The following is a 143,273-nucleotide window of genomic DNA, read 5'->3' as shown; positions in this document are numbered from 1 at the left end:
CCAGGCTAGCCTTGGGTTCCATGTAGGCAAAAATGACCTTGAACTTCTGATCCTCCTGTCTCTACTTCCCAAGCATTGGGGTTGGGATCACAAGTGTATGTTACTATGCCTGGTTTATGTGGTATTGCAGATCAAACCCAAGGCTTGTATAAGCTAGGCAAACATTCTACCAACTGATCTATGCCTCTAGCCCAACAAAACCTACATGAGTCAACAACATGCCTCCGCCTCACATTGTGTCCATGAAAACTTCCCTTCAAAGATGAGTCGGGGGAGGAACAGGGAAGGATGTTTCTGAATACTGCCCGCCCAAGAAGCAAAGGAAGAGGATGGATGAGTCAGAGCACTTACTGTAGGTGTTGCCATGGGGAATCATGAAAAGCAGGGCCCGTGGAGCTGTCACTGCTGTAAGCCAGAGGTACATTTGGAGGGACAAGAGTGAGGGAAAATGGATGGGATGGAGTCCTGCCTGTCTGAGCTCACAGATGGGAAATCGTTTCCACAGGGTGGACATGGGGAAAGGAGTCAGTTCCCGTGACCAAGCCTTGGGGAAGCGTTTAGCTCCTCAACCCTTGTAATATAGACATCTGTGACATGAAATGTTTACCACAGCCTCTTTCCTCACTGTCACCCTGTGTCTGAGCCCTCCAGAGTGGTTCCCAGCAGGAAGGATTCCCAAAGACACCACTGTAAGACCACCCTGCACTGGATGGCCCTTCCTTAGGTAGAGTCCTCCCTCCCAACAGATCCCTCCAGCTCTGTTTTCTGGGGATCCGTAAGTCTCTTGGATTTCTAACTGTTGTTACCAACCCAAACTCTTTTAAACCTCCCATTTCTTTACTGGGCACTGTGGCCTTGGTCCCTAGGTACATTCTATCCTTGACCTTGGAGGACTCCCCAGTCCAAAGGACCCTAACCATCTTCCCCAAGACCTAATCCTCACTGCAGCTCCATTTCTGTTTCTGAATCATTGGATCTGGACATATACAGACTACTGGGGATGGGATGTGGGAGCTTGGAAATTATGAAAAAACAATGGATAAGGAGGACTTTGTGTTTTGGCTTTGGCTTCAGGGGTGGGGGCTAGAGACACAACAGGAGGGATGCCAGTTCCCCTCCCCTGCGTGGTTGACTCTCCCTTCCTCCCTCCCTCCTTCCCTCCCTCCCTCCCTCCCTTCTATCCTTCCTTCCTCCCTCCCTTCTATCCTTCTTTCCTTCCTCCCTCCCTTCTATCCTTCCTTCTTTCCTCCCTCCCTCCCTCCCTCCCCCCCTTTTTTTAAATATCTTTCTGAGTGACTCCTCTCCTGCTAGGGCCTTTCCCATGTCAGTCCTTGCAGTATGAGAGGGTCCCGTGAAGCATTAGGTTCCTGGGGTTAGTGTAAGATGGCCATCTTTATGATGGAGGGATGCCCACTTCTGACTTAACTTGTGAGGGAGTTCTGTATAGGGAGTGTAGAGTCAACCCTCCTTCCATGGATCCAACCCACCACAGATAGAATAACATATTTGAAAAAGTTTCATCTGCACCAAACATGTACAGGCATTTTTGGTTTATTATAGAAATACCAGAGTAACAACTGAATGCCATTTGTGTTGTTGAGGTATTATAAATCACCAGAAGACTCTTAAAGGACTCTGGAGGATATATGTAGGTTTTAGGCAGATGGATGTCCTTTTATGAGCCCCAAGGACATAAGTATTTTGGTAGCTCTGGGAAGTTTTGGAAAAAGTCTCTTCAGATATTAAGGAAAGACTCCTGGGGACAGGAGCTTTAGCACCAGTTTCGGGCACAGAACTCCCAATCCCGAGTAAGAGTGTCCTTCATTATTCATAATAAGTGCTTAATTTTTTTTATTTATGTGCATGTACACACATAAATACATGTAGAGGTCAGAAGGCAACTTTTGAGAGATGGTTCTCATCCTCTGCCTTCTTCAGGTTAGGTCTCTGTTATTTCTGCTGCTGCTCAGTGTACCCCAGGCTGGCTGGACCATGGGCTTCAGGTGGATTCTCCTGTCTGCCTCCTACCTCACCATAGCAATGCTGGGGTTACTGCATCTGGCTTTTTTTTTTTTTTTTTTTTATAGGACCTCATTATGTAGTCTTTGCTAGCCTGAAACTCAGTATGTAGCCTAGGCTGGCTTGAATTCAAAGATCCATCTGTCTCTACTTTCTGAGTGCCAAGATGAAAGGCGTGTGCCACCATGTCTGGTTTTAACATGGGTTCCAGAGATAACACTCTGGTCATCAGGCTTGAATAGCAAGCACTTGCCCCCACCGAGCTATGTCCCTGGCTTCATAATAAGCTCCTTTGACCATACCTGAGTGCACTGAGGTGGCTTTTGGGGGATCCCTACAGAGCTTCAGGATGAGACGTATCACCAAATGAACCAACCATCTTGTTTGAAGATGGAAACTTTCCTTAGCCCATCTTAGGGAGAGAAAGAGATTGTGTCAGTCACCAATTCATTCAGTCTTACTGTCTCAGCCGGTATTCTGTTGCTGTGAAGAGACACCATGACCACAGCAACTCTTACAACAGAAACCATTTAATTGGGGCTGGCTTACAATTTCAGAGGTTTAGTCCATTGTCATCATGGTGGCATGTGGGCAGACATGATTCTAAAGAAGTGGTTGAGCATTCTACATCCAGATTCGCAGGCAGCAGGAAGAGAGAGACTCTGGACTTGGAATGAAACCCCAAAGGCCACCCCCTAGTGACACACTTCTTCCAACAAGGCCACACCTTCCAATCCTTTCAAATAGTTCCACTCCCTGGATGAGTGTGTGGGGGCCATTCTTATTCTACTGGGCTATTTCCCAGGCTCCAGGTCAGTGTTTTCAATCTGGGGTTTTAGTCACGCTGACCACATGTGTCTCCAGAATTCCTCTGTGTTAGCCTCTTATTACTTGACATAAGAATTAAAGGCAAAGGAATGTATTTCAGTCCTGGTGAGCTTTGCTTCGAGGCTCATGGTGGTAGAAGCTACTCACTTGATGGCAGGCAGGAAGAGGGGGAGAGGGAGCTAGAGAGGACCTAGGACACACCTGGTGACCTAGTTCCTGGGGCTACTCCCATCTCCTAAAGTGTCTAGCATCTCCCCAAGTAGTACTATCAGCTGGGACCTGCCCTTCAGTGTGTGAGCCCCTCTGAGGGATGCTTCATATCAGACTATCATAGGTTTGTTGCAGACTTGGGCAGAAGGTACCGAGATTTCCAGTATACTCCCTGACCCCTGTGTGCACAGTCCCCTCCCATTACCAACATCTCCTGCTAAGAGGGAATATTTGTTACAACTGATAATCCTACACTGACACCTCACTACTGTAGAAGAATTGCTAAATGGTCTTATTAAATAAAAAACATGGAGCCAGATATAGGAATGAAACCTGAGAGATCAGGGAAACAGGAAAAGCCACAAGCTAACCTCACCTCACGGACACCGTAGTCTCCAAAAAGAGCTACTTCCTGTATACCCATACCTATATGCCTTTCTGTTCTGTTCTGTCATTGGCTTTCTCAGCCCAGCTACATCACTTCCTATTCCTGCCCAGCTCTGTCACTTACTGTCTGTCTGTACAGACCTCCAGACCTCTATGGTTAGTGCTGGGATTAAAGGCGTGTATCATCATGCCTGGTTCTGTTCCAGTGTGGCCTTGAACTCACAGAGATCCAGGCAGATCCCTGCCTCCCAAGTGATAGGATTAAAGGTGTGTGCTACTATTGCCTGACTTCTATATTTACTACAGTGGTAGGATTTTTCCTCTGATCCTCAGATAAATTATATTGGTGGACACGATACATCATCACACACTACCACCCAGACTCCAAAGTCTTCATAGGGTACATAGTGATGCTGCATTCGGTGGGTTTGGACTAGTTTATTAGGGCACATAGCTATCTATCCGTATCACAGCGTATTTCACTGCCCTAATGATCTGTGGTTTCCCTATTTGCCCCCCACTTCTCTTCAGTCTCTGACACTTGCTGGTCTTTTTCCTCTTTCCAGGTTTTTGCCTTTTTGAGAATGCTGTGTACTTGGAATCATACAGGTAGCCTTTCAGATCGGCTTCTTTCAGTTAGTAAACCCATCTAAGTTTCCCCCATGCTTGCGCTCTCTCTCTCTCTCTCTCTAGTCCTAGAATTCACTATGTAAACCAGGTTGACTTCAAACCCACAGGGATCTGCCTGCCCTTGCTTCTGATATTAAAGACATGGCCACCATGCCAGCCCAAATCTTAAAAACAAAAACAAAAACTTATTTTCATTCACAAGAGCTAGGGAAATGAGAAGGAAAGTAACCTTCAGGTGAGTGGAAATGTATGCTTGTGATTCTGTCCCCCACAGGTGCCCATTCCCCCAGAGATACACACAAGGATGAGAAAAGTGTGTAAATTCATGACAACTCATGTGGGTCCATTAGCTGATGGGCTTACACTGGAAGGATTAATAATTGTGTGTCCAGTCCACAGGAAGAAAAGGTCAGATCCATTCCCATCGCTAACAAAGCCCCAAAGCTCACAACAGCCAAGGAAAACAGTTTTACTGTTTCTGGCGTCCATTCCAGGACCAATGCACTATCTCAGTGACTGGTCCCAAACCCTGGTTTTAGAAGAGGTGAACCATCATTGGGAACAGATTTCTAGGCTGAATCCAAGATAGAGAGCCCATTGTTTAGCTCAGATGTGACACATGCCAAGATCCCTGTTCTGGCAAACTCAGATGCTCAAATGCCCCATGCTCTGCCAGCCTGTCCCTGCTAGGGCCAGAAGTGAGAGTACCCTTAGTGTTTCAGACATCTATACTGGGGCAAGCGGACACGTGAAAACAACCCCCATTGTCAGTGGGCCCAGGTATAAAAGAAGCCAGGTTCCCTACAGGCCAATTTGTAACCTGAGCACAGTTACTTGAGCGCTTAAGGTTAAACTGTGAGGGTGGAATGTGCAGATGCTCAAGACTATTCAATAAGAATGAGCTTCTGCTGCTTGCATGTACTTCCTGTTTCTATTTTTCATTAGGTAATGTTATTTCCTTCTTGGGTCTCTGAGGGAGTTGAAGATTAGTTAGTTATAGTTGAAGATTAGATAGTTATAGTTTTCTTTGTTAAGAATTTCAGAAAAGAAACTCACTAAAGGGGTGTAAGTGTGTAAATTTGAAAGACGTTATAAGATAGTTCTGTTAGTAATATAAGTTAGGATAGAAAGTGAATCAGGTACATTTTGGACTTACCAAAATAGGATAGATAATGGAATTATTTTCACCGAATTTGTCAAATACAAATGGACTAGACACTGTTTAGGTATTTATTGCTTATATATGTGGTATATAGTTATTGTACTTTTGTATATAGTTTTTTTATATTAGTTTTTTCCTTTTTTCTTTTTATTAAAATAGAAAAGGGGAAAAAAGAATTTGTACTGTATCAAGCTGATAATAGAAAAAATAAATATACAAATAAAAATAAAAATAAACCAAATAAATAAATAAATGAACTAACAAATAATAATAAAAAAAATGAGCTTCTGTAAAAGGGAAAAGGTAAAGTCGGACTTGGGAATACCATGCTTTCTGACCCACGAAAAGACTGCCTCAGGGCTGGAGAGATGCTCAGTGGTTAAGAGCACTGGCTGCTCTTGCAGAGGACCTGGGTTCCAGCACCCACCATTCACAAGGGTTTGTAACTCCACTCCCAGGGAGAGCTGATGCCCTCTTCTGACCTCCACAGGCACCGGCATACATGTGGTATACTTACGTGTATGCAGGCAAAACATGCATACACATATGATAAAACAGATAAATCTAAAAAAATTGTTTGTTTTGATTTTAAGTGAAGACATGAGAGGAAGAGGTAAGTGGAGGAGGAGAGCAGTTTACTTGTGGCCTCTCTGTCCTGTGGCACTCAAGGCACTAGAGGGGACTTTCTTTCCCTCCCTCTCTCCCTCCCTCCCTCCCTTTCTTTCTAAAGTCAGCAGTAAACAGTAGGAAGATGTTCAGATCAGCTGGGAGAGAGCTGGAATGCTGGAAGGGAGGCAGACTCAGAAGAGGGTACAAGAGAGTAGATGAGGTTAAAACGCCTTCCTGGGAAGATTAGGATTGGGACACAATTGCTTTTTATGAGGAGAAGAAAATATCTGCAACAACAACAACAAAATGACAAGATGGCACGCTGCTTGTCCAGCATGTGTGAGACCACGGGTTCAACCCCCTTCACACACACACACACACACACACACACACACACACACACACACACACACGAAGAACGGGAACGAACAGGCAATGCTACCAATACTCGCTACATCACGAGCAAACCTTGGAAGCGTCACACTAAGCCTGAGGTGGCAAGTGTGAAGGACCACGTGTTGTCTGTGTATCAAGCACTCACCCAAGAAAATCCCAAGAGCCAGGAAGTAAATGGATGGGTTCCTCGAGACGGGGTGAGGGGGAAGGAAAACGAGATGATGGAGGGGTTCTAAAGCTGAGTGTGGTGTTGGTTGCTGAACTCTATAAATTAACCAACCATCATTAACTTTACCCCCAGAATGGGTGAATTTTATGCAGAAAGGAGGTGCAGACATCTCCTCACCCCAAGTGTGTCTGGCACTGTTGAGATGACACAGGAGAGGCAGGTGTAGCTCTGGGGGGGGGGGCTGTGTGGTGGCCGGCTGGGTCTGTGCTGGGTCCACTGCCCCCTTGTTGGGCCTTTCAGGAGCCTCTTCGTATTCCGAGCTGGAGATGAGGCCCCATACCAGACCTCACAACACACACAGCCCCCTAGGTGGAGCCCTGCCCAGCTTGGCCTCAGACTGCCCTGGGGCTGCCTGGATCCACAGGAACCAGCTCTAGTGGCCACATCTAGAAAGCAAAGCAAAGCACTTCATCCTAGGACTTTGCTCACCCTGGTGTATTCCCAACTATCACCATTGACACGAAACTACCCAGACAAATCTTTTGTGGCATTCAGGCTCAAAACTGGGGCCTTTTGCATCCTACTCAAATGTTCTACCACCGAGCCACATCCTCGGCCCTTTCAGTGTAACAATTATTTGATCAATCAATTAATGCTTTTACTAGAAAGGGGATGTGTTATGCTGGTTTACACAATCCAGGTGGAATAGCCCGATCATGGCTGTCTGCACACTGGAAAAGCTGTGAACCAGTAGCTGCTGATTCAGAAGGCTGAATCCTTAGCAGCTCAACTTGATGCCGAGGGCTGGGAGGATTTCTGGAGAGTTGCTGGTCTTCGGTCCACATGGGAAGGCTGAAGGGAACGATGGTAGCAACAGTGTCCGCAACAGAGTAGATGCACTCACAGGCAAGGACTGAAAGTGGGCAGGCAAAAGCAGCCTATTTATTTATTGAGACAAGGCCTCACATTGTTGCCCAGGGTGGCCTAGAACTTACTTGTAAGTAACCTGGCTGCTCTAGAACTTGTGATGATACCCTGGGATTACAGGCATGAGTCACCATGTCTGGTTCAATATAATAATAATATTATTACTTGTGTGTATATATTTTTATATGTATATGAGTGCACATGTGTGTGTGTGTGTGAGTGTGTAATAGTTTCTCATCAGCTGCCAGCCCACAAATAACTACACAGAGACTTCTTATTAATTATGAAAGCTCACCTCAGCTTAGTCTTGTCCCACTAGCTCTTATAACTTAAATCAACCCATTTATACTAATCTACGTTCTGTCTCGTGGCTCATTACCTCATCTCTCTGCACTGCCCATGCTGCTTCCTCCACATCTGGCTGGCAACTCTGCCTTCTTCTTCCCAGAGCTCTCTCTCTCCGGAAGTCCCACCTATACCCCCTGCCTAACTATTGGCCATTTAGCTTTTTTATTAAACCAATCACAGTGACATATCCTTACACGGCGTAGTCAACAATATCTTGCAACATGGGTGTGCACGTGTATGATGTGTGTCAGGGAGCCTGAGGGATGTAGCTGTGGTAGAAACAACAAGAGAGACCCTGCCTCAGAAACAAGGTGGAAGGAAAGAACTGACTCCTGACAGTTGACCTCTGACCCTGTGCCATGTGTGCCATGGCATGCTTGTGCCCGTACCCACTACGCCCCCCCAGTGTAACAACAAGACGTGCTTTAGAGCAGCAGTAACCCTGCCGTGCCTCTACCTAAGAGCGCACAAATCAGTTACTGAAAAGGAGTGGAAACCTAGAAACAGGCCCTACTTACACAATCAGTTGATTTGAACGTAAGTACAAGGCATCCCAGGAAGGAATGGCTTTTCAGTCGGTGATGCTGGAACAGCTGGATATCCATGTAAAGTGTTGCTTGCGCCTTGCTGCATATGCCCAGCATCCCAAAGCCCCGTCTCAGTGTGCAGTGGAGCTCTGTCCATACTCACGGTCCACAGCGAGTTGCTGGGCAGCAAGCAGGTGTGCAGCACTCCCTGTAGGGATTTGGTTCCCAGCACGGGCTGGGCTTATGCTCGGGAGTCGGGTTTTGGAACTGCAAGGGCCTGTAGAGAGAAGGGGGCATGTCAACTGCCTGGGCTGTAGGAGATGAGTGGCCCCGGTTACTAGAGGGAGACTGGTGCGTCCCCTGGGCTAAGCTGACATTTTCAAGCTGTATTTGGAGTATTTTTGACTTCTGTGTCTCTGTGTGGGTGTGTGCATGTGACTGCAGGTGTCACTGGAGGCCAGAGGCATCAGCTATCCTGGAGCTAACATTCCAGGCAGTCAGAAACACCTTCCTCCTGCCTTGGGGAATGGGAGGTGGGTGGGCCTCTTGTCTTGCTGCCACCCCAGACCTACTTCTTTTTGTAAATCTTCAGCAAATTTCATGCTGACAAAGGTGGACCAGATGACTGGAATGCACACAGGCGTCCCTCAGGGACAGTTAGTGTGTTCAAAGGCACTAAGAGACAGTATAGGCATTTTCAGTGTCAGGCACTCCTGCTCAGTTGGCTATCTTTTTCTCTTAGAGCTTTTTTATTAGGGTTATTCATTGGATTTTGTGTGAGTGTTTTGCCTGCATGTGTGTATGTACATTGCATGCATGCTTGCTGTCCATGGAGGTTGTGAGATACCATGTGAGTAACGGAAGTTGAACCTTGGTCCTCTGCAAGAACAACAAATGCTCTCGTTGGCTGAGCCACCTCTCCAGCCCTTTAGTGGCTTAAGTGACTTAGTGTATTCTATAGGGTTCAGAACGTGTGTGTCTGAGAGATGTCCCCCTCCTACTAGGTCACCTATGAGCTGAATGAACTTGGACTCAGCTCCTAATCTCACTGGCCTTGGTGGGTCCTGGGGACTGAACTCGGGTCATTGGGCTTGGTGGCAAGTGCCTTTTCCTGGTGAGCCAGCTCATCAGCCAGATACCTCTGCCTCTTAAAAAATAAATGCAATGTAAGTGATACAGATAGTCCTTTACAAGTTATTTCCCGGTTACCTACTGTGTGCCAGGCCTTGTACCAGATGCCTGACTGTGCCCATGAACCTCACATTCCAGATAGCTGTGCCACCTCATCAGCTCTTGAGAGAATTCATAGGACAATCCACAAAATGTGCACACTGCCCAGCCTGGCCCCCAGTGGCTGCTGCTTCGTCATTATTTTCTCCTTCGTTACTATTTTCTCTATAGTTGCGTCTCCCATGACAACAAAAATAAACATGTTCTCATAAAGGAGAGGGCCTGTGACTCTTTGGATGTACTGGTAAGAGGTTGAACCTTTTGGAATAAAGATAGAGGGCTGGCTGGGGAAAGAAGGGCCAAAAAAAAAAAAAGGGCCTCTGAGTGCACAATCACAGGGTTAAGTCAACCATGAAATTAACAAGGAGCTAGTCTGACTTCCTTCCATTTAGATCTCTGTGGCTGGGCTTCACATTTGCTGAGATAAATGTCTCCCATGGGGTTACCCCGTGTCTCCAAGGGAAGTGTCCCTTCTTGGAGTCACTATTTTCAATGCTAAACAGAATTCAGGATTCTGCTGCTGACCCAGCCCTGATGGTCCCTGCATGAGAGGTCCACTCTCTCCTCCAGATCAAGGTCAGCTAGCCCTTTTACAAAACACCGAGCACAGCCTGGCTCTCTTCACCTGCCTAATTGCCTGGCCTCCTGTGAAAGAGCCTGAGGCAGGGGACACAAATCTTCTCTAAGTGGCTCTGCCTTGCCCCCACCTGTTACACCCATCCCTGATCATTGTGCCCAGCCTCAGCCTCTGACTGGATATCGGGTGTTGCTCCCACTCCACATCCAAATAGAACCCGCAGCTTCCACCTTCCTAAAGAAGCAGCCGAATGTCTCATCCAGAAGAGGAGGCAACTGGACTTGCTGAAACAACCACGACGGTCACCTCCAGCGGTTAGTCTCTGTAGGTCTCCAGATGTGCTGGCTAACTTCCTCCTGCTAGAGGGTGATGGAGTTGGTAGAGTCTGAGCCACCCCACCCGACATCCCAGCAACCTTTCCTGGCCACCCTCCACTACATCATTCTCAGATCACTGCCTTTTCCCTCACACTCCCAAAGGTCTTACCCCCCTGCCTCCACACCTTAGGGCTTGTTCTTTCTAGTTGCTTTTATGGGAGCACAGCACCCGTCTCATCGTCTCATCGTGCCTGGAGCCTTGTACTCACACAGTTCAGTCAAGGCGAGCTGAGGGAACCAATGCCTCGTGCCTCAGCGGCGTATGACCTGCAGGAATCATTCCTGCCACACCCACTGTTTCCTGCAGCAGTCTCAGCTCTGCACAAGGCTGCAGTATCGGAGACTCAGGGTAAAGATGCAGGCCACACCCGGGACCAGCAGGGCGTGTGGGAAAGGGAGGAGATCAGCCAGTAACCACACTGTCTCTACATTGTGCTCAGAGGAGGAAGAGGCCGCCTCTACTTGTGTCTCCTTGACCAAAGCAACCTTATCATCGTCATCTGTCACGGGTACAATGTAGATTCCGGTGGGGAGGGGCTGCCAGAGGAACCCAGAGCCAACTGTGCAGTCCACGGCAGGCCATTCTCGGGTTAAAAACCACTCCATTATGTAGGCGTAGACACAGATCAGGGACCCGGTGAGCAACTCCAGCATGTCGAGAACCAGAGTGGTCTGGGATTTCACAGTAATCGCAGGTTGGGCAAAGGGACACGGACTGCTCAGGGAAACAGCTGGAAGGGATGGTGAGACTGCTCTGGAGGGCAGGTACCTACAGGAGAGGTGACCAAAGGAGGGGGAGGTGTGACCACAGTGTCTCTGGTGGGCTGGTTTCGTCCCCCAGCAGCCACTCTGGAAAGCCTGCCTCTAGCCCCCCATGAGCTTGCTTAGGGATAGAGTGGGTTCACTGTTGGTGGCAGGACCTGTTCCCCACATTCTCATTTTTCCTCCATGATTCAGGGCTCCCAGAAGGTAGCCCGGCTGCTCGAATGACGGAGACAGAATCAGCTTCTCAAGGCCACAGGCTTTCTTCACAGTGCTTCCTGGACCCAGGGGACTGAGGACTTCCCCACCTGCTTTAGTGAATGAACTTCAGCTTTTCCCTAGACACCAAAGCAGGACCCTCAGGTAGGACAAGGCCCGTCCTCAACCCAGACATGGCACCTAGGCCCTCAAGCCCACAGGCAGGAAGAGTAAGCATCACATTGTTGCTTTCTCTGGGGATATCGGAGAGCTGTGGCTCTGGGGCCTCTCAGAGACCCTGAGTGCATCAAGAAGGTGGGGTGGCCTCAGCTGGAGTAGGGGAAGGTCTGGTACAAGATCATCAGCAAGAGGGGGCTGCAACAGTACCAAGCAGTCCCTGAAGCACAGCTTGGCATTTATTCCATGGCCCCAGGAGCATCACTTCCTGACTCTGTAAACAGGAGGAGGCATGTTGGGCCCTCAGGATGTCACAGGGGTTGGCAAACATTTTGCAAATATCACAGGGTGGAAGTAGAATGAGCACTAGACTCAGAGCCACAGGTCTTAAGTTCAAACCCTGCTTCTGCTATTCTTGACTCTCTATCCCTGGGGAACCAACTTGGTTTAGCCTCTGTGGAACTGGGTGGAACTACCTTCGTCACACAATGGAGTGACAGGAAATCTTCTCCTCTTGGTTCCCTACGCATGGGGCATTGGGTCTGACTGAATGTTTCACACTCCCGTTTCAGGAAAGAACATGTGGATCTTCACAGGTTAAAATCCTGAAGGGATGCCATTTGATGGACTTGTCCTTGACCTAAGGACCTCAGCATTTCCCTCAGCAAACCACAGAAGGACAGCGAAGAAGCAAGACTACTAAGATGTCTTGGGAGTGCTCTGCTGACCCTTCCTGATCCCAGTGAGACAGAAGAGCAGGGCATCTGACCCTCCTGAGGGGTTGGGAAGAGTCAGAGACAGTGGCGCTGGCCCCTCACAAGCCTGCTCCACGCTCCTGTACACAAAAGACCTGGACACCAACGTCTTAGAGTTAGGAAGTAAACTTCCTAGGAAGTAAACACAGGCTGGGTGTGGTAGCTGAAGCAAAAGGATCATGAGTTCAAGACCGGCTGGGCTACACAGTGAGACCCTGCCTCAAAACACATTAAATCACACACACACACTCACACACAAACAAGCAGCAAGCAAAGATATAAAATGGATCTCTCTCTCTCTCTCTCTCTCTCTCTCTCTCTCTCTCTCTCTCTCACACACACACACACACACACGCACACGCACACACACACGCACACACGCACACATTGATGTTAAGGAAACATGTCTTTGGAGAAAGACAAAGTGACCAATTCTTAAGGCCCAGGACAAAGTAGCTACCGAGAGCAGGCAGAACACTTCCATTCACTTGTGTTGTGGAGATTTTATGATCTGGGAATACAGCTCCTGAGTCCATGTTAAGCATCACCAAGGCCTGGGAGGTGCTTTGATGTAACAACCTGCTCGGCTTTGGACTTGACATGACTGAGGTGACAGGGAATGAAGAAATGACAGGTACAGGTAACATAAAGCTCGGATCAGGGGGCCGCGTGCTCAGATGGAAACACACGAGCAGCCTGCCCTGCAAATTCAGTGAATTATTATACAGCAGGATGAGGAGGAGGCACCCTCACTGTGTTCTGACAAATAAAGCTCGCCCCGGAGATCAGAGGGTGGAGCTAGCCACTAGTTAACCAGAGAGGTCTGGAGGTCTGCAGACAGAAGACAGGAAGTGACAAGGCTGGGCGGAGAGAGGAAGTGATAAAGCAAGGCAGAGACAGGGCTGGACCCTTTTTGGTCAGAGGATTCACAGAGGTAACAAGCTTCTAGTGGCTGGCTGCTCTGCTTCTCTGATCTTTCAGCTTTTACCCTGATTTCTGACTCCTGGTTTTTATTGATGAGACTAATTAGGATCACACTTTAGAGGTGGTGGGGGAGCTAATCTTGGGAGAGGAGCAGTCTCAGGCTGTGGCCATCTTGAAGAAAGATATTCATATTTTCACACTACCAGCATCCGTGTTTGGACCTGAGGAAGGCCTTGCCGGTCCCCTGAACTGGGCCTTGGGAAGACCCATTCCCAAGGCACTAGAGTCTTGGACATGGCTGTGCTCATGTTAACAACACACGTTCAGGGCTTCATCCACTCCCCAAACTTCAAAGTAGACATCTATTCTTTGCTCCAAACCAGATCTGACCCTTTCTGCTTTCACTTGGATATATACAAATTGCGTCACTAATACATGAACGTGCTTTGTTAAATAAAGGGAGGCTTCAACTTCAGAAGTCCTGCTGCATGGCCACCTGTCCCCTGGCCAAGCATGAGAGTGTACCTCCTTCTTGACAGTTGTTGGTTTTTTTTTTTAAATTTGCTTTTGCATAACTTGGGCTTCATGTGTGAATTAACACAAGTGGTGCCCTACATATCCACACTTCTGCAGTTTGCCCTTTCTGCTTACTATAATCTTTGAAGAACTTTCTATCTTAGCACATACAGGGCAACTGCATTCCTAAGGAGATGAACACTGATCGTTTATTTGTGCTTTTCCATGTTGACAGGCATGGGGTTATTTTATTTTATACATTTGTACTATGATTACAGACAGTGCTAAGGGAGCATCCTTGTGTCAGAGGTGGGAACTTCCGGCTTAGGGTTTGCACATTTGGATTTTGGTAGCTACGTTCAACTGTCGTCCAGAAATATGGTACTGAGTATACTCTCATCAGTGTGGACCAAATGACAAGTGGACATGTGTGTTGTACGTTGTTGTTGCCTGTGTATTAATGGCTCTGGTGTTTGGAATTCTTCTGAGTTGCCTAGTCTCTCTATTGAGCTGTTGATTATCCCCCCCCCCCAAATGTGTCAGGGTGTGCTTTGCCTCTCTTAGGTGCCTATGTGGTCTCCCAGGACCTCATCTTTTTTAAAGTTAAAATCTGAAGTTAGCATGCAGAGTAATGAGTTTCATTATGGTATTTTCATACATGCTTCACTCTACTTTTTAGTTTTTAAATTTTGGCTTTATAGGTGGTTTGCCTGCATGTGTGTCTGTGTACCACCTGTGTGACCAGTGCCTGCAGAGGCCAGAACGGGGCATCAGAACCCCTGGGTCTGGAGTTGCAGATGATGTGAGCTGCCATGTGAGTGCTGGAATTGAACCCAGGTCCTCTGGAGAACAGCCCATGTTCTTAAACGCTGAGCCATTTCTCCGGCCCCACTGTACTATATCTTATCCATCCTTTACCCAGTTACTCTCCCTTCCCATCTGCCCACCTCTTACTTCCCCTTCCTCCCCCAAATAGTCCCATGCACTGTGAGGTCACACTATATTCTCTTGTTCTCTTTCCTTTCTCCTGTTCCAAAGCCTCTTTTGGCCTCTTTTTAAATTCCACCACACAGCTGATTAAAATGTCCTTGTGTGTCTGGGTCACATTTTCTTTCCCTGTTCATCTGTTGCTGGATATCTGCCCCGTTCCATGTCTTAGTTATTATGAATATGCAGTTGTAGACATGGCTGTGTAACTGTTTCTGTGGCATGTTGACTTATATTCTTCAGGTATACACACAGGAGTGGTGTGGCTCATCACACGCCCTTAGTTCTACTTTTAGTTTTTTTTGAGGCACATCCACACAGATTTCTATAGTAGATGCATGTGAGGGTTGGTGTCTGCTTGATAGAATCTAGAATGACCTGGGAGATGGGCTTCTGGGCATGCCTGTGGGGATTAACTTGATTCATTGATGTAGGAAAACCCATCTTAATTTTTAAAATGTGTGTGTGTGTGTGTGTGTGTGTGTGTGTGTGTGTGTGTGTGTATGTGTATGTGTTGGGGGTATGAAGTTCATGCGGGAGCCAGAAGGCAACTTGCTGGAGTCAGTTCTCTCCTTGGATCTCAGGGATGAATCTCAGCTACTGAGCCATCTGAATGGAGGGCAGGACCATTCCCTGGGCAGGGAATTCCAGGCTACTCCAGTGGAGGAGGGGGATTGGGCAGCAGTGTGTGGTCATTGCTGTCTTCTGACCTCATTTTGAGATTTTATCTCATCCCAGTCAGAGTGGCCAAGATCAACAGAACAGCTGACAACCAATGCTAGTGAGACCTTGGGGAAGGGACCTCATTCTCTGTTGGTGGGAGGGGATCTCATTCACTGTTGGTGTGGGGGCCTCATTCACTGTTGGTGGGAGGGGACCTCATTCACTGTTGGTGGGAGGGGATCTCATTCACTGTTGGTGGGAGAGGACCTCATTCACTGTTGGTGGGAGAGGATCTCATTCACTGTTGGTGGGAGGGGACCTCATTCACTGTTGGTGGGAGGGGATCTCATTCACTGTTGGTGGGAGAGGACCTCATTCACTGTTGGTGGGAGGGGATCTCATTCACTGTTGGTGTGGGGGCCTCATTCACTGTTGGTGTGGGGGCCTCATTCACTGTTGGTGGGAGAGGACCTCATTCACTGTTGGTGTGGGGGCCTCATTCACTGTTGGTGGGAGAGGACCTCATTCACTGTTGGTGTGGGGGCCTCATTCACTGTTGGTGGGAGGGGACCTCATTCACTGTTGGTGGGAGGGGACCTCATTCACTGTTGGTGTGGGGGCCTCATTCACTGTTGGTGGGAGAGGACCTCATTCACTGTTGGTGTGGGGGCCTCATTCACTGTGGGAGAGAATCTCATTCACTGTTGGTGGGAGAGAATCTCATTCACTGTTGGTGGGAGAGAATCTCATTCACTGTTGGTGGGAGGGGACCTCATTCACTGTTGGTGGGAGGGGACCTCATTCACTGTTGGTGGGAGGGACCTCATTCACTGTTGGTGGGAGGGGACCTCATTCACTGTTGGTGGGAGGGGACCTCATTCACTGTTGGTGGGAGGGGACCTCATTCACTGTTGGTGGGAGGGACCTCATTCACTGTTGGTGGGAGGGGATCTCATTCACTGTTGGTGGGAGGGGACCTCATTCACTGTTGGTGGGAGAGGACCTCATTCACTGTTGGTGGGAGGGGACCTCATTCACTGTTGGTGAGGTTGCAAATTGGTGCAGTTGCTCAATCAATATGGAGAATACTCAGAAATAAATCTACCCAGCTATACTACTCCTTGGCATATGTCCAAGGACTCGACATCCTACTCCACAGCTACTTCCTCAGCCATGGTCATAGCTGCTCTATTCACAACAGCCAAGAAATGGAAACAACCTAAATGTCCTTCAGCAGATGAATGGATAATGGAAATGTGCTGCATGCATACTATGGAATACTATTCAGCTAAAGAAAAATGAAATCATGAAATCTGCAGGTAAGTGGATGGAACTAGAAAGGATTATACCGAGTGAGGTAGCCCAGACCCAGAAAGACAAAGGTGGCATGTTCTTGCTTGCCTGTCGTCCCTAGCTTCAGATCCTCAGATGTGAGTATACATGGAGTAACCACAGAAACGAGGAAAAAATATAAAGGGACCATGGGGTGCGGGTTGAGGTGGGGGTCTGGGGGGAGCTGGGGAGGAGTTGGGCCTGAGAGGGGACTAGCAGTACACAGACGTTACAAAATGGAAATGGAAAAATGGCGAGGGAGCTCCAACTGGAGGGGAGGGAAGAAGGTCAATACAGAAGGAGAGACGAGGAACAAGAAACACCAAGGCTGTCACTGTTGGTGGGAGGGGCCTCATGAAGCCACAAGGAATCACACTATTTTATATATCTACCTAAAATAATACATATAAGTGTACACACACACACACACACACACACACACACACACACACACACAGAGTTAAGCTAATTGGGCTAACAATGCTCCTCACAAGAGCTGTAGACTAATTTATTTATTTGATGTGTATAGGTGTTTTCCTGCATGTGTGTTTGTGTATCACCTACATAACCTGATTTCTGTAGTAGCCAGAAGAGGTTGCCAGATCTCCTGGAACTAGAGTTACAGTTGTGAGCTGCCATGTGGGTGCTGGGAATTGAACCAGCATCCTCTGGAATAGCAGCCAGTGTTCTTAACCACTGACACATCTCTCCAGCCCCAAATTGCTGTGGTTTGGATAAACACATTGTCTTTGTTTAGTGCTGTGAGGTAGCTGTTAACTATGATATTATAAATGTCGTCAGTCAAGCCGGGTGGTGGTGGCGCGCGCCTTTAATCCCGGCACTCGTGAGGCAGAGCCAGGCGGATCTCTGTGAGTTCGAGGCCAGCCTGGGCTACCAAGTGAGTCCCAGGAAAGACGCAAAGCTACACAGAGAAACCCTGTCTCGGAAAAAAAAAAAAAATGTTAGTCAACACAGTATCTTTTTTTTTCTCCAGTGCTGAAGATTGAACTCAGGTCTCATGCATGCAAAGCAAACACTCTACCAACTGAGCTGCGGCCCCCAGTTTTTAAAATGAGCCATTTTGTTTGTTTGTTTTGAGACAGGGTCTCACTATGCAGCCCTAGCTAGCTTATAATTCACATTGTATATCAAGCTGGCCTCAAACACTCACGAGATCCACCTGCTTCTGCTTCCAGAGTGCTGTGCTGGAATTAAAAGTGTGTGCCATCACCCCTGGCCACTTTTTAAGAAGCTCCTCAATGTAGTGGCCCGTTTCAGGACACTGTTCTCTTCCAAAGTGAATATATATTTTTTATTTTTTCCATACTGTTTCAATTATAGTAGTTTATTATGTATATTACTAATTAAATGTCTTCTTCGGCAGTTCCATACATTTATATAATGTATTCTGATTATGCTCAGTCCCCTTTTATCTCTATCCCACCCTGTCCACCTCTCCTCCTCCTCTCTACAAACCCCTGTCTCATAGTCTTAGCTTTTACTTTGTTACCCACTGAGTGTGACCAGGGCCCTCGCTGTGAACATGGGTTTGAGATTATCCATCGGAGACCAGTGGGCTCTCAGTGGGCATGCAGCAGAAGATACTGACCCCTGCCCCATGGAATCTGTTCAACAGGGAGAACTAGGGCCCCACTCTCTCCATCCACACCTGACTGCTGACAGCGCCAGCCTTGCCGAGGCCCAGGCGGCTGCTGTGAGCTCACGATTTCAATGGCTGTCATTCCCCGAAGGTGGCACTTGTTAGGTCCTCTCTTTGTCTTCTGGCTCTTAGGGTCCTTCGTGCCTCTGCTGTGATACGGCTCGTCATGGAACCCTTACTTCACTGTCTTCCTTTTGATGTCTGCCTTTACTATTCTTGGGCGACTTCACCTTCAAGTATGAAGTCTGTCGGTTACACAGGGAAATTTCTATTTGGGGGTAGTTGATGCTGAATTCGATGAAACTGGAAAGGTTGACATTTGTATCATATTTAATCCTCCCATCAAGGAACACAATCTATTTATTTTATTTATTCACGCAGTTTCCAGTACATATATGAATGATTTATACTCTTATCTATGTAGGTCCCGCCCCATTTTGTTGGATTTGTCCCAGCTGTGGTGTGGAGTTGCTGTCATGATTGACACCTGTCTTTGTATATTATAACTCACCATAACTGTTAGCTGGGAGGTTTGGTGCAGGCAGGCAGCCCCTTAATGGAGTTGATTTGTTTTATTTTGTGACCTAGTTTTTCTCTAGGTTGTTAGTTCAATTTTCTGGATAGAGAGTCCCATTGTTTGACAGCGTTTCAGGGTAAATCCTGACTCCTCTCCGTTTCCGACCCTGCCATTTTTGTCTGCTGTGGCTTTCTCACTTGTTTGGATTATTTTGTGTAATTAAAAACAGATTTTTACTTTAAACCACTTTTTTTTTTATGAACAGGAACCTATGTCAAAATTATGCACAGAGGTTTTAAACCTCACTCTCAGAAAAAGTTACTGAGTCAGTCTTTGTTTTTTGTGACGCTGGGGCGCAAATAGAGAGTTTAGAGCAGACTAGCTGAGCGCGTTACTGAGCTACAATCCAGCCCCGAGTCCAAGTTTTCCTTTTGATTTTGCGATGGGATCTTGCTGTGTGACCCAGGCCGTCCCCAGCTCAGTCTCCATCAGTCTCCTGAGTGCTGGGATTACAAGTGTGCACGCACCTCCACGATGGGTTTGTTGTTGTTTGTCAGTATTAGTATTTAAACTCCGATTAGTGCTCCACCTAGAGCTACATCCTAGCCCCAAGCCAGATAGATAGTCCTTGAAAGTTCTTCAGGCAGCTTTGTTGTGGACACACACAGTGTGTCTGTAGCCTGGCTGGACTGGAAGTCAGCACGTAGCTCAGGCTACCTCTCCTCAGTGACAGTCCTGCTCAGCCTCCTCAGTGTTCCGATTACAAGCATCAGCCTTTGGGCCTTCCCGGTCACTTCGATGTGTTCTTTCACTTGAGGTCCTGACTTGAGGTTGACGGGACACTGTGAGGGCGTATTTTTGTTTCTTTCCGCTTCTCTGGCAGTGCTGGGAACTTCTCTTGCAGATTTCTTGACATTAGTGGAGAACCTGGCTTCAGGCTTCCTTGGCGTTTGCATTTTTTTTCCAGTGAAGTTTCCTTTTCTCTTCCAGTTCTGCTCCCTGGCCTTCACCTGAGATCCAGGAGGCTCTGCCACTCCTGAGGTCTCTGTACTTGTCCGGGTCATTCTCTTCTCGCCACAGGTGTGTTGGGACAAGGACTCTTGTTTGGAGACCCCCTTCTTGTGGCATACATCTACCTCTTGCCATTTTCTTTAGCAGTGCTACTAGTTGGGAATTTATTTATAAGTTCATCTGCCACTTTAGGTTGGGTTCTTCCAGTGATTTTTCCTTCCAGGATCCAGGGTCTTTTGTCACTGATTTTCATGTCACTTTGAGGCAGGGCCAATGAAAGCTTCTTAGTCTTTTGCGTCAACTTTCACTTTTTCTTCTTCAAGTTATTTTTCATGATATTTTATCTTTTCCTTTTTCCCCTCTGACTTTCTCCAGACTGTGGGAGGAAGGCTGTGATGTGGTCTTCATCCTGACAGCTGACAAGAGAGGGAGGGGACTGTCGCCTCAGTTTTCCCGAACAGGTTTCAGGCTGCGCTACTTCTCTGACAATCCTGACAATCGGTGCCTTCACAGCGGTGCCCTCAGCTCCACCAGAGAGGAGCGCTGCGGGAACCACTTAGAAATGTTTGTGAAAGCCACCCACACGTCTTTAGACCAGTTCTTAGCCAGGTTTACAGGTATTGGAACTTTCTCCCTCTGATAGAAATGCTTCTCATGTAGTCCAGGCTAGCCTTGGACTCTCCATGTAGCCAAGGATGACCTTGAATTTTTGATCGCTCTCCAGTGCGTGTCCCATTGTCTTAGGGTTTCTGTTGCTGTGAGGAGACACCATGACCGTGACAGCTCTTGTAAAGGAATACATTTCATTGGGGCTGGCTTACAGTTTCAGAGGTTTAGTCCATTAGTGTCATGTCAGGAAACGTGGCGGCATACAGGCAGACGTGGTGCTGGAGAGGTAGCTGAGAGTTCTACATCTTGATCCATAGGTAGCAGAAGTGAGCGCCACACTAGGTTTAGCTTGAGCATCGGAGAACTCAAAGCCCGCCCCCACAGTGACACACTTCCTCCAACAAGACCACACCTACTCCAACAAGGCCACACCTCCTAATAGTGCCACTCCCTATAGGCCAAGCATTCAAACACAGTCTATGATGGTTGTTCCTATTCAAACCTCCATACCCATCATGCCTAGTTTATGACCAGATTGATCCAAACAAGGAAGAAACAGGTTCACTCAGCATGGAACTCCATATGTCTGTCCAGCCTCAGAGCTCAGCTGTGGTTGGAGGGTCCACCTTGGATTTGCATATTTGATTTCTATTTCATTTTTCTTCCTCATCAATTACTTTACTCAACTTTCTTGAGCTTATTTTAAATGTGGCAGTCTGGTTTTTGAGCTATAAAAGTAGTCTGTGCATTTCTAATCTTCATTTTCTCTAATAAATGTATCTTGGCCCTGGAAACTGCTTTGAAAAAAGTTTGCAAGTTTAGAAAATAGGGTGTTATGTGATTCACTTCTAAGTGGCTGATAATTTCCACCATGATGTTTTGGAGCTGGTTATGGTGGCCCAGACCTATAATCCCTCTCCTTGAGAGGCTGACACAGGAGGATTTTGTGAATTCTAAGCCAACCCAGGCAAATAGACCCAGTTTTAAAAAAGGAGCCAGGTGTGGTGGCACATACCTTTAATCCCAGTACTAGGGAGGTGGAGGCAGGGACATCTCTGTGAGTTCGAAGCCAGCCTGGTTACAGAGTGAGTTCCAGGACAGCCAGAGCTACACAGAGAAACCAGAAAGAAAGGAAGAAAACAAGCAGGCTGGGCCCACACCTTTAATCCTAACACTCTGGAAGCAGAGGCAGGAGGATCTGTGAGTGTGAGGCCGGACTGCTCTCTAGATCCAATTCCAGGCCAGCCAGGGCTACACAGAGAGACCATCTCAAAAAACAAGATAAAAAATGAAACCAGCAATGAAAACATTAGTTCAGGGATGATGTCATAGCACTGCCTTGTTTCACATGTGAGAGGTCCTGGGTTCTACCCTTAATATCACACACACATACACACACACACACACACACACACACACACATATGCGCACGCGCGCGTTATTCTGAAGTATGCTTTATAATTGGAAGAGGAGGTATGCTAATCAACCACACTGTTGGACATGGGCTGCATGTATTGTACTCTCTGAGCATGATTAAGAAACACTTATACCAGGGCCGGAGAGATGGCAGTTAGGAGCACTGGCTGATCTTCCAGAGGACAGTAGTTTGATTCCCAGAACCCACATGGTGACTCTCAACCATCTGTGGTTCCAGTTCCAGGGGACCTAACGCCCTCTTCTGGCTTCTGTGGGCACCGGTCATGCATGTGACATGCAGGCAAAACCCCATATACATAAAATAAATAAATGCTTACACCTAGGGAATTTTTGTGTCTCTTTAAAGATGAATTCTCCTGTGTGTAGAGAGATATTAACAAAGGCCTCCAGCTTCTCCTTTCTTCCCTCCCTCCCTCCTTCCCTTCCTCTCTCCCTCCCTCCCTCCTTCCCTTCCTTCCTTTCTTTTTTTTTTTTTCTCTCGAGACAGGGTTTCTCTGTGCAACAGCCCTGGCTGTCCTGGAACTCAGTCTGTACACCAGGCTGGCCTTGAACTCACAGAGTTCTGCTGACCTCTGCCTCCAGAGTGCTGGGATTAAAGGCATGCGCCACCACACCCAGCAGGGGTTCTTTTCTACACATGTATGCACACATATGGAAGAGAACTTGGAGAACTCGGTTCTCTCCTTCTATCATTGGGTTCTAGAATTCTAACTCAGGTCCTCAGGCTTGGTGGCAAGTCCCTTTACCTGCTGAGTCATCTTCCTGGCCCCCAAATTTGTCATTAAAAAGTGTAAATTCAGGGCTGGAGAGATGGCTTAGTGGTCAAGAGCACTGGCTGCTCTTCCAGAGGACCTGGGTTCAATTGCCAGCACCCACATGACAGCTTAAAATTGTCTGTAGTTCCAGTTCCAGGGGATCTGACACCCTTACACAGACATGGAGGCAGGCAAAACACCAATGCATATAAAATAAAAATAAATAATCATTTTAAAAAATTAAAAAAAGAAAAGTGTAAACTCAGTGACATTAATTTTCTATATTGTTGTGCAACTTTCACTGTGTATTCCCAGGCCCATGTTTTTTTTGTTTTTGTTTTTTGGGTTGTTGGTTTTTTTGTTTTTGTCATTCTCAACAGAAATGCTGTGTCCATCGAACAAAACTTCTGTCTAGGGGCTTCTTTTCACCGTGGGCAGCACACCCAGCCTCATGCCTAGGTGGTGAGAATAAGTGACCGCTGAGTGCTCAGTCCTAAATGGGACACTTATGTCACCCCTCCAAGGTTTAGGGGGCATCATCAAAGAGGGCAGAAAGCATATCAAAGCCAGAGGGAGGGGTGGCGTGCTATGGGGCACTGTCTTCCAGGCATGCCATGACTGTTGTGCTCTGGAACCCACACAGCTGTGGTGACTTGCACAAGACTGGGCCCATCAACTTCCTGTCGTGGAAAGGGGAGGGGCTCATGAGGCCCAGCCCTCCCTGAGCGTCTACAGGCAGTTAATGCTTGCTGGGGGAGGAGGGAGAGACGTTCTCTCCAATGGTGATACCCATGCTCCAGAACACAACACTAACGAACTCATATATATATACACACACACACACACACACACACACCGCACAAAAATAGAAGGGGAAATTTTTGAAAGCGGAAGGGGATCAGCAGGAGCAGAAGGGGATACGAGGCAGGGTGAAGGGGGCAAATGTGATCAAAGCACATTCTATACATTATGAAAATGTCATAATGGAATCCATCATTATGTGCTAAGATAATATTTAGCAACTCCTCTGTATCCAGGCCTGAGAATAGAGCTCAGAGGCCGATGCTTGCCTAGAGACTCTCGGCCTCATCACCAGCGTCATTAAAAAAAAAAAAAAAGACAAAACAACTTCCAGTATTTCCCCTTCTCCGGCCCCTGGCAGTCTCCGTGAGAACGCCATCCTGAGCACTTCATGGAAGTAATGTCTCACGGTCTTCTTCACAGATTGCCTCACTTAGTGCAGCGTTCCCACAGGTCATCTCTGGTGTTGCATGCAGTAGCTCATCATTCCTTTGCACACTGATAGTGCACTGTGGTGAGCACACGCTTTTTACACACGTCAGTTAATCATCACGTATGTCCTTGCCATCCTTTGGCTTCTGTGAGTGACGATGGTGACCACCTGTCTGTATCTACTGAGGACTAGATGTGCTAGGTGATAAACAGTCCCTGTGTTTAGTCCCTCTGGGGCTGGTGAGACCTCCTGTACACCTTTAATTCCAGCAGTCAGGAGGCAGAGCCAGGCGGATCTCTGTGAGTTCGAGGCCAACCTGGTCTACAGAGTGAGATCCAGGACAGCCTCCAAAGCTACACAGAGAAACCCTGTCTCGAAAAACAAAAACAAACAAAAAAGTGTCAATGCTGAATGTTTCTCCTGTTTTCTTCTAAGAGTTACACAGTCTTAGTTCTTGTGTTTAAGTTTTAGATAATTTGCAGTTAATATTTTATGTATGCTATGAGGTTGAGTTCCATTTTCATCCTTTCTTACTTTTTGTCTTCTAGTCTTTGTGATATTATAACAAGACATTGTCTAAAAAGAAACCTGATTTTTCTTTAATTTGGTCTTGTACCCTTTTACTTTGCCGCATTAGCTCTAGTAATTGTGTGCGCGAGTCATTCCTTGGGACTGCCTATGTGCGGGATCAGTCCATGTTTTTACTTCCTTCCTTTCAATCTGGATGTAGTTAATATTTGTCACTGAATGCTCTTCCGTCTTCTACGCACACACATTTCCATGGGGACGTTAATTATGTTTGTTCTTAAGTCTTATTCTGTTTGTTCAGTTGCCTGTGGGTCCTTGAACATTTCCAGGGAAGCCCTGGCTTCACCCTTCGTGGTGTTTGCTTTCTTGGCTGTGCTCAGTCAGTGGCTGGGGGCTGTGAGCTCATCCGTGGCTTCTCATTTCCTGTTTACCAGGTGAAGATGCTGCAGTTCTTCCTGCCACAGTTCTTCCTGTCCCTCTCTCCTAGGGAACAGGGAGGGGCAGCTAGTCCGGGAGTGCTTTCCAGTGATGCACTTCCCAAAGTCGGCCACCCGGTCTAGTGGTGTCCAGACCCCACACCCCGCCTGGCCTCTACCGCCATTCTGCAAGTTGAGGAAGGCACAGGCTGCATGGGCTGGGCGCCCAAACCTCAGCTCTCAGCATCTAGGCACCCTGGGCACCTTTCCTTAAAGACTTGAGCACAACATGCCTCCCACAGGAGTTTTGGAATCTGTTTTTATTATTTTGCCAATTGTGGGAGCAAGGAATTAGAATGCCCACCTCATTGGCTTTATCATGTTCTCTGTTTAAAAAAAAAAGGGGGAGATGCCATTTCTCTTCCCAATGTTACCATGGGGATGGGCACGGATCACGTTGAGACACTTGTGCACTGAGGTCCCCTCATGTGTCTGAGAGCAGTCACATTACCTATTGACAAGCAAGCTAGAAGGTGCCTATGGGGACTCATAGATTCAAAATGTCCAAGGACCTTCCCACACTGAGTCCCAGCCCTGAGAAGTTTCCAGAGACTCTCTAGTCAGCCCCAGGTGCTTCACTGGCATTGCCCACATAGCCACGGTGCCTGCTGGCTGCTGTGGTACAGTGGTTCACAGATCCAGGGCTGGTGCGGGCACTCGCCCAGACAGAAGATACATAGATACTGCACTCCCCTGCAGCGTGGATTTGCATGCACGATCCTGGAAGCTTGCAGTACCCGGGAGTGCGCTGTTCTTTCCTACTCATTGCTGGCCCTGCCATTTCTTCACATCCCTTTCCAGGTCTCTCTGAAGGAACTTGAGACCACTCCTTGTTTTTCTGAAGTCCTTTGAGCTCCCTATGGTGTAACCAGCGGTGCTGTGGTATCGAGGACTATGGGGGTCCAGCCCCTCGATAGTCCCCTCCCAGGGTCCGTGGAAGGCTCTATCAACCAGCAGAGAATCTTTAGGGTCGGTAAATCAGTCTATGCACTCAGAGTTCTTTGATCCATTCGCTTTAATTCCTCTGGCATAACATCCTTTATACACAGCTTCAGTTCTGTTCTCATGTCTAGCTCCTTTCTTGCCTGATTTCTCTCTATATTTATCTACTGTCCCCTCTAGGTTCTATCTTAATTCCTTCATCTAGTTCTGTCCCTTCTAGGTTCTCATCTATCTAGTTCTTTCTCCCATCAGCTTCTCTCCCGTCTCCTTCTCTCTCATCTGGCTCTTCCTCATCTTGTTCTTCCCCATCTGGCTCTTCCTCATCTTCCATCTCGTTCCTCTAGTCCTCTCTTTTAGCTCTTCAATCTAGTTCTTCCCCATCTCAGCTCGTTCCTCTCAAGTTCTTACCCATCTCGTTCTTCCATTCTCTTCTCTCTTCCCCGTCCTGTCCTCTGCTTTACAGTTATATATCTCCCCAAAATCACAATCCTCCCCTCCACCCAGGACACTCAGCCTGAACTTCCTCAGGCAGTGATTGTCCACTATCAGGATCAAATGGAGGGTTGATAAGAATTACAAAGAAGGGCACTAGTTGTTAATTACCATTTGTGACCCAAAGGGGAAGTGACTAATGAATCAACTAAAGGCTAAATATGGGTAATATCTAAGAAGAGGGGTCTTACGTGCACAACTATAACCTTAAATGTGTTTGGTAAAGGATGTTAAAAATCTATAAGTTGCTAGGTCAATGGAGAAAATAAAACTGTCTTCTTTTTTCCTGTGGCTCCTATCTGTCCAAGCTGTCTGCCGTTTTTCTGCAGGGTGGGGGAAAGTGTGCTCAGTCTCTAGGCAACCTGTGTACAGCTAGATGCCTCTGGTGATACAGGGAGGCTTGAACTGGGAGTTCTGGCTGAGCATAGCTGTTAGCACAGAAGTTTATCTAAATATTCCTAGAAGTGGTTAGTTAAGTAGTTAGAGGTCTATAAAGTTAGTAAGGCTGTAAGAAAGGAGGGCCTAAGCTAAATTGTGTAAAACTATTACTTAGTGTCCACCTGGCCTAGGCGGCGTCCTGATTTACTCTAAGTCAGGAGACTTGTACGTGGGCTGCTATCACTTGTTAGTCCTTGGAAGTTGGGCGCCCCCTGGGTGGTGTCTCCTTGTGGAATTTAAGTCAGGAGACTTTCAGGTGGGCTGTTATCATTGTTAGTCTTTGGCAGTTGGGCGTCCACCTGGGTGGTGTATCCTGTAAAGTCCACAGTGGCCAAGGGAGATATCTGATTCCAGAGAAAGCCTTTCCCTGAGGCTGTTCTCCAAATTACCTGGAATGTGTATGTCCAGAGAGTGCTCAGTCTACACTGTTAGTCCTTCTTAGGGAAAAGTCAATTGGGAAAACTATGAAGGCACACATGATTTTCATAACAGAAGACAGCTGATATATAACAAGCCAAGTAACACCAAAAACTCCTTGGGATTTGGCTTCCTCTGGAGGAATTCCATGATCCCTCCAGGTAGTGACTTTGCCATAACCAGCTGAGTTCTTATGATATATTTCTGCGGCCCGCAGCACTGTGGGAAGGCCAGGGAGCTTGGTTCAGGTCCAGACCCTTTCACTGGCTCAGCCCTGGGAGGTGAAGTCCATCTTTCCTGCCTCCCTCAGCCCAGGCTGAGGCATCGATGTGGGTAGGCACACAATGGGAAAAGGCATGGCAGAGAGGCTCACGGCGGGCGGCGGGGCTCATCTGGTAGTCACTCTCTATCTGGGGTGAAACACGAGGCTCGCTCTGCCATGCCCCTTTCTGCCCTGTGCAGGACCAGTGAAGATTCCGCCGCGGGGACACCACAGTGAAGTGGTTGGTGGAGAACCATCTTTTGTCTCCAACCGTGTTCCTGTGCTGCCCTCCCCCCAGGGATGGAGTAGGCAAACATTGGGGGATGTCCAAACTTAAATGTGTTGGACAACTAAAAGATTGCCACATAGGATTTGACCATAGGTCAAACAGATCAGGTTTGAGCTCTCAGGGGGACGCTAGCCAAGAGCCCTTCCTTCTCTGAGAAGCGTGGCAGCTCTGGGAAGCAGGGGGTGGGGGTGGTACTTCAGGTGTCCACTGAGAACAGTTCCTGGCAGGGCACGTCTGTAGGAAGCAGCTAACCAATGGGAGCAGGAGGAGCCTGCAAAGCTAGAAGCCGCTGTAGGAAGGAATTCCCATCCATAGCCCCAGTTTTAGGGGCTGAGGCAGAAATGAGGCCCCCTGCTTGCAACTAAGTCCTGGAGGCTGGCTAGAGTGAGCTCCCTGTGCAGAGGGGAAGGGGGGTTGGGCAAAAGCCTCAGGTGCTCCCTGCACCTGACTCAGCACCTGGACTCTCTCCAGTGAGTCCCTCTCCAGTGAGTCTTGAAGGCAGTCTTCTTTCTCTTTCTTTTCCATCCAGCTCTCGGGTCCTGATTGGCTAACTATGGAAATGCAAATAAGGTGAGAATCGGGACCAATCAGGGAAAGCAGAGCAGTCAAACATTTCTGTCTGTTCCAGTTGCTTCGTAAACCCCTGAAGGCTGCTGCCTGCTTCTCCTCTTGCTTGGTCAGCTGGTTTACATCAGCCAGGAGTTTTTGTGTCTTTTGTCCCTGAGGCTTGAGTAACTTGCAGGGAGCCATATCGGTCAGGAAGCTCTGTATGGAGGGCGAGAGTGGGTGTGGGCTCCCATCTCCATCAACAGGAGTGGAACCCCATCCTCAGGTCCAAACTGGAAGAATGGCTGAGCTCTAGGTATAGACAACCCAAACCAGGCACAAGAGGCCCTGGGCTGGCCAGCTATGACCCTGCAGCTGAGATCAGGCTCAGTTCCTGCCATTGGAGCAAGGTGGCCTACATCATCCCTCTGTCACCCTCTGCAAAATGACTGTTACCATGTTTATGGGATGTGGCAGTTCTGAGCAGCTGAGCAAATGAAGTCCTTCCTTGCATTTCCAACTTCTCCTGCACTCTCCAATTACTCATTCGTTCACTCACCTGCTCATTCACTAATTCATTCAATGAGCATGATTGAAAGCCTGCAATGAGCAGCTCCATCCAAACCTAGACCATTGAAGACTTGTGACACCATTCATGTGCCCCCCCCCATCTTCTGTAGTTTATGGGTGCTCCCAGCTCAGAACATATTGACTGCTTTCTGGAAGCTAACATGTCAGAGTTGAGAAATGAGAAGAGTGGACAGTGTTAGGATTCTGCCGCCACTCCAGCTGCATGACCGCACACGTGCAGTTCAGGAGCTAAGCAAGGGGTCTTGCGTCTTATGTCATCTGTGTGCTGTGTGATTTTGTAAATGCGTGCAGTGTGGTCACGCAATCAGCACATGAGTGGAGTAGCTCTGTAAGCCCACCTGCCCATGTGCACGGGAATCTTTGAACAGCTGGACACAGACTCCTCCTCTCTCTTCTCTGTTCTCTCCTCCCCCACTATCTCTCTCTATCTCTCTGCTCTCTGCATGTGCTTCATCCCCAGGCCTGGTTACTCTCTTTTATCCCCCTCCCCCACCTCCTAATAAAGTTCTAATACTGGGTTTTGTCGTGTCTCATGACCTTTTTGCCCAGTAAGAGCGCTGCTTATATTTTTAAAACAACAGACAGAGCTTTCTATCCAGTTGTGATTTGTTGAGAGAAAAAAACACATATTATAACAGCACCACATTGGAGTGAGGCAGAAGGGGAGGGCCCACTCCCCCTGGGCATTGACGAGGTGTAAAGCACTGTTAAAACTATTAAAATCTGCCCAAATCAATGTTGTTTGTTTACTTACTTACTTACTTACTTACTTACTTATTTATTTATTTATTATTTATTTATCAGAGCTGAGGACCAAACCCCTAGTGCTCTACCACTGATCTAAATCCCCAACCCCAATGTTAGTTTTAAAAATAAGTTCTTTAAGATGATATGTTGTGCCTCCTGAAGTTCATTTCCCAGTAAATAAGCAAAGACAATGCTTTGATGTGTAGCTAGAGTTTTCCTGCCTTGCCCACAGTCAGGACAAATCTTTGTCACCCGCCAGTCCCACAGCTGCTCAGACCCAACCAAGTAAACACAGAAACTTCTATTGCTTACAAACTGAATGGCCGTGGCAGGCTTCTTGCTAACTGTTCTTATAGCTTAAATTAATCCATTTCCATAAATCTATACCTTGCCACGTGGCTTGTGGCTTACCGGCATCTTCACATGCTGTTTGTCCTGGTGGTGGCTGGCAGTGCCTCCTTCTGCCTTCCTGTTCTTTCTTTTCTCTTCTCTGTTAGTCCCGCCTATACTTCCTGCCTAGCCACTGGCCAATCAGTGTTTTATTTATTGACCAATCAGAGCAACACATTTGCCATACAGACCATCCCATAGCACTGATGGGGTGATTTGACCCCCAAGGAGCAGCTACTGGGGCCTCTCGCTGCTTAGGCTGCGATGAACAAGGACTCTCCTGGTTTGCCTCTCTGTTGTTGTGATACAACACCGAACAAATCCAGCCTGGGGGAGGAAAGGTTTATGTGACTTACTACATCTGCTGAAGGAAGCTGAGGCAGGAACCTGGGGGCAGAAACTGAAGCAGAGACCATGGAGGTGTGCTGCTTACTGGCTGACTTTTTAATAGTCCTGCAGTCTCTTAGAAAATTCTTTAAAATCTTAAAAAAATCCAAGGTCTCTTTTAAAATCTCAAATCTCTTAACTCCAGGCTTATGTAAAATAATAAAATAAAATAAAAACAAAAATAAATGAAAAAAACAAAACAAGTTAAATATTTTCTTACTTCAAGAGAAAAGAATCATAGCAGACCTACAATCCGATTAAAACAAAAACAACATCCAGCAGTGTAGTTGGAATCCTGTAGCCCAGTTCCCGGCATCTTAGACGCATTCATTAGCTTCCAGGCTCCAAAGAGCTTGGGAGGTCTCTCTGGCTCAGCCAGAGCAGCACACAGCTTGTCCAGCAGACTGGGCGGCTCTGCTCCACACCTGCTGCTGCTCTTGCAGGTCACCCCACAGTCCAGACATCTACAATATGCTGGGGTCTTCTGAAACCAAGGTTGCATCTTCACCAGTGGTTTCCTGGCCTCCCTCCAGGGAATCTGACCCTGACCCATGGTGTGAAACCTGCACAACCCCTTCAATACTGGGCTTTCCACCGCAGCTGAGGCTACACCTTCCTCATGGCCATTCCGGGCTTTGACAAGGCAACTGTGACCCTGCCACACAGTGCCAAGCCTCAGCTGTTCTCCATGACCCCTCCATGTCTTCAAAGGTAGTACCACCGAGGAGACTCTAGTACATTACCAAGTTTATCTACCAGCTTGAGGTGCCGCCTTGGCTCCTTTGGGCCACAGCTTTGTGTGATGACCCTGAGGAAGTTCTTCCCAGGAGATTTCTCCTCCATGATACTGGCTTTTATTAATCACAGCAGATTTTCCAGCCCCAGGTAACCAGTGTCCTTTCTCAGTAAATCATAGGAGGTTTTGCTTCCAGCTCCTCCTCCTCCTCCTCCTTGTTTTTCCGAGACAGAGTGTCTCAGTGTAGCCTTGGCTGTCCTGGAACTCACTTTGTAGACCAGGCTGGCCTCGAACTCAACAGAAATCTTCCTGCCTCTGCCTTTAGAGTGCTGGGATTAAAGGCGTGCGCCACCATGTTCAGCTCCACTTCCAGATTCCCAGATTCTTAAAAAAAAAAAAAAAAAAAAAAAAAGGTCACATAAATGGCCTCAGAATGCTCTTTGATGGACTCTTAAACCTTCCGCAGGAACTCAGCATTCTTGTCTTCAGAGCTCCCACATAGCCCTTTAACCTCTGAGTATATCCAGTCCAAAGTTCTAAATGCTTCCACAGTCCTTCCCACATACCAATGCAGCCATGTCTAGCACAGCAATATGCTATGTTATGTTCCTGGAAGAAAAGGTTTGTTTTCACAGGTTAAGATCCATTATCCAGGGAAGCCAGGAGAGGAATTCAAGGTAGGAACTGAAGCAGAGGCCATGGAAGAACGCTGCTTACTTGCTTATGTCCAGCTAACTTTCTTATATAGCCCAGAACCACCTGCCCAGGGGGCAGCACCACCGTAGTGGGCTGGGGACTTCTCTTTCAGTTAACAATGATGGCACTACCCCTCAGTACCCTATGCCATCACCAGAGGACTTGCACGTTCCGCAGATGCCTGCCCCCACCTCCGGCAGGCCTATTTGGCTCAAGACTTTAGTAATCACAGACCTACTGTACCATTTCTACTTCGGCCACAGGGGGGCGCTTCCCGAGTGGAGCGCCTGCTGTGACCGGCACTAAGGGGCAAGGCAGTGAGAAGGCTGGGAGACACCTCCCTGGTGTTGCAAGGCCAAGTCCAGTAAAGACTTGTCTGGGGCTCTTTCCTTGGCCACTTTCACTAGTGCAGGCTGAGACAGCTGCAGCAATGGAGAAGCAGAGGGCCAAGGATTGCTGCAGCATTGAGGACTACTGGAAAAGCATCAGCTTCCAGCTGCGACTCCACACCTGAGTATCTCAGGGTTGCCCTGTGGTGTGACCTGGCCTGGCACCACCCTAGAGTCCATCACTATCCATGGCTGACCCCCGACAGTGCTTGGCTTAGCATCGCTGAGGCTGGGTTCCCAAACAGCCCAGTGTGCATTTCCAAAGCCCAGCCCAACCTCTTAGTGCAAACACTAACATCTGCAACTACTCCTTTACAGTTCCAAGAGTCCCCACAGCCTGGTTTCCAATGTCCTAGGCTCCTAAACAGCTAGTGCTGGTTTCCACTTAGCTGCTGAAAAGCTACGGCCTTGACCCCGCCCACCAGCAATGTGTGCAGGCCCGAATCCGCTCTGCGCTCTGCCATGAGACAGACCTGGTGACCCCTCCTGGTGACCTCATCCACCCACAAGGATCAGTCCCTGGTGGTCACAAATGTCTGCTCCTGAGTGACCCAGGCTGTGCATCCAGGTCTACAGGGGCTGTGGCAGGTGTGCCGGCTGCACCCCAGCTTCTGAATGCTGTGACAGAGGCAGGCATACCCGAATCTAGCAGTGCCCCTCCCCCCCAACTGAAGTCACTGTTGAACAGTATCAAAGCAGCCACAGCAGGAGGAAGGGAGGGACGTAGAAGAGGCGAAAGTGTCTGGAGCTGATGAAGACTGGAAGGGTCCAGAGAGGAGAGCCTGCTGACCCTGGTCACCAGAAGAATGCCAAGAGTATACAGTCTCCAGGATCTCAGACCACAGTCTGAGAACTGCCAACCTATGCAGGGCTAAGGATCCCCGACCCGGAGGCCTGCATGGAGACTAAATCAAAGGGCACCACTTGCCACTACTGCCCGCCCATTGCCAGCGTTTGAGGTACTTGAGAGAGGCTGACTTCCTAAGGAAAGTTTATTCAGCTTACGCTGTTGGAGGCGTAGGGCATGGCTCCATTCTGGTGAGGGTCTTTGTTATGTCACATCATGGCAGTTGACAATGGTGGGGGAGGATGGGTGGGACATGTAGTCAGTCACTATGTGAAGAGCAAAAGGGAAGGGCTCTGGGGTGGGGGCTCAACTCTCTCCCAAGAGCTGCCTTTTCTCTTCTGATGACTGGGTCCCTGTGACCCAGGGACCTCCCACCAGGTCCTGCCTCTTAAAGGTCCCACTCAGATCTTTGGGTGAACAACCAAATCATATCCAAACTACAGCACCCCTCTCCCAGGCAAGGCTTCAGCTGGCTTCCACAAAACCCTGTCAGCCTTGGAGAGTCTATTATTCTTTAACAGAAGTTTTATTCAAGTCCCAGTTTCTGAGTGCCTGCCCTGTTGGACTGGGTAAGGATGTCTGGGGAGACTGTGTGTGTTTGTATTGCTGGCGGGCACTGTCCTGGTATCTTACATGTCACCCCCTCAGGTGTTCGGAGAGCCTGAGGGGTTTGCCTACATCTGCACAGCCAGTGGGTGGCATGGTTGGGACTAAGGCTGGCTGTGGCTGGTGCTGCCATTGACAACACCAGGTCCTTACTGAAAACTGTGCTCTGCGTGGTCTCCAAGCAGTCCCTTCACTAAGAGGCACCTCGAGCTTACACATAGAGAACCATGTGGCCATGGAGGTCCTCAAGATCAACTTTTACAGAACCAGGCTGGAGGCTTGCCATTTCGGGGGTGCACGTTGTATATTTATTTTCGGGAGTTTGTCCATCCCTCCCCCTTTGGGTATATTCATTCACGCCAATGTTTGGCCTCCTCGTTCTTAAGGAGTGGCAATGGAGTTCTAGTTATGCCGAGGAGAAAGGAACATCGTCTCATAAGGCGTCTGCCACATCTCCACCTTCAGCCTGACCATCCCTGGTGTTGGTAAGAAGGGCCTTCAGTCTGAATATCTGACATCCTGAGTCTCTTGAAGGGCCACCCCCCTGATTGCTGTCCTTGGTGCTGATCAACCGATTGCCTCCTTGTGACCTCCTTCCAAGGACCTCAACCCTCACCCCAGCACCCCAAGGCAGAGAATGGGTTATCCAGTCTCCCCATCAAGCTGGATTAGACTGGCTGTGGTGGTGTATGCCTGTAATTCCTGCACTTGGGAAGTTGAGAAAGGAGAATGGAGAATTCAAGATCAGCTGTGGTTACACAGTGAGACCCTGACTACAGAAGGTGAAGGAAGGGAAGGAAGAGAAGGAAGGAAGCAACTGTGGAGTTGTGGGCCCTAATGAAGCTGATGCCTGGCACCATTTCAGCCCTTCCTTATTTCCTGAAGGGGCGACGAGCCCTTGTGTGGACCCACTTCCTGTAGGGTAGTTGTGAGGGTGCCCCTTGGAGCTAGATGCTCCCTGGGGTGGAAGGAGAACAGCAATGGCTGGTACCCTGAGCAAGTATTCCTCTGATAGTCCATTTCCCTTTTCACATACGCAGGAGGATCATTAAGTTCAAAACCTGCCTGAATTACAGAGTTAGTTCAAGACCAGTCTGGGTGACTTAGAAAGATTCTACCTCAAAATAAAAAGAGAAAGGGGCTGAGGATCAGGGGTAGAGTACATACCCAGCATGTGCAAAGCCCTGGATTTGGTCCCTCGTACCACCAAAACAAACAAGCAGCAACACAAAGCAATAATTAAACCCCGACTCAGTGGCCAGCACTGTCTGTCTCTGCTTCACTTTCTGGCTCAAGATGATGACAGAACCTCACAGACACATGCTCCCTTCCCACACACTGCCTCTGGTGTCTGTAAACATTTGACCAGGGTCTGGACAGCCTCTAGTGTAGATCCTCTCCCCCTCTCCCAGAGCAGTGAGGAGTGCAGATCTGGAGCTGCATGGCCAGACACTTTCTTTAGTTATCTGGATAGCTCACACCCAAGTGTACAAACAAGCCTTGTGAAAAGCAGCCTTTCAAATGGGGCCAGGAGGGGAAACTGAAACTCAGCCTAAGACATACAAAACCCCTTTTTCCTTCAGGATCTTTCTGGCCCTGTTTATTCGTCAAAGGTACCCATTTCACACTAGCTTCAGGCTCAAGCTCTCTGCTCAGATGAGAGAAAAGATGCCTCAGTCCCAAGAACTTACTCGTAACCATGCTGAAGAGGGTTTGTCCTTCTGCATTCCTATGGAAATGGCTGGCACCATAATGAGGAAGTGAAAGCAGGAATCAATGGTAGAAGTCAAAGTGTGATACCGACACATCACACAGGTTACTCAAGGGATTCTTCCAAGCTGCTCATGGTGGCTCAGGTCTGAGTCTCACACTGAAAAGCCGAGGCAGGAAGGTCACTCAGTCCCAGGAACTCCAGGTCAGCCTTGTCTTAAAAAATGAAAGGAAACAACAGATCCCTAAAGGCCTGACCCAGTGTTCATCAGAACCACATGACTTCCTTTATTAAGGCATTTCAGAAGCTTGAGATAAGACCAGATGAGGAACACTTGAGAAGGCCTGGAGCCTTGGGTCACTGCTAAGGTGCAGTGTAAGGTTGTATTGATTTGTGATCACAAAGAGTAAAGCTAGCACCTGGTTGTGGTTGTCCCTCCCCACAAGTAGGAGCAAAAGCATCAGGTCTGATCTGGTCAGAATGTCTGAGTTTTCATTTAATAATTCATGCTGCAGATACAGCATACAGTGGGTAGTTAGCAGGTAAGTATTAGTTCTCAGAGGTGTGCAAGTTCCCAAAGCTGGGTGAGCAGGATAGTTCATTTACATCTGCTTGTTTAAAGGAATAATTCAGCTTTGCCTGTAGCTAATAGACAAACTGACTCTGGCATCCACCCCCATCAAATGTCAGGCAGATTTTGGATGCATCTATAAAAGGCTTCCTGATGGACAGACCAGCAGCCTCCACTAGACACAGAGCAACTGTCTCCTATGCGTTGACCACCCCCTCCCCAGACATTATTATTTTTAAATAATTTATTTCTTTATTTTATCTGCATTGGTGTGAAGATGTCAGATCCCAGGGAACTGGAGTTACAGACAGTTGTGAGCTGCCATGTGGGTGCTGGGAATTGAACCCCGGGTCCTCTAGAAGAGCAGCCAGTGCTCTTAACCACTGAGCCATCTCTCCAAGCCCCAGACATTATTTTATTGTATGGACCAGCTGGCTTCGGACATGGTTCTCTTGTCTTGGCCTGCTGGGTGCTAGGATGACGGGTGTGCCCCTCCCTGCCACTCCCCCTCTCTTGTTCCCTGTGGGACCGCTGTCCTTGTCTCCGCCTGTGCATGAACGAGTGTGTGTGTGCACACCAGCATGTACAATCAAATATATTGTTGTCTAATAAGCTTACCTGTCTGAGCAATTAAGAACAAGAACTCTAGGAGCTTTGGTTGGTTTCTACTTAAGCATTTCTCAGTGCACCCCCACCCCCTTGTCTGGCTTGTGAGGAGAAGTCAGAGGGAATTCTTAATGCTGAGCCCCTAAAAATTATTTTCTTCCTTTGTGTTCTTGCAAGGTTTGAAAAGTTGTCCTCAAGTCTGACCATGCTATGTCTAGATGCAGTTTCCAAGCTTTGCATTTCTCTACTTTTCTGTTACTTTTTGGCTACGTAGCTTACTGCTCGACATTAATTAAAGGAGTTTAAAATGTCATTTTGTTTTGTTTTAAATACTGTGTCTGTTTCCTCCTTCTTCTCATCCCGCTGTCCGCATTGTGAGTAGCTGCGCACAGCTGTTCCGCAGTCCTTAGACACTGGACTTTAATTTTTCACCCCCCTTCCCTTCTCAGTTTGGAAGGTTTTTCTGTTCATAGTCTCAAGTTTAGAGATGCTTTCCTCATCAGCCTGCTAACGAGCCCATCAACGTCATTCTTTGGTTTGTTCGGCTTTTCACTTATTGTTAGGGCAGAATAACTTCCCAGCTGCTTGTGTGCTAGACTGGAAACCCAGCGTCCTTGGAGCAGAGCTGGAGAGTGACCCCGAGAGTCCTTCTACCAGAGGAGGCTTGCTGTCACCACTCAGCAAATTCTTCCAAGGAGTTATTGAAATTCATGATGCTCCCCTCTTTTCTGTGACAAAGGACAAGTGTTCCCGATTGCTGACATTAATGGAACTTTCCCCCCCTCCTAAATGTGGTGGAAAATGTCACTTTTCAAAGCGGGGAGAGATATCATCAAATTTAAGTGTTTGAAATCCCTGTTGAGCCGTCAGCAAGCTCACCGAGGATGGTCTGAATTCTCCCATCCTCAGTTCTGGGAAAATGAAAAAGCAAAAAAAAAAAAAAAAAAAAAAAAAAAAAAAAGTTTTAGTGTTGAGGCTTTTAAGACCATTGGGATTTTTAAACTTGAACTGAAAGCGTATTATGAGACAGCCCTGAGTCTGTGGGGTGAGGACCAGAATGTTATGGTTTAGGTGGAGCGTGTCCTCTATGAGCTTGCCCATGTGTTTGAACACATCGTTATCAGCTGGTGGTGCTGTTCTGGGAGCTTGTGGACCCTTTGGGAGATAGGGCCTAGCCAGAAGAAGTGCATCTCTGGGTGGGTTGGCTGGGGGTCCACCCCCACTTCCTGACTCACGTGAGTTCTCTGGGTCTCTGGGATGCGAGTAAGCAGTTTTGTGTTCCCATTGTCATGGAGCTAGCTTGCTGCCATGATGGTTGTGTCCCCTCAAACTGTGAGCCCAAACAGGCTTCTCATCCCTCTAAAGGAATGGTTTTACTCCGATGCCTGGGCGTAGGCGAATTGGAAGATAGTTCTGTGTATGCATGTATGTTTGTGTTCTGGGGATTAAACCCAGGGCTTTGCACATGCAAATCAAACACCTTAATATTAATGTACACATCCAGCCCAGAAAAGGAGAGAATTCATTCTGCAGAGTACTCTAGCTCTGAATGGGAGGAGATAGACTATATGGAAGCTGGGAGGCATACTCAGAGAGGTCCCAGGTATCTTTTGAAAAGAAAGGTTAGATGTTCAAATGGAGGAAATTAAAGAGAGACACGAGAAGGTGTCTATGGCAGAATATGCCACTCAAAACATATCTGCATGAGACCAGACTGTTATCCCTCAGAATGTGCCTGGAAGAGACACAGTAAGGCACTCAAAACATGCCCCTTCAGCTGGAGGACTATCTTGAGCACTAGCAGACATAGAAAGAATATGTCTTCTGGTGTTCATGGACAAGAGTACTCTCGGGTATGGTCCAGAAGTATAGATCCCAGGCCAAAAGAAATGTACATGTTCTAGTCTCTTGGTAAATGTCCAGTGCCCTCTAAAGGAGGCATGTCATATCCATTCCTGTTGGTTGTGTGTTTGTGGAGGTTGCATTGTGCTGCTCTGTGGTAAGAAGCATATTGCCACTGAGTTGATTGTGCCCTCAGCCATGACTCTGAATCTGCTCCCCAACCCCGCCCTGACCCCCACTGCTTCTAACTTGAAAAGAGGAAATGTCTATTTCGGCTCATGGTTCCAGAGCTTGACATTATTGTCTATTATTCTGTTTTCCGGCCTCTGACTCACAAGAAAAATAACTTAGAAGTGACCATTCTCTTTCCGCACCTTTCTGTAGGTAAGGCATAGTCCTTCCGCACAGCCTGCCTGAACATTGGTTCAGATTTATGGAATGAGTGTCATGAATAAAAGTGGTCAAGAACTGTCAACTAACTCTGTTGCCCCCTTGTCCTCTGGCAGCAGTGTCATACCTGAATGGATCAGAAGGGAGCTTTGGCCTGATTCCCCGGAGTTGTTATGCTATCAGCCTGCCTTCTGCATGGAAGGAGCTGGGTCCTGGTCACAGGCATAGAATGACCCCTGGATACACAGCCCAAGTCTGGGCACTGAAGTATGTGAGCTTTGCACGTGGAGCCCTCTTTTGCAGGTCTTAACTCTCACCCTTTTGTTACAGGAAGGCTGTGTCTGGAGCATAGTGCTCGCTTGAGTTATGTGATTTGTTTAAGTGCAATCCTATTTCAAGGGGTAGTGAGAATTCTAAATTTACTGTCAGTTGGCCAGAAGTTAGGGTGGCCCGAGGACCCCTGAATTTGTAGCTGGTGTTGGAGGTAAGGAAAGTGTTGTTAGGTCTGGGCCATTTGCCCTGTGAAGTCTGGGGTCACTGCCACCCTTGTATTGCACAGACCCTCCTCTGCTTACGTTCTTAGTTAGGGTTTCTATTGCTGTGGAGAGACACCATGACCACTGCAACTCTTTTTTTTTTTTTCTTTTTTCCCGAGACAGGGCTTCTCTGTGTAGCTTTGTGCCTTTTCCTGGAACTCACTTGGTAGCCCAGGCTGGCCTTGAACTCACAGAGATCCTCCTGGCTCTGCCTCCACTGCAACTCTTATAATGAAAACCATTTAACTGGGGCTGGCTTACAGTTTCAGAGGTTTAGTCCATTATCATCACGGCAGGTGGCAAGCAGGCAGACATGGTGAAGGAGAAGGAGTTGAGAGTTCTGCATCTTGATCTGCAGGCAGCAGAAGGAGTCTGTGCCCACACAGGGTGTAGCCTGAGCATAGGAGACCTCAAAGCCCAGCCCCACAGTGACTCACTTCCTTCCTCCAAGGCCACACTTAATCCAAAAAGGCCACACCTCCTAATAGTGCCACTCCCTATGAGCTTATGGGGGCCAATGACATTCAAACTACCACACCTTAGTAGAGCCTGCCTCCCTCCCCTGCTTGGGTCCTCCACCCCAGCTCTCCCTCTGCTGGAATGCCATGGTGCTGACATCCTTCCCTCCCCCAAGTCCCTGTGTGCCTGTCAGCCCAGCACCACACCTCCTCACCCTGTCATGCTTCCTCTCTCTGGCGAGTTTTGTTCCCAGGAAGCACCTGTCATCTTCTAATGTATAACACAAGTGGTGGGTTTCTTTGGCGTACTGTAGCCATCCACCTCTGCAGGGCCTGTGCAGGAAAGGACTTTTAACTGTTTTGACCACTGCTCTGTCCCACTACCTGGCACAGAGCAGGTGTTCAGGGAATGCTAGTTCAGTATGTGCATGTTCACAAAGCGTTGTTCAAAACAGCAAAACTGTGACAGCCCCTGAAGTACCTTCTAATGGTAAATTGAGTAAGTGTATTTATAGTAATGTGATAAGTAGGGTTTCTGTTACTGTGCTAAGGGACCATGACCAAAAAGCAGCTTGGGGAGGAAAGGGTTTAGATCTTACAACTCTCACGTCAAGGTCCATCCAAGACAGTAAATCAGGGCAGGAACTCAAGGCAGGAGCTGGGAGGTAGGTAACGAAGCAGAAGCTGTGGAGGGACCCTGCTTACTGGCTTGCTCCTCATGGTTTTCTCAGCCTACTTCTTAGACAATGTGAGACCACCTGCCCAAGGGTGGCACCACCCACAGTGAGCTGGGCCCTTCCACATCAATCACTAATCAAGAAAAAGCCCTCCAGACTTGCCTACAGGCTGATCTGATGGAGGCCTTTTCTCAAATGAGGTTTGTCTCAAGTTGACAAAAAACAACCAGCACAAGTATCTATTTTAAAAATTAATAAAAATTGTATGATTTATGATAGATTGTGGCTTTGAAATATATATTGTGGAATGGCTAAATTGAGCAAATTAGCACCTTTTTAAAAACCTCACATACTTATAATTTCTCATTGTTGTTTTGGTCTTTTTTGAGACAGAGTCTCATGTAGTCAGGCTGAAGATGATTTTGAACTTCTGACGTTCCTTGATTTTAGCTTCCAAGTGGTAAGATTACAGGTATGTGCCACCATTTCCAGTTCATGTGGTTCTGGGGATCAAACCCAAGGCTTCATGAATCCTAGGCAAGCAGTGTGCTAACTGAGGTATTTGTCATGTTTTGGTGATGACATATTAGGGTACACTTACACAGCAAGGCACCAAAAGTAGCCAGCATGAATAAACTATGACTATTCTCAAATTTGATTTTGATAATACAGATTGAGTAGACCTTATCCAAAATGCTTGGGGGCAAGGAGTGTTTTGAATTGTCCACCTTTTCAGATTCTGCAATATTTGTATATACACACTGAAATATCCAAGAGGAGGGGACCCAAGTTCAGACACAAAACTCACTTATGCTCCATATATATTTTGCACATATAATCTGAAATGCCTACCATATTTTAGAGTGCCTGCTTTTTGACTGCAACCCATCCCAGGAAGGTAGGTGTGGAATTTTCCACTTGTGATATTGAAAAAAAACAAAAAACCACAACCTATTTTGATGTATTTTGCATGTCAAATTTTTGGATTAGGGGACATGCAACCTGTTCAGAAATGTGATGCAGAGTATGATCCTATTTACAAAGTTAAAAAAACCATCATAGCTCCTGGAAAGGAAGGTTCATACAGTGACAGGAGAGTGGTTGCCATGATGAGGGCCACTTGAGGGAGGAGATTCCAGGAGGGGCAAGTCATTGCCAAAGGACCCAAGAGGCGTCTCAGAAGCAGCCATGCCCTACTTCTTCCTCCAAGTGGTGGTTTTTGTGGGCGTTCTCATTTTGATTATTCTCCAGCCTATAAACAGACATTTCACACATTCTTCTGAATGTAGGACATAGTTCACAATGTAAAAACAGGAGAGAAGGGGGTGCAGGAAGATAGTTGGGGGGTGCTGGCGAGTTTCCTGTGGGTTCAGTGTGACCACAGAACCGTGTGATTTCCTCAACAATCCTGTAACAGCTGTGGGGGCACATGGAGGAGGTGGAGCGGGGTCATCTGTCACTGGAGACTGCCAGGAGACAGATCCGAAGGCAAAGGCAGGAATGAAATGCAGGGTGAAGGTCCAGGCCAGACTGTGACACACAGCTGAACAGGAGGCAGGGAAGTCAGGAGAGAGAGCTGAGACAGAAGTGGGGGGGGGACTCATGGGGCAGGGGATCAGAGACCTTGAGAATCACAGATGCCTGTGGGGCCACCAGGCTGGCCCAGGTGAAGTCATGGTGGCAGGTCTACATTAGAGACCATCAGGAAACTCAGCTGGCACAAGACAGCACCTGCCTATGGCTGTAACACTGGATAGAGGAAGGAGGAGGAGGCAGGTGGACCCAGAAGTCCACAGTGCAGTTTAGGGGGGACTCACACACAGGGTAGCAGCAGAGTAAGAGAGCCCCACCTCACACAGTGTGAGACAGGAAGCCCTCAGGTTGAGAGGACTGTAGGAAGGGCGCTAGTGTGGACAAAGGTGGGCTGTGTCCGGGCCCGCTCAAAAGCTGACTGCCGCTGTCAGCGAGACAGTGAGTAGCTCGCTGTGTGCTTGGCCACCACTTTAGGGAGTTTGTCTCGCAGTGTGTCACCTGCCACAATGACAGATATAACCAAGATGGCTATAGTTATGCCAAGGAGGCTCCCGAGAGATGAGTTCTCATTCCCACAGCCTACACCACTCACCTACTCCAAAACTATCCCACTTGAACTAGCTCACGTGGGTGGAGCTCAGAAATACTCCCCAGTCCCTTGCCCTGGATCTCAGCCATGGACAAGGAACACACCTTCAGAAAAGTGTCACCAGGCAGTTCCACCAAGGGAGGCCTAGGGAGGATGCTGGGGAAGGTGCCTGACCACCCCAAACTCCTGCCTAGGGTCTTCAGTGTCAGAATTTTGCCATGGATCTGGGTTTTTATGCCCTTTTGCATAAATATGCATAAAAGATTAATATGCAATTTACATTTGGTATGAGATTACATAGACACTCTACATCCATCCTTGGGTTCTTCTTTTCTGTGACTCAAATAGTTGTGGCTATGTTTGCAGCACAGCTCAGTTGTAAACACTTTCTGTTTCTACAATCATAGCTACCCTGATCTAAGCTAACTTCATCCTTAATCTGACTACTAGAACAGGTTTTTGTTTGTTTGTTTTACCATTGCTATTGCAAAATAACCGAAGCTGTGAAGTGTGTACAGAGCAGAGGGTTATTTAGCCCACACTTGGAGACTGGACTTACTGGCCTGGCCTATAGTAAGCTACTTTTTGATTATGCAAAGCATTCACCATGGAGAGGGCATCAGTGAGCAAGACAAATCATACAGCAAGACATGATGTCAGAGACTGGGGAAGGTCCAGTAATTTAATAGCAACTCTCTCCTGAGAATTAAACAGAGTCCTCTGAGAATACATCATCCCTTCTGACAGAAGGGCCCTGAATAATCTAATCTACTAGGTTCTGTAACTCCAGCTCCTGGGGATCTGATGCCCTCTTTTGGCCTCATTGGGCACTGCATGCACATGGTTCACACACATGCAGGCAAACACTCATATACATAAAATAAAAATAAGTAAACCTTTAAAAAAGTATTTAAAACCTACAGACAGACAGCATCTGCCTGCAAGATGTGATGGGGTAAGGGTGATGCAGAACTTGTGGGAGTGGCCAACCAATGACTGGTCCTGCTTGAGACCCTTGCCGCAGAGGGAGCCCACTCCTGACACTGCCTGCAGGCCAGGGACCAGAGGCAGGACAGCCCAGAGATCTAGGATAGAACCAAATAGGACCAGAAAAAAAAATAAAAATAAAAAACAGTTAGTGATATGATTCCTAAGGATACTCTGCTATACTCATAGACTAGAACCTAGCATAATTGTCATCAGAGAGGCTTCATCCAGCACCTGACAGGAGCAGATGCAGAGACACACAGCCAAACATTAGCCAGGGCTCAGGGAATCCTGTGGAAGAGGGGAAGGAAGAAGGATTGTAGGAGCCAGAGGGGTCAAGGGCATCACAAGAGAACCCATAGAATCAACTAACCACGGCTCGCAGGAGCTCACAGAGACTGAACTGACAACCAAGGAGCCTGCATGGGACTGACCTAGGCCTTTTGCTTATGTGTTATGGTTGTGTAGCTTGGTGTTCTTGTGGGGCTCCTAACTGTGGGACTAGGGGCTGTCTCTGACTCTTTTGCCTGCTCTTGGGACCCCTTTTCCTCCTACTGGGTTGCCTCATCCAGCCTTAATAAGAGGGGAGGTGCCTAGTCTTATTGCAACTTGATATGCCATGTTTGGTTGTTATATCTGGGAGACCTGCCTTTTTCTGAAGGGAAACAGAGGAGGAGTGGATCTGAGGTGGGGGAGAGACTGGGAGGAGAGGAGGGACGGGAAACAGGTCAGGATGTAATGTATAAGAGAAGAATAAGTAAAAAAAAAAAATAAACCTTTAAAATGTATTTAAAACCTACAGACAGTATCTGAAGAGAGAGATGGCATGGTGCTCACATTGGAAAGTTTAATAATTTATTTTATAATAATTAAAAATAATTTTTAATAATTTCACACACAGCAAAATGTGCTCTTTTTGGTGTATGGGATCATGTGATCAGCCCTACCAATGAGGAGGCAGGTGCAGTTTGTCACCCCTAAAGGTTTCTGCCATGCTAGTTAAGCTTTTCCTTACCACCAGTCCTGGAAGCCATAGATCCATTTTCATCCCTGCGGTTTTCTCTTTCCTAGGACATCACATAAGAAGAGTCTTTTGTGTACTGCAGCCAAGAAACAGTCAAGTCATAGTCAATACTAGCTGTTCTCTTTACTGTGGAGAAGTATTCTATTGTTGAGGTACTGCATTTATTTACCCATCCATCTTCTGTAGAGTTTGGGGGTTGTTTCTGGTCCGTGGCCACAGTAGAGAATTTAAGAAAGCCCTTTTCAGGAACTGACAGAATATGAGATCCAATCCAGTAACAATTTACAAGGTTTGGCCTTCTTTTACCAGCCCCACCCAGTTGATGTGCATGGATTAGTCATGCTTTGCAAGGGCATACAGGGCACTTCCTAGAATAGAATACATCCTAAGCTGTAAATAACATTAAGAACGAGCCAGGCACAGTGGAGCATGTCTGTTCATCTCAGCACTTGGGATGAAAGTCCCCAATCATCCTGGGCTACACAGAGCCTGTGCCTATGGGGCCAGATACTCTGAAGATTAGGTGGAGGTTCACTTGAGTTTGGGAGTTCTAGACCAGCCAGGGCAGCATAGCAGGATCCCCATCTCAGAAAAAAAATTGGCAGACAGGTGACATAGCTCAGTGAAACAATGTTCATTTGCCATGTGCTCTGGGTTTACAACACACACACACACACACACACACACACACACACACACACATACCTGGTGATCTGTCATTGAAAACCTTCCCACAATTAATACAGAAACCCACAGCTAGACAATGTGCAGAAAGGAAGGGGTTTTGGAGCACTCGGTCTTAAATGGGATGTCTTTATTATGCCTCATCCGCCAAGGATCAGGAATTTATGTGGAAGAGGAGGCAGAAAGAGTGTAAGAGCAGGAAGGTGGACTCCAAGGAAAGCAGGAAGTGGTGGACTCCAAGGAAACAGCCTTCCAGGAACAACAAGATGGAGGCAAATACGAACTCACAGACAGCAATAGTAGGTGCAAGCCCAGCACTGAAAAGGGGAAGTGGATGCAAAGCTCCATTCCTAACCAAGGTACCTATTTTCAACTGGTACCTGCTAGGAACAGGAAACTCAGTTTTCTCCAATGGAAGGTCATATCACCCACACCCCATGCCCAGGAGTACTTGGCCAACACAAAATGGATCCCATTTTTTTCGTGTGTGTGTGTGTGTGTGTGTGTGTGTGTGTGTGTGTGTGATTTTTGTTTCATTTTGACTTTTTTTTGAGATTAAAAATATGGAACGCTTCACAAATTTGCATGTCATCTTTGCGATATTTTTTGTTTTATTGTTATTTTATTTGCTTGCTTTGATTTCAGTTTTTTTGAGAAAAGGGGTGTACGTGAAGCTGGTTGGATAGGGAGGGGGAGGATCTGGAAGGAGTTGGGAGAGGGGAAAACATGATAAAAATATATCGTATGAACAAATTTAAATAAAAAAGCAAAAGCAAACTGAACCTTCATTGAAGATGGGGGGGAGGGGCGGAGAGGAAAGAACCAAAGAAAATCTTTTCACAAGGCAAATCCAGGTGCAAATGTCTTTTAATTTAGTCACTGAACTGAATTCTTTTAGAGTCTATTGAACACACATTTACTTTCGCTTATATGTTATACTTACAGAATGCTTTTAAAAGTTCGTATCAAATGAGCAAATAGTAAAGGGAGTGGTGGGAGGAGATATGAATTAAAATTAGCCATAGTGAGGGTGGGCGTGTGGCAAGCTATGCTTACTTTTTGACCTCTCTTCTTCATCATCATCATCATCACCATCATCACCACCAGTGGACATCTAACCCAGGGCCTTAAGCATATGAGGCAAACTCTACCACTGAACTGTATGTTCAGCCTCGATCTCCATTCCAGTAAATGTCTGACATTTTCCATAAAGTATTGTTGAAAAAGTGAGGTCATGACATCACCGTGTAAAACCCTCCAGCAGCCCCTCAGCTTTCTCTGCGTTTAGAACATAACAGGTTAGTGGTGACCAGGTCAGCTGCTCTGTCACTCGGCACATCCTGGGGTCTCTTCTCCACTCCACCCACTCTGGCCTCCTTCCAAGGGGTCCTGGTCCTCAGGACCTTTGCACTTGGTTCTCCACCGGCCTGAGATGCTCACTCTTGGGAGCCAGCATGGCTCGGCTCCGACAGGTCTTTGTTCAAATGCCCTTTCATCAGATATTCGCCGGACCACCCCAAATAAATCCCTCAACGGCTACAACCGCATTTCATAGCCCTTTGCCCCACTGTCCTTTCCTCCAGGGATCAGTAGCCGCTGAACGCTTGAACTCTTTTCTGACATTTTCCTTTTCTGTTTACTTGCTATGACAATGCCAGCTCCAACCAAGCAGGGACCATCACAGTGCCCAGAGCAATGACATCCAGCATATAGTAAGTGTTCCAGAAACGCATTAAATGAGTAAGAAAGGTCTTCGGTCTCTTCAAGAGGTGCCAGGGAACCCTGGAGAGCTCCCGCACAGACCTGCCACCTGTGGCCTTGCTGTGGTGGACTTGTTTGAGTCTGGCTGCCTGCCTGCCCTGGTCATTCTGGACCCTGGGGCTATCTTCTCAGAGACAGAAGGTCCCACTGGAAGCCAGAGGACTCGGATCTTCCTAGTGGTTCCGGGGAAAATTGGGAGCCATAGAATCTCTCAAGGTGACTTTGGAGCCTTGACCTGTACATGCCAGCTCTGAGATCATGCAGGTTCACTTCGCTTCCCCAGCATCTGCCCATAGGGAACCCATAGCCTACCAACCCTGCAGGGTGACTGGGTGAAGGGGGCACGTTCACCATCAGGTTCCGCTGACCAACATTCTCTCGCAGCTCTAAGAGTCGCCAAAGGGGTTTTCATGAGGCAGCCACATCATCTTTGGGGCTGTTGGCTGCCATCTCCATTTCCAGAGAAAGCCTGGCCCGCCCTCTCCCGCGGCACCTTCGCCCCGCACCCTCTGCTGCTCGCCCCGCGCCCTCCCGCTCGCTCCCCGCGCTCTCGCGCCGCCCGCTCCCCGCGCTCGTGCTCCCGGGCGCCGGCTGCGGAGGGAGCTGCTCTGCCCGCAGCTGGCGCAGCGCGGGGGCGGCCGCGGGTGGGCGGGAGCCGCGGGCCGGGGCGCCGAGCATGAGCCGCCGGCGCCGGCCGCGCGCTGCTCGGGGCCGGGCTGCGGCACGAGGGCGGCGCGGGAGCGACGCTGGCACGGACCGAGGTAGGCAGCGGCAGCCCCGCGCGCCCCTCGGGTCCTCCGGCGGGCCGTCCCTCGGGTCGTTACCGCGGGCGGGCGCCGGTCCGGGGACGGGCACCGGGTAGGGCGATGTGAAGCCCCGCGTGGAGTTCCTGGAACTCCGCCCCGGGGCTGGACGGCGGGACCCCTGTGCCTCCTGCACCTGCCGCGCACGGGGCGGCCGGGACGAGCATGGAGGGAGCGCACCGGGTGGCAGGCGTGGGCACCACTGGCAAGTCCGCTGCCCAGGGCCTGGCGTGGGGGAGGGGGTCGGGGATCCGAGGAGCTCGGGGCTGCGCAGTTGGAAGTTTCCATTTGCTCTTGTGCATTCTGGGTCCGGGGTGGCATCTCACGCACTTGCTGTTTGGCAAGGAATTGGGGCGTAAACACTGCGTTTGAGCGTAGAGAACCAGGGGCATGGTGAGGTGCATCCCTCTGTCCCGTGGGCCGGGGTCATTTGAAGGACCGTTTGGGAGCACTTCGACAGGTATAACTGGTTGGTTCCAGTCGGAATAAGCGTGTGTGTGTGTGTGTGTGTGTGTGTGTGTGTGTGTGTCCGTCTGTCCGCACGTCTGTCCTGCTTCCTGCTGATTGAAGAGGCACTGTGTTGATGGGCCCCTGCTCTCCGCATCTCTAGCTATCTCTGAGAGATGCAGGTAGTGGATATTGACAAGAGGCTGCCTTTGGGGAGCTGCATGGGGCCTGAGACTTGGAGGCATCCAGGCTCCCTCTTTTCCTACTCGGGACAGTGAACCCCCTTTTTGATCACTTTCCCACTTTTCTTAGTCTTATCCCACGGTGGGAGATAAGGGAGAGACTCAGATGGCCTCCTGCCCCAGGGTCAGGTTGGCTTACAGGGCCTTCGTCTTCCCCGGCTCTCCCACCTCCCCCTGACTCCTTCTTGTCCACCCCAGCCCCTGTGGGCACAGAACCTGCTCTGCCAGGCTGTAGGTTCTCCAGAGCAGAGCAGTACCTCATATCCTGGTAGGAATTGGGAGGCCGTGCATTTTGACTCGTGAGCCATGAGCAGGCCGCAGGCCCCTTTGAGAATGGCTTCGACAGAGTGACACCGTGGGTCTGATGACTTCTGCGGGCATTTCCATGTTTCTCTTCAGTGACAGCACTCTAGGACCACAGTACTCAGCCCAGGAAGGATCTCCAGAGTGGGAGAGCGTCAGGGACGCTTAGCTTTGTGGTCTGGGGACAGAAGAGTGGTTCTCTGCCTCCCCAACCTCTTTTCCTTTTTTTGCCTCTAGGGCTGTGGATTATAGTGGCTTCAGCAACCTCTTGGGTGGTTGTCAGCTTGAGTGTGTGTGTGTGTGTGTGTGTGTGTGTGTGTGTGTGTGTGTGTGTGTGTTTTCCTGGGCCCACAGGCTCTGCTTCTGAGAAGAGAGTGACCAGACTCCATGATCAAGTATGGAAGCTGCGTTCTCTTGCACATGTCCCCTGGGGTTTGGGAGCCCAAGCAGATGTTCCCAGGCAGGGGTGCCAGTGGCCTAGCCCCCAAACCATGCAGGAGTTTGTTTGTTTTCTGAGATGCATCTTCCCGCTGCTGGTGGATGGCTGCCTTTTACCTGGCAAATTGTGGCAATGGAACCGTTCACACAGAACAGAGCGGGTTTTGGTGTAACTTAGCAACTGCAGACAGGAGGGGAGGAGGAGAGGGAGGGAGGGAAAAGGGAAGGGAGAAAGGCTGGGCAGTGCACAGGCCTTGCGGAGGGGGTAAGCGGCACCTGCGTAAAGTCCCTCCTCCCAGGACACAGGTGAGGAGCAGGTTGCTAGCCTGGTTGCTGGGTCCTGGAGAGGCAATCGGATTGGAATAGGCTGGATGGTCTGTCTCTTCACGGGCAGAACTACAGCAAAGGGGCCTACAGAGAATAGCTTAGGCTGGTGAAATTTCTGACCTTAAAAATGTTGTCTCACAGAAGCCACATTGCAAAATAGGTCGAGAGAAGATGCCCTGCGAAGGCAGGGGGCACTGAGCTCCTCACTGTGGTCGGGAGGGCCTCAGTGGACTGTGATGCCCGTGTCTGGGTGGCCCTCTGCCATAGGAGAGGCCCTGCTGGGGAAGGAGACCTGGTCAGGGCATCTCTGGCCTCTCTGCCAGGTCCCTACCTTCTGCTCTCTGATGGGACTCCTCCCCCCCTCCTTCCCCGCTTTCCCTCCTGAGGCCATCTGCTCCAGCCATGGTCTGCTCTGGCTGTGCTTCCAGAATCTGCCTCGTGTGATTTCCGCCCACTCCAGGCTGCCTCCCAGGTTCCTTTGCTCCAGTTGCCCACCTCCCTCCTGCCTGTGAGTGTACACTTAGCAAGAGAGTGGTGTGCGGAGGCAGGGAGGAGGCAGGGGTACTGGGTGGCAGGGGAGGTGACGGCTGTCGGGGGAAGGGCTCTGGTGACCTCTGGTCACTTGCAGGGTCCCTGGCCTTTTGGGGGTCTGGGGTAGACATGTGGCCCTCTTTTTGGTCATATGCCTTTCTCACATCTTTCTGGGCCTAGAGACTGGTGCTGTTGAGATGTGTAAACGTTAGACCCAGGGGATGTCCTGGCCCGATTCAGAGTGGGCAGGCTGTTATGAGCTCATTGGTGGAATGTTGTTGGGTTGGGATCGCCCGGAGGTTTCCATTAATCCTAGGATATAATTTGGGAAAGTCGGCCGGCATCAGCAGGGCCATGATGTCACAGAGCATGGAAGGCAGAGTCCAAAGGGCCAGGATGTTCAGCTCAGAGCTGGGAAGGGGCTTGGGCCTCTGGGACTTGTGTTCTGGGAGAGTTGGCGAGTGGCTGCCCTAGGCACTATACAGTGAGAGCTGTCGGGGGAGGGAGCCGGGGTGTAAGTGTTATCCATGACTGTCCCTGACTAAGGATGACAAGGAGGGATACTGCACAGGGAGACACAGGTGACCGCGAGTGTCTCTGAATAAACACCTTCACTCAAATGGGTGTCCCGGAGCTTGATTTAGGATTACCCTTCCTGTGACCCTGCCCTGAGGAGCCTCTCCCTCATCATTTAATTGACACAGAACTCCCTCAGGGAGTCCTTGCTCGGTGCTGGGATGTGAAATATGTTACTTCATGTGTAGCCATCCTCCTCACTTGAGGACCACTCTGGCCTGGGGCTAGGCGTTGGCCAGTGGTGTCCAGGGCGGCTGACTGGGCCTTGGAAGCCTGTCTGGCGCTCTTGAGCTGGCTGTGGATTCTCTGTGAATCCAGGAAGCAGAGTACTAGCTGACTCCTGGAAGGAAGCCCTGAAATTGGGCCTCTGGGATTCCCACTGACTCTAGGTAGAATAGCCTGGGGCCGGTGACACACACACACACACACACACACACACACACACACACACACACACACACAGTGGTGGGAGCTCTGCCCAGCTCCAGGGCATAGCATTGGAAACACGAGGTGCTTTCAGTTCCCGGGTTGACAAGTGATGGTCTTCAGAGGTGAGGGGATTCGCACAGGGCTCCTCTCATCTCGTGTTCCCCAGCTCCTGCCCGCCCTCATTCCCATGCAGGCTGACTTAAAGATGTGTTCTCGGCTTGCTTACTCCGCATTCCCACTTCCCACTCACCCCCAGCCCACTCCCATCTGGTCCACACCCCTTCCAGCAGGGAGCCCCATTGCAGAGGCTATGGACTTCACTGTCCCTGCTTCCAGATGCTCTGGATCCAGTCTGGCTGCCCGACTCTTGGTCCTCCTTTTCCTCTTGACCTCTCTGTAGGCCTCTCCATAGCTGTACCTCCTGCCTCAGGACACCCAGTGTTTCTGTCTTTCAGGATCCAGGTCCTTCCTGGAACTACAACTTCCATTCTTCATGCTGAGCTGATTCCCAACTCCCGTCAGCCCCAGAACCTAGGGCTCTTTTAGCATGGGTGCCATGATTGCTGGCTTCTCCTGGGCGACCACAAGTGTACTGTCCACTGCCATCCTGTCCCTGAGCCTCACATGCCTCAACATTGCCATCTGAGCAGCCAGCTGCAGGCCCTTCTTGCATTGAGGTAGCATCCGGCCTGGCCTAGCCCAGCCCAGGTCTCTCATGGACCTCCTTCCACTCACTGAACCCTCTATTCTCCGGCCTGAACATTTTCAGTGGCTGCCTTCCTGTGATACCCTTTCCCACAGACATGGCCTCTGCTAGGTCTCCTCTTGGCCCTTAGCATGTTTTTGGGGTGAGTCTTCCTGTCCAGACATGATGTACAGGTGCCCAAGGCCTCTACAGTGAGTGTCCCTGAGTGTCTTGTCAGTGATTCCCTTGAGCTCAGTCTACCTCAGTCCTTTTGGACTCCCATCTCCAGGACACTGGCCATTCTGATGAGACGTGGGTTGGATTCTCTGAGCTGCCTGCTGGACACAGCGGGGAAGAGGTGAAGAGCTGTGTCTCAGAACATTGTGTACAGAGGTCTGAGGCATGTTGCTCTCTACCTTCAAGGAGAGGAGAGCGGGATAGCCTTACAACTCTGGGACAGATAGAGGGTGTGGAGAAGGTCAGTCCTGGAAGGATTAGTGTGGACAGAGCCAGGGGGCCAGTGCCCTGCTTGTCAACAACACTTCAGTTTCTCCAAGTATCACCCTAGACTCTACCTTAAAGAGAGAGTTCTCCCTGGATGCAGTTGCCATGACAACACTGTTAACAAAGACTAGCTTCTGTGGAGGAGGCTGGCTCACCCAGAAGCTGAGGGTGTTGGGAAAGGGTGTGCATTCTGATGAGTGTATCTGCAGAGCCGTATTTCCCCTCCCCCATCGAGGTCACCCAGATCGTGAGGACCCTCCCTGACCCCTTCTGCTGTATAGGTCTCTGGTACTCAGACCCACCCAGTGTGAATATGGAGTGATTTCAACTGTAGCTAGGGCACAGGGCCAGGCTCAGGAAGGCCTCCTACCTGGGGTGTGGAATGTGTCCAGTCTTCACCCCAGACACTTTCTAAGTTCCTGTAGTTTTCTGTAGAAGCTAGATGAAGCTCATAGGCCATACAGCCCCTGCAGAGAATCTGTGGCCCTTGAGATCCTCTGGGCGTTGGGCTCTGAATAAACATTCATTGGCCCTGTTTCCCCTCTCAAGAGCGCATGGTTTGGATTAAATGAGGTATTGTAGCAGTGGCCCCCAGCACGTCACAGGGTGGGATCCTTGAGCTTGTCAGGGGAGCCTCGATGGGAAGGTCCAATTCTCTGTCCTGAGAGCCGAGAGAGAGAGTTGCCCGAGGTTGGTTGGGTATATAGATCAGCTAGGACATTAGGGAAACCAGGTTGGAGGCTTACAGGAACTGGGGGAGTTCCTAGGGTCCTGGGATGCAGAGCAGGCGAGGGGAAATATGTCAGTTATTCATTTTATTATTGCTAATCGTAGTGGGTTCCCCCCCACCCTGCCAGGCTGGATGAAGAGTAAGAGTCCTTGGGAGAGCATCCCAAGAGCAAGTGAACTGTCAGCTTTTGAGGAGAGCCTAGGTCTGACCTATACTGTCCAGGAACTCCAGAGTCCCCCCAATAGTGGCTCTCTGGGGAAGGGTATCCTATGCTCTTAGCCCATCCTTTCTCTGGCCTCTGGGAGCCTGCTAACCTGCCAAGTGTGGAACCTTATGATCTGCTGGGAGGAGACCTCTTCTGTGAAGGCGCCTGAGCCAAATAATTTGTACTGGCGCGTGTAAGGGGGTGAGGATCCTCAAAGACTTCCAAGAAGGTGCCGACAGTGGTTTAACCCGGCAGGGCTGGCCAGGGCTGAGAGTGGACAGGGCAGCATGGGGTTGTGAGCTTCTGCAAAGCTGTGGTCTAAAGGGAAGAAACTAGGAAGCCCATGTCATCACCTGGGCCACACCCTGAGTGACGGGGCGCTTGCAGGGGTGGAAGGGTCTGATGAGCAAGCAGCAGGCACACCAGTGAAAGACACCCCAGTGGAGAGCAGGTAAAGGTGGTTCTTCAGACCGCGACTTCACCACTAGCACAGTTTATGAGAGCCAGAAAAACCAGAATAGACAATTCCAAAAACAGTTGAATACTGGTAAGATTTGAGGTCATACAGGCAATGGGTCTAGGAAGAGTAATGAGAACTGAGGAGCTTAGGAACAACCGATGAAAATACAGTGAAGGGCATCTTGGGGACGTGGCCATCATGACACAGCATTGAGGTCACCCCTGATCCTGAGAGCCCATCTTCTCTGAGGAGAAATCATATTCAGGTGCCTCCTCCCAGCCCCTGTGGTGGAGAGACCAGGGATCGGCATGAGGCCTGCAGGGGGACAGGTGTGCTTGAGAGAGTCTGGAATGCCGTGGCCTCTCCCTGGCATCAAGCCAGAACCGTCTGGAGAGCTTCCTGCCTCATGGCATCAGGACACTAGAGACCTGGAAGCGGCTTCGTGGTCTGCAGCAGCCATTGCAGCTCTGGGTCCCAGATGCGCCCTGAGGAGAGGCTGAGATAAGAGGCCGTAAGGAGCACTGTGGCAGAAGAGCCATGAGAGGCTTCCTGCAGCAAGACCTCTGTCTGGACGAGTCCTAGTCAGGCTGGAGAGTGGAGGCAGGAAGGAGCTGCAGGGGGTATGGCTGGCCAGAATGGGCCGACCCTGTTCCCGAGGCTCTGGTGTAATGGCATGGGCAAGGGTGTGCGTGGATGTATAGCCTGAGAGAATGTCCGGTTCTTGTGTGCTTAGCAGCCCACCTCAAGCCCACCTCCCTGCAGACCTCTCTGCCACATGGGCCACGCATCCCCCCTAAACTAACATGACCAAGAGACTGCCTGCCTGGTCCCACTCTGTCTCTGTAGCATGCATGCCCGTCTCTCCAGGGTTTGCTACAGCACAGATGGTGTCCCCGAGGGAAATGGCGTGCCAGGTTGGTCATGAAGTTCGGGAGGTGTCTTCCGTTGGTCTGCTGTTTATTTCAGGCCCCTGTTCAGGATGGGATCTTCTTGGCAGAGCTAGAAGTGAGTCACCTCAGGATCAGACATCCATATACCTGCCTACTCAGGTGATGTGAGCTGTTAGGTTGAATTCAGCTGAGTCATGCCTCAGTTTCCCCATCTGTCGGTGAAAGTTAAGTATAAAGCTTTCCAGGGTACCAGAGGTCTACAAGGCACAATCCCATTTCCATAGCTCTGAGATCACCTAGGACAGATAACGGGACTTTATGGGGCACGAGGACAGAGTGCTTCACATCTGCCCATGAAATCTCTCCAGCCTGGCTCCTGGCTTTACTAGGCTTCAGTCTTGTGCTTGTCCACAGGTGATGACCTGGCCAACCAGGCTGTGGACAGCAGCAAGAGGGTTGGGCTGAGGCCCTTGAGTCTGTCAGTTCCAGGAACCACACTCTTCCTAGGCCAGCAGGGGAAGTTGTAATGAGGTCCCCCAATTCCCGTGGAAACCTGGGTAGAATAACCCCCAGACGCTAGTCTGTGGTATAGAAATGATAAACACTCTGATGTGACCTGAGGGCTGGCACTGCGGTAGGAGAATGTGTGTCCTAGGCCTGCCTCTGAACAGACAGCAGACCCCAGACTGTCCTGCCTTATCTCGGTGCGGCACTGTGCTGGGAGCAGCAGTCGAGAATGGCCGCCATCCTGCCAGAGGGGCTACAGATCAGAGAGAACTGAGCAGCGCTGGCGGGCTCTTCGTCATCCATCCTTTGACTTCTGGGCGCCCCCTTCCCTGCTCATGTTATTTATAATTTATCCCCCCCTCCTTCCCTCCCTGCCTCCCTCTTTCCCTCCCTCCATTCCTTTTTCCTTCCCCAACCTAGCCATCTCGGAGGCTCTGTCTTCCTGTTCTTTCTGCCTGCCCTCAGCTCTGCCGTTCTTTTCTAATCCCAGTTGACCTCATGATTTCAGGAGCCAGGTCCAGACCAAGAGCCAAGTTCCACATGCATGGCCTGCAGCCAGGTTGTTACGTGGTGTTCTTGGGGGACACCAACCTCCAAACAACTCTGTTCCCTTGCTCCCTGTGTCCCATGCCGCCGCCGCCACCTTCCCTGGCCATCTTGTCCCATGACTCCCGAAGAGGCTGTGGTCAGCTTCCAGGGAGTGGTGGCCTTCATCCCACTTCTCTCCACTCTGTGCTGCCCCTGCTCCCCTCACACTTTGTCCACACCGAGTCCAGGGCAGCCTGGCCACCCTCTGTGAGAACTCTTCTTGCCGGACCCCCTTGTCCTTTCCATGACGTCCTCAGTGAATGTTTAGGTTCTCCTTGGGGGAGGACCACACCACCTTTCCTCATCCACACTACCACTCCCTGCCTCACCCGCCACCTACTCTGCTCAGCTGCCCAGAGTCGCGGGAAGGTGGTGTTGGTGTGGAGAGACAGTGGTTTGGGTGATGGTGGGAATGTGAGAGGGAAACACGTTATTTAGACTCTGGCAACAGAACCATAAAAACATTCTGGTGCTTTCTTGGTTTGAGGAGGGCCTGGCCAAGTAGCTAGTCAGACCTGCATTTGTGGTATGTGGGTGTGTCTGTGGGTGGCTGCACACTTGGCTGGCTCTGTTCCCTTGCTACCACCCCCCCACCCCCCACCCCCCCACCCCCCGGCTCCGCACAGCTGCCTTCACACATCACACCCATGGGGGTGTCTCGGGACCCCAGCAGGTACAAAGCTCATTCCTGGAAAACACGGTGGGGAAGAGGCTGGCACCCCTGCGTCTCCTGGGGGCTAAGTTAGAATGGAAGAGAAGGAAAAGGAAGCTTAGCCACGATTGGAGAGTGAACCAATCAGTTCCAGAATTGTTTTTTTTTTTTTTTTTTTTTTTTTTCGAGACAGGGTTTCTCTGTGTAGCTTTGCGCCTTTCCTGGGACTCACTTGGTAGCCCAGGCTGGCCTCGAACTCACAGAGATCCGCCTGGCTCTGCCTCCCGAGTGCTGGGATTAAAGGCGTGCGCCACCACTGCCCGGCATCAGTTCCAGAATTGTGTAAGGCATTTGTGTGAGTTTCTCTGTGCTCCTCAACCTCAGTTTTTACATCTGTGAAATGAGCCCAGGCCTTCTTGGGATTATTGGAGGGGGATGAACGCCCTGGTATATCTGAGTGTTCAACGAGTTAGTGGTGCTGGAGCGGAGACTGCCTACCAGCATAAGCCTCTGCAGAGCCAAGTGCTGGGAGAAGACCTGACAGTTGTCATGGGACTTGGGTTGGCTGGGCCCAGGGTACTAGGCTGGTCTTAGGTTCAGGGCTCGGGGTTTAGGTTGACTCCTCTGAAGTCCCAGGATTCCTATAATCTGCAGTAGGAACCTTTACGATCCATCCATGGGGTGGGGAGCCCGAGGGTTGGAAGTCCTGGATCCTCCTGCACTCGTTCCAAAGGGGAAATAGCTCAGCATTCAGGGAGGATGTAGCCGAGCTGGCTTGGCCTGAGTTTCTTGCCTCTTGTTCCTTCTGTTGCCATGGAAACAGACCAGTGAAGCTTCCTTCCCTACGCCTCACTCCTCGAAGCTGATGGGAGAGGCAGTCTGGAAGGAACAGGGGAACAGAGGGAGAGAAGCCACAGACCAGCTGAGCCTTGATCTTCCGGTGGGAGGGTGGGAGGAGGGGAGGGTGGGAACAACTTTCCCAGGGTCTGAGTACAGATGAGTGCAAAGCCAGCATGAGTGTGCAGACCCTTGCCCCTCCTCCGTGTACAGATCCTAGCGCTGCATTTGTTTTAACAGTATTCAGAAAGTAACATGGGGCTCCATCTCCAGGCTGGCCCCAGCTGCCCCGTTGTGTTTTGGAAGTCCCCCCCTGGACATTCCTGGTCTGTACATCCAGCAATGTGTCACTTCATTTTATGTGGCAGAGGCTCTGTTAGGGGTTATGTGCCCTGGCTTCACATTGGTGCATCTCGGAGTGGCTCTTTCATTTGTAACAGAGTGACATGAAGGTGCATTTGTCATGTTGCTAAATTTTAGCCAACCATCCACCGTAACAGTACTAAGTTGTTAGACTCCTTTTTCTCTGTGCATGGGTTCTATTTCTCTATTCTTCCTTGCCAGTCTGATTAATGAGATACACCTCATTCCAATTTTAGTTACCATTTCTCATGTAATGAATTGGATTGGGCATCTTTTTCTACTTATATGGTCCTCCTGGGACCGAGGATAGAGCTCAGTGATAAAACACTTGCTTACACGTGGGAAAGCTCTGGGTTCTATCACCAGCACTGAAAAAAAAATCTACCTGTGTTTTTATTTATTATTACCTGCTGTTCTTATTATGCACAAAGATTTCGCTGGACTGTTGGTCTTATTGGTTTGTTTTGTCTAGACAGCGTCTGTCTTGCTCTGGGATGTGGATGCCCAGCCTCCTGAATGCTGACTGAGATTACAAGTGTGCACCACCATGGTTGGCCTGGTCCTATTTCTCTTTTTTCTCTGAGACAGGGTTTCTCTGTGTAGCCTTGGCTGTCTTGGAACTCACTCTGTAGACGAGGCTGGCCTTGAACTCAGAGATCTGCCTGCCTCTGCCTCCTGAGTGCTGGGGTTAAACGTGCACCACCACACTAAGATATAAGATCTTTGAATATTAGGAAGCAGGCACCTTTGAGGATGAGTTATAAATACTTCCCCCAATTTATTGTTTTCATTGTGTGTGTTTGGATTTAAAATACAGGTAGCAAAACCAATGATTTCAAACTGACTTAGAGTTTTAAAAACATTCATGTTGGTATGAGCCTGGTGAAGTGAGTTTCTGTGGGTCACAGACAGCTGCCTGCCTATAATTTCAGAGCTCTCAAAACAACAAGGTCTTCTCTGCAGCTGTGAAGACATCTCACGTGCTTTGCCATAGGCTTATGATTTTCTTTCTCAGATTGACTAATCCATTGGTAGGGCTCCAGCTTGTTTTCCAGATGGTTGCCCATGTGCCCACTGCCCCTCGCTAACTACCTTCTCTTTGCTGACCTGGAATATCACCTTTACCCTGTACTCAGCCGCATGTTTGGGGTTGCTTTCTAGACTTTCCTGTTTGCCTCTTTGCTTTGGCTGTATATTAATGTGCTGATGCCATGCTTTAAGTTGAAACTTATTCTGAGACAGGGGTCTTGTTGTATAGCCCAGTCTAGTCTTGAACATTCAACTCTCCTGCGTCAACCTCCTGAATTATGGGAGCCACTATGCTCAGCCCAACAGAGGTAAAATTTTTAGATGGTGGATATGGATGTGTTAGACAGGGTTCTTATAGAGGAACAGAATCAATATAAGGCATATTATATATCATACTATATATGTATAATAAAAGGGGAAATGTTGGTTTGGCTAGCATACCTGGAGCTGTGTAGTCCAATATGTACTCTGAAGAGGCAGAAACGTGGCAGTTACATAATCATAAAGCTAGATGTCTCATCAGTCTCAATATGATGCCAAAGGCCCAGAAGCCCCCCGTGGAGTTGCTAGTGTTTATTATGTTAGAAGTCTGAAGATTCCAAGAGCATGGTAGAGGCACTTCCTGAGGGAGAGGAAGTGGAGGCAGGCAGGTGATCCAAGCCACCTGTTGGAAAATGATGCCCACTTTAAGGGTGAGTCTTCCTCCCTCAGCTAATCCTTTCTGGAAATGCCCTTGTAGACATGCCGAGAGGTGTGTCTTTCAGGCTGATACAAATCACATCAAGCTACAGACCAACTATCACGGATCTGCCCTTGTCAATTTGATTCCCAATCACATTGCCTTATGTTATATTTAATGTCCAAATGAAGACAACAATGTTGTAATGCCACTTAATATAATCTAACTCTCCCATGTACAGTGGAAAGTGCATTAATTATCCCTCCAGAATAGATGACAGTCTCTAGAGGAATGCTTACTCTTTTAATATTCCATAGCTTACAAATGATATAGATTTAATAATACTTAAGCACGGATCTCAACTCAATTGATGTGATGTCCATGGCAACAGAACAAGAGGGGAAAAAACACATCTATCTGCTTGATATATGTGGATATGTGCACACACATACTCTTTTGGTCTTTAAATTCCTAATGAGATATCTCACTGACCTCTTCATATGAAATCTATGATGCTTTTTTTTTTTTAAAAAAAGTTGATTTATTTATTCATACACATATGAGTGTTTTGCCTACATGTATGTCTGTGTATCATGTGCATTCTTGGTATCCATAGAGGTCAGAAGAGGATGTGAGATCCACTGGAGTTGGAGTTACAGACAGTTGTAAGCCACCGGGTGGGTGCTGAGAACTGAACTCTAGGTTCCCTGGAAGAGCAGTGGGTGCTCTTAACCACTGAGCCATCTCTCCAGTCCCTACAAACACATTTTAAATGAAGTAGGATAGAAATATTCATGGACTTACAATTCTCCTTTCTGTAACTGGAGCCCGGACTCCAGGCAAGCCGAGGACAAAGCTGCAGAAACAGGCAGCAAAAGCCTTGCTAGTGACGTAGAAGGTGGTGCAGACCTTCAGTCCTGCTTCCGCTCGGAGCTCCGGGAGAAGCCGTACCGTGTAGCGGATGCTGGCTGAGAGCATATACGGCCCTCTGGAGAACCTTGCTCCAGCCCTCCAAGCTGTTGCCACCCCGTTGGCACAGTGACTGCATCTTTAAAAGGCCATCATCCCACTGATCATGTCAGCTGCTTCAGGTTGGTGGGGACTGTGACAAGCCCGGAGCATTCCACACGCATGAGCCCACTCCTGCATTTATAATAAGTTCCTTGATCAGAAGCCGTCTGGAGAAAGGCGTTCTGTAATGGCATGGATGGTAGTTTTGGTGAAAGAATTACCACCAACCACCAGGAAAGGAAAATCCACACCTAGAGGAAGCATCTGTCCCAGTGAGGACAAAGCACCGTCTTCTGACAATGGAGGTGGCACAATGCCGTCACCCTGCCACCAGTTCGCTGGCTGGTCCCCCTGGAAATGGCATCACACCAGGGACTCAGTGTTGGTGTCTGCTGACCTGTAGCCAGGTCAGCCCTGGCGATTGAAGCCCATGTGTGTTCGTTACTTTTCTTCTTGTCACAACAAAAGGAACTCGGGAGGGAGGGCTTACCGTGGCTCACAGTTTGAGCATGCAGTCCACCGTCAAAGGGAAGGAAGGCATGGCAGCCAGAGCAGGAGGCCGATGGTCACGCTGTGTGCAGTCAGGAGGCAGAGAACCTTGGACGCTGGTGCTCAGCTCAGGTTTCTCTCTTTCTTCAGTCCAGGACTCCAGCCTGTTGGATGGTGTCCGCACAGTTGAGGGTAGTCTTCTCAGCGAAGCCTTTTAAAAATGACTAATTAAGTTACTCAATAGTGTGTTAATATAGAATGGCACCGTTTTTATTTATGTTTATTTTATGTGCATTGGTGTTCTGGCTGCATGTGTGTCTGTGTGAGAGTGTCGAGTCTCCTGGAACTGGAGTTATAGACAGCAGCGGGCTGCCGTGTGGGTGCTGGGAACGGAACCTGGGTTCTTTGGAAGAGCAGTCAGTGCTCTTAACCACTGAGCCATCTCTCCGGCAAATAGCACCATTTTTTTAATGTGATACTTTAGATTTATTCCTTGAGATTTTTATATATGTATGCAATGTATTTGACCATATTCACCCCCATTCCTCCTTCTAACTCTACCCAGATTCTCTCCCCAAATCTCTCCCCTAACTTCATGTCTCCCTTTTAATAATAGAATATCCCACTGAATCTAATTAGTGCTTCCCATATATGCACGGGTGTGGCCATCCACAAGAGCATGGCCAGCCAACAGGGACCACATCCTTGAAGAAAACTGGCTGTCACCCCTAGCAGCCACCAGCTGTCTTTAGCTCTTCTGCTAGGCGTAGGGGCTCCTGTGACCTTCCCTCGTCCATGCTGGAGTGTTGGTTCCATTGACCTTGTGCAGGTTGTGTGAGCCATGAGTGCAGTGGTCCTGTCATGTTAGAAGACACTGTTTCACAAGTTCTCTCTAACCTCTGGTCCTTAGAGTCTTGCTTCTTACTCTTCCACGATGTTCTCTGAGTTCCAAGGGAAGGGTGCACGACATAGATGTTTCATTTATTAAAATTAAAATATAATCATATCATTTCTCCATTCCCAGTCCTACCTCCACCCCCTTCCTTAAGTCCCCCCACCTCAAGTCCCTCTCAAATGGATGGTCTCTTTTTGATGAGTATTGCTCCTTACGGTATTAGTTTTTTATTGCTGTGATAAAGCACCATGACCAAGGCAATTTATAAGAGAAAACATTTCACCAGGCGGTGGTGGCGCACGCCTTTAATCCCAGCACTCAAGAGGCAGAGTCAGGCTAATCATTGTGAGTTCAAGTCAAGCCTGGCCTACAAAGTGAGATCCAGGACAGGCTCCAAAGCTACACAGAGAAACCCTGTCTTGAAAAAACAAAAAACAAAACAAAACAAAAAAAAAGAGAAAACATTTCATTGGACTTATAGTTCTAGAGCAGTGGAGTTCACGATGGTGGGACAGCGGTGGGGTAGCAGGAATAGCTGAGAGCTCACATCTCACATGGCAAGCAGGGTGCACACTGGGGAAAGAGGGAGGCTTTTGAAGCCTCAAAACCCACTTTCAGGTCACACCTCCTCCATCAGGCCACACCTCTTAATCCTTCCCAAATAGTTCCATCAACCAAGGACCAAGACTTCAAACAAATGGAGGCCATTTTCATTCAAACCACCACACACATATATGCCTAAATATATAAACATACCCTGCTGAGTCCATTTAGCGTGGCTTGTGTGTATACAATTTCAAGGCTGATTACTTTATATGGGATAACTAGTCCTGGCTGGCTTAGTGTCAACTTGACACAAGCTGGAGTCATCTGAGAGGAAGGAGCCTCAGTTGAGGAAATGCCCCCTTGAGATCCAGCTGTAAGGCATTTTCTCATTTAGTGATCAATGGGGGAGGACCCAGCCCATTGTGGGTGGTACCATCCCTGGGCTGGTGGTCTTGGGTTCTATAAGAAAATAGACTGAGGAAACTAGGGGAAACAAGCTAGTAGGCAGCACCCTTCCATGGCCTTTGCAACAGCTCCTGCATCCAGGATCCTGTCTTGTTTGAGTTCCTGTTCTGACTTCCTTTGATAATGAACATCAATATGGAAGTGTAAGCTGAATAAACCCTTTTCTCCCCAACTTGTGTTTTTGGTTATGGTATTTTGTCACAGCAATAGAAACCCAACTAAGACAAATTGGTACCAAAGGTGGGGCCTTACTGTGACAGACCTGACCATGTTTTTGGGAGGATTGTGGAAGGACTTTCGAACTTTGGGTTAGAAAAGCCATTGAGTGTCGAGAGCTCAGTGGGATGTTCTTTAGGAGTTTGGAAGGTAAGAATGTTGAGAGCAGTGCAGAAACGGAGGTCTGGCTTGTGAAGTTTCACAAATTTAAAGACTCTATCAGGGCCATTTGCTATTTTGAATTAAGATTCTGGTCAGCTGGGGCTGAAGTGTTATCTGTGATGTTAACAAGAGACCAGCACCAGCACCACTGAAGTGAAACCTTTGCATTACTGGGACAATTGAAGCTGGTCAGCTGGAGCTGAGAAATTAGCAGTGGTTAAGAAGAGACCAGCATCACTGAGGTGAAATCTTCTGGGAGGTGTTTCCTGAGAGCACAGAGAGGCTGTGTTCCAGAGATGGCCATGGTTGAACCTTGTATTGGCAGCAGGGCTTGGTAATATGTAAGAGTCACCCAGGTGGAACTGGTTTTGAAGGCCTGAAGGGGTCGTGGAGAGCAGCCGAGGCTTGGCACTCTAAGAGGCCGGGAGAGGCCATTGGTGAAGGTGCAGCCTCAGTGGCAGTTGAAAGTCCAGGACTGAAGGGGGCAGGCAGAGAAATTGAGGCTTGGCACCATGGAGAGAACTTCGGAGAAGCTATTGGTGAAAGTGTAGATCAGTTGCAGAAGACCCCAGCATTTTGGAGATGCCAATACCATGGGATGACCACAAGAACGGCAGCAGCAGTGGAGTGGAGCTAGCTGGAGCCCAGAAGACAAGCTGTGTGTGCTGCAGAGGTTGGAGCCCGAGAAGTGACCCAAGCCCTTTGGAGGAGTCCAGAAGATCCCAGTCATTAGATGGTTGGAATTTGGTTTTGCTTTGATTTGATTGTGGCTGTGCCCTGATTTTTCCCTCTTGAAGTAAAGTATTTGATTTATTTTTTTATTTTACTGGAGTCGGCAATTGAGAGACTTTGAATTTTAAAAGACCTTGGATTTTAAAAGGTATTGGCTATTTTAAAGGGACTGAAATTTTAATGTATTTGAATTTATAAAGACCATGGGATTTTTAAGGTTATTTATATTTATATTATATATGAGAACTTGGGGATGAATAAGAAAGGAATAGTTGTGGCTTAATAGTGATGTGTTTGTGTGTCAAGTTGACAAGGCTTTTCTGGGTGTTTTTTGTGTCAACTTAACACAAGCTAGAGTCATCAGAGAGGAAGGAGCCTCAGTTGAGGAAATGTTTTCATGAAATCCAGCTGTACAGCATTTTCTCAATTAGTAACCAATGGAGGAAGGTCTAGTCCATGGTGGGTGTTGCCATCCCTGGACTGGTGGTTCTGGGTTCTATAAGAAAGCAGGCTGAGCAAGCCATGGGAAGGAAGCCAGTAAGCAGCTCTCCTCCATGGCCTTTGCATCAGTTCCTGCCTCCAGGTTCCTGCCCTGTTTGAGTTCCTGTCCTGACTTCCTTTGATGATGAACATTAATATGGAAGTGTAAGCTGAATAAACCCTTTTCTCCCCAACTTGTATTTTGGTCATGGTGTTTTGTTGCAACAATAAAAACCCTAACTAAGACAGGGGCTCATTCCTGGGAGAGGCCAATTCTCACTCTCTAAACATGTCTATTGATATTGTCATTGTCTAGGTCTTGTTTAAGCAGCTATACTGTTGTGGTATCACGGATGTAGCTTCTCTGTCATATCTAGGAGACACAATCTCATGGTAGACTTCCTCTTGCTCATACAGTCTATCTCCTTTTCTGAGATGTTCTCTGAGCCTTAGATGTAGGAGTTTGTTGTAGATGTATCAGCTGGGGCTGGCCTCCCCATGACCCATCGATCACTGCATTACTGCATTATGACCTGTTAGGGATTTTTGGAATGGTCTCCATTTGCTGTAAAGAGAAGCTTCTTGAATGAAGGGTGGAAGCAACACTTAATCTGGGTGTCTAAGGATGAGTTATAGAATGCAGTTAGGAATTACGTTAATCTAGGGCAGTGTTACTTGTAGATTCTTTTCTAAGATCCATGATCATAGTAGCCCAGAGTAGTTGGTTAGGTTTTCATATCAGGCACTATTTCCCTATATTGAGTGGGCCTTGAATCCAATTAGACAGTAGTTGGTTACCACCGCGACATGGGTGCCACTATCACGCCTTCAGGGATGTTTTGCCATGCTGTTTATTTTTCAGTTTGTTGGCATCACAGCCGGATAAGACTATTAATTGCTTCCATAGTACTTTCTGGTACTTGAAAGTTAGACCACAGGAAGGAAGCTTTCAGGTTAGATCCAGCCATAATCTTCTAAATACTGTATCTGAAAGGTAAAGTGTCTTCAGCCCTGAGGACTTACCCTCAGCCTCTGGAAGGCAACCGAGGGGAACATACTGCTTTGGGAGTCTCTGAGACCACACTGACCAACAGCTTGAGTGGAGGTTTTTCATGCCTACTACTGGGGTTCTTGTTAGAGAGTCTATGGCTTTTGTGAGCTAAAAATAAGTCTACCATATGACCCAGCTATACCACTTCAGGGCGTATTTCCAAAGCACATGATCTCCTACTACACGGTAGGATTATTACTCCACATTACTCAGCAATGTTCATTTCTCCTCTGTTTGCAATATCTAAGAAATAGAAACAACCTATCCTTCAACAGATGGGTGGATAATGAAAATGTGGCTCATATACTCCATGGAATACTCTTCAGCTGTAAAGAAAAACAAAATCGTGAAATTTGCAGCTAAATGGATGGAACCAGAAAAGATGATATCAAGTGAGAGCAGACCCAGAAAGACAAAGGTCGCATGCTCTCTCCTTTTTTAGTTCTTAGCTCCAAATCTTCAGGTGTGAGTCTACAACATGGAGTAACTGTAAAAACCATGAAAAGGGGGAGTATAGACTGGGGGTGGGTGGGTAATATTAGGATTCAAGTAATATGATGGGGAATGGGAAAATTTGTGAAGGGGCCCTAATTGGGGAGGGGGAGAAAGGTCCCTATAGAAAGAGGGGAAGGGAGAAGGGACAGATGATACCAAGAAGCCTCAAAGAATTGTATTCTATTTACCTAAACTATACCATATACATAAATATATACATATATACACACATACATATGCATACACACATCACACATATACACACACACCAAACACATGGCACTTAGAGCAGGTTTCCGTGTGGATTTCTCAAGCATCCTTCCTTATTCCCCTACCTCCTCCTCCACTCTGGCCTCCATCCTCCTCTTCTGTCACTTACTCTCCCCATGACTTGTTCCTCTTCCCCTGGTTAGACCACAGGTGTTCTATTGTCCCCGGTCCCTTAGGGTCACTATTTCCCCATTCAATGGCCTCTTTCTGGTGGGAACTTTTTAAAATTTTTCTTTGAGACAAGTTCTCAGTATGTAGAACCTGGTTAGCCTGGAACTCAGAGATCCGCCTGCCTCTGCCTCCTAGTGCTGGGATTAAAGGTGTGCTCCACCGCCGCCCAGGTAAAACACTCTCATAGGTACACCCAGGTGTGTTTCCTGGATGATTCTAAATCCTGTCAGGTTGAAAATTTGGATCACCCTTCACACCATGCATAACCTCCATCCATGCCATCCTGGCCACTTTGTTCATGACCCTGTTGGACAATGATATGGCTGACGGAAAGAGATTGTCCACAGAAAGGGACATCTTTTCCACTTAACATTTGAAGTCCTCTTGTATTGACTTCACCATTTAGGAAGCAGCTAGTTACATGGGACACATATATTCACACCCTTTGCTATTTGGAGAAATCTGCTCAACATGCCCCTCCCCAAATATCCTTCTCACCATTTTTTTCAGCCATGTGGTTTTTTTTTTTTTTTTTTTTTTTTTTTTTTTGGTTTTTGTTTTTTTCGAGACAGGGTTTCTCTGTGTAGCTTTGTGCCTTTCCTGGAACTCACTCGGTAGTCCAGGCTGGCCTCAAACTCACAATGATCCACCTGGCTCTGCCTCCCGAGTGCTGGGATTAAAGGCGTGCACCACCACCGCCCGGCCAGCCATGTGTTTTCTAAGCCCTCAACCATTCAACCAAACCATGCTTCAGTATATAGTTTTCCCATCTAGATATTTTTCCTTCCAAGCAAAATGTCTGACAGTGTACAGAGCCCGAAGTTCTATCTGCTGTGAAGGTTTCCCTTGACCACAGTCTTTCAGGATTGTCGAGAGACATCATGTAATGCAGTGCTCACTTCTCCATGGTGCCTGCATACTGTGTAGAACCAACTGTAAACCAAACTCTATTCTCTTCTTCAGCCAGACGGCCATAGGACGTAGAATGCTGTAGGTCCATGCCTTGGGATATAAGGCATTATACCAGGAACAATGAACTACACATTTGGGCTACATCTTTGTATAACTTATTTGGGACCCAGTAGGGCCTGACCATGTGTATACCATTCCCATTTGTTGATGGATTGCTATTGTTATACATCCAGTCTGATGGGTTGTAGGTCAGATAAAACCCAGCTCATGCAGGGTACCTCAAGTCTCATGGTAATTTGGTGGCCATTATCAAGCGTTCAGTTTCTACTAAGGCCCAGTGGCAAGCCAAGAGCTGATTTTCAAAGGAAGAGTAGTTTGCAGATGATGGCTGGGCCTTGATACAAAACCCCAGGATCTCTGCTGTGGTTCACCTATGGCAGCCTGTCAGATAGCATTCCCAGCTGTTGTTGACACTTGTGAGAAGACTCATTGGGTCTGCTGGATCAGATGGCCAAAGTGACAAAACAGCCTACAGAGCAGCCTGGACCTGTTGAAGAGCCTGTTCTAGGGTCCAATCAGAACTAGCAGCTTTTGGAGTCACTTGGTGTTTGGACTGGAGTAATACATCAAAATAAAGCATGTGCTGCTTACCAAATCCAACGCCCGCTAAGCACTGTGCTTCCGTGGTGGTGGAAGGTCCTTTGTCCAGCAATTTCCCCTGCATGCCCTACACCACTGCACTCTTAGAAGTTTTACTGTGGTCCAGGTTCTTGAATTTTGGTTGATTTCTTTCTTGCCCTCTGATGTGTAACCGCCTTATTAGCAACTCCAGGATAGTTCCTACGTGCAGCTCACTTAGTTTAGTCAGCAAAATGTCAGCAGTTTACCAGCTTAGTATGATTGATACCTTGTAGAAGAGAGGTCAGGATCTCAGTATACTAAGTTATGATCCAGAACTAGAGAACTTACATGTCCTTGAGATAGAACAATGGAAGTATACTGATGGCGTTGCTAGTTGAAAGTGGATTGCTTCCCGTGGTCCTTCTGGGTGGGCAGAGAGAAAAAAGCATCTGTAAGATCGGTAGCTGCATACCAGGTACCAGGAAATGGATCACATCTGGCACATACAGCATCTGCAGTTGACATTGCCACTCGATTAAACTTGTGGTAACCAACTGCCAATTTCCAAGTTTCACCCATATTCTGTCCAGACCGCCTAGGAGACAGAGATGAGTGAGAAACTACTGACCCTGCATCTTTCAAGTCCTTGATGGTGGCACAAATAAGGAAAGTTTGACTTTTTCCTTTCCTGTTTGTTTCTTTTTTAATTAAAAATTTAAATTATGACTTTTTGTTTTATGTGTATGGGTGTCTTGCCTGCATGTATGTCTGTGCATCATGGGCATGCCTTGTGCCCAAGGAGGTCAGAAAAGAATGTTAGATCTGCTGGGACTGGAGCTATAGATGGTTGTGGACCACTGTGTGGGTGCTGGGAATTGAACCTGGGTCCTCTGGAAGAGCAGTCAGTGCTCTTAACTACCAAGCCCTCTCTCCAGCCACTTCCTTTCCTATCTGTATCTTTTGTTTTCTTCTCTTGTCTTATTTCTCTAGCTAAGACTTCAAGCACTATATAGGATAGGAGTGGAGAGAGCGACCCTGGTAGCTTGGTTCCGATCTTAGTGGAAATCATAAGAGATGCTGGGTTTGTCAAAGACCTTTTCTACATCTACTGAGAGATTCATGTGGTTTGTGTATTTGAGTCTGTTTGTGTGGTGGAGTTTGTTCACTGATTTACATATGTTGAACCATCCCGGCATCTCTGAAATGAAGCCGTCTTGATCATGATTGGTGAATGATCTTTTTGATATGTTACTTTTTCAATTTTAATTTAGTTACTCTGTCTCTCCTTTTCTCTCTCTGTGAATGTGTGTGAGTGTGTGTGTGTGTGAATATGTGTGTATGTGCGTGTGTACAGGTTCATGTGTACCATATCACATGACTGAATATCAGAGGAAAAAAATTGGGGGTTGATTCTCTCCTTCCACTGTGGGTTCTGGGGATTGAGTCCTGGTCATCAGGTGTGTGTGACAAGCCAATGCTGAGCCATCGTGATGGCTCTTCATATGTTCCTGAATTCAGTTTGCAAGCATTTCGTTGAGAATTTTTATATTTATGTTTACAGGAAGCTTGGCCCAGAATTAATTAATTAATTAATTTTGTTGTCTCTTAATCTGGTTTTGGCGTAAAGGTGATGCTGGCTTTGTAAGAAGGGTCTGAGGTCTTCCTTCAGTCTGGTTTATGGAGTAGCTGGAGAAGGCTGGTGCTGGTCCCTCAAGGGTCTGTAGGATTCTGCAGTGAGCCATCTGGATGGCTCTGTTTTTAGCAGAGATTATTTTACCGCAGCTTTGGTTTCGTTGTTGTAAGTCTACTTACTTTGTTTCTCTTGGTTTAACTTTGGTGGGTCCTGTGCATCCAGAAGTCTGTCATTTCTTTCAGCTTTTCTAATTCAGTGGACTATGAGTTTTAAAGGAATATTTTTATAAATTTCTGAGTTTTATTGGTACCTGTTGTGGTCTTGCTTTTCATCTCTAATTTTATTAATTTGCATTTTCTCTTTCTTTTCCCACCTTATGTTTTGAGACAGTGTTTCTTTTTCTCCTCCCCTCCTCCCCCTTCCTTTCTTTCTTTTGACAAAGTTTCTCTGTGTAGTCCCAGCTGTCCTGGAACTAGCTCTGTAGACCAGGCTGGCCTTGAACTCAGAGATCCACCTGCCTCTGCCTCCCGAGTGCTGGGATTAAAGGTGTGCGCCACCACCGCCCAGCTGAGACAGTGTTTCTTTTTCTTTTTTCTTTTTTTTTTTTTGGTTTTCCAAGACAGGGTTTCTCTGTGTAGCTTTGGGCCTTTTTCTGGGACTCACTTGGTAGACCAGGCTGGCCTCGAACTCACAGAGATCCGCCTGGCTCTGCCTCCCAAGTGCTGGGATTAAAGGCGTGCGCCACCACCGCCCGGCGACAGTGTTTCTTACTGAACACAGAACTAACTGATGACTGGACTGGCTTGCCCCCAGTCCTGGGGGTCTTCCCGTCTTGACTTTTTCTGTGGTGGGATTACAGGTGTGTGCCTCCATCCTCAGCTTTTACCCTGGGGCTGGGGATCTGAAATCACCTCCTCCTGCTGGCCCAGCAGGCAGGCACTTTACTGACTGAGCATGGATTTTTGTGTCTAGTGTTAGGAATGGGCACATCCTAACTTCGTGTTGTGGAAGGGCAGATTTTACACCAGCCACCCCATTTTAGGTTCATTTTTAACCCCGTTGACCTCTAGCACGGGGTCTCAGGCACCTCTAGCATATTCACAGTAGGCCATTTTTTGACTCATTCTCTAACCAACCAATAAAATAAGTTTCTAAAGCTGTATGTTTTGGTTCACGCCTGTACTACAGGCATTTGGGGGAACTGAGGCAGAAGGATCATCATGAGTTGGAGGCCACATAGTAGATTTTAAACTGGTGTGAGCTACAGATGTTGTCTTAAAACAATTAAACACAAAATTTTGGTAGCACATTTTAAAATTAAGTGTGCTGCAACATTAATTCCAGAGTCTCCTGAATATATAGCCACAAATTCAGCCGGAGTTAGTTTTCAATTCCTTTCAATTATGGCACAGCCTTCAAACTCTCTCCCATGCATCCAGTTGTCAGACCTCTGCCTGTTGGAATAAGAAAACCCAAGATGTTCTTTAGGAAAGTAGCGATCTTCTCATGAGTCATACCGTGTACCTCACCTCTAAGGGACTGTTGAGATGTGCATCTGCTTCCAGGTCTATAGGCAAAGATGGTGGTGAGAATGTGTCAGGGGGTCATTAGCATTTTCTGCTTAGCATCTTGTTCAGGAAAGGTAATTGCCAGGTCTGTAGACAATGTAGCATTGATTTCCTTAGGCAACAGTGAGAGGCCAATGTTGCAGGTACCTACCACCGTGTGTGTGTGTGTGTGTGTGTGTGTGTGTGTGTGTGTGTGTGTGTGTCCTCAGCAAGATATATATGTACGTATGTATATATATCTTATAGTGCAGCTGCCAGTAATGGTGGGTGTGTCCATCCCTCTTCCAGCCCCCCTTATTGTTTCTTTCTTCCTTTCTTTCAAGGTATGTCCTCACACTGAAGCTTTAGCTTGCCTGGAACTCATCTTACAGCCCAGGCTGACCTCAGACTTTCAGTGAGATTCCTGTGTCAGCCTCCTGAGTGCCGTGACTGTAGGTGTCTGTCAACAACTGCAGTTTTCATTTTGTGATACTCACATTGCTTCATCCAGGGTGTTCTTTATTGCTGCTCAACCCTTCATGTCGTGTATCAGCAGGATCTAGTGTGTCAGGTGTGGTGGCAGTGGGCACAAGTGTGAGGGTCGTGGATTCCTGTTTCCTGTTCTGATGGTTTAAACCTTGGGCAGGCACTGTCTGCATTAAGAGTCACATGAGGGACTGCATGATGCCTTTCTATTCTAGACCCCTCCCCCAAGTGTTAGGGATCCAGCCCAGAACCTTGCACAGCCTAGGCAAGCATCCTCCCAATGATTGATATATATATCTCCTCAGCAAGATGGTTCCTTCTAATTCTGTCATTCCTCATTCCTTCCAAATGCATTTGAAAAATTCCTCTGTGAATGATGATTCTTCTTCACCAGGACTGTTTGGTTACTGTGAGATCATTTACCTAGAAAGAATGGGATAAGCACCCAGTGCCTTCCAAACAAAGCCCTGTCCTCTGATCCCCAGTCTTTCCATAAGACTGTTGAGTCACCCCCGTCACCTTCCCAGGCACACCTCATCTTTCCTGCTAGTCTTCTCGTGTGGGGAGACTCAGCATGCTGGGCAGCTGTGCTGTGTGTTCACTGAAGGTGGCACTGTGGTTGACCATCTACTGGCACTAACATGGACTTGCAAATGCCAAGGTGGTCACCTTTCTTGTTTATTTTTCTGTTGCTGTGACAAAACACCATGACCAAGGCAACTTAATTTGAGTCTCATGGTTCCAGAGGGTTAGAGTCCATGACCATCATAGCAGGGAGCATGGCAGCAGGCAGGCAGGCATGGTGCTGGAGCAGTAGCCAGGAGCCTTCATCCTGAGGACACAAGGACTACAACAGAGGCAGAGAGCGCTAACTGGGAATGGAGCAGGGTTTCTGAAACTTCAAAGCTTGTCCCCAGTGACACACCTCCTCCATCAAGGCTACACCTTCCAATCCTTCCAAAACTATGCCACTAATTGGAGGCAGAGTGTCCAAATATGTGAGCCGACGGGGCCATGGTAACCATATATGGGCCATTCTTGTTCAAACCACCAGACTACCTCATAGTCTTGATATATTGAAGAATAACCTGACATTGGGGAAGGTTTCCCCCAGAAAGATAGACGCCACTGTGGCAGAAATGCTTGCATATGCAGGGAGGTGGAGAAGGTTGTGGGGCAGGAGGCCTGCTGGGGACATGGGTTACATTCTAGCCGTCCTGTGCTTCCTGTCTACCCGTGGATATGAGCTCTCTGTGCTCTAGGATAGATACTGATGGCTTTTGTCAAAGGGTTGATGAAGGACCCTGATGGACACCAGAGGTGTCTTGTATTACTGAGAATACAAAGAACACTTCCTCATCTGCAGATGGCTGCTGCTCTCAGAGTTCCAGGCACAGGATACCCCAGATCCAGAGCATGGAGAGGAAAAACTTATATGAGGCTGTGGCCAGAACTGAGGTACAGATGGGTGCACTTTCCCAGGGCCCAGGCTGAGGCCTGCAGGGAGCAGGGAGCTGGCATCACTGGGACCCCAAACCCCAGCATAGCATTGTCTGTCTAGGCTTGGGAATCTGGGCTGTGCCATACCTGCTGTAGCCTTATCTGTCTCTGATGAGGCAGGTTGATGCTTTGGATGGGTTCTGCATGACACAGAAGAAAGTGACTGATGAACTTTGTCAAAACAAGGCAGGACAGTCTAAAATTCCTGCTTCATAAAAAAGTCTGCCAGATACTCTAGGTCTGTAGGCTGAAGATGTATGTCCCAACATTGCAGAGAAACTTTGGGTAACTGTCCAGGTAGCCAAATGCTCTGTTGTTAGATAATATTACATCCTTCTGGGTCTTTGATGGAATTAAAGACTAAATAGTTATAGTTGTAGTTGCAGTTTTTCTTAGTTATGATTAAAAGAAGTTAGGCATAAAATTTTGGATTCACTAAGATAGGATAGATAATGCATTATTTTCTCTGAATAAGCTAGCTACAAATGAACAGAATATTGTGAATGTAATCCTTACTTGATATTTGTTATTGTATATAGTCTTACTATGTTTAAGTTAAAACCCTTTCATTTTTATTTAGACAAAATGGAAGAAATGTTGTAGAATATTATTTTAAGATGTGTTACTTTTGTTGATGCTGCATTTGTTTAACTCTGTGAAGCTGTGTTACTGTGCCTGTCTAAAACACCTGATGGTCTAATAAAAAGCTGAATGGCCAATAGCAAGGCAGGAGAAAGGATAGGCAGGGCTGGCAGGCAAAGGGTATATATAGAAGGAGAAAACTAGGAGGAGAGATCTAAGAGCCAGAGAAGGAGGAGGACTTCAGGGGCCACCCAGTCATCCAGCTACACAGCAAGCCATGGAGTAAGAGTAAGATTTACAGAAGTAAGAGAATGGGAAAAGTCCAGAAGTAAAAAACAGACAGGATAATTTAAGATAAGGAAAGCTGGGCATTCATAAGTAATAATAAGCATCTATGTCTGAATTTATTTGGGAGCTGGGTGGCAGGCCCCCCAAAAAGAGTAATAAAACAACCAACAACAGGTGGGTTATGGACAATGAGTAGGTATCTCTGGCATTGTTGACCAGCAGGACCTTCCAGGGGCAGAATTTAGATGCATAAGAACCCTCTTTCCTTCTTGATTTTGTGGCTTTACAGACTGGTTCTGATCGACATTATGCTCACAAGGATGGGCTTTTATACATTCTAGTTGAGATGAGGCCACTCCATTGGCTTCTCAAAGGCTATAATCCCTACCTGACCCACCTGTCCCTTAGGACCACTTAGCCTTGCTTGGCTCTGCTGACCAGCACTCAGGAGGCAGATGCAGGCAGGTCTCCATGAGTCTGAGGCCAGCCTGGCCTACAGAGTGAGTTCTAGGACAGCCAGAGCTACACAGAGAAACTCTGTCTGGAAACAAAACAAAACAAAACAAAAAACCACACATACACATCACCCACACACAGATTATGATGATGATTGATGATGATGATGATGATGATGATGCAGAAATCTGCAAATAACATCACTGTATTCTTGGGGTGGCTATCTGAGCTGTGTTCAAGTCCTCTGTGGGAGACCAATGACTTCTTGAGGTCATTGTGCCTATTCTTGAGGCCATTCCTGTGTGTCAATTGTAACACTCTGAGCTCATGGTATCACAACCCAGTTTCTGAGCACATCTAGGAGTTGGGTGAGACTTCTTATAACTGGAATCCAGGAGTTTGGGAGCCTGGGTTTCTAAGACCCTTAGGGACTAAGCTGAAACATGTGTGAGGACCCAGCAGCTTCAGGAAGCAACAGCAACCGGATCAGAGGTGACATCAAGAGACTCCTGGGTCACACACAGCCTGTGCTCCCTTCCTGATTTACCTGCAACCAGGGAGCCTAGACACTTGGTGGGATGTGCCTCAGTGGGAAGGGTACGTTTTGGGGTATACATGGCTGACTATGGCCTTTCCACCCTCCTGACATTTGCCAGAGGCCATTAGATCAGAGGATGGGTCTTTGTGAAGGTGGTCAGTGCCTACTGAGGCTTAAGAGGGTCATTACCTAAAGAGTGAACCTGTCTACCAAGGGCTCATGGCCCTGGGAGACTTCACCACATGTAATAGTCAAGTGAGCCATGGAATGTTCTTTGGGAGGCTGCCACCTCCCAGAGCCTGGAAAATGGACCTTACCAGTTGTCTTCTCCTTGCTAGGTGAGCCCTCCCAGCTTTTAGGGTTCTGGGTAGGTGTGGAAAATCCAAGTAGCCACGATTCTTCATAGCTTGGGGCTAGCTCTGTCCCAGGTGGAGCAGTGCCCGAGATCTGTCACCTACAGCCTACATCAGGTAGGCACCTCTCAACTCCACCTCCACACATCACACTCAGCACTGTCTCCCGGGCCTTTGCTTACCCATAGGAAACAGGTCATCACTTCGCTTCCCCACCCCAGAGGGTGATGCTCTGTGCCTGAGTCCTCTGCTGAGCCCTGCCTTCCAATCCCATTCTAAGCAGCAACAGAGCCCATCTGGCATGCTCTCCTGGCACTGTCAGCCTGGACTTCTCCATGCTCCAGCCCTTCAGATTCCAGGGCTTGAACTGAAGTCCCATCAAGTCCCCATGACTCTGGGCCACAGCCTGCTCAAGCCACGCATGCAACCTCTGCCCTTGTTTTATCTGCCCATCCCCCTGCAGCTGAGCTGTGTTATACCCACCCAGACTGGCACCTATGCCCTCAACTTCACCCCTCCTGCCAGTATTTTGAGGTACAGGTAAAGAAGGCATAGCTCCTCACCACCAGCCTCAAGGGTTCCCCTCAAGTTTTAGGGACCTCAACTCAGGACAAATCAGGATTCTTGGATTCAACACTGAAAAGAATTTGAGAACTAGCAAGTTAATGAGGCATAATTGAAGATTTTATTAAAGATTTTTTTCCATGACAGGGTTTCTCTGTGTAGCCTTAGCTGCCCTGGAACTCGCTCTGTAGACCAGGCTGGTCTCAAACTTACAGAGATCCGCCTACCTCTGCCTCCCGAGTGCTGGGAATTAAAGATTCCACCATCTGGCTTACTAAAGAGCTTTTAATATAGGCTTAAACATGAGGATTAGAAGAAAAAGAGGTGCCCAGAGGAAGTAAGACATGCTCAAGTGTGGGTACAGGCCCTGGAGGGAGAGTCACAGATAATTGTTTTTGTAACAGTCATATACAGGACTTGGGTGGAACTAAAAGCTACTGTCTTATCACTGGGTGGTTCCACTGGACAGGCTTACACTGGGTACACAGGGCACAGGAAGACACAGTGGGCACATGGGGCACAGGAAGGCAGGGCACCTTCGCTACAGTGTCGTTTGAGATTCCCAGGCATTATTTGGGAAAGGAACGAGGTCCTGTACAAGGTCATATACATTCAGGCTTAGGCCTCGTCATCGATATTTTAACATAAAAATCTACTTGTGAAAGGAATATTAAGTTGGCGTCAGCAGCATTTGTAGCACATGTTAATTGTGTTCGAATTCTTGCTTCTCAGCTGTCGAGAGACTCCAGTCAGATTCTGCAATGACAGGCTTCTATTTTCCCCCGCCATTCCCTCCCACCCCACTTCCTGATACCCCTTCCCTTGCAGCTGAGCCCCTGGTTCACTCCCTTCCTGCGGGGAACCCAGTCTACAGAGCCAAGGAAGTTGAATTCAGTCTGGTGGTGACCTTTGGGGACTTTTCCTGGAGCCAGAGAAAGGAGGAAATGACAGGGCGGAGTCCTCCCTTGCAATACTTCTCTCCTTCCAGCACTTGAGCCCTCTGTGGCCCTGGGACCTCAGCTGGCAGGCCATCTGCTCACTCCCACGTGGCAGATAGCATTGTGAGTGCACACAGCCCGTTGAAAGCTGTTCGTATCTGCCCACCTTGGGACATTTTAAAGGTGGATCTCCTCAGAGGAGCCTCTGATTCCAGACCAGTGGGGTAGGCTCGGGACGAGGTGTGGTCAAGGAGGTTTATATAATGATGCCAACTCTGGGATAGAAGGCTTCTCCGTGCCCATTTTGCACAGGAAACAGGCCAGGGTTTTTGGAGGAAGTCCTCTCCGTTCCATGCTATGCTCTAGACAGCAGAGAAAAGAGGGGTGCCGAGGGAAGTCTCCCTCCGTTGAGAAATTCTTGGTATCTTGGAGCCCTTGGCACCTCACCCAAACGGGCCTGTGGGGAGGCTACTGAGGGTGGCAGAGGGCTGATCTAGTTTCTTTCAAGAGCCTGATACCAGAGGTGGCCTGGGGCTTGGCAGAGACAGGACCACCTGGGGTGATGTGATGTGATAAGAGGCTCAGGGAGGGGTGAAGAGGGCCTAGCTGGCGGACAGCAAGGCTCCACAGGCCTCTTACGGGGGCCATCCGGTTCCACTCTCCTTCCCTCTGGTCACTCTGACCCCTTTCCCTACTGTAGTGGTAGTGTGGTAGTCGACTGGGGGATTGCCCAGTTTGTTTCCTGGAATGGACAGAGAATGGACAGGAAAGACAGAAGACCAAGCCATGGATGGAGAAAGGGGAAGTGATGTCCTTATCTCTTGGGATGGGAGAGACCTAAGGCTGGGAGTCAACGAAATACTCGCTCCCTTGAATATTTTAGGGCCCCTGGGTCCTCCCTTTTCCTCTGTGGGTCCTGTTTAGAACTTGATCCTGTGGTGTCCCACCATTTGTCCTCACAGTTTCTTCCAGGAGCAAGAGGACACCATCCAGGAACCCACTTTGGCTTTCCTTGTCTGCCCATGTCCCTCTAACTCTCCCTCATCACCCCCTCCCAGAGATCCACACTGTCCCTCATCATCCCCTCCCAGAGATCCACACTGACTGTGTCAGGGGAGGAGGCAATGGCTGTTCTAGCCACTTCACACTCAGAGGAGGGTGGAGTCTAGAGGGTGTCCGTCAGAAAGAGACATGGAGAGACACAGAGACACATACAGACAGAGAGACGGACAGAGAGAGAGAGAGAGAGAGAGAGAGAGAGAGAGAGAGAGAGAGAGAGAGAGAGAGAGGATTGACTTTATAAGGCAAGTTCCTAGGCAAGTTCTGGGGATTTCAGGAAAATTCTGGCAGGCAGCCTGTCTAGTGTTCCATATGTAGGACCATATGTAGGAGTGGAGGGACCGAAGGAGTGAAAAGGAGGATGCCAGAAGACACCACAGTAGCCCAGAGTAGGGCGGCCATTCTCACAGAAGTCCACACAGTAGCAATCAATCCAAGGCTGGCTGAGAGTGATGAACCCTGGATCTGCTTTCAGGCATTTTGATAGCCCTTGGGTAGTTGAGGTCCCTTCCAGATGGCGTCTGGGGGCGGGGGGAGAGAAGAAATTTAACCGTCATTTTATTTTTAGGTTAAAACAGTAGTGGACCTGTTCCCCTTGGCTGCAGGTAGGTGCTGTGGTGTTGAACTGAGTGAAGGTCGTGATGTCCTAGAGCTGGGTAGCCTTTTTTCTTATCAAGAAGAAATCATTAGTTAGAAGCAGTTGTCTGAGCGGTATAGGTTTGTCCAGATGAGTCTCACCGTCTCTTGGAGCATGCACTGGGAACAGGGACCAACAAGCTTTCCATTTAGAGTATTTAAGCTTTATAAGATCATAGGTGAGTGGCAGGGAGCACCCAAGATCAAGAAGGATCAAGCTGGCAGAAGTATTTGCATTTACCAACACCTAATCTGAGACCTGGCGAGATGTGGGGTGACTAACTGCTTGGGAGCTTTGTAATACCTTCTGGTATCTTTAGAATGAATGAGAAGTCTCCTTGAGTATAGGCAGCTCCAAACTCTACACATCTCTTATAAGGAAAACATCCCAAGGGATATTGGGGCCCTGCCTCTCAACAAAAAAAAAAAAAAAAAAAAAAAAAAAAAAAAAAAAAAAAAAAAAAAAAAAAATCAGGCTATTTTTGTTTAAATAGCTGAAGATGTAATTCTTTTTTTAAAAAATAATTTTTTGTTTTATTTTTTGTAACTATTAAATTTTTATGTTTAAATTCATTTTTTATCCTCTTTTTTTTCTCTAAAGAGCCAAGGCTCATATAATCATATTATAATACCCATTCATACACTAACTCTCTTGCAGAGTGACCTCGGAACTACAAGTTGTTTCTCTTAGTTCTTTGGAGATTTTGATATATGGATTGTGATAACTGTTTCCAAATTTTTCCATCCACAGTTACTGGTGGACTCAACAGCCATATCAGAAGATCTTTTTATTCCGTTGTCTTTTTAATTTTTTTCTTTTATTGAAAACAGTTTCCCCCCCATATAATATATCCCAATTACAGTTTCCCTTCCTTGGTCTCCTCCCAGCTCCTCCCCACCTTCCCTCCAATCCGGATCCATCCCCCTTCTGTCTCTCATTAGAAAACAGGCTTCCAAGGGATAATAATTAAATAAAATACAGCAAGATAAAACAAAAACAAGCACAGCAGGATAGGTCAAAACAAACAGAAGGAAAAGAGCCCAAGAGAAGGCACAGGAAACATATGTAGACATAGAGACCCTTCATTTGCACACTCAGGAAGACCATAAAAACACAAAACCAGAAGCCATAATATATATACAAAAGACATAAAGGGGAGGGAGGGAGGGAGAGAGAGAGAGAGAGAGAGAGAGAGAGAGAGAGAATTGAAAAATGTAAAATTTTTTTAAGAGAAAAAGATAAAGTCTTGACATAGCATTATGAGATGAGGAACTCCAAAGATGACATTGAGTTAGGTTTCTCTTGGCATCTACTGCTGGGCAGGCAGCCTGTCCTTACGAGTAGTTTGTTTCCCCAGTGAGACTCCCTTAGAGAAAACTACATTTTTATTTGCAAGTGGTTATCAGTTAGAGATAGCTTCTGGGTTAGGGATGGGGGCATGTGTCCACTTCTCTTTTCAGCTCTAGAAGGCCATCTGGTGCAGACCCATGTAGGCCCTGTACATGCTGCCTCAGTCTCTGTGAGTTCATGTGTGGGTCAGTCCTACTGTGTTTAGAAGGCCTTGTTTTCTTGTTGTCCTCCATCCCCTCTGGCTCTTACACTCTTTCTGTCTCCCCTTCTTCAGGCTTCCCTGAGCTCTGAGGGGAATTTGATGGAAACATCCCTTTTAGGGATGACTATTGTCTGGCTGTGGCCTCTGTATTTATTCCCATCTACTGCAAGAGGAAGCTTCTCTGATGGTGGCTGAGCAAGGCCCTGATCTTTGAGTTTAGTGGAATGTCATTACGAGTCATTGCTATATTACTTTAGTAGAACAGTAGTATTTGGTTTTGCCCCAGGTCCCTGGGCTGTCTGGTCTCAGGTTCTTGGTCATCCAAGCAGCATTAGGCATGGGTTCCATCTTGTGGAGCGGGCCTTAAGTCAAATCAGATATGGGTTGCTTGCGTCCACAGACTTTGTGCCACGGTTGCCCTAGCATAGGTTGCAGGTAGGACACCATTGTAGATGGAAGGATTTGTAGCTGGGCTGCTGTTTACACTTCTCCTTTGTGAGCATGCGGAGTGCCTTCCAGTACCAAGAACACTGGCAGTAGTGGTGAAGGCTCTAGGAGGTACTAACTCCACTTCTCTGTGCTCAGTGAGTTGTGCGGGGGTTGTCTTCAGCAACAGAGCCTTGCCAACACTTTGTGGAGAACAACCTATAGCCTTGGCAACAGCCTGGGTTGTTTGGGGGTTCATTTATATCACCTTCCTATATGTATATATTTTAGGAAGCTTCTATTGTATTAGGTTTCCGTACTATCCCTCTAATATTAGGCCCTTAATTTTTAGCTGTCTCTACCTATATTTCCTCCCGTCTCTGTCTTCCCTCCCCTTTCCCTTCTGCTCTTCCTATTCCAGTCCCCTCCCTTTGTCCACCCATAACTATTCTATTTCCCTTTCCTAGGGAGCTCTATCTACCTGATAGTCCCTTACTTTATACCTAACCCTGTGGTTCTACAAATTGTAGCCTGGTTATCATTGACTTAACTAACATCCACATATAAGCAAATACATACCATATTTCTTTTTCTGGGTCTGGATTACCTCACTCAGGATGATTTTTTTTTCTAGTTCCATTCATTTACCTGTGAAATTCATGATTTCTTTTTTTAATGGCTAAGTGATATTCCATTGTGTAAATGTATCACATTTTTGTTATCCATTCATCTGGATTGTTTCCGATTTCTGGATACTATGAATAGAGCAGCAATGAATATGGCTGAGCAAGTTTCTGTCGTGCAGGATGAAGTGTCCCTTGGGGGTATGCCTTTGGTGGTTTGAAAGAAAATGGCCCCCAAAGGGAGTGGCACTACTGGGAGGTGTGGCCTTGTAGGAGTAGGTGTGGCCTTGTTGAAGTAGGTGTGGCCTTGTTGGAGTAGGTGTGGCCTTGTTGGAGTAGGTGTGGCCTTGTTGGAGTAGGTGTGGCCTTGTTGGAGTAGGTGTGGCCTTGTTGGAGGAGATGTGTCACTGTGGGCTTTGAGATCTTTTTTGCTCAAGCTTCCCTCAGTGTGACACTCTGACCATTTTATTCACCTTGGTCATTCTGATGTCATCTGATGTTAGATGATATCTCAGAGTCATTTTGATTTGCATTTCCCTGTTGACTAAGGATGTTGAACACTTCTCTTAAGTGTCTTTCAGCCATTTGAGTTTTGTTTTTTGAGAATTCTCTGTTTAGACCTGTACCCCATTTTTAAGTTGTGTAATTTTTTTCTTGATATCCAGTTTTTTGAGTTATCTATATTGCTCATTAGCCCTTTATTGGATATGTAATTGGTAAAAAAAAAATCCTTCCCCATTCTGTAGGCTGCTGCTTTGTCTGAATGACAGTGTCCTTTGCTGTGCAGAAACTTTTCAATTTCATGAGGTTCTGTTTATTAATTGTTGATATTAATAAACTGTGCTAATGGTTTTCTGTTCAGAAGTCTTTTTCTGTGCCAATGAGTTCAAGGCTATTCTTCACTTTCTATTCTGTCAGATTCAGTGTATCTGTTTTTTTCTGTTGTTGTTGTTGAGGTCTTTGATCCATTTGGAGCTGAGTTTTGTGCAGGGTGATAAGGATGGATCTATGTGCATTCTTCCACACACAGCTGTCCAGTTTGTACACGCCATTTGTTGAAGCTGCTGTCTTTTTTCCATTGTGTATTTCTTTGTTAAAAATTGGGTGTCCATGGGTGTGTGGATTTATGTGTGGGTCTTCAGTTTGATCCCATTGATCAACATGTCCATTTTTGTGCCGATACCATTCTGTTTTTATCACCAGAGCTCTGTAGTACAATTTGAGGTCAGGGACAGTGATACTTCCCACAGGGTTTTTTTTTTTGTTTTTAATTCAGTATTGTTTTAGTTATCCTGGGTTTTTTATGTTTCCCTATGAAGCTGAAAGTTGTTCTTTTAAGATCTGTGATGAATTATGTTTGAGGTTTGATGGGGAATGCATGGAAACTGTAGGTGCTTTGTGTAGAGAGGCAATTTTTACTATATTAATCCTACCAAGGATCTAATTCTTGAAAAGGCAGTTGAGCGGCAACTTTGGAGGAATCTTGGAACCGGTTTGTCTCATTTGCAAGGATGTGGAGGAGAGAGAGGGAAGTCTTGGGTCAGGGTTGCTCATTCTCTACCTACATTCCCTAGTCCCCCTGGCTGGGCATGTCCCGTGTGTCAGTGGGAGCAGCTGGTGTGGTCTGGTCAGGAGAGGATGGACCAAGTGGTGGGGTTTCCACACCTACCTATGACTCAGTCCAGTGCCATCTCCATTCTCCTCCTTTAGCCTTCCTTAAGGCCATGTTGCCATCTTGTTCCTGGCCACAGGGACTCAGGCCCAGGTCGCCTATGTTCTGTCTGTATTCCAAGATGTTTAATGCCACCAGCCCTCAAAACACTTGATTTGCCGTAAGAGCCACTTTCTATGTAGAGCTCCAGGAGGCCCTGAAGCCCCACTTACCAAGTTCACGGAGCATCTGCTCCAGCCTCACACACCCTATGACCCAAGTTCCCCAGCGATCAGTAATTCCCCCAAGTTCACAGAGCTGGAGACAGAGCCAGGTTAGAAGGGAAGCAGATAGGCTCCACCCCCTTAGTCCACTGTGGAGTCCCACAGGCAAGCATCATCTGCTCCATTCTGGGACCCATCCACCTACCAATTCGGGAATTTCCCAAGTGTTAGTCATCTGTAGAAACCCCAGAGCCAAGACGGTTAGCCCATTGTCAGCTACAGCTGACAGGCAGCTTGGTCCTCTCTCAAATGTTTGTTCCCGGTGCTTATCACATTCCTATCTGGTACCCTGGCGACCAGACTGGAGACCTTTGGGCAGGCAATTCCTGACTATTTAAGATTCACACCTGTGACTTGCCCCAAGTCTAATATCACCCAACTGAAACAGGTCACATGCAGCTCATGAGGACTTTTAGACTCTACCAGCAGGGTTTCTGACACTTGCTGGGCCTACATTCAGGCCACTGCTACTTGCCAGCTACTTGCCTGTTTTCAACAGAAACTGGCTATTCACATCCACTTTCCCTATTACGCTTCAGTACACAGTCATGAAGCCGAGGGTTCAAGGTTGCAACAAGTAGTACTTGTTGCATGGAAGGCAGTCTTGTGGAGCACAGCGGGAAGCTGAAAGCCATCCCAGTGGGCCAGAGGTTGCCTAACTGGGAGGGAAAGCAGTTGTACTCCCAAAGATCGTCAGGACAGAAGGGTCCAGGGCACAACCAACGGCCATCTGCAAGGACACTCTTGGCTACTCGGATACCACATCTTCTGCCCTTCTAGAGATGCCCTGGCCATAGAGACCAGGCCAGGGACAGGCCAAGGAGGTGGGAGAAGTGATTCTTGATGCCTCTCCCTGCACCATGGGTAGTAAGAACCTATGAGAATCGCCCCAGGTGTTGAGAACACAAACATGGCCATCTGACTTGAGCGCTCCACAGCATCTTCTCTTGTTCTCCTGATCCTACAGTGGCGAATGGTTTCTGCTGCACCTTCTGCACCCCTCTGTGCCTTCTGGGGCACTCCTAAAGGTGATTTCCTTATTGACAACACTGGGCAGAAACTGTGAAGTACATGGGAAAAACAGGGACCTGGCACAGCCCTTCAAGCTTTACCCATCCAGAAACCATTCTGGCCAGCACCTTCAGCCCAGTGAGGACCTGCTCACAGCCACGGAGCCCTTCTGTTTTGTTTCTCACATACACTGAGTGACCCAAGGCCACTCTTTAAAAATCCTCCACTCTGTATTTAGGCAAGGCAAGCATGCAGATAAATAGTAGGTGATCCTTGCGAATTGAAGAGCTTCCAATGGGTACCTGTATCCTCTCCTTCCTCACTAGTGGCCATGAGAGGGGGCGGGAAGCCTCTTCAGAATATCTGCCCTGTGTCACTCTTCAGTACCCCGTGACCTTGATTCCCAGTCCTGTCTTGCCTGTGCAAGATCCACCATTCAACGGATCCCCTCAGTGAATGTTCCCTTGGACCCCTTAACTTAATTTACAATCTGTAAATAAGCATGATAGGCACTCAGTAAATACTTTTCTCATGTCCAGAGACAATGGGATGTTCCTTTTCCTTAGCCTGTTTATGTCCCAGCAACTAGAATGTGAAAACAGAAGTGTAGGGGACCCAGGGCACAATGGGGGCCGAAACAAAAGCAGGAAGCGGGGAGGAAGAAGAGAGACAAACAGGCTTGGTGGAAGGAGTTGAGACCCCCATAGCGCCCCCATCGCCAGCCCCCTCCCCAGTGAGCTGACCCTCCAGTGCTGCTTGCTGTTCCTGGCACCTGGAAAACGCTGTGATGCTGAGGCAGGGGGTCCTCTCTGTGTTCTCCATGGTCCAATGGTTGCAGTGCTGAGGATGGAACCCAGGGCCTCATGTGTAAGCCAAGCTATGACCACAGAACCTCACCTCCCGCCCACGGCCAGAGCCTCACCTCGCACCCACAGCCAGCACTCCAGCCGCAGAAGGAGCATGTGTGTGGAGGGGGCATTTCAGGTCAGAGGTGTCGTCCAGCTAAGGGAGACCCTGTTCCTGCCACCCTAGTCCCTGCCTCAGACTTCACATATGGGGACAAATATTTGGGGCAGAACATTCACACTTCTCCTCTTGAGAGCTCCAAGGACAACAAGGACCGGCTCCTGCGGCCAGGTGGGTTCCAGACAGGCAGATGAAGCCTTTCAGGGTTGCCAGCCCCTGAGGACGCTTTCCCACGCAGAGATGGAACTTTCCCTTCCAGCCCACTCCTAGCCACCTCCGTTTGAATTTCAGGCAGTTCCCACCTTGAACTCAAAGCGTGCTGGATGTCACTCTCTTTCCTCCGCATCGGGGAACTTCAGGACTACCTCAGGCTTGGCTTGTGTGCTGGAACAGCTCGGGAGACAGGGGAGACTTGAGAAAGTCTTTCCTTCCCCCAGACCACCTACACTTAGCTATTCATAGCTCAAGGGCTCAAGAGTGCAGCATGGGGTGAGGAAGCTCCGAGGCAGAGGAGTGCTCTTCCCCACGGACCTTCCCAGGCATACCAAGTGGGGAACCCGCCCTCTCCCACCCTTCCTGCCCAGGAAGAAGATCAGTTCCTTGGAGCTCTTTTCCTGTTTCTTGGCTTCGGAGTGGTGGCAGAGCTCTGCTAACATGCCATGGGGAAAGGGCTTTTCTGTCTCCATCCTTCCCCGCTCCAAGGCCCTGGCTTCAGGTTGATGTCTGAATTTGCCTGCAGCACCCTAATAGAGCTTGAGTTGAGCTTCCTGGATGCCTTGCTTGGTGGGGGCAGCCCAGAGCTAAGACTCACAGACTGTCAGGGCCTAGACAAAGCAGTGGAGTATTCCCCGCCTCAGCTTCCCCATCTGCAAAGTGGACCATCAGGTTGGGGGGTGCCCTAGTGCTTCTCCCTAGGGTAAAAGAGGCTCAGTGTACAGTGCTGATAGGAGACAGCAAGCGGTCATGTGAGGCCTGGCCAGTGTCTCCCTTGTCAATCACCAGTACCTTGGTCCTGCCCAGGGGCTGCCAACAGGGAGCTTCAGCCCTTGCCCGTGTCTCACCATCTCCCTGTACTCCAGAGCCTTTCCAGCATGGTGCACCTGCCCTTCTTTCGACTCTTTTGCAAAGTGTGGTGACTCCAACTCCTCCTCTTTTGTCTGGGGCCAGAGAACCACCTGCCCACATGGTTACCCCCAGTGGGCAATTAGGAGGCACCCTGGGGTGAGGTACAGCCCAGCTTCACTGCTCCCTGCCCTCTGCATGGGCTGCCCCCTCTAGGTCGTAGGTATGGCTTCTGTAGAGCTAGATATGCTCTAGGGCAAAGCCAGGCTGCCCATGGCTGGGGGTGTCAGTTTGTGATCTCCTGGGTAACTGATGCTTCCTGGCCAACGGGCACTCTCTCAGCTCTGTCCCCCAGATTCTAGGTCCAGATATTCCACAGAGACATCCCACTCCACAGAGGAGGTGCTACACATGTGGTCTGGGCTCTTCTCTGACCCACTCCTGCTTCCTCTTGTTGCCAAGCAACAGGAAAAGCTGCAGTGGCGTGAGGGCGGCCTTCCTTCTTTCCCTCTCCTTGTCTCTCTGTGAGATTGGCCACAGGATCCTGTCCCTTGCCCAGGAAACACTGGACGGAGAAGGCTCCCACAGGGTGAATGGCAGGTGCTGACTGTCCTGTCCATAAAGAGCTGTTCCTGGTGTGTAACACTGGTCCAGACTTGTTTGGGTGTGGACGGAGCCATGCTTTCCCTCCAGAACCTCTTCCCAGGACAGCAATGTGCCTGAGTTCTCAGGAATGGCCATATGCCCACCAGCTTTTGTCCTTAGCCAAAGGCTGAGCCTTCCTCTTGAGCCCAGCTCTTGCATCAGGCTCTGGGTTGGTTTTAACTCCAGGCCCGGGTCCCTGGACAGTTCCTTTTACATTTCCAACCTCAGTTTGTGCTTCTGGAAAGTGGGCCAGTGGCCCTACTCACAGGACTTAACTGTAAGGGGCAATGGATTGTGTTGCGTGGTTTTGATCGTTAGTCAGCTCCCCTGGGGCCAAGGTGAGAGCTGCAAGATGTGGGAGGCCCACTGAGCATTCTCCTGCCCCGTGGGTGTAGTCTCAGAGATGGTGTGGCTGTCCCCAGCCTTTCCACAAGCATGCAGCCCCGAGACTCAGCCAGGCCTGGGATCAGCTTTCCTACCTCAGTCTGTTTGGCTGTCTGGGACATCCCTGAAGGGGTCCAGGTGCAGGGTGGGAAGCCATAGGAGAAGCGGTGTGGGTTGGGCAGGAAGGAGTTATGATGGGTGGGCAGGAGGGTGAGAGGACAGGAGGGTGTTGGCTCCTGGAAGGTGGCCACGGAGGGCAGTGACTTTGGAGAGCTTCCCAGATCCGGTGTACTTCCCCCCAGGCATTTCCACTTCCACTAAGCTTCGGTCAAGCTGGCTGGGGTGGCTGGATAGGGTGGGGCTCACCTCTGCCAGGCAGTGACCAGGCAGTGGCCTTTGGGGCTTTCCAAGAGTGCCCTGCAGAACACTGATGCTGCTCTGGTTCCTTTGAGATGCCTGAAAGTTCTTGGCCAGCCAGAAAGTCTCTGGGTTTCCCAGCTGTGTGAGGAACTGCAATAGATGGGTCCCCACTTAGCCGTGGGGTGGCTGGGCCCAGACCCTCCTTTCTCTATGGTACAGTGCTTACACAAGGGGCCCAGGTGATCAGATCCAATAGACACATGTCTAAATACACTCACATGATTGCTCCTGTGCCGCGAAGGAGCTGCCTCTCTTGTTTTCCCTGTTTAGCCAAGGATTCCAGAGGTCTTAGGAGAGCCTCCACCTAAAACACGGCATAGCAGTGTCTCTGTGTCTCTGAGCTACAGCAATGTTCTCCAGACTGGCTTGTCTCATTGACACTTGGCAAACACAGCTTTGTCCAGTGGTGTGGCTGACTCATTTGGATCAGCACCCTCCAGTAGGAGGGCACAAGAGGCTCAGATGTTCACAGGGATAGATTTGGGTGTAGATCAATGGTTCTTAGCCTTCCTAATGCTGCAACCCTTTAATACAGTTCTTCATGTTGTGGTGACCCCCAACCATAAAATTATTTTCATTGCTACTTCATGACTGTAATTTTGCTACCGTTATGAATCATATTGTAAATGCCTGTGTTTTCCAAAGGTCTTAAGTGACCCTTGTGAAAGGGTCATTCAACCCCAAAGGGGGCACAACCCACAGGCTGAGAACCTCTGGCATAGCGGGTCAGCTACAGGTCTCCTTGGCAGCAGCAGACTGTGCTTTGGGTGAGGACAGATGGGTGAGTGGGTGGGAAGAGTGTGATTGGGAGCCAGGAGGCACTGAGACTAGTGGAGATGGGTGGGGAAGAGCCACACAAGAAGGTCTGACTCAGGCTACCAATCCTCAGGACAGATGCTTGCCATCGTCAGGAGTGTGCTGGAGTCAAAACCAGCTCCTCTGCTGTGCTCAGCTCCAGTGAAGCAAGGCTAAGCAAGCCAAGTAGCCCATAGATCTAAAGGGGCCGTAGCTACAAGCTGTCACTGGGGGGAGGGAGTGCTGTCGTACCTCTATGGTACGTCCGTCCCTCATGGATAGCTGCACCGTGGTCTCAGTGCCACAGTGATGATCTTGGTGCCTGCTGGAGCCCTGTGCCCTGTGTTCTGCAATTCCTCCTGAGTCCAGACCGTGGATGGCTTTGTCTAGGTAGCTTCTTCCTTAAACAGTTGGGATCCTGCAAAGCCTAGCCCCGTGGTAGGCATGTTAGAGCTGCTTCTCTGCAAAGACTTCTTTCTCTGAGCAGAGCCCGACTCCGGCTCCAGAGTCCTGCCTGGTCCTCTACGGGGCCTCTTGGCATGGAGATGCTGAGACCTTGTCCTGAGCCCAGCCCCCAAACTCAGCACGGTAGCCACAAGGGTGAGTGTGTGTTGTGCACGGAGACTGGGGGGCATCCCAACTTTTTCCTTTCTGCCACTGTGGCTGTTTCCATGTTATCACAAGCACAGCGGGGCGCTCAGTTCGTCAAGGTTTAACATGAGGTTATTCCTCTTGCCTAGTCCCTGTGGGCTGCCACCTGGGGGCCCCTCAGCCCAGAAAGCTCTCCAACCTCACCTGTGACTCACACCTCAGAGTTGGCAGCAGAGCGGTGGATTCTCTCACACGGGTGTCCTGACCCTCACCTGTCATCAGGTCTACCCGAGCAGTTAGGAGGGCGCCTCCATGTTAGACCTGATAAAGTTGAACCAAACAGTTCACTGAAGATTGTTCCATCTCAAGAGCCAGATGGGGCCTGCAAGCGCCTACACGAACTCACTCAGCCGCCTTCATGACTCTGGTGGCCTGGAAGAATGCCCCTGTCCTCTTTTACTGCTAAAGCCACGGAGCTTGGCCAGGTGAGAGGAGAATGGTTTTCCAGAAAGAACATTATGGCTCCTTGCTGTGTGCCTGCCTCCCAGACAGGTTTTCTGCCTTTCCTGGGTAGAGTCTTGTGGGGAGTCACAGACGGGCCATGTCTTATTCAATGTTCCGTTGCTGTGAAGAGACACCATAGCCATGGCAACCCTAATAAAGGAATTAGAGTTCAGAGGTTTAGTCCATTGTCAGCATGGCAGGAAGTATGGCGGCATGCAGCCGGACACGGTGCTGGAGAGGTAGCTGAGAGTTCTTTAACCAGATCCACAGGCAGCAGGCAGAGAAAGAGACACTGGGCCTGGCTTGAGGATTTGAAAACCCCAAAGTCCACCCCTGGTGATACACCCCCTAATCACTGTCAAGTAGGCCCACTCCCTAGTGCCCAAGCATTCAAATCTATGAGCCTGTGGGGCTATTCCTCTTCAAACACAGGCCGCATCACCCATTCAGTGATGGTCTGAAGCCACGAGAAGGCAGGCCTCGTGGCTAAGTAAGGTCTTCCTCTCCAGTGGACATGGTTTTCCCACATGACACACACAAGCATATTCTGCTAGCACTGAGGCCCCTTGCCTCTCTTTCCCTCTCCAGGCAGTCTTGCTAGAAATGGTTGCAAGATGTTGATTCCTACAAGTCTTGCAGCCCAGCCTCCTCCTGTTGGTGCTCATCAAGGCCAAAGCCTCTGTTCTCCAGGTCTGGTCTCTCCGCCTTCCCAGGTCTGGCCTACAGACTTGGACCTGCCGGTCCATCACCTATGTCTTAAGGACTGACATTAGTCATTTTTATGTTGCTCTGATAAAACACTATCACCATGGCCCCAAGACAACTTATAGCAGGGTATACTGGGTTCTTTTGGGCCACCAACCAGCTCCCAAATCATAACACAGAGACTTCTTATTAGTTATGGATGCTCGGCCTAGCTTAGGCTCGTTTCTGGCTAGCTCTTTTAACTTAAATTAACCTGTTTCTCTTCATTTACTTTTTGCCTTTGGACTTTTTATTTTCTTTCTAACTTTATGTCTTGCTTTCTTTCTTACTTACTTTATGTTTAACTTTCCTACTTCCTTCAGTGTCTGGCTGGCTGGTGGCTGCCTGGCTTCTGGCCCCGGGCATGTCCCTCTCTTTCTCCTTCATTCTCTCCCCCAAGCCTAGATTTCTCCTCCTGCTTTTTCTCTCTGCCTGCCAGCCCTGCCTATCCTTTTCCTGCCTAGCTATTGGACGGTTAGCTTTTTATTAGATCAATCAGGTAACTTAGGCAGGCAAGGTGAAACAAATGTAACACGTCTTTACACCATTAAACAAATGCAGCATAAATAAATGTAACATACCTTTACACAGTTAGACTAATATTCCTCAGCATAAACAAATGTAACACACCTTTACATAGTCAAAGTAATATTCCACAACAGAAGAGTTAGTTTGAGGCTCACAGTTCCAGAGGGTCAGGAGTCCGTCACCGTCATGGTAGGGGGCGTGACAACAAGCATTCAGCCATGGCCCTGGAGTAGCAGCCCACACCCTGATCCACAAACAGGAAGCAGAGAGTGCATTGGGACAGCAGGGGCCTTTTGAAACCCCACCCATGTGACACACCTCCTCCAACATGGCTACAGGCTACACCTCTCCTCCCTCTTTCCCAAACCGTTTCACCAAATGGGGATCAAGTATTCAAACGGCCTATAGGAGCCAGTCTCATTCAAACCGCCACAGCTTCCTTGTTCTGTGTGGTATGGAGGTGTCCTCCGTTGACTGGTGAGGTATTGGCTTCATACTCACACACAAGAAGGGTGCCTGGATTAGCTGCTGAACTCCAAGCTCCTGCTTCTGGTCTGATCCGGCTTTAGTCATGGAGCCCTCCCCCAGATCTCTGAGTGTATACCCATGGCCTAGGTCATGTTGGAGCTCAGTGCTCTACCTCTATGTCTTTGGTTCAGCCGTCATCCAGAAGGACCTCTCTGTCTGTTCTAGTCGTCTTGTGAGTATTGTGGGGACTCCCACCTCTGGGTCCAACAAGAGTGAGGAGGAATTTGAAGAAAGTGAAGCCGACCCATGGCCACTTCTGGGCACAACAGGCTTGAGTCCTGGTCCTGCCTCACCCTGTTCATGTCAGCCAACAGCAGGGAGCCTAGGTTCTGGTGTCCCGTTAGGCCAGAGTCTGAGCCTGTGATCTAGGTTCCTTCCTGCTGATCTTGGTGGGAATGACACTTCCCAGCCACCACACTGAGCACCCCTCACCATCTCCACAGGACAGTGTGGTCCCCTGGCCGCTGTAGATGTGAGGTAGCGTGCCATGGGCTCCAGTAGACGTCTGTTGTGACACTTGTCTGCATCCCTCACCCACACCAATGTCTCCCTCAGCTACAAACACAGACCACTGAGTCAGTCTCTGTGGTCTTTTATTTTCATGTGTGTAGGTGTGCTCTGGAAGGCATTCTAGCTGCTGCAGAAATGGTACTTTCTGAATCGCTCCAGCCTGCAGAATGGTGAGAGGACCCCTCAAGATGTAGGGTTGTATTGACAGGCCCAGGCGAGCTGCATGCAGACTCTTCACTGCAGGGAGGGTGACAAGGGACAGCAGGGACCTATTGCCAGATGCACAGGGACACTGCTCAGTAGTGCATCGGCTGATTGGTCTTCATACTAGGACTGGAACGGTAAAGGACTCTGACTCTTAGAAATTGGAGTGCAGAGAGTGAACCCAGGCCCCAATCTGCACATCTGGCCCCTCCTCACGGCCTCTCCTGTGGCATTTCTGGGTTTCGGTACATTCACAGTCATTCCCTCCTGGTCTGGGATCCTCAGTGCATCACCCCGCTTCCCCAACTGGGAACAGGAAATCCTCAACGGCCCAGACTATGGGTTGAAGACTGACTTCCTCCCTCCGGGACACATCCTTGTAAATGGGGACGAGAGACCTGCCTGGTAGCTGTGCTGGGTGTCTTAGGTACATGCCCCAAGATACATTTTCCAAGAGGCAAAGCCTCATTTCCGTCACCTTATCAGACCTTGCTACGGGTTTTGTACTGTCTCCCCCAGGGGCTGCACCTGCAGAGGGCACTGAGTCAGCTTACTTTAAGAATATACATGGAACCCATACTTACTTGTTCCCAAAGAGCATCATCACCTGGATAAGGAGTGCCAAGACCCTGGGGTGGAGGCTGGTAAAGCTGCAGGAGTATCCTGTAATGAGTCTTTCTTTGTCCCGCCAGCTCCCAAATAGTGACACAGAGACTTCTTATTAATTATGAAAGCTCGGCCTTAGCTTAGACTTGTTTCTAGCTAGCTCTTATAACTTAAATGAACCCATTTCTATTAATCTATGTGCTGTCATGTGGCTTGTGGCTTTTACCTCTCCTCCTGCCTGTCCTGTTTCTTCTGCATCCAGCTGGCGACTTCCCCTTTTTTCTTTCCAGAGCTTTCTCTGTTCAGAAGTCCCGCCTATAGCCCTTCATAGCTATTGGCCGTTTAGCTTTTTATTAAACCAATCACAGTGACATATCTTTATACAGTATAATCAAATATCTCACAGCAGTATCTTTTGTCACAGACACCACGGATGGGTAGTGTAGCCTAATACCACATGCGAGAGTTCCCTCAGCAAGCTCTTTCTGAGGGATGTAGAACCAGCTTGCCCAGCTGGCAATTCCTGCCAGCCCCTGTCAGCCTGAGCTGTATGTAGATGCTAATTTTCCCATTCTACGTTGGCTGTACAGTTGGAGGGCTTGGACAGGACCCCACCTTGCTGTGTGCCTGAGGACCATTTGGTCCCTGGGACCAAATACTGCATACCTCAGAAACCTAGTGTAGAGCACGATGCTATCTTGGGTGTTTCCAATTCTAATGGAAAAGTCTGGGCCTGCCAGGTATTTCCTGTGCAAGGTCACAGATTCTGAGACTTAAGGAGAGGTGGAAAGGCCATTTGTTCCAGTGATTCCTATTGGTTGTAGTATTAAGGCAACTCCACGCAGTTAAAAGGGAGGTTTATTTTGTGGGGTAACTTACAAGTAAAGGGGTAGATTACAGGGTCCGGAAAAGGTGTGGCACAGTCCAGTGGTGTTCTCTGGAAAACTCTGCTCAGTCTACCTCCAGCATCCAGGATCCAGGAACCAAGAGAGCTGGCACATCTGGATCTCAGGTCTTAAGGGCTCCTTTCTCGGTCCCGCATTGTAGGCATGACAGTTACAGAAGCCTCAATGTGGGTCAAAGCTGGAACAGCTACCCACTACAGATTCCCTCAGCTACTCTGGACAGGTAACTAGTAGCACCCTGGGGGCGTGGTACCTTCCCAACAGTGTAGACCCAGACCCACTGCCTGACCCTAACAAGGCCACACCTGGGTTCTCTCCATCTCATAGCCTTCCTCACCAGAGGCCTCCTCCAGACCCATGGCCTAATTAATTGCTTTATGACTCACCAATAGTTGGCCCTTTCTTGGGATGGTACACTAGTTAGTTTTTGTCAATTTGACCCAAGTGAGGATCATCCAGGAAGAGAGAACATCAATTGAGAAATGCCCCCTCAGATTGGCCTGTGAGCATATCTGTGGGGAATTTTCTTGATTAATGATTGGTGTGTGAAGGCCCAGCCCACTGTGGGTGGTACCATTCTTGGGCAGGTAGTCTTGAGTTGGATAAAAAGCTGAGCAAGCCATGGGAGCAAGCTAGTAAGCAGCACTCCTCCATAGTCTCTGCTGCGATTCCTGCCTCAGGTTCCTGCCTTGTGTTCCTGTCCTGGTTTCCCTTGATGATATGCCGTGCTAGGGACATGTAAGCCAAATAGACTCCTTCTTTCCAAATTTACTTTTGGTCATAGTGTTCATCACGTCCACAGAAAACAAACTTGGAATGTACATGTGAATGAAGGGCCATTCTTAGCAAAAGTCTGTATCAATCTTAGGGGAGTCAAATCCACTGGGGGAGGTCTGATGGGGAACCCTGTCCCCTACTGTGATCTGTTCCACAAGTCTGTGTTCATCTTTTTAAGGACTCCTGGTTCCCTCCTCAAATGTGACTATCAAGTGATGTGGGCCAGAGTCTAAAGTGGGGATGTACTTGGAGCCTAGTGGCCATGGCACCTTACTCCTCATGCCTTTCATTGGGACAACGTGGCATATGGCAGATATTTCCAAACTTTCTTTGGCAGTACAGGCCATCATATGACATAAATCCAAGATAATTAAAGGTAGCAAAGGATGGACCAGTGGGTTTCAGGAGGGTAAGGCGGATCTTGCCTGGCGGAGGCAGATAGTCCTGAGATGATCCAAACCATAATGGGGCTTCCATCTAGAACATTCCTAGGAGGGAACGCTTCTGGTATGTAGGTTCATTTGGAGCAGAGTCACCCAGCAGCAGTGGGGAGGAAACCCAGAGGTGTTGGTCTTGCCCTCCATGTCACAGCTATGGCTTCATTTGGGGCCAGTGAAGCCATCAAGTGTTTGGGGAAGCCGAGGCATGGGCAGAACTTGCCTCGTGCATGTGAAGGACCCGAGTATCATCTCTGCAATAGATAACTAAACAAACCCACTAAGCAGGTTTAAAAAGGTGTGGTAGTCCAAATCTGCGCTGTCTGGAGCACGTGGATAGGGTCTTTGGGATCTGAACAGTTATGGTGAAGTCACACTGGGTTAGGTGGCCCCTAAAGCCATGTGATGTTCTACAGAGAAGAGGGGGAGACAGAAGGCTGTGCTGCGGGGTGGAGGCAGAGAACCAAGAGGCAGCAGAAGGCAAGCATGACCAAGGATTGCCTGATGTGAGAGACCAGAAGAGAAATGGGCAGGGTGGAGGTGAGGCCCCTCCCAGAGCCTCGGAAGAGACTGCCCTGCCCACACTTGGTTTCAGACTTCCAGCTTCCCAAACTGAGAAAGGACGGCATGTTCTGGTCCTAAGATAAGATTGTGGCCCAGGGAGGCTCCTTCTTCTGTAGCTGTCTTATAGTGTTGTTTTCTTAGTCACAGGTGTCCCCAAAATATTAAGTGAAAATTGCTCTAAATACACAATCCCTGTTTTAAATTGCCTGCCACTCTAAGATGGTAATGAAGTCTGGCATCACCCCTCTCTTCTGCCTGGGAGGTGGGTTATCTCCTTGTCCCGTGTGTCTGCACTGTACATACTCCTGGCCTTATAGTAGGCGTCCCAGTTGCCAGACTGACTGTCTCGCATCACAAGGTTTGTGTTCAAATCCCTTTAGTTAATGGTCCTAAATCACAGGGGTAGTGGCCTCCAATTCAGATATGCCCAAGAGAAGCTGACAACTGTGGTGTACATAGAGTTTGGCATGGGCCATGGTTCCATGTGTTCACTGGGAGTTTGGGAATGATATGCCAGGGGGTACCACCATAATTTAGGAAACTGATACGAACCTGTGTCTTGCCTCTAAGTCTCACCAGGAGTTGTTCTCATCTCTTAGCTCCCCTAGTCCACTCCAGCAATAACAGCCTCCTCACTGTTCCTTTATAGACTGACGTGCCCCTGCCCAAGGCCTTTGCATTGATGTTTCCTTGGACCTACAAGGGTTGCTCCGTGCAGATACGCCTTCTGAACCGGCCTGTATAAACGGAGGTCCTGTCCCGCCCTGCCCACTCTTGTTTTCTCCACAGCACTCCCTGCCCACTGCTGCGCATATTCCTTAGTGTTTGTGGCTCCTTTTCGCCATGGAAGCCTTTGACCAGGGTCTGGTGTTTATAAACAGTCCGAGGCCCATCCTCACTAGGTGGATAATCACCAAATAGAGAAGAAAAACAACACCAGCTCCACAAGCCAGTTGAATAAAGGGGACCCCCCCCCCAGAGAGGCATCTGAAGAAAAAGAATGCCTTGTTAGCTGGCTCTCACGCATCCCTAAGTAAATGCAGATTAAGTCTGCAGCAGGCCCTTGTCAACTATTAGATTATGGAGAAGGGGAAGGGGCTTGGGGTCTATCCTCGGAGTGCACTGATGGCTGTTGTCTTACCTGCTTGTTTTAAACGATACAGATACGGACTTGTTAACACCAATCTTTTAAGTGACTAATTCAATGATTTTTTTTTAGTATATCTACAAGCTGTGGACCTAGCACCACATTCCCAAGCACTTTTATTATAAAAACGAAACTATGTATCCATTAGCAGCCACCCGCCCCTTCTCATACCCAGCAGCCCCCACCATCTGTATACAAGTGTTTGTGTGGGCGTATGTTCAAATGTCTTGGATATATATGCAGACGCGGACTTGCCAAGTCCTGTAATAACTGTTTAATGGTGCAAAGAACTCGCAGCCTGTTTTGCAAAGCCGTTGCACAACCTCACATCTTCCCCAGCAGTACATGTGTTTCAGCATCATCGGCAGCACTTGGGATTGTCTCTTGACCATACCTGTCTCAGCGGTTGTAAGCTACTGCCTTGTTGTGGTTTGGGGCTGCATTTTCCTGACAATTAATGCTACTGTGCAATTTCCGTGCGTTTATCAGGCACGTAGGTATCTTCTTTGGAGAAGTAGACTTTCAGCTCAGTTTTTCCATTTTTAATTGTGATATCTATTGTTAAGTTATTTTTAAGGTAATTAAAAGTTTCCACTGTGCATGTTTATTGCACATGGCATCGTGTCACACAAGGATGTTCCACACAGATACATGGTGTATATAGTGAGCATGTTCTCCCTGCCCCTCCCGTACCCCCCCTGGTTCCCTAGGTGGCTTTGCTTCTACTTTCATGCCATATGTACACACATGATTTTGTGTTGCTATATAAAACTTAGAAACAACAAACAACAGAATATGTATTTGTTTCTCTGAGATTGGCTTAATTAGCGTAATATGATTTCTTCAATTGCATCCATTTTCCCGCAAACCAAGTGACTTCATTTGTCTTTATGTCTGAAAACAATCTGTTGTGTACACATTGTGCTTTAAAAAAAACAAAAACAAAAACAAAAACCCTGTTCTTCTGTTGTTGGGTCCCTAGGTTCTGTCATTGGATTCTAAGAGTTCTTTATATACTGGATATTAGAGTTTTATGGCATACATGTTGGTTTTAAATGCGGTGCTTTTACTCTGTGAGGAAAGGTCATAAGGCATAACAAAACCCAGTATTAGAGCTTTATTGGTGGGGGGAGGACAGAAGAGAGTGACCAGGCCTGTGAAAGACACGTGTAGGGAGAGAGAGAGAGTAGGGGAGGAGGAGGGAGCAGAAGAGAGAGGAGGAGTCTGTGACCGGCTTTTTAAGGATTTCCCTGCACGAGCACATGTGGGCTTACGGAGCTAAGCCATGCATGTGCAGATTGAGTGACCACACTGCACATAGATGACGTAAGATGTAAGTTCCCGGTTGGGTGGTAGTGGCACATGCCTTTAATCCCAGGAGGCAGAGGTAGGCGGATCTTTGTGAGTTCGAGGCCAGCCTGATCTACAGTGTGATCCAGGAAAGGCGCAAAGCTACACAGAGAAAAGCCAAAAAAAAAAAAAAAAAAAAAAAAAAAAAAAAAAAAAAAAAAAATGTAAGGCCCCTTGCTTGGCTACTGAACTGCACATGTGTGGTTATGCAGCTGGAGGAGCGGCAGAATCATAACAGTACATAGTATGCGAATATTGTCTCCCATCTTTTTCTCCCATACTCTACCTCTTGCCTCTCCTCTTCCCTTCTCTCCCTCTCTCTCCTGTTCCCCCCATCTCCTGTCCCCCTTTCTCGTCTTCTTCTCTTTCTCTTTCTTTCAACAGGATTTCATTGTGTATCCCAGGATAGCCTCAAACCCATAATTCTCTTGCCTCAGTCACCAGAGTGCTGGAATTATAGACATGTGCCAACATGCTTCAGGCAATTTCTAAATAGCATCCTTTGAGTTAAGGTCCAATTTACCTGGGTGGTTTTTATTTTTTATTTATTTATCTATTTATCTATTTATTTATTTATTTATTTATTTTTGTTGTTGTTGCTTATGGTTTGGGTGTCAAGTTTAAGAAAACATTACCTGACCTAAAGTCATAAAGATGTACAGCTGGGAAGTGCCACCATCTCCAGCTTTCTCCTTTATTTGGTTTTTTTTTTTTTTTTGGATATTTTTAGTGTATAAAAAAATTGTTAGAACTAGGCTCAGTGGCCTATAATCCCTATACTATAACTATATATATAACTATACTATAACTATAACTATAATCCCTGTACTCAGGGGATTGAAATGGCCGAGTCAAGAGTTCCAGGGCATCCCGGGCTGCATAATGAGTCCCTGTCTCCAAAAAGAAGGAATGGAGGTCCTCACTGATTGTGCTGTCCCTGCACAGCCAGGTCTACCTGGGGTCCTGCAGCTTGTGCAGCTGCCCAGCCTGGTAAGTGTTAAGTCTCACCCCTCGTCAAGAAGCTTCCTTCTTTGTAGCAGATGGAAACTATTACCCAGATGCTCCACTGGTCAAAATGCAGAGGATGAGTGACTGGTACATTTACATGGCAACCCTACACCCAAGGCTCAGGGAACATCACCGAAGAGTGGCTGCAAAGATTATAAGCACTAGAAGACAAGGACTCCAGCTTAGTATCTCATCTTCTAGATGAGACAAGGATGCTGTACCCATGACACCCAACGTCGGGTTGCCAAAACAAGACCTGCATAATGCGACAACATGGCTGGGGAAAATTTCACAAAGCCCTACCTCCAGATGAAGAGCCACAGACAACCAATGGCTGCCGAGAGAAAGAGAATCAGTTTCCATCATAGGGACAAGCCCTGTGATGGGTTCTCCAATCCCAATTCAACCCCAAGTGGTCAGCCCTAAGCATAAGTACATATGAACAACTCAGTGGGCTCAGTGGGTAATGGTGTGTGTGTGTGTGTGTGTGTGTGTGTGTGTGTGTGTGTTTATGTGTGAGACAATAAAAAAGAAGTCATGAATTTGGGGGCGAGGTGGAGGTGGAGGGGAAGAGGAAAGGAAGTAAATGATATAAATACAGTATTAATGTATGACATGCTAAAACAATTAAAACTTGAAAGTAGCAACAAAAGAGGGGCTTGGGTGACAGCTCAGTCAGTCAGGTGTTGGCTGTGCAAGTGTGAGGGCCTGAGTTTGGTTCCACAAACAACGGAGAAAAGCTGAGTGTGGTGATACATGTTTGTAACCCAGCATTGAGGAAGTAGAAACAGGCAGATCCACGGGGTTCACTGGCCAGCTGGCCCAGTCTAATCTGCAAGTTTTGGGCCAAGTGGGAGACCCTGTGTCAAAAGACGAAGTGGACTGCACTCAAGGAATGATGCCGGAGATAACTTTGGTCTCCAAACACATACACCCTCACGTGAACAGACACACTTTCTCTCTAGTTTGGGATCCACATATGAGGGAAAACATGAAGTATGTCTTCCTGAATCTGGCTTATTTCACTTAACGTAATGACACACAGTTCCATCCACCTTCTTTAGACTTCTCTTTTCTTTACAGCTGAAAAAATTATATTATGTATGTGTGTCACATTTTCTTTATCCATTTATTTATTGACAGATATCTAAGTTGGCCCCATTTCTTGGCTACTTTGAGTAAAGCAGTGAAAAACGTGGATGTGTAAATGTCTCTGTGGTATGTTGATATCGAGTATTTCAAATATTTATCCTGAAAGTTGTATAGCCAGCTTATGTGGTAGTTCTGTATTAGTTTTTTGTTTGTTTTGTTTTAGAAACTTCCATACTGACTTTCACAGTGGCTGTACAAGTTTACAAACTGACCAGAGACTTATTAAGGTGTCTATTTCTCCACATTTTCATGAGTATTTCTTGCTGTTTAATTTCTTTTTTAAAAAATTATTGTATGTGTGTGTATGAGTGCTTTTGCCTGCATGTGAGTGTCTGGTGCACATAGAGGTCAGAAGAAGATATTGGATCTCATGGAATTTGTTAGCCACCAAATAGCAACTGAACCTGGGTCCTCTGCAAGCACAGAAAGTGCTTTTAACCACTGAGCCATCTCTGCAGTCCTATCACTTGATTTCTTTCTTTAATTTTTATTTCATTTCTTTAATTTTTAAAAATTTATTATTTTATACATATGAGCATTTTCACTGCATGTGTGTGCACCACATATATATATGGTGGCCTCAGAAGCCAGAAGAGGGTGTCAAATACCTGGGGATTGGAATTACAGACAGTGGTAAGCTGCAATGTGGGTACTGGGAATTGAACCCAAGTCCTTTGGAAAGAGCAACAAGTGCTCTTAATCTCTGAGATGTGCTCATTTGCATATACACATGTAGAGTTCAGATGTCAGTCTTGGGTGTCTGTTCATAGGCACTGCTACCCCAACTTTTATGTGGGTACTAGGGATTTGAACTCAAGTTCTCATGCTTTCACAGTAGGCATGTTATTCACTGAGCCATTCCCCAGATTGAACCCGTGGAATTTTGCTGGTTACTTATCTAATTTATTGAACACTTGTTTATTATTTTTTTTCTTCCAGATATTTGCTAGTGTACCATGGTGTACATGAGAAATTGATGAGGGATTATCATTCTTTATGTTGTGAATATGTGTTGCTCTGATTGGTTGATAAATAAGGCCATTTGGCCTATGGCAAGGTAGCTTAGAGGCAGGTGAGAAATTCAAAGAGAGAGACAAGAAGAAGGCTGAGAGAGATGCCAGCCAGCTACCCAAAGAGCAACATGTAATGGGACGCAGGTAAAGCCACGGAACACATGGCAATATATAGATTAATAGTTATGGGCTAGCTAATTTAATATATAAGAGCTAGCTATCAAAAATCTTGAGCCATGGCCATGCAGTTATAATTAATATAAGCCTCTGTGTGTTTACTTGAGGGACGTGTGTGGGAGAGATTTGTCCTGACCACCAATAGGCATGGTGGGACATAGGAAATCTTTCAGCTACAAATGACGCCCAATGTGGAAATCTTTCAGCTACAAGAGATCCCTGTCTAGCATTCCTTTGTTCATTCCTCTTGTGAGGTTTTTCTTTCCTAGGCCCTTGTGATTGAGGCTGTCTTTCTTCCTTTGTGTGTGGTCTTCCCTTAGGAATCTTCTGAGGTGCTCACTAGATGGTAATGAACTGCCTTGGTTTGTACCTGTTTTGAAATGTCCTCATTTCTCTGTCAACTTTAAGAAATAGCTCCTTTGGTTGACAAGTATTTATTTTTAGGGCTTGAAATGTATAATTTCACAATTTTCTAGTTTTTAAGGTTACTAATGAAAGATCTGATGTTATTCTTCTGTGTTCTTCTTTGTAAGTATGTTGACATCTCTACCTTATAGCATTCTAATATATGTATGTATGTATGTACATATGTAGTTTTAGGCCTGCCTAAAACTATGTATGTATGTAAACCAGGCTGGCCTCAGAACTCACAGAGCTCTGCCTGCCTCTGCTGGGATTAAAGGCATGTACCACTGCAGCAGGCCTTCCTTACAGCTCTTGGTCTGACCTTTTGCTCTGTGTCTTAGACATCTTGACTGTGACATGTCATGGGGAGGTTCTGGTCATGTGTTTAAATGTAAATTTTTTTCTCTAGATTTGGGGTATTTTCTGCTATAGTCATTGGATAAATTTTCTGTAATTTTAATGTCTGTCTCAGTTTCTTCTTTGATCCTATAGATTCAGCCTTGTGGTCATAGTTCAGATTTCTTTGACATTGGTGTTATGGTCATCCCCCAGCCTCCTTGTGATATTTGTGTGTACTATTCCTCATCCTTTCCTGACATCCCTCATATTAGTTCGTTTCTTTGGTTGAGCCTATTGGTCATAATGGCCTTGTTTGATTCATGGAGCTTTGAATCTTCAGCGTTTATATGATTCCCTTCTCCTTCAACTCTCTTGCTGACTTTTTCTGCCTATGTTGCTGACTTCTTCACCCACAATGCTGATTTCCTCATCTATTTTGTTGAACGTTCCTCCAGTGATGCCAACTCTTCTCCAGGGCCTGGATTGAATTAATCCACTTGTTGTCATTGTCCTTCAGGTTACTTGTACCACCAAGCCTTTGAAACTTCCGTCTAGCATTTTACATGCTTGAGTTTCATCACTGAGTTGTGATCTTTCGGAGGAGTCATGCCGTCTTGCTTATTTATATTTCTTGTGTTTCTCTGTTGCAACTGCATGTGTGTTGACTTGGGTATCACTTCCTGTTTTATCAGAAGATCTTCTTATTGAACATATTGTTCTTGAAGGCTCACTCCCCAGCATAATTCAGAGAGGAGAAAACAAATAGCCGTGCAGGACATGGAAATACACGTAACACCTATTGCTGCCACTGATACATCATCTTTGGGTGTAAAACTAAGAATGGTGAAGCTGCTGCTGTGAAGTTGGAAAATGTTTAGGGCAAGTATGTAAATAGTGAATGAGATAAAGAAAGGGGGTGAGGAAAGGGGAGAAATGAAGAGAAGAAAGGTCTTCTTCCTTAGCTTGTGGGGGAAAAGAGGCAGCCAGGGTTTCAGTTCCCAACATGATCCTGCCTTCCAGTCACCTTGGCTGAGATGTGGTCCAAAGCAGATGGAAGGGCCTTGGGGCTCAGGCAGTTCTACCTGCTCTGCTGTGCCAGCCTCTCTCGTTCTTCTCCTCCAGCCTTCTTACTGTAGCTTACAAGATGAAGTGGAGCATGTAGGTAGTGTCTGAGTCAGAGAATGCAGCCTGTTGACTTGCTGAGAGGTAAACACGTGGGGGATGGGCCCCCAGCTCCAGCAGCCCCCTTTCTTCCCAGCTCCTGCCCCTGCAGGGACCTTTGCCAGGTTTGTGCTGGACATGCATGGGATCCTAGCTCAGAATGGATGGGCTTGGTTTCCTTTGCTCCGCATCGTGGTGCTGAGACCCCCCAACTGTGGTGGTTGTTCTCTGTTTTCAATGCTGTGCCGAGTTCTGTTGAGTGGATACACTGCATGGAGGCAGGTGCAAATCCAGGCCTCTGTGAAGAATGCCTGGGTTGTTTTCAGTTGGAAGCCATTGCAGACAGTGCTCACATGCCTCTAGGTGTGAGTCTGTGAGCATTTCCTCTGAGTCTCTATTCCCAGGGTGGAGCTTTTAGACATGCTTGGCTCCCAGAAGACTCGCCTTCTCATGGCTGCCCTAGCCATATTGCCACCAGCCGCTGAGAGCCATGGTTTTGCTACCTTGCCAGCATTTGGCATTTTCTGCCTTTTCATTTTTACCAGTGCGGTGGGTGTGTAGGATTCTCACAGTGTGCTTTTAGTTTCTCTCTGGCTGATGACTAATAAACTCCAACGACTTCCATTTACTGCCCTCTCATGAAAAACTGCTCCATAATTTCGTTCATTTACACAAACAGGGTCTTCTGACTCTTTTGACTTAAGTAGGAATTCGAGCTCTATGTTGACTATCTATACTTGCATCAACATTTATATCTCTTGTCTATATTTATATCTCTACCTATGTCTATTTCTTATTTGTATCCCTATCTATATACATGCCGATCTATATCTTTATCCACATTCCATGTCCATGGTACTATCTATATCTCTATCCATTTCTATGTGCAAATCCATTTCTGTTTGTAGCTATATATCAGGGTCGCTGTAACCACATCACTACCCATATCCAACTCCATATCCACATCGACATCTGCATACACACAAGTATATACATACATATGTTCCACAGATGGATTCCCCCATGCCTCTGTGTGCAGACATGTTAGTTACTGGTTGAGCAGTGAGCAGATAAAGATTTTAATTCTCATGGCAGTCATATTCTTTTTTCAAACAGACCAATAAATAAATGGAAAGATAATGTTGGATTGGATAACTCCAGGAAGAAATTCAATGATGAGGGAAAAGTGCCAGGGTGGAAGGTGACCTTTTAAATATGTCATAAGAAGGTGACATACAGACTCTTAAGGGGGAGTGGCCCCACACCTGGGTACACATTCCATGCCCAGCCAGGTTAGAGGAGCTGGGGTCCTAAGTGGAGATAGATCATCAGAACCTTGAGGCCCCCAGGACTCCAGCTCTCATTATGATAATCACCCAAACATTGCAGGTTATGGACAGAGTGCCCAGAACTGACCTGGGTTCTAATGGGGGTCCTCCACCTGCAAAGGCAAGCAAAATGCTATGGCCTAGCATCTTGTCCTGTGCATATGAGGGTAGCCCAGGTCACGGTCATCGTAGAATCGGGCTTCCTTACCTTTTGTTCCAACACCCACCGGGTAGTCTCTTACAGACAAGGACTGTTCCAGACCTCATGTACGGCTTCCATTGTCTGGAGCAAGGAGAGAACTATCTCCTCCTCTGTGCCTTGCCTTCCCAACAACCCCAACAGATGTCTATAGACCACATCACACTTCCTCTTCCCAGAGCTAAGCCCAGGAAGGGCAATGATGTCTTGGATCAGGTCCCACAAGCCCTTGCTGCAGGATAGGCTCACATACAGCTTTAAAAGCAGGACATCTGACCGGAGTCAGCCCTTGGCCCACCAGTTTCCCTGGCTCCTTGGGCACTGGGAAGGATGTGGATTGACACATATATGAATGCTGAGGTCAGACTTGTGACAAAGACAGCTTCATCCATGTCTGCCAGAGATGGGGCTAGATGGGCTCCCTCCTCCCGGGACTGGGGAGGACCTGCCCCATTGACCATCTTGGACAATGCTGATGACATTTGTGAGTGAGCACTTTAGGAAGTGACTCTGGGACAGTACTGGGAGACATCAGAGAGCTCCACAGCAACCTCCTCTAGCCTGAGAACTGTCATGTTCAGAGGGGTGGAGGGGAAAACTTGCTTTGGAACAGGTGATAACAGGATTGTTAACTGTGCATGTGGACTTCTTGAGAAATGCCATCGCCTTCTTAGGACCCAGATGTGCTGTAGGGTCAAGGAAAAGGGATAAAGAAGGAGCGGACAGGTACCTACCCAGTGCTACCCCTGTTGGTATTAGAGCAATCTGAAGGGATGGAGTGTCTCCAAGGTCCCAGCACCCGAGGGTCTAGGTGGGTCTGGACACCAGGAATCACCAGCAGGGGCCACTGTGAGCTTTGCATCCTCTAGAACAAGATGCAGAGATGGAGGAGAGGGGGCAGGATGCAAGCTGGTGTAGCCCCCACTGCCCATCTGTGGAGCTGTTCAGGACGTAAGGAACACTATGGACTCCGAGGTCCCCCCCGAGGAGAAAAGTGAGGCTCGGCTCCAGTGCAAGCTGGTACCGAATTAGGGGAGGTAGAGCCCAAGAAGACATCTGTATCTCCAGGCCTTTGTGTCCTCTTAGGAGAGGTCAGTGAAGGGGCCCAGCATTCAGAATCTCAAAGACAGAACTCACTACCCAAGGGGCAGCCTGCTGACTGATGTTTGTGCTGGTGAGAGAGCTGGGGAAAAAGGAGAGGAAGGGAGAGGGCAGGAGAGAAGGGTGATCCTTCAGGCTGCTGCACAGAGAGCAGGAGGCTGGGATGGCAACAGTAGGCATCTTGACTGGACTGGATACAGCCTGGCTCATCAGCATCCATCAGGCACGGTGCTTGCTCGTGTGCTCATGTGGGGTTGTCTCAGCCCCTTGGGGATCCTCTGCTCCTGTCTTACAGGTTCCAGCTGAAAGCATCCCTCAGCTTCTTGGTGTGGCACCAGCTTTGACTCCTAGAACCTGGCCCCATTCTCCCTGCACATCCCAGTACTAGATCCCCAGAGAGGGCTTTTTTGGTTCCAGTCTATCCCTGCCATCTCAACTCTCAGAGCTAGGGCCGTGGTGGGGGGCCATCGCAAGGCAAGGCTCAAGGCGAAGGTGACAGACCACCTTCCCAGTGCTGGGGCTGGAGTGAGATTCACTGCCGCAGGCCATGAGCACTCCTCATTCTGACTCAGATTAGCCTCTGACAACGGCAGCTGCTCCATCCCTGGTGTGTGTTGGGGGAGATGGAAGGACAGAGAATTCAAGGCGCTTCAGACCAGAGCTGTGTGGGGTGAGTGCCTGTCCAGGGGAGGCCGGGGGCACCTGCTGTAGCTCTGTAGTGTTAAGTCACCAGCACGACCCACCCCACGCGGAGCCTCGACCCTAACTCCACTCCCAAATCCAGCACCGTGATCCCTGCCAAGTGGGCACGCCTCACCACGCCCCGCCCCTGTCCCTTGCTAGCTGCCCCTCCCAGGGTCTTGTCCACGAGGTCCGCCAGCCCCACCCTGGCCGGGAGGTGGCTGGGCCCACGGGAGGGAAGTCCCAGGCAGGGCAGGCGCTGGCTCAGCCCCGGACGGGAGTCGGGCTTCCTCACCGCCTGCGGCCGGTAGCCGGAGCAGCAGCCAGGATGTTTCTGGAGCCCCAGGTAGGCTGTGGCAGTGCAGGACGGCAGGATCGCGAAAGGCTAAGGTTTCTGCGCTCCGCAGCTTGGGAAGCCAGGGTCAGATCAGCAGGGCGCTGACCCAGGACAGCTAGGGTAACGCTCTCTCCTGTCCCTTCCCGGACACCTGCCGCCACTTGGGCCTCTCCCAGGGTGTAGCTGCTGCCTTCCTATCCTGTGCTGACTCCAGAGACTCCGGTGCAAAGCGCCACCTGAAAACCTGAGGGGTGGGGGTCAGGAGAAAGCAAAGGCTGTCCAGGATGGGACAGACTTGTGAAGAGCAGTGGCGACCCTGGAATTTTCCCTGCCCTTGGGCTCAGTCAGAACCACTGTTTACTCCGTACGTGCTTGGAGAGGGGGCGGTCTGTGATGGAGTGGTTGATGGTGTGGGAGGTGTGTGCTTGTATGTGCGATGTGTGGGCGGGAGAGAGGACGTGTTTATATATATATGGGAGGTTTAAGTGAGAGCCGTTAAGAGGCAGGTGTGGGGGCAAAGCTGGCCTGTGCCTTCTCAAATGCCATGTGTTTAAAGAGAAGAGTGCCCAGGGTAGGGAAGGCAGAGAATTACCCTAAAATTAGTTCTGAGCCTGAGCCGCAGCTGCACCTCACAGCTGGTTTGTAGAAGCCTCTTTTGAGCCACGATGGTCAGTGAGATTCAGGTGCAGGATGCTGTGTAGTGTCCCAGGGCTCCCTAGCTTGGAGCAGACCTGCCTAGACCAGGCCCAGTGCAGACCTGTGATGTGGAAGAGGAGAGCCGGGGAGCCAGCACTAATGGACTGGAGACGCAGGACCTCTACCACACATTTATTAAGCGCCTGCTGTGTGCTGGCACGTTGATTTTCAGGGAACTAAGCGGGCGGTCACAGCTTATTCCTTAGTCTCATGGAACTCGTCTGGGTTTCAGTAAGTCAGTGGTTCTCAGCCTGTGGGTTGTGACCCCGTAGGGTTGAACGACCCTTTCAGAGGGGTCACACAGCAGATATCCTGCATATCAGATATTTACATTACAACTCATAACAGTAGCAAAATTGCAGGTATGAAGTAGCAATGGAATAATGTTATGGTTGGGGGTCACGACGACGATATGAGGAAGGAACTGAATTCAAAGGTTGCAGCGTTAGGAAGGGTGGGAACCACTGCTCTGGTGATATGGATCAAAGGTGAAGGCAGAGGATCAGCACACACCAGGAGTGCATCAGGAGGGAAGGCTCTGGTAATTTGCAGGGGTGAAACATTGCTCACTGTCAGTGGCTCATGGCACAGATACTGTTTCCTCCGCTGGCATCCATTCTGGGTTGCCTCTGCTCTGCCCCACACTCCTTTTTAAGGAACTGGGTTGATAGGGTCTTATGACAGGGAGCAGATAGGGCCCTGCATTGGCGTCTTAGCTCAATGACACACATCATTCTACTAACTACTAGGGGGTTACATGGCCCCACCCAGTCTCGCCAGGACTGGTGATAACAGACTGCTTGCTTAGGAAAGAGGATGTATGGCATGCCTGTGCCCAGAGAGCTGACTGCCAGTGTGGGGTGCTGTTGGTGCCTTTGGCAGGGTGACTGGGGGAGACCACAGAGCTGTTCTGTGTGTATAAGGACCCTGCTGGACAAGAGCAGGAAAGAGCTAAGTGGAAGGAAAGGGAACACCCAAGAAAGGAGGGCGGGCCTGGATGGGAAGGCCACCTGAGTGTGAGGTTGGGCTTGTGGGAACGCCCCAGACCAGCGTGACAGGCTGTGGCTCCGCGGTCTTCGAGGGGGATACCTATGTCTGGGGCCATTAGGCCATTGTTGGATACTTCATAGGGGCCAAGGACAGAGCTGGCCATGACAGGGCCATCCAGGAAACAGGCCAGGGAACTCAGACTCTAGTAACAGAGACAGTAGAAGATGAGAGAGGTGTGATTCAGTGTGTTTTGATGTTACAACAAGGAGGCTTTGCAGCTGATAGAACTGAGGCATTAGGGGCCGGGCTGGGGTAGAGGGGTCATTAGCTTCAGCAGAGACCATAAACTCTGAAGTCCTGCAAAGATGGTGTGTGTGGGGGGGTATGAGATGTAGCTGGGGGTTGTGTGCAGTCTAGAGTTCACGGATGTCTGAAGGGCTCGCTCCATCTCGGTGCCCCCCCCCAGCAGTGTTTCCTACCCCTATTCTGCTGAGCCAGGTTACCATGACCCCCCTGTTCAAGCCTCTCCATCTTCTATGTGTGCTTCTCATCAGAGGCAGCTGAGGATGACAGCCTCTGGGTGTGGTGGCCCCGGGGTGCCAAGGGCTGGGAGAAAGTGGACACAGCCCTCCTGACAGATGCCCCGTGAGTGCTGGGGCCCAAGACTGTACCACAGCTCCTCCATTGGGTCACAAGCCCAAGACCCGTGAAGACAACAGGTGGGTATGGGAGGGGCAGTCAGGGAGCTGCTTAGGAGAGAGTCATGTCCAAGGGCAAGGCAGCTGGTCCGCCTGTGGAAGCTGTCTGTACTCTGGGCGTCACCCTTTCCAGGAACTGTTGAGGGTGACCAGGGCAGCCTGGGTCTGTCTGAACTGCAGGCTCAGTAATGAGACTCAAGTGTTTATCTCCCTGCCTTCCTCTCCTTCACTCACTGGAGACCCCTGCTGATCCTTGGAAATGCATCGCAAAACCCATCTTCAGGAGACCCTGATCTCCCCCTGAAGTGTGCTTCTGACACCCATGCCTCCCTGGCACCCAGCACTGACCCTCAGTTTTGAGGAGATTTTGTCACTTAGGGAACAAAGCCTCTGTGGCAGACACTGAGATCTAGCCATTCAGTCACTGGCAGCATGGACCTGGAAGCATCGGGTGGGTGTTGGCTGTGTGGGGGATGGAAGAAAAACCCAAGGTCTAGAAACGGTCTAGTCCTATATCCTGCTTTTATATTCAGGGAAACTGAGGCCCAGAGGACTCAAAGCTTGCCTAAAGTTAATCAGAGGGTCAAGAGTCAGAGCTGGCTCCTATTCCAGGGTTCTTCTGTATCAGGTTCTAGGCTGTCTGCATCCCTGAGATCTGTCTGAGGTCCCCAGACAATGGGGGCCCAGAGGCAGACATGGTTAAGGACCCTAGAAAACTCCAAGTGACCCTGGAGTGAGTGATGGGGGAAAGCATGGGGATGTAGGGCTGGGGCGGGAGGAAGAGGACAGAAGTTGGGACTTCTGTAGGCTCTAGGCCGAACTGCCCTACCCCCCCCCCAAGCCCAACCCCCACCCCCACCCCGTGGGACTGGATTCCGGCATTTCCCAAATGTCAGTGTGGCTGCCTGGAATACTGTCCCTGCCTGTGTGTGGGGCCTGCAAGAATGAGTCAGAGGAATCCTGTGATTGAGAAGCTCCAAGGAGTAGGCCTGCCAGTGAGGACTCAGGGAGTCCTCTCAGCTTCTCTCTTCAAGGATGGTTATTGATTGAAGACATCAAACCGTACCAGCAGCCTGGACAGAAAGAGGAGCCCTGTGCCCTCCCTGCCTGCCCACTACATGCCATAGAGGAGGAGACTTCCTCCTTCAGAGGAGGCTTGGAACCCAGCCAGGTGGGCTAGGGTGGTCCCCCCCCCCGGTCTGTGTGTCTGTGTGTCTGTGTGTCCGTGTCCAGGGGTAGTTGAGTTGGTTAACAGTGCAGACCTACTGAGGACAGTGGGTCTCTGAGCCGTGGCTGTGGAACCTGAACAAACTGGGAGGTCTGGGGGAAGACGCACACAGTTAAAGAGACACACACAGTGATGTGTACACAGACAGAGATACACAGATGTAGTGGTATACACACAGAAACACAAGAGAAAAACACAGATACACACACATGAACAGAGATACACAGATGCATGGATACACAGGCACTAGGCATAGAGATACACACACATGCAGACACAAAAACAGAGTGATGCACACACACACAGACACATAAAGAAACACACAGACCCACAAAGGGAGAAACACACATAGATGGATACACAAAGACACATACACAGAGACATACAGCCACAGAAATTCACACAGAGACACAGATACACACACATACATAGATAGATATAAAGATACACACAGATAGACAGATGGTCAGTGAGATTCAGGTGGCAGGATGCTGTGTAGTGTCCCATGGCTCCCTAGCTTGGAGCAGACCTGCCTAGACCAGGCCCAGTGCAGACCTGTGATGTGGAAGAGTAGAGCCGGGGAGCCAGCACTAATGGACTGAAGACGCAGGACCTCTACCGCACATTTATTAAGCGCCTGCTGTGTGCTGGCACGTTGATTTTCAGGGAACTAAGCGGACGGTCACAGCTTATTCCTTAGTCTCATGGAACTCGTCTGGGTTTCAGTAAGTCAGTGGTTCTCAGCCTGTGGGTTGTGACCCCTTAGGGTTGAACGACCCTTTCAGAGGGGTCACACAGCAGATATCCTGCATATCAGATGTTTACATTACAACTCATAACAGTAGCAAAATTGCAGGTATGAAGTAGCACCTATATATATATAAAGAGACACACAAAGTATACAGACAGATAACAGACAGACAGACAGACACATATAAACACACATTACATAGACAGGGATACACAGACAAATAGAAATATACACATAGATACTTAGATATGCACAAAGACACAGAAATATACAAACTGGGACATACAGACAGAGATATATGAACAGACACACAGAGATACACAGACATGGAGAGATACGCATAGACCCACAGATAAGGATATGCAGACACAGTGAAATACACACATACACAGATATACAAAGAGATACATACAGATATAAACAGGGACACAGGGCTATACATGCAGACTCACAGACAAGGACACACAGACACAGAGATACGTAGTCATAGATACACGGAAAGATACACCAGAAGTATGCAGACAGATACAGAGAGACAGACAGCCACAGAGACAGATAAATAGATGCATAGGTACACACAGAGATAAACACAGATGCACATACAAACAAACATAGTTACCCGAAGACAAACCACAACACAGAATCGTGCAAATGTACATACCACCCTCTTCTCACCGTGGCTAGAACACCCAGTGCCTGTCCTACTGTGTGGGGGAAACCTGCACCCAGAGGAACTGGAAATAGGCAAGCCCTTGATGTTTAACAAACATATGCTGGATAACCGATCACTGAACTCGTTTATTATTATTATTATTATTATTATTATTATTATTATTATTATTTTGGTTTTTCGAGACAGGGTTTCTCTGTGTAGCTTTGCGCCTTTCCTGGAACTCACTTGGTAGCCCAGGCTGGCCTCGAACTCACAGAGATCCGCCTGGCTCTGCCTCCCGAGTGCTGGGATTAAAGGCGTGCACCACCACCACCCGGCAATTATTATTATTATTATATTTTGTTTTTGGGTTTTTCAAGACAGGGTTTCTCTATGTAACCCTGGCTATCCTGGATCTCATTCTGTAGCCCAGGCTGGCCTCAAACTCAGAGATCCAGTTGCCTCTGCCTTTGAAGTGCTGGGATTAGAGGTGTGCCCTGCCACCTCCCCCCGACACCCCGGCTTTATTTTGAATAAATTCTTTTTTGTTTTTGTTTTTTGAAACAGGGTTTCTCTGTGTAGCTTTGGTGCCTTTCCTGGAACTCACTCTGTAGACCAGGCTGGCCTCGAACTCACAGAGATCTGCCTGCCTCTGCCTCCTGCATGCTGGGATTAAAGGCATGCGCCACCACCATCCAGCTATTTTGAATAAATTCTTAACTTGACTTTCTAAAATAAGGAAATGAATATTATCTATTCATAAGAAAGAACAACTTCTCTATTTCTAAAGTACCTTCTAATTTTTTTTTTTTTTAAATTGTGTTTCCCAAAAGACATAAAGCAACATTTCCTCATAGCAGTGAGTCTTCCTGATCTGCCTTCTCTGTTCTGAGGACTGCAGTATTTCCTCAAGCCTGCCATCCACTGTGTGGTACACGCAGCTGCTTGTCATCACCCAAGCCTGCACTCACTGGCGATGAACTCACGGAGAATGGATGTGAGTTTCATCACAGCTTTTCTATATCTAACAGAACAATCAACTGCCTTTCCTCTTGAGCGTATTAATGTGTTGACTTACTTTCCTGGAATAAATCCTGCCGGGTCAGACTCTACTGTGTTTTAAAATGTTTAAAATTGCCGAGTTCATTTTATCGATTTGTGCTGTTTCTTGGGGTATTTTCCACCTATATTTATAGGTCCTCCACAATTCCATTCTACAGATGTTGGTCACATCTGGAGGTCTTGGCTATGTTAGCTTCATAGGATGACCAGGAATGCTTTTCTGTATAATTGTGTAGCTGAAGCAGTTTATTTATTTACTTAGCTTTTCTTTCTTCTCTTCCTTCCTTCCTTCCTCCCTCCCTCCCTCCCTCCCTGCCTTCCCCTCCCTCCCTCCTTCCTTCCTTCCTTCCTTCCTCCTCCTTCTCCTTCCTCCTCCTCCTCTTCCTTCTCTCTTTTAGAAAAAGGTCTATCTATTTAGTCCTGGCTGTTCTGGGCTTACAATGTAAACCATGTTGGCCTTGAACTCACAGAGATCCGCCTGCCTCTGCCTCCAGAGTGCTGGGATTAAAGGCTTTCATCACCATGGCTGGCTCCGAGTAGTTTAAATATCATACAGAATTCTCTTATCCTTAAAGGCCTGAAAGAAGTCTCTTTAGAACCCCCAGCCAGGACCCACTTTTGTTCCCCCCTGAGGTTCGGCTTGCCATCAACTTACTAACATGGACAGCGGCTATTGGTCTATTAAAGTTCTAAACATCACTAGTCTCTTTTAGAAAGATTTTTTAGAAATTTTTTAGAAAGATTCCAGTTCAGAGGTTTTCAGATTATTTAAAGTACATAGTGGAGTTTGTGAAAAGCTTCTCCCCCTTCTCTTCCTCCCTCCATCTTCCTTTCCTTTTGTTGATTAGAATTTTCAGGGGGTGGATGAGCTCTCTCCCTGTCCAGGGCCTTGAACATGTTAGGCAAGTACTGGCCACTGATCTGTACTTCCATCCCAGTCCCAGGAAAGTTGGTTTGTTGTTTTTTGTGACTTGAGTCTCACTGTGTGGCCCAGGCTGACCTGGAACTCATTACCCTCCTGCTTCAGCCCCCGCCCCAAGTGTTGGAATTATAGGTGTGGACGGACCCCTGTGCCCCATTGCAAGATTTACCTTTTTAGTTGCGTTCCAAAGAGTTAGCTCTTGGCTTTAAGAAGTTCTGCTTCCTTCAATTAAATCTATTTCTTTACCTTTTGGCTAGTCCATCCCTTGGTTTCCTTTGCCATAATTATGTTTTATTTAGAATTTCTGTGAGGGCTGCCCAACCTGGTTTGTTCTCCCAGGATCTGATCACTCCTTCTTGCTTTCACTTCAGGCTGCCCTACCCTTCCCACGAGTCCCTTCCTGTTGGCCAGGTGAGGGGTGCCTGAGGATGGTAGGCACACTCACAAGTCTTAAACACCCTGTGCATCACCTGTGAGCTGTGAGTCCTAGGTTGATGGTGTCAGCCCTTTGGACATATTTGTTCTTTTTCCTGGAAACCAAGATGTGAGCTGCCCTAGGGAAGGACAGAGGCGGCTGCCACTGGCCCCAGATAAACCCCCAGGGCCTGGGCACACAGGAATGCTGCTGTGTGTGCAGCATGGGAAGACTGGGACCCGTGTTCTGGACGTGTTTCAGAGTCTACAGCCTCTGGACAAGGGCCCAGCAGAGAGGTGGGTGCCCCCCCCCCAGCACCCTTCCCACTCACCGACACACAGAATGCTCCCTGTTCCCAAGCCATATGGGTCTCAGGGATGTGTCTCTGGACATCTGCCAAGATGAAAATTGAAGTGAGTGGAATGATTTGTTTTTAAACACAAAGGAAAAAAAAATCTCTCCTCAGTCTCATTATGTGTCATTTAAAATTGAAAGGACCCCCTGTTCCTTTTCTGTAGATTCAGAATTCACAGGCAGCCCTAGAGGGTGGCTGACAGCTCCCAGAAGCACCGGGCCTACCCCATCCCATCCATCCTTCCGGCCTAGCCTCCCTAGAGCTCTTCCCTCCGACCCAGGCGGCTTATTGCCTCTCTCTTATGTCATCCATGATCCTTGTGCTGGGCTGTGGTCTGGACCAAGCTATCAGTAGTGTGCACAGGGCATCTTCCTGGTGGCTCCAGGCAAGAGTCTAGCCCCCACACTAGGCTCAGACCGGCAGCAGGACGTCCTGTTCCAGCATTCTTCAGAGGACACTGTTTAGGAAAGAGGACCCCATACGGATGGCCCCCCACATCATTTCTCTCCCCTCTTCCATAGCCCCCTGGGAAAACGCCTAGAGAGAGAGAAACCAATTGTTAAGATACCCTGCTTGCCTGTTGTCCACGTCTGTGGCCAGTTTGGCTCCAGAAGTTCAAGTCCTGGAAGCCAAACTTCATGCAAGGGACGCCGTTAAATCCTGCAGGCTCAGCTGAAGAGGAGATGAGGTCCTAGGCCAAGAGCTGCTACTGCTCAAGCCCCGGTTAGTGGGAGGCACGCTTGCAGCCACCAGCCTGCTGGGAAAGGCCAGGGATTCTCGGAAATCCCACCTGCTCCCACCCCACGCCTCTCAAAGCTCAATAATGGGGTAGTTCTTTGTGGACAATGACATTCTGTCCCCCGAGCGGCCACCAGAAGAAGCTGATGGACACAAAGGACAAGCGGGGGAGAGAAAAGGGAGGAAAAAAATCTCTGACGTAGCAGACTCTGTGGTTAGGAGTGTGGAGACGGCAAGAGTCCTCTAGTTAATTCATAGTAAATATGGTAATAGAAAGGATTCCAGGAGGAAAAACGAACCATGTGCCTGCAACAAAGCTTTAATTACCAGGGTTGTGCTCAGGCCTGTGTGGAGAAGGCACTGGGTGCTGCGGCTGGCACTCTGGTTCCCATGGCAGCCGCCTCCTTGTGGGAACCCAGCCTGCTCCCCTGTGCCAGGCCCTGGCCTGTTCTAAGAGCATGTGAAGCAAATGTGACCCTTCTTTTTTAAAAACCAATTAATGACGTTTATTTATTTTTGTGTGCATGTATGAGGCACACGTGCCATGGCATGCACGTGGAGGTCAGACGCCGGCAAGAGTTGGTTCTCTGTTTCCGCTGTGTGGGTCCTGGGGATCAAACTCAGGTCCTTGGGCTTGGCAGAAGTGCCTTTACCTGCTGAGCATCTCACCAGCCCCAAATGCGGCGTTTCTTTATGGCGTTGCGAACATGACTACTTGAAGCTTGGCTTACGTGGGAACCAGTGCCTGGCCCATAGCCCTCCTGCTATCTCATGTCCACTGGGCATGGAGTTCCCACAGCCCAGTCACCGGATTGAGGGCCAGACTTGTTCTCCCAAGAACTCTCTTGCCGTAGCGACCACAGGGGGTCAAAGTGAGAAGGTGACCACTTGAGAGGCCTATGAGCCGAGAAGGAGATGTGTTGTTTCTGTGCTCCTCATACAGACAGGAGCCAAGTGGTCATCCTAGGCCACGGCCGCTCTGAGCCCCCATGCCTGGGACAGGATGTCTAACAGGTCAAGGGATCCCCCTGCCAGGAATCAGAGGCGACCTTTATTCTCTCCATCTGCATCACAGGCCAGCTGGCTGCCTTCCACACAGGGTGTCAAGAGGTGTGGCCAGGGGGAGGGGAGCACCAGCTCTCAGTCTGTGTAGTAGGCAGCCATGTCTGTGTGCTGTCCTTGTCAAAGCAGCCAGGTGCAGTCTGAGCTTCACTGCACTGTCACGTGTCACAAGGGGAGGTGCTGACTCCCAGCGGAATGGGGTGTTTGCCTCCTCCTAGCCAGCTCAGGCCCAGGCTGTGCTTGTAGCTAGACCGTGTGGACCCCAGCAGTTAGGATCAATCAGAGCTCAAGGGGGGGAGGGGCTGGGGAGCTGGCTCAGCAGTTAAGGATTCTTCGAGGGCCTTGCGGAGGACCCGGGCTTGGTTCTCAGCACCCACATGATGGTTCACAACTGTCTGTACGTACCTCCAGTTCCAGGGAGTCCAGTGTCCTCTTCGGACCTCCATGAACACACAGGTGGTGCGCGCACACACACACACACACACACACACACACACACACACACACACACACGCAGGCAGAACATGCATACACTTAAACAGTAAAAGAAAAATAAATCAGAAAATAAGAGAGCTTAAAGGAGACATTTCATCTCAAAGTTAGGTACCCTGATCTGGGGCTGGAGCTTGAAGGAGGGAAGAGAGTATTCAGGGGAAACTGAGTCAGGGAGTCTGTTGGGCTAGGTAGAGCCTGAGGTGAAAACTCTCAGGTAGCTATAGCTTACCAGTAGCTTGTGTAATACCCTGAGAGACGGAGGCATGGGTTCTTCACTCAGGACTTGGGCTAGGCTCCTTCAAGTGGAGATGGGAACTTCAGCCAGTGGGAAATGAGGACGTGCCTATTAAGGGGCAGGGAACTGATGAGAAAGCTGTTAGCACAGGGCAGCAGGAGGTAGCCCCGTGTGGATCGTTTTTCCTCAGCAGAATCCCCAGCTCCTACCCTGCACACATGGGGGGCTCTCTCCGCCAGTCAGATCCCCACTGCCTCTCAATGCAAATGGTACCTCAGATCATGATGGAGTGACCTCTCTGCAACCAGTGCCTCCTTTCCCTAATTCTTCTGGTCCGTGAACCCAGTCAGGGAATAGTAGATGACAAAGAGGGACAGCTGAGATGATGGGGAGGTTCCTGCCTCTGCACTGTCCTGAGGGAACTCTGGCTGGAGAGTAGGTGTGAAGTCATTTGCTTGTTTGGTTTGTTTTTTCGAGACAAGGTTTCTCTGTGTAGCTCTGGACGACCAGGTTGGCTGGAACTCAGAACTGAGATCCACCTGGCTCTGCCTCCTGAGTGCTGGGATTAAAGGTGTGTGCCCCACCCCCGCCCGGCGGCGGCGGCATAAGGCTCATTTTTGCCTCCTGTTGGCAGGAAGGAACTGACACTAAAGATGGGCAGAAGGTGGGGAAGGGTGTGTGCGTGTTGGGCGCTGACTGTCCCAGTGAGTGCCCAGTAGTTTCTAAACCAGGAGACGCGTGGCCCTTAGCCCCTCCCTTCAAGGATGAGTGACAGAGTCTGGGCTCCTTGCCTTACCCAACACACCGAGGCTTTTACTGTGCTTTCACAGTGTCCAGCTCAGATTCCTAGTTCTATTTTGGGGCCACTGTATTCTAGAGAGCGGTGGCCCTGCCAGCAACCTGATGGCAGCCGTCTGGGAGCTGTGACAGAGGCCCAAAGCCTCTGAGGCAAATTCTCTGGCCCACTGAAGGCTTACAGAAAGGTCTGTACTGGCACCAGGCAGCTGCTTGTGTATGCAGTGCGCATTCAAACAAGCCTTTCATTATTGAGCAAGGAGTAAGAGGCTCTAACACCTCCCTCCTTGCCCCAGCCCAGAGCAAATGATTTCTGGGAAGAGCAGTTGGGAGCCATCTTGTCGGGTCGCTGGCAGAGCTGGGCTCGGGTGCCCTCTACCTACGTCCAAGCAGCCAGCATAGCCCCGACGGTGGCCTCTGAACCTGCCCTTTTGGCTTTGTGCCCTTGAGGGTAGGGGCACAGGGCTGGGCCCCAGCTCCATCCTGGAGCATCCCTGCCCAGCCGGCAGAGGAGAGACAGGCAGGATGTGTAATTTTCAGTTGCTAATTGTGATGTCCTGCAGCTTGCTGAGCTAAAAATAGACTCCGGTTTTGTTGAGTAGGTTAAAAAATAGAAGCCTGGTGCTGCTCAGAAAGCAGACCCCCTCCCCAAACTGGCAGAGGCAGGGAGCCGGCGGATGCCTCCCCTACACCTTCTGACAGAACCCTGGGTACTTATGCAAAATGCACCCCCAGGGCCATTTTTGTCCTAGTTTTTCAGAAGTCCTGGTCTCTCTGCCTGGGGACCATGGACGGAACCCTCTGCGAGTCCCCAAGCCTCTAAAACCATGTGCAGACTGCTTCGGGAATGTACCTTTGCCCACGTGTCCATGTGGGCAGAGCGTCAGCCTTCATCCTATCCTTCGTGCTCTTGTTCCTGCTAGGACACTTAGAGGGGATGTTGGAGGGCTGTGGGGGAAGGCAGGCCGGGGCTCTCCTGCACATCGCTGCCAGCTTGAGCATTGAATGCAGGTCCTGGGGATCAGGACTTGGTGTCCTCATCTGAGAAAGGAGCATTCTGTATTACAGGAGAGCCAGGCTTACATGAGTCAAGTTACATTGATGCCTAGCCTGTGGCTTCCTCCAATTTCTAATAACAAACATTTAAAGTTCAGCAAGGTTAGTTGAAAGCTACTTTCGCGTTTTTTTTTTAGAAATGCCTAGAACTGTGGACTCTAGAATCTGGGAAGGGCCCTGGAATTCTGTGCGTGGTAATCCTGCCCGAGACAGTTCTCTCCTTCAGAGTTATAGAGAGGATGCCTGACTCTTGCTTCCCAGATGTGCATGAGACCGTCCCTTCCTTGGGCTATTGTCTTGTTCTCTGCTGGGAAGGGGTTGGCTGTGTCTAAGGCCAGCCTGATAGCCAGCTGACCCTCTGGAACTGTCATTCAAGTTCCCCGCTTAGTGTCTCTGGGACGGAGAGTTACGCTTTAGAGTCACTTTGGGCCAGGTGTACTGGGAAGAGAAATACTGCTGCCCCCTGCCTCTTCTTTGGGTAGGAGCCCACCTGAGAGAGCTGGTGCTGGGAGCAGGTAGCTGGGCTCAGACGTCTGAGGATCTGGACCTGTCCATTGGAACAGGCTTCCCTGTCCCCCTTGGCCCCTGAAGGATGAGGCTCCCGTCCCAGCTGACCATTTGGAACCTCGTTCTGCTCTCCCGTTCCCACCCTGCCTTGCTGTCTAGCGCCTCTGAGGCATCAAGTTAGAGCCTGACAGGAAAATGAGGAGGGCGCATTTCCTGAGAATGTGCCCACAGCGTGGGTCCAGCCACAGGGTGGGGTGCAGGCTCCCCATGAGTGAGGCCCAGCCTGCTCATGGATAGTGCAGCGACTTGACCCTGCAGTCAGCATCTATCCCGGACCTGGGTCCAACGAGGCTGATGGTTGGCAGCCAAGGGCTGAGTCTTTAAGGGGACCACTGCAGGACCAAACCACACCCCAGCATCCCCGCTCCACCTCGCTCTTGTCCTCCCTGGGCACCGTCAGAACAGGAAGCATGAAAGGCACGCAAGAGTGGGAAAGGACAGAACAGTGGCCCCGGCCTGCACAAGTGCAGGCGTGGACGTGGAGACGCCACGCAGCATGCAGAGTGCGCTAAGGCAATGCTGCGGTCCGGATCCTCTCTCCATTGCGGCAGCCGTTCTCAGTCCCAGGACTTCCGGGGGACGGGGCGGGGGGGGGGCAGAGTCTCTTAGCCCGGCCAGCGTTGGTAAGTGGAGGGCAGTATCCTCCAAGCACTGCCTCTCTGTTGTGGAAGAAATGTGACCTGTTGCTTCAAGCCCCTGATGCCCCGCCTTCTCTGCCGTGATGGACTGGGCGCTCCAACTGTGAGTCAAGACAGTCCTTTCTCATTCCAGTCGCTCTTGTCAGACATTTGATCAGAGCGACAGGAAAAGTAGCCGGGACACCACAGTGGCTAGAGCCGGCGCTGTCTGTGCTACCGGACGCATACAGTGGCACTAAACTCCCTGCAGGGACGGGAAGAGGGGGCCTTCTTCATGACCCACCTGCCAAACCTGCCGACCCTCTTGTCCTTCCCCAGGGTGTCTTGCAGCCATAGGCAACTTGCTACATATCTTACTCTCTCGACTCTGTCAGATCCCCAGAGCCTCTCAGCCCTGGCTGCCTGCCGCCGCCGCTGTTGTGTGGTGCTGAGGCCAAACTCCAGCACATGCCTGCTGGAGGCTCTCCACATCCAGGGCCATTATCGTTTTCTGTTCCGCAGTCCACCCGGCTCACATCTCCACGCTCTTGTTCTGAGCCGCCCCGCCATGCATCCCCCTACGACATTTCCTACAGTCAGGTGTCCATGTTGCAGTCAGCAGCTGTGGTCCCGAGGCTTACAAAGACGGAACGGTTGCTCCTGTCAACAGCTGGAGGGGAGCTGGCTCTTGGCTAGGTGTGGGGCTCCTCACCCCTCCCTCCTGACACTCTGGAGCTGTCAACATGAGCGTGCTCTGGAAGTTGGAGGGGCACAGAAGCAGAACAATGACTTCTCTCCTCTGGGCCCAGATTCCCCAGAGATCAAAGCTGAAACGGAAGCCTGTGTGTGAACTTCATTGGGGTGTGTGTGTGTGTGTGTGTGTGGTCCCAGGGGAACAGCAGGCTGAGGGCATAGATAGGAGGATGTGTTTGCACACCACACGGTGTCTCTGGCAGAGCTCTGTGAAGTGTTTGACTAGCTGGAGTGAGGGGCTGGAATTTTCTTACCGGTCTCTGTGTCCCCCAGATCCACATGTGCACACAAGGTGTGAAAGTTGCCGGGTGTCACCTGTCACAGTCCCAGAGCCTGGGGTCTGCGTGTGTCACGCCACAGCAAGAGCTTTGGTGTGTGCTGGTGACTCTGTAGGTCAGAGACCACGGTCAGAATCAGGGACCACCGCGGAACCATTTGGCAGGGGTACGTCACAGGTCACATGGCCATATCTGGTACTGCTCCAGGAATGCACACATATTAGCTTTCGTCTTACTTAGCCCTGACACAGCCTTACAGGGAGGAGGGAGGAGAAACCCACCTGGTTATGGCTGAGGGGACGGGCTTAGAGAAGCCTAGAAGCTTTCTCATAGATGGGAGACCAAGCATATTCTTGAATCCACATCCCAAGCTGTCTCCCATGTCCTGGGCCTAGGACCTGCAGCCACGGGAGAGAACGCAGGGAAATGGGGCCCGGATGGTCATGGGTGGAGTGTGGACACATCGTGGGAATACCCCAAGGCAGAGCCATCTGTGCTGGGCCCGGGAGGGACAGCCAGTGCGAGACTGGCAGCAGGATGGGCCACTTCATAATCAGAAACAGAAGATTGCTGAGTGGGCACCGTGGCTGAGCCTCGAGGGAAGGGTAAGACTGTGGTGAGGCACAGTGGCAGGAGATCTCCTACACATGGTCACTCTGGCTGCCTCACCTCTGGCCCGTTGGCCAGCCTGAAACTCATCCATTCAAGTGGCTAGCTAAGGGCTTCCGGGACTCACCTCTGCCAGGCAGCCCTCCGTGCCCGCCCTCACCTTGAAGGTCTCGATAGCTCTGAAGGCAGTGGGTATGGTCTGCTCACCCAACTTCAATTCCTTTCAGGCCAGGAGAACTCCTCACAGGTGGTTCCACAGAGCCGGGGGAAGCCAGGCATGGAAATAGTTTCTCTCCCCTCTGGGCAGGAGAGAACCTTCCAGTAGACTTGCAGCTTGGATCCCTGGGCCTGCCCTCACACCACCTGGCTTGACGTGGGAATTGAGAGGCTTTCAAGGGCTGTCTGAGAGGAGACAGTGAGTCACTTGCTCTGTCTGGCTAGGAGGCGCTTTGCTGAGTTGATTAGGTCTGTAATTAGAAGGTGCTTGTTTTCTTGCTTGAATGGAGAAGGGTGAGGAATGGTGAAACCTATTCCCCATGCGTAAAGGGACTGGAGTGAGGCCCGGGCTAACTTCTTTTGGACTAGGGGCAAAGGTGGGCCTCAGAAGCCAGCCCAGTCCAGGTCTGTCCTAGAGTTCCTTTGGCTGGCCCATGGGCTTCTTGGGCCCTTGGCAATGGCTGCAGCCTCACAGGGGTCTGGGTGCAGTCAGGAACCTTGCAGGGGACGTCCTGATACTCCTCTGTATCTGGAAACCCTCAAGAAATGCCTGTGCCAAGCTTGCCGCCAGATGGTGTGAGACTTGAGCAAGATGGCTTTGAAAAGTCCCTGGGCTGTGCTCGTGTGCAGCCACAGTGGCGGGAACCTCCTTTAGCCAGCCCAAGGCCCTGGAGGCTGGAGTGTTCAGGGGGCAGATTCCCTGACCTTCTGTTTATACGCACGAGAGTCACCCTTGGGTCTTGATCAGAGATGGATTCAGCCCACAGGCCAGGCCTGGAACAAGATCTTGCATTTTAACAAGACCAGGTGCTCTTCTTGCTGCGGGTGGGTGGGGTGGGTGGGTGGGTGGGGCAGACCGTGTTTGACGTTAGAAAGAATGCATGCAGGGTGGGCTGTCTGTGTCGTTGGTGCACATGTGGCCGACAAGTGGCACGAGTCAGTGGCACCTGTGGTGCAGGTGATGGGGACTTAGTGCAGGCACCCTGTAAGGGGCTCTGCGGCTTCCTAGCAGACCTCAGAAGTGTGCTTCCTCTGCCCGGTGGCTCCCGGGGGGCTGAGAACCCCAACTCAGGCCCGTCTCCTCCTGTACTTACTGCTAGCCGCCTCTGCCACGTGGCCCCTTCCACTGGTCTGGGGGGCCTGTAGCTGTGACTTGACCGCTGTGCGAGTGTCCAGGGAAGAGTGGTGTGACAGCGCAGGATAAATGAGCTGATGTGGTGCCACCACCTACTGTCCGTCACTCAACTCCGTGTCTCCTTCCAAGTGCGGGGGTCTCAGCCTTTTGGGAACTGTGGCTGCCCCAGGGACTCCTGCCGGTTCCTCAGACTTCTCTCTTTAAAGGCAGCAAATCTCACTGTCCCCCCGCCCCCGTGACAGCAGAATCACAGTACATGGGGACCCAGGCAGCCCCCGCCCCTGGCTCTGGTTCTCCCACCGGGCTGAATATAGCAGCCTTGCCAAAGGGGTTCAACAGGGGCCATGTGAGTTAGCGGGAAGGTAGAGCTTATGCGTTCCTCATCCCTACCCTCACTGGCACCTCCTGTCCAGAGCCCCTGGGGTGGGGCATGGAGGTGCTCTTGGCCAAGGCTACCATCTGCCAGTCACCTTTGGCCATTCAGAACTGTATGCGTTTGAGGGCCACCCAGTCCTCTGTGGGACCCCGAGGCCCGCAGGGCCACCGCAGGTGACAAGAGCCCGCCAGTATTGTTTGGTTGCACAGATGGTCACTGAGTACCGTGCTGGACCTGCGGAAGGACACAAAAGCCAACGTCCAGCCTCTCCTGGCCTCATGGGTCGGCTGGAGAGGAAAGCAGGGGGGCTTCCTGGAGACGGAGCCCCCAGGCTGCATTGGAGATCTTGGGATTTCTTTACTCACACTCCACCTCAGTTGGCCTCTGTTTTGAAGGCTTTTCTCAAGTCAGGGGTCCACAGACTCGACCCAGGAATGCCTGGTAAACTTACTGGAGCAAAACGTCTGGTGTAGCGGAGCCAGGCTGGGCCAGGCTGGGCCTGAAAATAATGTGCGCCTAATGTGTGAGGTACCCCGGCCATGGGGCCGCTGGCTCCCTAAACTTGAAGGGGTAGGTTCTGGTATGGGCTCCTCTCCCCTGGTCTTGGGGCTTGCTTTGCTTCAGATCCTGCACTCATGCGTGGCCAAAGATTTTTCTTCTTCTTCTTCAAGAATTCCAAGAAATCCTCAGGTTTCTCTGTCAGGTTAGCTGGGGTCACTGTCCACTTCCCACTTCTCCTTGGGAGAGGTCATTGCTGTACAGTGTTGTGTGTGTGTGTGATGGGGGCTGGGTAACCCTCTGTAAAGCTAATGGTTTAATGGAAGTCAAGTAGTCATGGTTATTATCTGCTTTGCACAGTGGGGAAACCAAGGCAAGTGTGGCTCTGCAGAGTCATGTGCTTGCATTGCAGACGCTGCGCCCCGGGTTTGGGCCATGCAAGGGAAAACATGGGGTTCTTTTGCACTGCTTTCTGAACAGGCTTCCTCTCAGCATGAGGACCCTCTGATCAAGGGAGGGCCTTTGGGTCTGGGAGGTGGATGCTGGGCTGGAGGGGAGGCAGCCTCACCTCCAAACTCTGCAGGTGCTCCCCGTGGATTCCACTATGGCTGGTTGATCTGCCACCTCCCTCTGCCCACAGCTGCCAGCACCCTGTGTCCACCTGCCCCCCCACCTCCCACCCCCCGCCAGGGATGAGAGAAGAGGCTAGCACTATGGATAGTGCCATCTAGCGGACCCAGGGAGGATATGCCCTCAGGATCAGGCCTCACATGCACCTCACAGGCAAATACTGCACTGTCCTGATCTCTGTTTGACTGGTGTGCTTATTACTCTTCTATTGCTGTGATAAGACAGTATGGCCAAGGCAACTTATAGAAAAAAAGAGTTTATTTGGGGCTTATAGTTTCAGAGGGTGAGTCCGTGACCACTGTGGTGGGGAGCATGGACGCAGGCAGGCAGGCATGGTGCTGGGGTAGTAGCTGAGAGGTCATCTTGAGACTCAACCACAAGGCAAAGAAAGCCAACTGGGAATGGTGTGGGCTTTTAAAACCTCAAAGCCCACTCCCAGCGATACACTTCCTCGGACAAGACCACTCCTCCTAATCCTCCCCAAACAGTTCCACCAAATGGGGTTCAAGTATTCAAACATATGAGCCTATGGGGGCCATTTTCTTTCAAACCACCACAGCTGGCTACTCTGGGCAATGGGGAGACTGAAGTTCAGGGGGCTTTTGATTTGCCACTGCCTCAGTGGAGATTTAGCTGCTTATGAGGTAGGGATCTTGTCAGGCAGGCCATCCATAGTAAGCAGTCCTAGGCTACAGCAATCCCACCAGGATGCTACCCTGCCTGCTTCAGCATCTGATTGCACCTGTCCAAAAGCAAGTTACAGATGTTTCCCCAGACCCTGTCTGTTGCTCTGCATTGTACTGTTATGAAGCTTAGGCTTGGCAATTTTTAACACTGTCTAAGGTCGGTTCCACTCCCCTCCTCTCTGCTGCTACTTGACCAGACAACTGCCCTCCCCCCCAACCCCAGGGTTCCAGCAAAACCAGACAATCAGCTTCCAAAGGCCTCTTGCCATATCCCTTAACTCCTCTGCTCAGGGCAAACTCTCAGCTCCAGCAGCAGCAGCAGCAGCACACAGTACCCAGGTCCTACAGCACACATTGATTAGCCCAGTTCTCGGACCACTGTCCCTACTAATCCATTAACCTTCACATGCATCATGGAAGTTGGCATCTGCTGCCCTGAAGGATGCTCCTTGGTTATCCTCAGGAGTTGCATAGCTAATGACCAACAGCCAAACCACATCTGTCATTCACACTTCATCACTCAGGCTGTCTTGACCACAGGCTCCCTGTACTTGCTCTAGAGTTTATTTTCCTCCTGGATATACTCCCAGGAGGCCCATGATTAGGACATAGAGAACCTACACTGAGTCAGTGTCCCTGGAGTGAGATCTGGTGTGCACGGAGCAGGTGTTGAAGAAATTCTCATCAGAGCTGTCGTGCCTGGGGGACTACCCAGCTGCCCAACAGCCTCTCCTTGGGACTTCTATTCAGCCTCGCATGCACACAGACTAGATAGATGTGCATAGACTGCAGGCCACCTAGGACAGAGCTCACATCCTTGTTCTTCTTCCCCAGGAAGCTATGCCCCAGACATCTGTGGTCTTCTCCAGCATCCTTGGGCCCAACTGTAACAGACAGGTGCAGCCCGGCATGGGGGAAAGAGGAGGTGGGGCCAGCAGCGGCTCCAGGGACCTCATTTTCCAAGATGGACGCCTCACTTCTGGATCCTTGGAGGCCCTGATGGAGCACCTGGTCCCAACGGTGGACTATTATCCTGATGTGAGTGACTTGGGTCTGGGGGAGATGGAGTGGCCAGTAACAGGGAGGGGTGGCCTGGGCTCCGAGGATGGCTGCTTCTGGGAGATGAGGGAGGCCCGGATGGGGCTGTAGAGTTGGACAGAGCAGCTGGGAATGGATGGGCAGCAGGGCCAACTCTGCCTCCTGGGCCTTCGTTACCTTCTACTCGGCAATGAAAGTCCTGTCTGGAGGAAGCCACAGTGACTTCCCTGCTGCCCTGAGCAGGGAGACTAGGGAGGACACACAGGAAACAGACATACAAAGGTCCCACCCCTGGAGGGAGAGAGTTTGGAGGGTAAGGCCCAGCGTGGGGGTCCTGTGACCTGGTAGCCCAGACTTCTTCTTAAAGCCCATCCCTGAGCCGACGCATGAGTTCCAGAGGAAGAAGACCCACCCTTCTCTGAGGCATGTGAACGCCAGGGCCCTTTCCCTGCTCATCAATAGTTCAAAGCCTTCCTTACCGTTTGGAGGTGACATCGGGCATTCTGGGAACAGAGAGGACAGTACCTCGTCATGCTTGGCTTTCCTTCCACCTCGGATGGGTGACATCTCTCAGCAGGAGTGGCTCAGCCCCAGCTGAGCAGCCCCTGTCCGTCTGTCCCGGGGCGGACACTCAGGCCCCTGGTAGTCAGGTACAGGACAGGAGGAACAGCTGCTCTCTTGCTGCCTCTTTCTTTTTTTTTTCTGTTTTTAGTCTTTTGAGTTAGGGTCTCATCATGTGGGTCTGGATGTCCTAGATTCACTCTGTAGACCAGACTGACCTTGAACTCACAGAGATCCACCTGCCTCTGTCTCCCAAGTGCTGAGATTAAAGGCATGTGCCCCTATGCCCAGCTATCTTTTTAAAAAAAAATTTTATGTATATGGGTATTTTGTCTGCATGTATGTCTGGAACTCCTGGTACTGGAGTTAGAGACAGTTATGAGCTGCCAGGTGGGTGCTAGGAGTTGAACTTGGGTCCTCTAGAAGAAGAGCTAGTGCTCTAAATGCCGAGTCGTTGCTCCAGCCCCTCTCGCTGCCTCTGAAGCTTGGGCCAGCTTGGCTTCTCCACCTACAAGGCCATCTCTGCTCTCCCTGGCTCTGTGAAGACAAACCTTCCCTGTCCTTCCTTCCTTCCTTCTGTCTTGTAAGCCCTGCCAGAGACTAGTTAGGGCTGATGATGGTGTTGGTGGTACAGAAATGGCTGCTGAGAGACTGGGACAGAGCTGAGAGGAACAGTCCCAGATCTTGAAGAAACCCAGGGCAGGGCCACGGTCCCTCAGCCCTGACTGTGCTATGGAGCCGTGATCTTGTGCCAAAGCGAGGAAAGATCCCCTTATGGGCTATCACAGAGGATCTCAGCGTGCTGTTACCCAGTTCTCAGGACACTGTGCCCTGGGATGCCCCCCCCCCCAGGTTCCCAGGAAGGGGGGTTCTAGGAGGTCAGGAAGTAGAGAGGGGAGGCCGGAAGTGCATTCGCTCCTCTTCAGAGTTCCCGTTCTTCCCTCCTACGTACATGCTGAGCACACACATACCATGAAAACACACCAGAAGATCCCTACTCCTTGGAGATGGCTAGGAGCCCCTGTGTGACCTTAATATGATTTTCCTTACATGTCTGAGTCACCTGCTCATAAGGAGGACCCTGAGAGTCTCACCTTTTGGTTGGGATACCTGAGCACTCATGCTGTGCAGCCTGGGACAGGTCACAGGGAGTTTACAGGGTCAGAGGAACGCCCAGTGTCCCAGGGAGAGCTACCTCTAGTAGCCTTGCATGCTCCTATGGCATGAACATATCCTGCTTTAGGCTGCATGCACTCCCTGATGGCCTCAGGCTAGAGCAGGTACGTTCCTGCCCTGTGGGCTTGGAGTTGGGGCCACGGACCTAGGCAGCCCAGCCTACAGCAATCAAATGGGGGTGGGCCAAAGTCCAAGTGGGGTAGAGTCCCACAGAACATCCCAACCTACAGTGCCAGCTGCCCACAGGCAGGAGCCTATGAAGATCCTGAAGCAACTGACCCATGGGACACAAGATGAGAGCCATTGGCCACGGGCTGCGTCACATAAGCCTTTCAGTATAGCTTGGACCAGGCATCCTGAACCTGGAATCAGGCCCAAAGGACCCCCATCATGGGGTGGGACAGAGGGTACTGGAGAATTCCAGCAGAACTGTGTCTCCTAGGTGTGTGGACATAGCGTAGAAAGAAACAGGGTTGTGCGAGATAAAGAAAACCATGTAAGCAAAGGTACAGACAGGGTGATGGTCTGGGAGAAGCCAGGCCAAGTACAACTGAGCACAGCTGTGGAAGCAAGCTGATCGTCACTCACCCCCTCTCCTTCCTGCAGAGGACATACATCTTCACATTTCTCCTGAGTTCTCGAGTCTTCATGCCCCCTCATGACCTCCTGGCTCGAGTTGGGCAGATCTGCCTGGAGCAGAGGCAACAGCTGGAGGCTGGGCCTGAGAAGGTAAGCCACTGAAGGGGTGGCTTCATAGATTTGTCTCCTAGCCTGGGGAGGGGCAGTGAGTAGAGAAAGCAGGCAGGGTACTAGAGTGATATCCACAGCAAATATGGGTCAGGCCTAGTGTGGGCACAGCTGCTCGGCCCTGGTGCAGCCCTGAGGAGTGGCCACTCAGGTCTAGAGGTGTAGCCTAGGGCTAAGCTGCTGGGACGGAGAGCTGGTACAGTGCTTACACCTACTAGGGCAACTCACAAGGCCATTCCACGTAGTTTATCTGGTAGTTAAAAGAGGTTTATTTCAGTGTAACTTACAACCAATACAGGGGTTGGTTACAGGATCCAGGAGAGATGAGGTACAGTCCAGCGTGGTTCTCTGGAGAACTCTGACTTGGTCTGCAATCCAGCATCCAGAATCACGAGGAGCCAAGAGATCTGGCACATGTGCATCTTGGGTCTTAAGCGCTCCTGTCTTGGCCACGCCTCAGGGGCAGGTCACAGGCAGGTGTGGCCGTTACCTGCCGCCTCACTAGGGGCAGTGCTTCAAGGTCAAAGCTGCAACAGCTTTGTACCCATTACACGCACCCTCGTGGGGCAGGGCCCCACAGATAGCTGGCCTCCTGGTCAGTGCCCGATTCTATGAGGTCTTATAGCAAAAACGTCAGAGGGGTCTTAGTCACTGCCACCTCTGTGGGCGTCAGGTGGCTGTGCCCTCAGGATAGCAACTGCTCACATGGGAACATTCAGAAGTCACAGTAGAACTGTTTGGCCCTTCTGGATTGAGAAATTGGTTAGGAAGCCACCATCACCCCGATGCCCTGGTGCCTGGGCCCGTTCAGGGTCTCGTATAGCAGAAAGGGTAGTGTGTTTGTTGTACAGGAGCTGGCAGGTCTGCATCAGAGTGCAGCCTGACCCATACTCTGTGGTCCAGCCTTCTCCTGCCGGAGGTTTGTGAAGGGAGCCCTTGAACATCCTCTACGTCCCATCAGGCTCGTCAGAGTCGCTGGCCTGGTAAGGGCAGCCTGGGGTACTTGCTAGTAGCTCCAGTAGCCCGACAGGCGCCAGGCCAGGCTGAGCTGGGTCTGAGGAGAGTGAGTCCTAATAGCAATAGGGATCGCGAAGCCAATACCACGGCTTGTTTTGGGCAGTGCTGGTGACGGTAAGCCGATGAGGGCCCGGGAGAAGCCGTGGCGGTGCCAGAGGACTTTGGCCCGTGTGGGCACAGCTGATCACCCTGAGTCCCTCTGACCTCCTCACTGGGACAGAGGTTACACAGGCATTTTGAGCAAAATAAACAGCCTTGTCCAGCACCCCAGCACCCCCTGCCCCAGCCCCGTGCTGGGTACAGGGTCCCACTTGACTTCCTCCTCAGGGCTGCACCTCCTCCTGGTGCTTGCCAAACTCGCCTTTGGCAGAGAGGGGGAGGGCAGTTTTGCATCCAGTGTGATGCTTCTTGGATGTGTGTTTTATGTGGGTGATGTTTAACTATAGTAAGTAGAACTGCTTTCCTGTCGTGGTAGTAGTGCGTTTTTGTTTGTTTGTTTGTTTGTTTGTTTTGTTTTGTTTTTAAGGTGAATTTAAGTGAAAAAGTTCTGCTTCAGAGAAATAAGAAACGAGAACCACATATTTTAGTGTAGCTCCGGCAAAACCTTGGATGCCCACAGCGGCTGCATGCCCAGCACAGGCCCTGGGGAGGGGCATGGCCCTAAGGCAAAGGGTAGCTTGTACCATGGCCGCCTTATGGGTTCCTCTGACTCGGGAGTCTTACGTGTTCCCCCAGGCCAAGCTGAAGTCCTTCTCTACCAAGATTGTGCAGCTGTTGAAGGAGTGGACAGAGGCCTTCCCTTATGACTTCCAGGACGAAAAGGCCATGGCTGAGCTGAAGGCCATCGCACACCGTGTGACTCAGTGTGATGAGGTGAGGTCCTCCCTTGGTCCTTTGCCAGGCTTCTTGGGTATTTTTGGTGGTGGGGAAACAGTTTCTACAGGAATATCCTCATATGTGGTCCCTTTCCCTGTGACCTCCAAGAGGGTCATACCCACAGACAATAGCTGAGCAGGCCAGCAATGGGCTGGATGGACCCACGTTATCCTAACAGTTGCCTGACTCTATCCTGGCCTTCAGCACCCTCGTGCCTGGGTGGGATCTGTGGGCAGCTCTAGGAACCTGTCTGCTCTTCCTGGCTCCCAGAACGTGTCTTGGCCTTAATAGAGACAGGGCTGAGGAGTTGTATGGCCTCTCCCCAAGATGGAGAACCCCATGCTTAGCAGTTCCTGTTTGCTGGGTGGGCAAGCCTGGGGAGAGACTCCTGAGAAGCCAGTGCGCCCTACCTAGGGACAAAACCCTTGCTGGTGCCTTCCGGGTTCTTCCTGCTCTGGGAGGCAAGGAGCAACAACTGTGCTGTCGACCTCTGGGAGAGTTGCTTTCAGACCTACAAACCAAGCCCTAGCCCTGCCTTCTGCTCCTCCCCTAGCAGGACAGCCCACAAATCCCTGCAGGACTCCCCCAGGGAGCCGCTCAGTGGCCCACATTCCCATCCAGGGCCCTAAGGTAGATGCAGGCTTGGATAGGAGGGTGGGAGCTGAAGACAAAACCCTAGACGTGAGATGGGCTCTCTGTGGTGGTGGCAGTGGCCATGGTGTCAGTCCACTCCAGCACCCTGATGAAGCCCCGACCCCCACAGGAGAACGGCACAGTGAAGAAAGCCATTGCCCAAATGATACAAAGCTTGCTGCTGTCCCTGGCTGCCCGAAGCCAGCTCCAGGAGCTTCGAGAGAAGCTCCGGTCACCAGTTGTGGACAAAGGGCCTATCCTCAAGGCCAAGCCACCTGCCGCCCAGAAAGACATCCTGGGTGTGTGCAGTGACCCCCTGGTGCTGGCCCAGCAGCTGACTCACATCGAACTGGTCAGTGCTGCTGCATGCTCTGCATGGTATAGGGTGGGGTTGGGTCACGCGTGGCATTGCTTAGCCACTGGGTGCTGCAAGGATACCTCTCTGCTGGTCAGTCTGCGGTGTGATAGGGAAGCTAGCTTACTAGCTCACGCCACTACTGCCATAGGCTACTTGCGTATCCTCTAGAGCAATGGGTATTTCTAATGTCTGGTGTTGGGTCCGTAAGAGTGTGGCATCCTTGTATGAATGGAAGGGGGAGGTAACACTGGCCTGTGGTGGCCCCAGGATACAAGAGAGGCCTGGGAGGAGGCTCTTTCTGCTCCTGTAGTCTCTGCCATACTCCTTTGAAGCTCTGACTCCTCTCCTTGTCCCCCACTGAAGGAGAGGGTCAACAGCATCCGCCCTGAGGACCTGATGCAGATCATCAGCCACATGGACTCCTTGGACAATCACAGGGTGAGTGGGCACACTCTGGGAGCCATGGCTGGTAGTTGGCCTGACACTTGCACCCTCCCCTCCCCCACAGGTTGGGTGCAGGTCTCACTTAGTATGTGGTATGCACTTTGGCGTACTGAACCATGCCACCCAATAGGAATGACTGTGGCTTTCCAGGGATTTAACCCGGGGGTTAGTGATGACTATACAGGGCGGCATGTCGTTGGACTGATGAGTTAGCCTGTCAGAACAGCTAAGGAGCAGGCAGGCATGGTCCAGGGATGCTTTGGTCTTGGGACCTGGCCAGCCACAGTGACTGGCTCCCTGTGACATGCTTTGTCCCTCCAGTGCCGAGGAGACATGACTAAGACCTACAGTCTAGAGGCCTATGACAACTGGTTCAACTGCTTGAGCATGCTGGTGGCGACAGAAGTGTGCCGGGTAAGTTTTTACCACAGCAGATCTGGGTAAGATGGCCTCTCCCACCGTCTCTGTAAGGCTGTGACTGACTCCTGCCCTCGCAGTCTCCAGTAAATACACGTGGTGCTCATTGCCGGGACCTCAGCCTGCCCCATGGCAGCAGAATCACACATACAGCAAGGATTCATTTGCATGACAAAAAAGACCCCATCCCTGGAGTACTCTCCCTGTACCAAGAACTCCTGAGTCAGTTATGGTGGGTCTCATCATCCTCAGCCTCTGAGGCAGGTGGCTTCATTCCTTTTGTGAATGAGGATGAAGCAGTGTTGGGACGTAGATCTAGCCCCTGAAGATGCAGCCTCACGTCTCTGGCAGCCAAGTCCGGTGGCCTCCCTGCCTCTTTGCCCAGTGGTCCCTCCCTTGGTGGCCCCATGCCGAGGCAGACTCGTTGTTTCCAGGTGGTAAAGAAGAAACACCGGACCCGCATGCTGGAGTTCTTCATTGATGTGGCCCGAGAATGTTTCAACATCGGCAACTTCAACTCCATGATGGCCATCATATGTGAGTGCCCAGGTGCAGGCGGGCTCTCTTGCTTGTGCCGCCTGCTTCTCCCTGCCCTCCCTGACCTCTGCTCCGTGTCCCTCCAGCTGGCATGAACCTCAGTCCAGTGGCACGGCTGAAGAAAACGTGGTCCAAAGTCAAGACCGCCAAGTTTGACGTCTTGGAGGTACTGGCGCCTGACCCCTCTCTCATCTCGGGTTTGTCCAGAGGGTCCTCAGCGGCAGGGGGTGGCATCTTTCCTGTCGCTCACACACGTGGGACCGGCCTTGGTGGCAGCGGGCACCTGAGCTCTCCTTTGGCCTTGTTGCCTTGGGTGGGGTCAGCACCTAGAGTGAGCCCTGGAGAGTGATAGTAAGAGTTTGAACCAGGGGACACTGGCCACTGCGTCGTCAGCGTCTCCTGACCCTGGGTCGTCTGGGTCCCCAGAGGCCGGCAGGCACGCCACCTGAAGCTTTCCAGTGATGTATTTGGTCACAGACTACTTTGTGTTTAGAAGGCACCAGTCCTGTGGCCTGTGGGGTGTGTTGAGGTCCAAGGGGTGTAGTGTGTAGTGGAGCCAAGGAAGACTTTCCAGCAGTGGTTCTCAGCCTTCCTAAGGCTGCACCCTTTAATACAGTTCCTCACGGTGTGGTGACCCCCAAACCGTAAAATGAATTCCATTGCTATTTCCTAACTAATTTTGCTACAGGTAGAAATTGTAATGTGAATATCTGTGTTTTCTGATGGTCTTATGTGACCCCTGTGAAAGGGTCATTTGACTCCCTGCGAGGGTCGTGACCCACAGGTTGAGAAGCACTGCTTTAACGACAGGACCGTGGAGCCAGCCGGGCAGGCAGGGCTGTGACACTCCTGTGTAGCCGTCCAAGGCCTGGGGGCTGAGGGCTGCCTTGGGCCTTTCCTCCTCATGTTGACTGCTGGGTCCCCAGGACCATGCCCTCTCCATTTGTTGTCTCCTACTTACCGAGGGGCACCCTGCACCAGATTGAGGGGCTCACTCTGTCTTCCCTGTGCCTGCAGCATCATATGGACCCCTCCAGCAACTTCTGTAACTACCGGACAGCCCTGCAGGGGGCGACACAGAGGTCCCAGACAGCCAACAGCAGTCGCGAGAAGATCGTCATACCTGTGTTCAACCTCTTTGTGAAGGACATCTACTTTCTGCACAAAATCCACACCAACCACATGCCCAATGGGCATATTAACTTCAAAGTGAGCCCAGCCCCTGGAGGTCCCAGCATGGGTGGGGCAGGCAGAGCCTTTCTGTGCTACTGCAGCTGCTAGACAAGGGCTTTGTAGCAGGGGCTGGTGTTCAAGCCTTGCCCGAGGTCTAGAAGGTCCTTCAGGGCTGGATGCACCAGGTGGGTCAGGGCTGCTGTTCAGCCTTAAGGTGTGAGGTGCAGCTCCTGTCTTTTTTGGGGGGCACGACCATCAGATGGCGGAGCTTGCTGCCACAGGGTCTGTATTACCCAGGATCCTGGTACCAGTGCTGACTCCACTAAGGAGGCAGAGGAGGAGCCATCCCTAGGGACTTGGGGGTGAAGAGGGATTTAGGTAAGAAGGGACTTGAGCAAAATTCCAGAGAAAGTGAGGGACCCGCCTGGTGGGCTGAGGGTACCTGGCCAAGGGTGGGGAGCAGAACAGAGGAACTTGGGGAAGTGTAAGGTACATTAAGGAAGGGGTAACCGGGTCCTGTGCATTCATACCAATGCCATGGTAAGGAAAACAGTGTCTTGTCCTGCTGGAGCCCCTGTACTCCAGGTGTGGCACGCCTCAGGTTGGAGTCACAGATGGAGCCTTCTAGGTCCCTGGGCAGGAGAGGTATAGGTCTGTATAGAGGTATGTAGCCTGATGCCTATGCAGAGGGCAAGGCAGGGATTTCTGCCATCTCTGATGCTCTACAAACTGCCATGGTGTCTGCCAGGCTGGCATTTATCTTCCTCCTGCTTGAACTAACAACATAAGCAGTCAGACAGCTATGGGCACCATATCTCTGGCTCTGATAGTTGGCTTCAAGTGCATTCGGGTGACATAGAGAACATCTTGTTGGTGTTTTTGTCCCTTCAGAAATTTTGGGAAATTTCCAGACAGATCCACGAGTTCATGACATGGACACAGGTAGAGTGTCCCTTTGAGAAGGACAAGAAGATTCAGAGTTACCTGCTCACAGCCCCCATCTACAGCGAGGAAGGTAAGGGTATCTCTTTAACAGCGTACCCGTCTCCCCAGGTGCACAGCATACCCATCTCCCTGGTACACAGCATACCCATCTCCCCGGGTACACAGCATACCCATCTTCCCAGTACACAGCATACCCATCTCCCCGGGTACACAGCATACCCATCTCCCCAGTACACAGCAAACCCATCTCCCTGGGTAAACAGTATACCCATCTCCCCAGTACACAGCATACCCATCTCCCCGGGTACACAGCATACCCATCTCCCCAGGGGCACAGCATACCCATCTCCCCGGGTACACAGCATACCCATCTCCCCAGGGGCACAGCATACCCATCTCCCTGGGTACACATCATACCCATCTCTCCGGGTTCACAGCAATTGTTCATATACCCACCCAGGCCCCTTGACCTCTTAAGGTGGCCCTAGGAGACAGTTAGGGCCCAGTTAGAGTTCCTAGTCCTCTTGTCCCAGGCCTCACTGTGACCCTGGAAGGGGTAACTTGTTAGAACCCACCTGTGGGGATGCTGGCTCTCAGGGGCTCTCCATCCCTCAGCTCTCTTCATCGCCTCCTTTGAAAGCGAAGGTCCTGAGAACCACATGGAGAAGGACAGCTGGAAGGCGCTCAGGTAGGGCGTGCTAGGTACATCTGAGCCTGGGAGGGAGAGGGTGGGCATGGCAAGGGCAGAGCTGGCCTTCCCAGTGGACGGTTTGGTAGGATGCTGATGACTGGGCTGGACTTGGGCTCTCTTCTCTGGATATGGGCCTGCCCTCTGCCTGCTCAGGGAGCCTGATGCAGCCCCTTCCGTCCATCTGCAGGACCACTCTCCTTAACAGAGCCTGAGGATGCAGCCTGCAGATGCCAGATGAAACCTAACAAACGAACCAAGTTCAAATGGTGATAGATGTGGGATGAGAGAGGAGGAGGCCTCACTGGTTGGGGTCCATTTTGTATATAACTTTTATGAAAAAGAAAATGGTAATTATTCCATGCATCAGCCTTTGGCACTTACGAAGTTTTTTTCTTTTGTTGTTGTTATTTATTTTAAACAGGGCAGGGCCCTGTTTTTGGGGAGGGGCGGGAAAGAGTATCATGGGAGATGGTAACCATGGTAACATCTTATTCTAATGAAATGTAGATTTTTATTTTCTACTTTTGATGATTAACATCCTATGAAAAAAAATTTAAGATAACCCAACCAAAACCAATGTGAGCCCTGCCTGCTCGGACGCCTCTCCAGCCAGTGTCTCTGATGTTGGGGTTAGTGCCTTACAGGGTGCTGGGGGTCCAGTCTTCCTGTTCCGTTGTCGGAGCTGCAGCCAGCTCTGTCCTGTGCCGCAAGGAGCCCACCCTCAGCAGCCTGGGCCACCAGGTTCCCACAGGAAGGGCTGGAGTGGCCAGGAGGTCTCGTGTGCACACTTCTGGAAGGGAACCTTTACATACGGGCTTTCCAAAGTTTACATTTTCATTTTCCTTTATCAGGGATTTATGGGGTTGGGAGGGGCAAGGGGATGCCTGACAGCATATTTTCTGTGAGAATATGTTTGGCAAATTGTTCTTCAATTGTGTTTTAGAAGAGAGAAAAATCTATGACCGTATAGGGAGGGCACCGTAGCATTGTGAGTCTCCTGGGCTGCCCCAGAGCCATGGTGCCGCAGTGAAGAAGGTGGCATCTGAAGCTGCCGCACAAAGGCAAGGAAAGCAAAATGGGTGTGTGGCAGACAGCCCTCCCTCCCTCTGGTAGGAGGCCCCCCCATGGGTAATCTGAAACTCAGACAGTTAGCCAGGCAGCCCCCCATGCTGGAGCGCTTCCAGATCAACCTGTCCAACACGGAGCGGTGTAGTTCTGATCCGAACAGGGGAGTGTGGTTCATCTTTCATGTCTGATTTCCTGGCGTGAGTACTGGGTCTTACTGATGGTGGGTGGGATGACTCTGTCCCTCAGACAGCTGGAGATACCTGCACTGATTTGTTTGGCTTGGGTGGGAGCGTCTGTGAAGAAGCCCTGTGTGCAATGGTTGGTCTCACTCCCAGAGCCTCTATGGACAGCCTGGAGATGGCCAACCAGGCCACAGGGAGGTGGGCTAGGTGGCCACCCTCAGCCTTGGGGAACAGAGTAGTTACACTGTATTGTCACAGTGTGCTTGCACTTTTCAGACCTTCTAGCTAGTACAGATTGTATATTGATAGTACATATTGATTTGTTTATGTCTTTGAGATAAAGGCTGGACACTTGAGACTATATATTTGGAATATAATGTTAGAACATTTTCTGTACATGTGTTAAGGGCCTTCCGTCCATGTGTGCTTCAGGGTCACCGGTTCTAGTACCTTCTCGAGAAAGTGTCTACATTGCTATTTCATTGCCCCCATTGGATACGCCCTTCATTTGATGTTTTGGTATTTGGAGCTGATCTCTGAGTATAACGCTGTACCATATGCAGGATGTCAGTTGTGGTGTGACTGGATGTACTTGCATCAATAAAAGAACATGTTGCTCTTCTCCCTTGCCTGTCTTGTGTGCTAAGGAGCCTGGAGTTGGTGGCGTGGGGTGGGGGAGGGAGGGGACACTGCAGGGACCCGCTGTAGGCTTCCGAGCAGGGGACCCCAGCAAGTTTTGTTGCAGCTGAACCACATTCTGACAAATGACTTTTCAGGTGATTAATGGGAGACGAGGGAAGGATGATCAGGATGAGCGTCAACGTCCTGCTTTTTTTTCCAAGAACATGCCCCAGGATGTAGTGTATGATCGTGTAAGTTAGGGACTTCTCGTTGAGAATATTAGTCGTAATCTGTTGTCTGTGGGGCTGCCATGTCCCGCAGGCACCTGCCTGCCTTCCTGAGAAGCACTCTGCCAGGCACAGTTCAGGTGGGACCTGTGGTAGTGATTACACTGGAGGGCAGAGAAGAACCCGGGTTCTGAATGGGAAGCCGAGGGCCCCGTTTCTCCTGCCTGCCTGCTCCCACTGAGAACACAGCCCAGGCTGGATGAGGGCCTCTCTCCAGCTCTCAAAGAGCCTCGCCCTGCACCTTCAGTGCCAACTCTGTTCATTCCCACACGCCCAACACCGCCCAACAGAAACACACCATGAAGGAGCGACTCCAGTGTTAAGTCCTACCACTGTACAGCCTGTGTTTAAAACACACTTCTCTACCCCATCTGTAGGTCGGTTTAGAGCATGTTAACATAATTCTATCACTGTTCTCAAAAGGGAAGCCATGATACTGTAAGTAAGGTGCGGAGGTCCTCCCCCACCTCATCAGCAAGAAAAAAATTCCAGAAGTATCAACCCCAATATAACCAGGACACTCAGTCAAAGAAGTTGGGTAAACAATTCTATAGAGCGGATAGGGAGGCAGATTATGTCCTTTTCCGTTTCTAGCACCATGGCAAGTGAAGCTCTTGCCTGCTGAAAATGACTAATAAGGTTATAGAAAAGTCATAAATCCAAGTGGATTCGGGAGAAGACAAGATAATGTTGAAGCCAGATTTTGCCTTAAAGATAGGGACCTCATACTCAGGTGGGTGGGAGGGTGAAGAAAACCCAAGGCACATGTGACCTCAGCCTATATGACTGGCCTGCCAAAGCAGACAAAAAACACCCTGCCATATGGTGGTATTGTGTTCCCCAAAATATTGTGCACCCTAATAAACTTATCTGGGGTCAGAGAACAGAACAGCCACTTGATACAGAGGCTAGAAAATGGTGGCACTCACACCTTTAATCCTAGCCTTCTGGAGGCATGGATCTCTGTGAGTTCAAGGCCACATTGGAAATAGCCAGGCATGGTGACTCATGCCTTTAATCCCAGGGAGTGATGGCAGAAAGCAGAAAGGTATATAAGGCGTGAAGACCAGAAACTAGAAGCTTTTAGCTGGTTAAGCTTTCAGGCTTTCGAGAAGCAGTTCAGCTGAGATCCAGTCTGAGGAAACAAAATCAGCTGAGGAATTGGCAAGGTGAGGTTCTGCTTCTCTGATCTTTCAGCATTCACCCCAATACCTAGCTCCAGGTTTTTTTTTTTTTTTTAATTAATAAGACCTTTTAAGATTCTTGCTACACTGCCATGTAACAGTGGCCTTGGAACACGGTGTTCTGCCCTGACCAAGGGAGTCAAGGAAAACTGTTTTGAGGCTTGTCACTAAGTGGAGACAGGGAAAACTTTCTGCTGATAATTTATAATTGCACGTCAGTGAGCTTTCCCAGGTTCTGCAGCACAAGTCACACCAGTCCATGAACTGAGAATGTAGTCTCAGTGTGGCCCTCAAATGGCGCCGTGCCAAAGATGCAAACCACTGACAGACACTCCCAGTTTAAGCTCACTTTTAACCTTTAGTTAAACCTTCGCTAGATGCGCCTTTTGGTTATCTTGCACATTTGATTATTGCAGCTTTCATTGCTGGATGGATGCCTTATTTGAGTTCATCTTGCAGCACGGGAGACTGAACCCAGGGCCCTGTGCGTGCTACCCAAGTGCTCCACTACTGAGCCACAGTCCCACGGCTAGATGCTCTATTTGGTTCTTTTTCAAATTGGTTTGGCCATGACTTTGAGGGAATTAGCAGAATCCAGCTCAGAGAGGACAAAGTTAGAAAATAAGGTCATGAGACATAGAGATTATTTTAGCACAGGCTAGCAGAATCATAGGAGGAGAGAATGGGACAAAGATCATGTTTGAATTTTACACAACTGATAAAAGACAGAAATCCGGCGGGGCGGTGGTGGCGCACGCCTTTAATCCCAGCACTCGGGAGGCAGAGGCAGGCGGATCTCTGTGAGTTCGAGGCCAGCCTGGGCTACCAAGTGAGTTCCAAGAAAGGCGCAAAGCTACACAGAGAAACCCTGTCTCGAAAAACCAAAAAACCAAAAAAAGACAGAAATCCAAGGAGTCAAAAGAGGCTCGTACATGGTCAGGAAAAAAGCATATCTACGTGTAGAAGATGAGAAAGACCTAGAGTAGAGATGGAGAGCAGATCTGAAGAAAGCCAGGGAAGAGCTGGTGAGTATCGGGGCTGGGGGTGGGGTGGGGGGCACCGTTAAGTTGGCAGTTCACAACAGAGGGATCGAAAACCAGCACAGAGAATAATATTCATGTGGCTGAAGAAAAAGTGAAGCCTAGAATTGCCTACCCTTTAAAACTGTGTTTTTTTTTTAAACCAGAGAAAATAAGATACAAACTAAAATGGAGTTTGCTATCAGCAGATCTTCATCAAAAGAAACTCTAAAGAAGGATTCTTACTTAACCTTTAACATAGTCCACATGTAAAAATAATTTCCAGATGGACTACAAATGTAAGCTTGAAAACCACTGCAATAGTCTAAAAGAAAACATAAAAAATTCTTTTAAGTTTTGGAATAAGAAAATGTTTCTTAAATTAGACATTCAGATTAGTAACTGTATATGCAAAACATTGAATACAATATACTAAAATATGCAAAGGCTCAAAAACAAGGAATCGAGTAAACAAATGGTCCAATCAAAAAATGGGCGATGGATATGAAGAGAGAATATTTAAAAGAGGAAATAAAAATGGTCAAGAAATACCTTAAAAAGCATCCAGCATCCTTAGCAACCAGGGAAATGCAAATGAAAACTACTCTGAAGTTTCATTTTACCCAAGCTGGAATGGCTAAGATTAAGAAAAAGCCTGACAACCAATGTTGGTGAGGATGTAGGTAAAGGGGAGCGAGCCCTCGTCACTGTTGATGAGATAGAAAACTGGTGTGGACACCATGAAAATCAGTGTGGAGAATTATCCAACTACTGAACACAGGTATAGTTTAACGGATGACCCAGCTCTACCGCTTCTTGTCATATGGGCAAAGGACAAACTTACTCCGCAGTTACTTGTTCAGCTGTGTTCACTGCTGCTTTCTTCCCATTAGCTAGGACATGGCAACAACTTACATGTCCTCAATGGACAGATGAATAACGAAAATGTGGTACACATATGCAGTCAGATCCTACGAAGTTGTAAAGAAAAGAAAAACCATGAATTGTGCAGGTATATGGATGGACCTGGAAAATACGATCCTGAGCGAAGGGACCCAGACACAAAGAAGCAAGTGTCAAAAATTGTCTCTTACTTGTGGGCCTGAGCTCTGAAGATCTAGATTTAGATCCATGACGGGAAGCAAGCAAGGAAGCTGGGAAAGTGGAAAGTGATGAGAGGCAGCAACTCCAGAGAGGGGAATAGTGGGGGCCAGGAGATATGAGGGACGGGAGAGGCAAATGGGGAGGGGCTTAGCTGGGGAGTCGGGAGAGTGAGACAGGAGGAGAGGAAGGGGAGACAAGTTTGAGAAAGCCACAGGAAAGCATGGTTTGTAATCTTTAAAATACACATATACCGTGCACGTGTGCCTGGGCGCCACCCCCATTTCAGTGGCGTCACACCACACTAGGCGACCATGCTCCTTTAAGAGTCATAGGCGAGGGCTGGAGAGATGGCCCAGCAGTAAAAAGCACTTGCCGCTCCTGCAGAGGACCAGGGTTTGATTTCCAGCATGCACGTGGTGGCTCACAACCATCTGTGACTCCTGTCCCAGGCGACCCTCCGTCCTCTTCTGGCCTCTGCAGGCACTATATGCATGAGGTGCACAGACGTACATGCAGCCTAAACACCCACACATGTAAAATAATAAAGTACAAAGTTTAAAAAGCCATGGATTAGTAAAACCCCCCGCTACCAGGCAAAGGAGACCTCCCTCCCAGTCGTTGCTCAGGGGCTCCAAGAAACTTCTGGAACAATAACAGGCTGTTGCCGTTACCTTTGGTGGCCTCCCAGAGCTTGAGTGTAAGACCCTACAGTTGAAGACACGACATCCTTCGGACACCGGACTTAGAGGAACTGAACTACAACTGACCCGGAAACCTCCTCCTTGAGAACTACCTCTCATTACTCTGAAGGTGCTACGCAGGCTGCTGAGGGAGAGACGCAGTTAACAGTCTCATTCAGCTGTAAAGACTGTAAACCACCACGATGACTAGCCTGGCAAGATCCACAGTGGTTTAGTAGGGGCACTTATATCTTGGGGTAACCAACAGTTATCTAATTGGACTTAAAGCTTACCCAACAGGCAGGAATTCATACACTATACACCTAGCCAACTACCCATGGCTGGAGAGGTCATTGACCCTAGAGGACAACCTACCACCTCTGTCTCTTTCCTACAGCAATACAGTTTCTGACTGTATTCTAACTGCTCAGCCTTCTACCCACAGGTAAGTGCAGCCCTCACCCTCACCAAAGATGCTGCTTCTTTGTAGCAGACAGGCAACTACGGAGACCTGCAACTGGTCAAAACACAGAGAATAAAGGACTGCGAGGAGCCCAGCCTCAACGGACACATGCACAATGCGACCCCGACTTCTAAGTCTCGGGAAATACAGTGAAAGAAGTGGTACAAAGACCATAAGAGTCAGTGAATCAGGACACCAGCTGTCAAGACAGTTTCTTCTAGATATGGCGAGGATGCTACACCCGTGAAGTCTCCACAATATGGTTGGCTACAGGAGTCCTACCTAATGACCACACCGGTTGACATGGCAACATGGATGGGGTTGATTTCACAAGGCCCCGACCCTAGATGAAGAGCTACAGGAAATCAATGACTGACGAGGGAAGGAGAATCAGTTTCTTCCAGAGGTGAGTGTCTTGATTGGTTATTGAACCCCAAGTGGTCAGCTGTAAGCACGCACATGAGCAATACTAAGTGGTTTTACACACACACACACACACACACACACACACACACACACACACACACAGTCATGAATTCAAGAGAGAATTGGGACACAGCCCAGTGCTCTTATCTGCTGAGCCATCTCTCCAACCCCCAAATACTCCTAGTTTCTACCACCTAGAAATGGAGTAAAAGAGAACACGTTAGTCTCCCTGGTGTATGAGACAGGGTCTTGCTATGTAGCCCGGCTGACTCTGAACCTGGGATCTTCTTTTAAAAACATTTAAAATGTACTTTATTTTACATGTATGGGTGCTTTGCCTGCATGCATGTCTGTGCAGCGTGTGTGTGCTTGGTATCTGTGGAGGCCAGAAGAGGACATCAGGTCCCCTGGAGCTGGAGTTACAGATGGTTGTGAGGGGCCAAGTGGGTGCTGGGGACTGAACCCAGGTTCCTTGCAAGAAAAGCCAGCGCTCTTAACTCTGGCCCAACCTGAGATCTTGCTTCACCTTTCCCAAGTGCTGGGACTATGCCTGCCACCAGTGAGCAGCCTTCCCAGAATTGCTCTTTCTGCTG

General features: G+C 49.3%; 1 protein-coding gene across 4 annotated transcripts; it reads left to right on the top strand.

Annotated features, from left to right (window-relative positions):
- The first annotated feature begins 47,627 nt into the window (after window positions 1-47,627).
- Window positions 47,628-137,518, top strand: Rasgef1a (RasGEF domain family member 1A). Of its 4 annotated transcripts, none has more exons than XM_028864062.2 (13): window positions 47,628-47,842; window positions 125,868-126,071; window positions 128,415-128,537; window positions 130,308-130,445; window positions 131,212-131,433; window positions 131,803-131,877; window positions 132,205-132,297; window positions 132,735-132,837; window positions 132,924-133,003; window positions 133,855-134,046; window positions 134,902-135,025; window positions 135,571-135,643; window positions 135,834-137,518. In XM_028864062.2, exons 2-13 carry the CDS (start codon window positions 125,874-125,876, stop codon window positions 135,856-135,858), a joined length of 1,446 nt encoding a protein of 481 aa, XP_028719895.1. In that variant the 5' UTR covers window positions 47,628-47,842; window positions 125,868-125,873; the 3' UTR covers window positions 135,859-137,518. The 4 variants fall into 4 exon arrangements, with proteins under 4 accessions (XP_028719895.1, XP_028719896.1, XP_028719897.1 ...); XM_028864063.2 differs by lacking the exon at window positions 47,628-47,842 and adding an exon at window positions 48,161-48,344; XM_028864064.2 differs by lacking the exon at window positions 47,628-47,842 and adding an exon at window positions 106,146-106,170.
- Window positions 137,519-143,273: the final 5,755 nt, after the last annotated feature.

This window comes from Peromyscus leucopus, chromosome 3, assembly GCF_004664715.2.
Source record: "Peromyscus leucopus breed LL Stock chromosome 3, UCI_PerLeu_2.1, whole genome shotgun sequence".
In the NCBI taxonomy this organism is placed as follows: domain Eukaryota; kingdom Metazoa; phylum Chordata; class Mammalia; order Rodentia; family Cricetidae; genus Peromyscus; species Peromyscus leucopus.
The sequence above is the reverse complement of the archived record's forward strand: the minus strand, read 5'-3'. Positions and strand labels throughout refer to the sequence as shown.

Coding starts and splice junctions, on each gene's coding strand:
- Rasgef1a (XM_037204230.1), top strand. Junction 130,446..131,211: donor GTGTGACTCAGTGTGATGAG/GTGAGGTCCTCC, acceptor CGACCCCCACAG/GAGAACGGCACAGTGAAGAA. Junction 132,838..132,923: donor CTCCATGATGGCCATCATAT/GTGAGTGCCCAG, acceptor GTGTCCCTCCAG/CTGGCATGAACCTCAGTCCA.